Source organism: Lytechinus pictus, chromosome 3 (assembly GCF_037042905.1).
Source record: "Lytechinus pictus isolate F3 Inbred chromosome 3, Lp3.0, whole genome shotgun sequence".
Taxonomy (NCBI): domain Eukaryota; kingdom Metazoa; phylum Echinodermata; class Echinoidea; order Temnopleuroida; family Toxopneustidae; genus Lytechinus; species Lytechinus pictus.
Genome location: NC_087247.1, coordinates 49,693,683 through 49,837,861, shown reverse-complemented (window position 1 = coordinate 49,837,861; position 144,179 = coordinate 49,693,683). Strand labels below are relative to the sequence as shown.

General features: G+C 34.8%; 3 protein-coding genes across 6 annotated transcripts; 1 reads left to right on the top strand and 2 right to left on the bottom strand.

The window, feature by feature from the left end:
• Positions 1 to 43,698: 43,698 nt before the first annotated feature.
• Positions 43,699 to 55,402, bottom strand: LOC129257081 (protein starmaker-like). Its single transcript, XM_054895332.2, has 10 exons — positions 55,373 to 55,402; positions 54,751 to 54,799; positions 53,535 to 53,802; positions 52,572 to 52,891; positions 50,933 to 50,995; positions 49,813 to 49,985; positions 49,315 to 49,372; positions 48,463 to 48,534; positions 47,393 to 47,516; positions 43,699 to 46,844 (listed from the first exon to the last, which is right to left on the bottom strand). Exons 1-10 carry the CDS (start codon positions 55,373 to 55,375, stop codon positions 46,742 to 46,744), a joined length of 1,233 nt encoding a protein of 410 aa, XP_054751307.2. The 5' UTR covers positions 55,376 to 55,402; the 3' UTR covers positions 43,699 to 46,741.
• A 13,168-nt stretch (positions 55,403 to 68,570) lies between these two features.
• On the bottom strand, positions 68,571 to 92,566 carry LOC129257083 (signal peptide peptidase-like 2B). Of its 4 annotated transcripts, none has more exons than XM_064097267.1 (15): positions 92,461 to 92,554; positions 90,756 to 90,854; positions 89,438 to 89,554; positions 81,229 to 81,405; positions 80,474 to 80,554; positions 79,392 to 79,531; positions 78,654 to 78,853; positions 78,057 to 78,153; positions 77,452 to 77,641; positions 76,790 to 76,864; positions 75,750 to 75,806; positions 74,822 to 74,918; positions 73,972 to 74,049; positions 73,061 to 73,282; positions 68,571 to 71,192 (listed from the first exon to the last, which is right to left on the bottom strand). In XM_064097267.1, exons 2-14 carry the CDS (start codon positions 90,801 to 90,803, stop codon positions 73,104 to 73,106), a joined length of 1,536 nt encoding a protein of 511 aa, XP_063953337.1. In that variant the 5' UTR covers positions 90,804 to 90,854; positions 92,461 to 92,554; the 3' UTR covers positions 68,571 to 71,192; positions 73,061 to 73,103. The 4 variants fall into 4 exon arrangements, with proteins under 4 accessions (XP_063953337.1, XP_063953336.1, XP_054751310.1 ...); XM_064097266.1 differs by having other exon boundaries at positions 73,128 to 73,282; positions 92,461 to 92,544; XM_054895335.2 differs by lacking the exon at positions 90,756 to 90,854 and having other exon boundaries at positions 92,461 to 92,566.
• A 7,947-nt stretch (positions 92,567 to 100,513) lies between these two features.
• On the top strand, positions 100,514 to 143,245 carry LOC129257084 (ATP-dependent RNA helicase dhx29-like). The gene is made up of 31 exons (XM_064097265.1): positions 100,514 to 100,712; positions 104,778 to 104,854; positions 113,279 to 113,392; positions 113,908 to 114,037; positions 117,145 to 117,281; positions 117,759 to 117,887; positions 119,357 to 119,483; positions 120,340 to 120,555; positions 121,600 to 121,768; positions 122,977 to 123,100; positions 123,825 to 123,926; positions 124,620 to 124,793; positions 125,372 to 125,464; positions 126,269 to 126,430; positions 127,276 to 127,401; positions 128,119 to 128,262; positions 128,681 to 128,857; positions 129,643 to 129,789; positions 130,148 to 130,186; positions 130,697 to 130,786; positions 131,527 to 131,666; positions 132,486 to 132,659; positions 133,202 to 133,406; positions 134,135 to 134,359; positions 134,807 to 134,943; positions 137,255 to 137,345; positions 137,780 to 138,002; positions 138,483 to 138,649; positions 139,240 to 139,371; positions 139,919 to 140,015; positions 142,323 to 143,245. Exons 1-31 carry the CDS (start codon positions 100,634 to 100,636, stop codon positions 142,376 to 142,378), a joined length of 4,203 nt encoding a protein of 1,400 aa, XP_063953335.1. The 5' UTR covers positions 100,514 to 100,633; the 3' UTR covers positions 142,379 to 143,245.
• Positions 143,246 to 144,179: the final 934 nt, after the last annotated feature.

The following is a 144,179-nucleotide window of genomic DNA, read 5'->3' as shown; positions in this document are numbered from 1 at the left end:
AGGCACATGAATTTAGATTTAAAAAAAAATCTGTGCACGTTGGGAGAATAAAGCGGGAGGAAAGTGGATGCCAAGCTGAAAAAAAATCGCAAAAAACACCATGTCTCTACCTACCTTCCTTTAACGGCATTTCGTTGAGCATTAATTATAAAGGTATGGTACATAATTACCACTTCAACCTCGATAATATGTATATTTTAAAAAGTAGAGAAAATGGTACAACACTCACATTTCATCAAAATCGGTTTGGAATAATAAATCTACAGTGCGTCCCACAAAAAACGAAACCGAGATTTATCGATAATTTATCATAACTTAATCACAAATAAAATAGACAAATTACCTACCAATGTAAAGCTTAGAATCTCCTCTTTCATCTGAAATTACTTAGATTATTTTTCATTTACGCATGAGTGAGCAAAAACAATTTGAAGAGGGGATACCAAAAAGTCATTTGGCGGGCTGTATCTGGGATTCAAAAAGAAAACCACATTTTTTAAAAGTTCAATATCTGTTCTTTAATTTGATACCTCAATTACAGAAAATAGTCAAGAAATAGCAAAGTTCTGGTTATTTGAAATAAGGCTTGAATTTCAATAATTTCATAAAATTAAGAGGTTCTACAGGCTAGCGTTCAAACTCACTTGATACTCCGTTTTGTTGACGATCAGCCATGCATTATGTCTTTTGTTAACCATGCGATAGCTTCTGTGGGAAACCGGTAAAAACACATTTATTTAATGAAATTATGGAAATACAAGCATTGTTTCGAGGAACATAACTTTTTTACTTCTTGACCATTTTTTGTGATTAAGGTATCAAATAAAAGAGCAGATATTGAACTTTTTAAGCATGTGATTTTCTTTTTGAAATTTAGATACCCCCGCAAAATGAGTTTTTGGTATCCTTTCTTCAAATTGTTCTTGCTCACTCATGCGTGAATGGGGAATAATCTAAGTAATATCAGATGAAAGAGGAAATTCTAAGCTTTACATTGGTAGGTCATTTGTCTATTTCATTTGTGATTAAGTTATGATAAATCATCGCTTAATCTCGGTTTCGTTTTTTCTGGGACGCACTGTATAGCATTTCACAGTTTGACATGATTTCATACAGTGGTGACATCACAAGGGTGGTACAAATGAGCTGATGATATCATACACCCGCACTCTATTCCTCATTGTATGAAGTATTTCAAATATTTCGCTCTAATAATTTTGACTCCAAATGGAACCTGCAAAATCATCAATATCGCAAAGGAGCTTCTTCATCGCTTTCAAATATGTGAATCTTCTATGATATAGAATGAAACACATTGAAGTTTAAATTACTACTAAGTTGTCACGATAAATCAATAAATAAATGAATTATACAGGGTATCCATACACTCCATTTTGAGTCGGATTCGACAATGTAATTGAAAAAGAGTTAATTGCTAAAAGAATTTGAATTTAAGTGGGATTCGTATTCACAACCGTCTTCTTCTCGAGTACCATTTTCCCATTTTTACAAAAAAAAATGTCTATACATTTGTTTGTTTTATTTGCAATCATCATGATTATGTTGATTTTTTCTTCTCAGGGGTTTATCAATCAAACATGTTATATTTTCCTGACGTCCACAGAAATGCTGGCACCTTCCTTTTTAAGATTTCCTCTAAAATTAAGAACGCCATTTTAGCTGACCATCCCTCCTTCCTTCCTTCACACTACAGGACAAAGAAAAAAAAACTCTTTTCCGGGATCTGTCTCCGATGTCCTCCATTCCCATCAAATTGCGACGTATTATCTAGATCTTAAAGTAGGCTTATCCCGAAACATAGATTTTTTTCCCTAATAACTCTTCAAAAGGATGTTCTTGTTTACATTTGTTGTATCGCTTTACAGACGCGTGCACTTTATTTAAGATGCTAATGATTGAAAATGAAGATCTCGATATACCTGGCTGCCGCCATGAGTAGTGAACAGACCTTGTATTTCATCGATGGGTATGCTGTCTTGCAACTGAGTCTACTTATTATAAGTTCCAGCACAGTTTATTCCATTTGATTTTATTGGAATAATCTTAGTTGGAACTTAGTGTATTACCTTGATTTTCAGTATCGTCACACTCATAAATAAATATATATATATATATATATATATATATATATATATATATATATATATATATATATATATATACAGAGAGAGAGAGAGAGCTCAATTCTGTAGGAGCTAATGAAACAGTACACATTTCATCACCTTCGATGATTAAAAGTTTTATTTAAAATGATTTTTTTTTAAATCATTTGGGGATTGAAAATGAGATCTACAATTCCTCTGTGATATTTACTTCTTCATTCGAGAGCAAATGATGTTTTCGCGAACATGAATTATAACTTAAGCGGGGGAAGGGTGGGGGCATGGGTTGAATTTCTGGCATTGGACGTATTATAGATTGGAGAAGGGGCATTATTACATGGTTGTTTGATTAAAAAAAACTTATGCAAACTCAAGTGAATAACCCTAGTTAAAAACCGGTCATCATTTTACAAAGAAAAAAAATATAGATGCTACATATTAGGAACCAATATCCGTTCTCGCTATTGAATAATATTAAGATCTTGTGAGTTGAATAATGTAATGAAAGAATCCAAGATATTCTCCGCTCAGTTTAGCGCCATGAAATATTCGATTTAAGCTTTATATAATCATGGGGTGGTGGAGTTATCCAAAGTCCTCTGGAAAAAAAAAATTGGTGGCACCTGCAATTTGGCAAACGTCTCTTATTCAAATATGAAAAATGATATTGTTTTCCAGGTGAATTATTTGATTCTATACGAGTTCCGCTCATTCTACATGGAGGATAATGAATATTTTAGAAAATATATTGAAAAGATATATATAGAAAACGGTCAAAATTCAATGCCAAAACAGTATACCACAATATTTTTCCATCAAAGTATGTGATCTGAAAAGGGGTCTAATTTCTCGATGCCAGAATCCAATTTGTAATTTCTTACCCTCAAAGTATACTTTTGCTCCCACAAAATTAATGTAACGCGAATTCAAACGTGACATCATCTCATGCGACCCACAGACTGCTCTACATTTATTTTGGTCAAAGCGAACCTGACATGGTTTGAAATGAATCGAAATTCAATCTCGATTCGTCATGCTGATTATAACTTGTCATTGCGAATATAATACACGTAGGTACAATGTATGATAAACACACGATGGGATCGTGACGAAGCGAACAAACCAAAATCAGTTCTAATAAAGGGGCAGAAAAATATTTCCATTGAGTAAGCAGCTGGGTTCGTTTGTCGAACATTATTGACAGAGGATGAAGAGTGCTATGCAAGTGAGCTGGATCCAAGCAAAAATGGCTCTCTTAAGCTTGAGTAAAAAACATTCATACACCAAGAAATATAAATATTGATCGGTTTATACTTTTAAACCCATATAACATTTATGGGATACAGGAAGCACAACATGAATATGACGGTTAAAATATTGCGTCTTTAAGCATTATTTTACGCAATGCATTCGCTAAACACGTGGCAACCGTCGTGATGTTCTGGATAGGGAAAACAACATGGAATATGAATAGAAAATGAAGGTAATACAGAAAAGCAGCAGGTTTCTGACGTCTTTTGTTGCAGGTAAATGTCACATTTCTTAAGGGCAAGATTATCGATTCGCTTTTGAATTGATTTTAAGACATGCTACAAGGCTAAGACAAGCGATTTCTTAAAGAGGTATTTCACGTCAATCAGTTGAGGAAACCGACATGTGTTCTGATACCCCTTTCATTGTTTTACTTACATTCGCTATAAATCGAAAAGGCATTCACTGCTGAACTCTCACTGATATTCAATTGATCATGTTTGTCCACTTCTATGGTATTTGGATAAAATGTTGCTATAAAACTACAAAGCTATTGCTTTATTAAAAGCGATAGACCACCGGTAGGCTTGGAGTCGTTTTCGCTTGTGTGGCTATACATGTATAGAGCAATCATAGCAATATTAAATAGCCATCACATACATCCAACGTCTGATTGGTCACTAGCTGGTCACATTATATAAATTAGAGGCATTGTTATTGTTATATTTTCATACCCGGTCATCTTCGATGAAAATATTGACGAGCTGGTCAATACTTTTGGCAACGAAGAAGGCCTAAAATTCATTTTTTTTGGGGGGGATGGCTTTTTTCATTGAGCTGTTCTAAAATGGAGGTGAAGCCTTATTGATTAAAACAAAACAAAACAAAACAAGAAAAAAAACGTTCAAAGCGTATATCATTGTAAGATAAGGTGCAATGTTTATTTTTTATTTTTTAACTGAGATAAACTCAATTTGATGACCAATCTTAAATCGATCGTAATTCTTATTCTGGAGTTGTAATGTCGTCTTAAATGGCGAAGGAGTCCTTCAGTTGATTTAAACAAAAACGTAAAAAGTGTATAGCAATGGAAGTATGGTATTTTAATCGATTTTAGATGAGATAAATCAGTTTATGAACAATTTTAAAATCGACAACAAGTCCTATTTTGGAGTTACAATATGTTCTAACATGGTAAAGGAGTCGTTCAGTAATCTGATTTATTAAAACGAAAAGGTGTATAGCATTGTAAGTATTGAATTGCAATCAATTTAAATGTAATAAAAACAATGTTATGATAAATTTTAACAATTGCTTGTAAGTCTTATTTTGGAGCTACCATATTTTCGGACATGGAGATGAAGAGTTTCAATTGATATTAAATACGCACAAAGTGTATGGCATTTTAATATGGTATTGCAATCGATTTATACCTTATGAAATCAAACTAAGGATCAATTTTATAATAATGATAATAATAGTTACATTTATACAGCGCTCCAGACGCTGTGTTTCTAAGCGCTCTACACTATAATTATTATTACCCCGGTCACAGGATCCATCACTGTTCCACACATAAAGCGAACAATCTCCACTCCCTGGGGAGTATCCTGGCCAGTCAACCGTTAATTTAAAGGTGCACACATGCCAATCCAATCACATTCACGTCCACATCCTTCTGGGTACCCATTTAACACCTGGATGAAGAGTGGCTAACGTTGATAAGAGCCTTGCCAAAGGACATTAGCGCATGGTAGGATTCGAACCCTCGACCCTTGGTATAAAGGTCAAGTCCACCACAGGAAAATGTTGATTTAAATAAATAGAGAAAAATCAAACTAGCATAACGCTGGAAATTTCATCAAAATCGGATGTAAAATAAGAAAGTTATGGCATTTCAAAGTTTCGCTTATTTAAAAAAAAACAGTGATATGCACGACTAAGTGACATGCAAATGAGACAGTCGATGATGTCCATCACTCACTATTTCTTTTGTTTTTTATTGTTTGAATTATACAATATTTCATTTTTTACAAATTTGACAATATGGACCAACTTGACTGAACCATGTAGTATTAATAAATGTTAATTCCATATGTTTAGGGAGGAATTATTGTTGTTTCACTTGACAATGAGGAGAAAATTAGAATATTTCATATAATAAAATACAAAAGAAATAGTGAGTGGATGATATCATCAGTCTCCTAATTTGCATACCGACCAGGATGTGCATATAACTTTTTTTGTGAAATTAAGCGAAACTTTAAAATGTCATAACTTTCTTATTTCACATCCGATTTTGATAAAATTTTCAGTGCTATGTTTGTTGGATTTTTCTCTTTTTATTCAAATAAACTTTTTGTTGGGGTGGACTTGTCCTTTAAGAGTCAAGTGACTGAACCATTACACCGTGACACCTCCACAAATCGATTGTAAATTTTAGTTGGGAGTTACGATATGTTCTGATATTTTATATCTTGCTTTTATATGTTCATTTGTACATTTATGTTTTTTGTTGTGAATTTCGGAGAACAAATAGATATAAATACAAATACAAAGATGAAGGTTTTTCAATTTTCTTTTAAAAAAAACATAAAACGGTTATAACATTGTAAGGTGAGGTATTGCAATTGATTTTAAATGTGGTAAAATCAATTTCATGATCAATTATAAAATCGATTGTAATTCTTATTTCGTGGACGATAATCTGTTCGTAAAGCCTTGCAATTCAGGTGAACATTTTGTTGGTTTATTCTGAGGCAATGAGATAATTTTATAGGCTTTTCTCTTGATTCTCCATATCAGCCTCGCCCAAACTATCAACAAAAGTTATCTAATGTAACAAATATTAACTGCGATATTGTGAAACACAACATCTGCGGATCACCTAATGGCTTTATATTTTCCCTCGAGACCATACTTTAAAATATAAAAAAATATAATCCCGCGGGAAAATACAAAGAATATAAATTGTTACATACAATGTCTGTCAATAACTGTTCATTTTCTTTCTTGAAAGCTTTTTCCAGATCTACAGTATGTATATAAATTATTTTATAATGTTACTATGTACCACATATTTCATAATTCTTTCTTTTATTGAAACATGTGAACAAATTCAACTGTATTATTGAACAGAGGAAGCCGCGAAGGTGCCGAAGATATAACTCCTCTGTTGTGTTGACATTTTGGCTGCCTATTTCAAAATCTGTCTATACTAGCAGCCCAAAGTGCCCTCAAATCTCAATTGCAAATAAATTCCGATGTTTTTTTATTTTCCATCAATTCATGGAAAACGCGAATTTAGCATAGCCTTCATATAAATGCAAAATAACGTCAAAATAACGTCATGTATTGTATATAAAACTAGGTTAAATGACTCGATATACGAGTCAGATGGCTGTAACACATGAAAGAAATACAATGTATGTGTTATATAGTCATTGATCTTATTTATATTCCAGTCAGAAATAACGTTTTACTCAAATGCCCATCACTGTACAAAATATTGGGTAAAATTTTAACCAGCACGAGGGTAATTATGTGTCCAACCAATTTGGGGCAGTATTTTACCCAATGCGGAAGCATAGTCCAGTAAGGTTAAAAAATAAGCAGCAATTACTTTAGAATGGGTAAAATTTTAATCACACTGGATGAATAAAAATGCCCAATGTTGGTTGGACACATAATTACCCCCATGGAGCATTTTTACCCAATCTTTTTAGAGTGCAGGAAAGCAAGTGAATGATGACTTACATAAAAATTGCACTCTTGCAGATGACCACAAAATCGAATCCTAACTTTGTTCATTTTTGTCTCGCCTGCATTAGAGCAGAAGCCAGACATTGGCGCAGCTTAAGTTTACCGACGGCGACAGCGGCGTCGTCAAACTAAAATCTTAACGAAGGTTATACCTTTTTAATGTATTCATAACCTTCATGAAACTTGGACTTAAGGGAAATAAATATTACTTATGAACCACCACAAGTTTCAGGTCATGATTAAGGTCGGTGGTTATTTTATCTGTTTAGGGTCATTGAACATTAGCCATGTTGTGGTAGCAACATAAAAATCTTAGCCAAGCATGGTTGAGATTTTTTTGTCCATAATAATAGATGTAATGTAATTACAGGATACTAGATTAAGGTAAAATTACATTTTTCTTTCTTAACCAGCAATTCTTGACAAATGGTGGGTCGTGTGCTATCCATAAATACAAGGACATTAATATTATCCATTTTGGCGAATTCATCCAACTGTTGGGTGTTAACTTTTATTATCATTGCGTGAAATCTAGTTATCATGTTTTAATAAAAAACGATATAGCGATTGTTTTACAACTCTTTAATAATAAACCTGTAATTCAAGTCTCATCCTATTCCATACATATTCTCTCCTTTCCCATATTAAATGTATTCTTTGATGAAACATAACACAGAATTTGTGTGTGTCGAAATGATAGAATTCATGAAAGAACATTTGCTAACCAGAACCCTTTAATTTTCATTTTCATTTGGTCATTATTGAAGAATGAATTAGGAAACAACTACATGGATTCTTTCATTTTGTTACCGCCTGTGATATCTCAGTCACATTTGCTCTCCGGCGGCCGTACGGCGAGTCGAAAACAGCCATTTTAACATTTTATTTTATGTATCAGCTACATACATATGGTGGTTTGAATGAAAATGAATAAAACGGCCGTTTTCGACTCGACGTACGGCCACCGTAGAGCAAATGTGACTGCATGGGGTATAAGAAATCATTCTGTGTAAAGTCCATATAACAGTTGAGCAGAAATTTGTCAAATGGGCTTCAATGAGCAAGATTTATTACACAGCTCTGAAAAAAATCACATTCGAGGCATCTACTTTCCGTGTGCATGGGGCTGTGAATGAAACGTGTAATAAATCTAATATTCATGATGGTAATGAGATTTCGTTTCATGGTTTTTACTATTCTTCTTTCTTTTGAATTTATTAATCTTAATATAATTTGATGCTGGGTACATTAACGTTGCCGCCATTTCTTTCAAAAGTTGTTCAAAATGATGGTTTCTTTCAAACTTGCTGCGTACGATAAATCAATAAAATCACTTTGTGGTTCCTTGCTAACGGTTGCTTCTTCTGGTTCGATCATTGGCCGCCATGCCAGGAAGTCCAAACTAGGACTGGAAATGATGATGATGAAATTGGAGAGCTCATAACGTTCGTTTAATCTTTACCGTTTTTATTTCACATCTCTCTTATTTGATCGGAGAGATTGCAATAATCCACACAGGGCGCCTGCATCCAATATTGACCTTTTTGGTTTTTATTTTCCCCCGACTTGATTGAAAATAAATAAGTTTTCCAGATTGATCATGTTTCACCCAGTCCATGATTCTGTGTTTTTGAGGATTAACGGAACTGAAATCCGGGGGCTGAATTTTTGTTTATATTGAAGTCATAGTGATCAAGGCAATGTCATAATAAAACATTGGTATTCAAACGAATGGTATCATATCATTCTGCGAAGAGTGACCCATGACAGTGTTTGTTTGTTGTTGCTTTTTGTTTAAGCAACGCCTATTATTTAAGTCTCATAAATCGATATGTATTCATGCAAAGGTTGTTTTTCTCTCTCTCTCATATCAGTGCTAAAAATAATTATTACGTATTTTTTAATGTTTTTCATAATCAGGGGCCTTTGTCGTACCTTGCTAAATCGTATGGATTTCGTACGGATTCACAATAGGTTTGTTTTTGCGCGGATATAAATGTAAATATAAACATAGAAATAAATATAAATAAACATAAAAATATAAATATACATAGAAATACCTGATTTTTTATTCCAAAATCGTAGGATCGTAGCTCTTAACACACATTCTCAGTGGTACACACTGGGGGAGAGAGCGCTAGAGTGCAACTGAAATCAAAATCAATAAAGATTTAATCTATGCGTGGAGCATAAAATGGAACCAATATTGAAAACATCTTATCCAATCAAATAACAGTAATCTTTGTATCATCTTTGCATAATTTCTTTTTAATAGTGATGTCGTTTATGTATGTATTTATTATTATTTTTTATTTCAAAATTTTATATTTGTAAAGCACTACAGTCATTGTGAATAGCGCTATATAAATACTAATATTGTATTGTATAGCTTGTATTGCATTGTATTGTATTGTATTGTATTATATTGTATTGTATTGTATTGTATGAGCTTTATAAACATGGGTGTCGACCCTTGGGCGTTGTGGCGTGCGCCTGTAATCCAAGCTATGTGGGGGAAGTTACAAATTGATGCAGAGGTTCGAGGTTCGAACCCTGGTCACGTCTTTCGGATGGTGACGTTAAAGGTCGGTCCCAGACGTAAATAATCATATCTGATTGATACACGTCTGACAAAACTCAAATACACACACACACACTTGGGAGATAGGGGTCGTATCTCTTGATATTTCAGGTGGAGGAATCGAATCAGCTGCGATCCATCCGAATAAACGTATTCTGGAGGATTCGGGAGTGTTCTGTTCTCCCTCCCCGAATGCGAAAAAATTTGGGCAGGATTCGGAAACATTCTTGGAGGGATCGACTCGTTTTGAAACGTTCTAAACCAGCCGAATACCCTCCAAAATCTATCGAATGTGACCACTACAAATTTCATTCGGGCCACATTTAGGATGTACTCGGATGGAATTCGGTTTGATTCTGGGAGGGATTCGAGGTATTTGGGCAGTCAATTCTCGGCGATTCTGCTCTGTTTCAGGGCTTATTCCTGACCTATTCGTCTCTAATTTAGGAAGCTCCCCGAATCAGAGACGAATAGGTTCCGAATCCACCGAAGCCATCCGAATCTGGCCATATTCGGACAGAATCGGTCCGAATTAATTCGGGAGAATTCGGTTTTGGTGTAACCCAAGCTAAAGCCAGGGTTACACCCGAACCGAATCAGCTGCGAATCCATCTGAATCGACGTATTCGGGAGGATTCGGGAGTATTCTTCGAGGGTTTTGGCTCGTTTTGGAATGTTCACATTTACTACCGGGAAACTCTCTACAACGCACCAAGTTCTTTTAAAATGCAAGTCAAAACAATGAAGAGCTGAGAGGCTTTTGTCGAAGGTTGGTGGACCGGGACAGCATCGGACTTCTCTTGATTCTGGACAACGACATATTTGCAAATCTTCGGATGATCTGCTGTCCCTGTCCACCAACTTTTGACAAAAGCCTCTCAGCTCTCCATTGTGATTTTAATTGCATTTCCTAGGAATCGGTGCGTTGTAGAGAGTTTCCTAGTAGTAAATTAAAGAAACTCCTAATATCAAAAGCTTTCTATTGGAATACCACAGGGCAGTGTTCTGGCCCCCCATCCTGTTCTTAATATCTATTAATGATATATCTGAATGTATTACTGAAGGTGCTTGCAGCATGTCCGCTGATGATGTGGTAGTATTTGCCTCTGACAATAAATTGGAAGATGTAAAATGATTGTGATAAAAAGGATTAACCCAGTCCTTGATAGAGACTCTGGATATCTATTGCCACCCATCTTTGGTCCAGTGATTAAGAGACACATAGTCACAGACCCCGGACAGCACTGTGTGTGACAGATCACTTGGATTGAGAAAGTTCACAGGAGTGGAAGAAAGCTCGCCCCCAAAACGAAATTATGCTTGGAAGAAGCGAAACATTATTTTATTTCACCAAATGTAGTATTACCCAAACTTAGCATAATTATTTATATTCAAACAATCCTTTAAATATGCCAGAGCAGTAACCTGGAATAATTACCCTGATGATATCCACAATGCCATTTCAGTTGAAAGTTTCAAATATCAATATAAGAAATTTCCCTTAGATCAATACAAATTTTTAACTTTTCTATTTTCGTTCATATATACTTATAGTATTATTATCATTAGCATGATTACCCAAGACTGCACATCTAATTATTATCGATTATTATGATTTCCCTTTATGACACTGCTTGTTAGTATTAATATTTATACAATTCTTTGAATTGAGGCCTATTCCTGTTTTAACATGATTTCATATCGACGTATAAACCTATTTCTTTTTCCTTCACTTCTTTATCTTACAATCAGTTAAATCATACTGTCTGTATTTTTCTTCCTGATGTTTCACTTTTAGTATTAATTATTTGAACTTTAGTTTTGCTATATTATAATTCCTAATTATTTGTAATCTTTCCTTTTAACGTGTGGATTTTTCTCTTTGTGCAGGAACATTATGTGAAACAGTCTGCGAACTGATTAATGTTTTATCCTGTTGAAAGATGTTTTAATAAACAAATAAATAAATTGATTAATTAATTAATTACTTATGTCAATTTTCTGTGAATGGCGGCCATTTTGGACGCCATCTTGGATTACGGAAAACAGTCAAGGAGGATATGAGGACTTTTACTATGTAATTCTAGACATATTCCAGGACCTATCCTGAAAAAATCAGCTTGTTACCTGAACATGCTGAAATTTCCTTTCTTAGGCCTATTTTGGCCTAATGCTCTTGGCCTAAATGTTGAAGCCATACAACCCGTCTCGACGTTTAAGATCTTTTAATTCCAAATTGCCTAAATCGAAGAAATCATGGGGGATCGGTCATTTTCACATGCTGGAACTTCCTTGTGGAATCAGTTGCCATATTACATTTGTAATATTTCAAATATCGATTGTTTCAAAACACGTATCAAATCGCCTCCATGTCTCCTCACTCTGTCTATATTTTCTGACTGAACATAATTGGCTGTGTATAATATACACAAATATCATATCCTAGCTCTCCTCTCTCTCTCTTTCTTTTATTTTCTCTTTGTTTCTCTCTCTTAACCGTCTTTTGCTATATAATTCTTTTTAAATATCTATGTGTTTTTTGATGGACAAATCAAGAAAGACGTTATAGACCGAATGATGTATGGGTGTGTGTGTGTGTGTGTGGGTGTGCAAGGGTGTGGTGTGTAAGCAGGTGTCTGTTTATGCCAAGCATATTTTACTCTGTGATCAGCGACTTCCCATACTCGCAGAAAGATAAGACACAAATAAAAACTATTTAAACTTCACATAAAAAATCCTTTTATTGATGAGTTTCAAAGTCAGAATTGAAAGTTTATAATAATATTCAAACATAGACAAGTAAAAATCATATATACTGTAGTAAGCCTTTACTCTAAGGATCTGAAATCTTCAATCAATTGAGAATGGTTCTCCATTTTCGACGCTGTTCCACACAGCCATCCTATCTTTATCTATAATGTATATTTTCAACGTTAATACTCATTGTTGATTTAGTATCACACTACATATATCTCTCCCTCAAATCTTCATTTATCCTTATAGTGCATTTTCATTTAAATAGTGCAATATACATCATTGGAATTCTTTGTCCACCCTCTGTCTAATTGGTCATATTAGTTCCATATTTTGATATCAATGCAATATTGTATTATTAATCACAATTGGTTTGCATTAATTGAAAATGTTCAATTTATAAATTGCCTTCCTTTAAATCAATATTTAATATCTTCATTCAAATAGTTTATATCTACGAAATTGATTATATGTGTTAATAACTGACCGTTACCCTTGTTGAAGTTTATTTTTAGTATGTAAGCATGTTTAGAGCCAAAGGAATTGCGTATTTTGATATGTTTGACCACGTCACATTCCATGTCACTATATGGACAAGTAAAGAAAATTGAATTGAACTGAATTCAAAATGAAATTACTTCGCTGTTTTAGAAGATGGAATGTTACATCCTACTATATCAAAAGGAAAAAATTGTGAAAATGACCTTGGATTCTGGATTAAATAAGCAAAATATTACAAGAGATTCTTGTGCTTTCCTCTTTGTCTTAATGATATATAGACAGGGGCGGGTCCACATTTCGCCAGTAGGGGGAGAGGCCAATTTTTTTTACCCATATTTCCCCCGATCGGCCGCTCAGATTTGATTTTTGTTTGTTTCTTTGAAGGGGTAGTCCTAACAATCACTTTTGAGCTTTATTCTTGTTAAATAATATATATATGTAATAATCTCATAAGCCCTATTTGAATATTCGGAGCGCGAAGCGGGAGCAATTTTTTTTATTTCACGTATTTTGTCATGAAAATTGAACGTTCTGGGCAATGTTTGTGATCCTGAACAAGATGCGTATGTAGGCCTAACTAGATAATTACTGCGTGCGCGAAGACGATACATGTTTGAACAATTAAAAGATTGCGAGCGCGAAGCGCGAGATAAAACATTTTGACATTCCGACTTAAAAAGTGAACATTCTATGCACTTTTTGTAATCATGAACGGGATAGGTATATAACTAAACAATTGACACCAGGGCGAATCGTGAGCGGAAAATTAATGATATTTTAGACCTAAAAACGGGACACTATTCATTTTTTGTAAATCATGAAAAGGATGGGTAATAATTGGGTATCTTCCTACATTATATTCTGATCTGAAACTGGATAATTTAAGCACATTTTAAATTAAGAACAAGCTGCGTATCTCTATAAACATGCATGCGCGTTTTTTAGATTTAGACCTAGAATCTGGACATCCTGAGTAAATTTGTGTATCATTTCATTTCATTTACTGATTTCCGTTTTACAATGTACATAATATAATAAATATAACATAACAAAGTGAAGAATATTACAAGACATGATATCATATATAGATAATTGGACCTATAGATTTGATAAATACAATTTTTAAAATCAAGTTGCCTCAGATGATTTTTATATTTAGAGTAATACGGAGGGGCTTGCCGAAAAGAAAAAAGCTTGTATGAAAGGCACGCCCCTTAGCTTAGTTTTATTACGTAATTTAAACACACATAACAAATAAGTTCGTAATGTTAATAATAGTAATAATGATGTACGAATCAAACACATCATTAAAAAGCAATCATTAACTGAAAACTAAAATCATGAAAATGAATAATGCGATCTTCCGATTTTCAAAAAAGGGTTAATTTAAACACTATTTCAAGTACTGTGTATGAAAATTATAAAGTGGATGTGGATCGCACTTAATAAATGATGCGAACGAAGCGCGAACTGATATTTTTAATCATTATTTTGACCTAGGACCGGGACATTCTAAGGACATTTTGTCATCATATAAAGAGGATGACTATCTTCATATTCCTCTTCCTAAGCGCGAGATGAAACTTATCGATATTTTATTCTGAAAAGGGGGATAATTTCGTTATTAGAAATTTATGAAAATGCTATTATCTTATTTATTAATCTAATAAGCCAAATGGTCAGCGTGAGAGCCTGAAAACTGGACATCTTAAAAACTTTTATAATTATGAATAGGATGCATGGGTTAATATATTTTCAACAATGCGAGCGCGAATCTCGAGCGAAAGATTTATATAGTGACATGAAAGAATTCATTTATTTTCAAAGTCTTCCCCTTACCTTATTTTATTCACCCGTCTCCCTCATCTTATATTTTATCTTCTTTTTTTTAGTCCTCTCTTTCCCTTTCTTTTTCTCCCCCCCTTTTTTCTCTGATAATGGGGGGCGGGCCCCTCGCTCCCTTGATCCGCCTACGTATAGATATTAATAACGAATTCTTTTGATGTAGGGGACTAGATGGAGCCACGCAGGAATATAATACGGTATTGACAAATTAAATAAACAAAAAAAAACATGGCAAGAAAAACAGAAGACAGCCTTACTTCATTTAATTAAAATAGATGAATATTTTTATTTGGAATCCATGAGAATACAAGATTGAAAACATTACCATCTCACTACAACACCTTTTGGAGCTTCTAGTAGTAACAAATGCAAAACAATAATGGATACAAAGTATTGTGTATATAGGGCCTATCGTAGGCTGTCAAGTTTTAATAATTAACACTTTATACAGTTGACAATAAGGGCTTACTAAATTCTCAGTTCTAAAAAAAATACAAAAGATATGCCTTGACACATTTTACCTAAAATTATACATGTACGTAACAAAAAAAACATTTAGAGTATGCCTTTGTCGAACTCGATATAAATTATAATCATTGGCACTAAATCATAACGTCAAAAAGAAGCAATAATCATATAGAGTTAAGTTTTTAGAGAGTGAAGTTTTTTTCAATATACTCATAAACTTTTTCGATTGACACCAGCGAATAAAAAAAGACAATCGATTAACATCAGTTCGATTACAACTTTTTGATTAACACTAGTGATTTAAAAAACAATCATTAACCAAAGTAATTGCAATGGCTTTACCGCCTCCACACATCTTGGTTCGTCTTGATTTCGTCTTTAATTGCCTCAGCTAGCAACGATAAATCTGTGAAAGTAAAAAGAGTGTAAAAGTGAGGGGTTTGGGTGTGTGACTCTATACTACCCCTACAATCCCCCCCCCCCCCGTAAAACTATCCTGGCGCCGCCCATGTATGTGCGCCGGACTTTTTCATTAAAGGTCAAGTCCACCTTAGAGAAGTGTTGATTTGAATCAATAGAGAAAAATCAAACAAGCATAATGGTGAAAATTTGATCAAAATTGGATGTAAATTTAATAAGAAAGTTATGACATTTTAAAGCTTCGCTTATTTTTCACAAAATAGTTATATGCACAATTTAGTCACATGCAAAAATATGAGAATCGATGATCTTCTTTATTTGGAGAGTATAGGCATAAATGTAGGGTATAGGAATAAAAAGGGGAGGGTGCTCCTAACCTTGGGACGGGGGGGGGGGGGCTTGGAGGTAGAACACCACTTTTCATCTTTTTTTTCTCTCTTATCATTCATACATCTTGTTAATATTTCATTTTGTAATTGCTGAAACGCATTAGTATTAATTTCTAGTATCTTTGAAGTTTGATGTATAGTTTGTATAATTATATTTGTTATGGATTTATTGTATAATTTGTAATCAAGTTTCAAATAGTTTGTACAACTTGCGTATGGAATGTGAATGTTTATTTTGATTTGAGAGAATACAATAAAACATCCTTTAAAAAAAATTGGGGAAATCTTTTTTTATGTTAATATTTGACACTGGAAAAAAATCAATATGATGAATTTATTGTAGAAGTTATATTCTTAATGCATAATTATTATCATCATCAATGTTATTTATAATTATGTATTGGAAGATGTCTGACATCGTGTTTTATTGTAACACTTAAGGGGGAAAAATGGTGTCAAATTTATGCGTTGTCAAGGTATTTATCAATTTGTAAAGACATCAAACTTCTATTTGTTATATGTATTTTATTTTGTATATGAATCGAAGTTGTCAATAAAAACTACTTAATACAAAAATACCTCACTATTTCTTTTGTTTTTTATTGTATGAGTAATACAATATTTCAATTTTTACAGATTTGACAATAAGAACCAACTGACTGAACCATAAAATGTGAAACAATGGTAATTCCACATGTTCAGGGAGAAATAAAACTTTGTTTCACAGGGCAATGAGGAGAAAATTAGAATATTTCATATTTCATACAATAAAATGCAAAATAAATAGTGAGTGAGTGATGTCATCAGTTTTCTAATTTGCATACCGACCGGGATATGCATATATAACTGTTTTGTGAAATTAAGTGAAACTTAAAAATTTCATAATTTTCTTATTTTACATCCGATTTTGATGAAATTTTCAGTGTTATGCGTGTTGGATTTTTCTCTTTTTATTCAAATCAATTTATGTTGCGGTGGACTTGTCCTTTGACCAAGGAACCGTTTATTAGCGTGGTGTTACAAAAACGCTGAAAAGGGACTGAAGCCGGTGTCGGAGGCGGTTGACTTTGACCGGAGATACAGGGATCACGCGCTTAACACATTTCCCATAGACTCGTGTGTTAAAATGGCACTGTTAAAAATTTCATTATTTTATCTGACAGTCCATATCTGACCAGAAAAGTGTACCTCGACCGGCTTATGTTATAGATAAATCGGCATTTGTGAAGACATCTCCTGACGGGATCAAATTCATCACCTGAAACAGTAAAGTAGCTCTGATTCTTCCGCCAGACAAAATAGTTCCACAGTCATCAATATTTATTCCCAATTTGGGCAAAGGAATTTCAGTATATAGTTGCCCACCCTATAATCAGTGTTAGATGGCCAATCAAATTCATATACTTTTGTCAATCAGCAATATAAAATTAGAAAAAAATTGGAATGGGTTGGGTTGAATGAATACCTTTTGCCTTCCTGTTGTAATTAGGCTCGTGGCACCTACACATGCCTCGGATCCGAGGGCGCCCCTGACGCCGAATTCAAGCCTGCAATTTTGTGGTGATAACACTTGTATTGAAAATTCATTTTCAAGTATGGATCTAAAAAACAACAACCTGACATTCATTCGAATGAATAATTAATGAAACATTTTTACTGGTAATAAGTTGTAGATCATCGCCATAAATATGCAGAATTTTTATTCCTTTCCATCAATGTTTAAATGTTTATAGTTCTTCTAAATGTCTTTTTTTTTTATTGGATTGCATATCGAGAGAAAATTATGTAAGTCTTGATACAATTTTTTTTTTCATTTCAATATATATAATTATTGATATCGAGAATCGTATTTCTTTAATCCAGAAATAGGAATAAATGTTAAAGGGATTGTCATTCGCCCGCAGTATATCAAAGATTTTAGCTCGCGCTTCGCACTTGCATTATCGTATTTCTTTTTTATTTATGTACACACTTAAAATATTGGGCAACATACTTTCCACTGTCTTGGGTAATATATATGTTAGCCGAAAAATAAATATTCTGGGCACTTATTATCCAATGACATTGAACAAATTTATTACCCAATTGTTCGTTTTTATTGGGCATTTTGCCCAACTGTACGCAGCATGTGCTTTATTAAAAATCGTGCTTAAAATGATATGTTTTTTCGCTCGCTTTTCGTGCTCGCATCATAGAAGATACCCATACATTTCATGCTCACAAGAAAGTCTAAATCTCCCCCCCCCCCCAAAAAAAAAGCTCACGCTTTACACTCTGATAGGGCCTACTTTGTTCTTGTTTTGTAAAATTTAATTACAAACTTGCTTTAACTATCCAGTTTTCAGGTCGGAATAGGCAAAATTTCTGTTCGGTGTAAAATGGAAGAGGTAAAAATGGCAGATATAATAATGGCATAGGTAAAAGTGGCACGGGTAAAAATGGCAAAGGTAAGAATGGCAGAGGTAGGTATGGCACAGGTAAAAATAGCAGCGGTAAAAATGGCAGAGGTAGGTATGGCAGAGGTAAAAATGGCATGAGTTATAAAAATGGCTGGTCTTTCACCCCAGTGCAATAAAAATGTCAGAGTAAATCCCAGCATGTATATAGATGAAATAAGAAAGGTTCTGCATGAGAATATAATTATAATTATAACTTGGACTAATGGAAAGGGTCGGCCCTAATATTTTTTTTAAATCATTGATAGATCGTGTGTATCAAAATGATAATTCTTTGGTTGGCATATATATCATATCTTTTTCCTGGACTAACGGCCTTCTCATGTAAAAATCGCTCTACTAATATTCAAATTTGAAGCACACTTTTGATCCCAAGTAGTGTACTTGATTCATTCAAGGGGAAGTTCGCCCTAACATACAGTTTATTGTAAAAAAAAAAAAAGCAGAAGAAATAATTTACAAAATATTGGTGAAGGTTTTGGTAAATCCATCAAAGATTAAAAAAGAAAAGCTATTAGAATTTTATTTCAATGGTGACGCCATAATTATGGTAGCAGCTTCCCCATATCGTGTAGAAAAAACAACAGTGAAATGTCATTCAAAATGAAAATGGTTTTTATTGTATCTTCAGTATATCAACAGACAAATCAATTTCACATCCGCTCTTAAAATAACTATTATTTTATCCATCATGAAATTTAAAAAATGAAAAGTATACATTTCATAGTGCATAGAATATGCGACAGCTGCTTGTATTTAACGTCACAGATAAAAAAAACCTTAAAATCCTAATAACTTTCTTATTCTTTGATGGATTTTTCATGAACCTTCACTAATATATTTTAATGCTATTTTTACAACAAATTTTTCGTCAGGGTGTATTTTCCTTTTAAAACAGGTCGATAGAACACCCATAAATTTGAATCCATGATTTGCTACGCATTTCCAAAATTATGCGGTAGCCATTACCATGGAAACTTGTTTGGGAACCCGACATCCACTTGGACTAGATGCAATGAGGTATATATAACAAACGCAACAATAATTGTACTATTCATATTCGCATCCATTATAATATGAAAATAAAGAAAATTCATTTTTTTCAGAATGTTTTGTTATTTTCTGTTATCCATGACCACGCACACATTTTTAACAATGGCATTCTTCTGGCGCGTCGTGAAAGTGAATGAAACTCGTGCAAGTGGTTCGAGGTATTCCCGAATGATAGTATACAAATATTCAATGTTGATGAGTGCGATCGTTCCGAATATTGCATGAGTGTGCAAGTTGAAACAGTCTATTCAACGACGCGAAGCGGAGTTGAATAGGCTGTATCAACTTGCAACGAATGTAATATTCGGAACGTCGCACGAATACAACATTGAATATTTGTTTTATACAACACCGATAGCTTACACTTTAGACTAGATCTAGATAGGCTAGATCTATAGGTGTAGTAGATGACTAACGCGCATTAGGTCTTCTTTTGCTTACAATGTTGTCTTTTGAGCGTCGAGTAGATTTACTCCAGTAATCCCAGGAGAGTCAAGTACTTTCAACATAGATCCATAAAGTCATAGATCCATGAAGTCCAATTTGTGAACGAATTCCATAAAATCCAGAAGAAAATCCATAAGGTACGCAGCCGTACCCTGGGAATAATTTGCTTAGCAACGTACGTACGCGCATTGTGTTCAGCTTAGCAACGTGTATGCGCAGTGCTACGTACATCGGTCAGAGCATGGTCAGAGATACGAAAACGTGATTACGTATATGCGCGTATACCGCTAATTCACTTAACGTGTACGGGGCATGTCCATGGGTTCAGTGTGCCCAGGGATCTTGTGCAGTGCTGGCTCATTTACTTCAGCGTGCTATAGTCGACTATAGCACGGCTAGCATATCTTAGCGTGCTATAGCAGATTCCTCTGAATGTCATGTGACACGCTTTCATCCAATCAGCTGTCAAGGATCTATCCATGTGTTGTATAATGCACTTTATATGACACCTAGATAGATCCTTGTGATTTGATTGATTGTTTGATATCGTTCGTTCAGCCCATTTTACAATGACGTCATCAACCGTGGAATTTTGGATCCATTCATCGTGCAATTTTGGATCCATACGATTTTGTCCATTGCACTCGCGCATCGAGACTGCAGCTGCAGGCACCAGCAGTGCGCATTTTGTAATGACGTAAAAATCAACAGACCGAACTCGCACTGCATGACCATGTTTTGCATCGAAATTCATAAATTTCATATGAAAATAAAAATCAATTTTTAGGTGTCATATAAACCAAATAATGAATGTTTTTTCATTCGTGCAATGGACAGAATACTTCATTCGGTGAAAGATGAAATGATCCATTCAACGAGGCGTAGCCGAGTTTAATGGATCATTATTTCATCTTTCACCTTTCATCTTTCACCTTTCACCTTTCACCTTTCTTTCATCTTTCACCTCATCTTTCACCTCATTTCATTTTTCACCTCATTCGATGAAAGATTAAAAGTTCCATTCAACTCGGCTAACGCCTCGTTGAATGGAACTTTACATCTTTCATCTCATGAAAATATTCTTCCCATTGCACGCATACACATTCATTATTTGTATATTATATGACACCTAGATAGATCCTTGTGATTTGATTGGTTGTTTGATATCGTTCATTCAGCCCATTTTGCAATTACGTCATCAACCGTGCAATTTTGGATCCATACGATTTTGTCCATTGCACTCGCGCACCGAGACTGCAGCTCATGCACCATCAGTGCGCATGTTGTAATGACGTAACAATCAACAGACCGAACTCGCACTGCATGACCATGTTTTGCATCGAAATTTCATGAATTTCATATGAAAAAACAACAACATTTTTTAGGTGTCATATAAACCAAATAATGAATGTATTTTCATTCGTGCAATGGACAGAATACTTCATTCGGTGAAAGATGAAATAATGATCCATTCAACTCGGCTACGCCTCGTTGAATGAATCATTTTATCTTTCATCTGAGTTGTTGAGTTGTTCTGTCTGTATATAAACCTTATGTACATAATGTAGTACGTGTGTCTAAGTGAGGTTTTACTCGTTTTACAACCAGGACTGTTGTAAAAGATGCAATGCCATATGTTGCAATATTCCATTATTCTCCCACGTTTGGGACTACAAATTTCAACGACATTACTTTTCGTTATCTAATGAGGTAGTTCAAAATCAGATACAAAGGTGTACTTAATTTGTTGATGTTGGTGATGGTATGTTCAAGTTCAAGTTCACGTTCAAATTTATTCAAACCAATCAAGAACAAGAGACATATCACATAGTTTAACAAAAATGAGAATACATGATAGGTTTGGGACCCCATAGAAGCAGAGCTTGTGAGAGGGGCCCCTTATAAAGTACATTACAACAATAATGAGATGAAAAAATATTTACAATGATAATCTAAAGAGTAAAATAAGAAAATACATACAGACACAACACGCACACACACACACACACAACACACATGGTTTATCAAGAATCAATTTAAGATATTTTGTAATCTTTCAAATAAATATTTTCGACATGAATTTTTAAATATGGGCAGTGTTGGACTGGATCTAAAGTTTTGTGGTAACTTATTCCATTCTTTTGTACAAACTATCACAAAAGAAAAGCAGTATTTGTTCTTGCAAGTGGCTGGTGGATAAGATTTTTCTGCCGTGTATTGTACAAATGGACATTTGAGTTAACAACAAATGCATCTTTTAAAAATGAACAGTTTTGAGAGGATTGTGATTTGTACATAAATATCAAGCAATTGAGGGAGACTAAATCATCAACAGGCAAAATCTTCAATTGCAGAAATAAAGGAATACTTGGACATCTGTAATTCGAATATGTCATGAGCCTCATAACTTTCTTCTGAAGAACTAGCAGTTTGTTTAAATGGTTCCTATATGTATTTCCCCATGCAACATTACAATAATTTAAGTGTGGCATAATAATAGCATTGTAAAGAGTTACTAAGGTCTGCTGAGGGAGAGAGAAACGTAATTTATAAATGACACCAACGCTCCTTGATACCTTAGTACAAACATAACTGAGGTGATTTTTCCATGATAAGTGATCATCAACTACAACTCCCAAAAACCTTACATCTTGACTTCGATTGATCTGATGGCCGCCTATTGATAATGGATTAGTATCTTCAGGGACTCGTTTACCCCTTGTTCTAAAGACAATATATTGAGTTTTACTAGCATTTAATAAAAGCTTGTTACAGCAAAACCATTTAAATATATTTTTAATTTCATTGTTAGTTGAGAGTATGAGAGTTTCCATATCGTTGTGATGGGAAAGTAAGCAAGTGTCATCTGCGAATAGTGAATAAGTAAACAATTTTGATGAATTTATAATGTCATTAACATAAATCAAGAACAATAAGGGACCCAGAACCGAGCCTTGGGGTACACCACATTTAACCTCCTTAGATTGTGATTTAACTCCATTAATCGTTACATACTGACATCTATTCGTTAAGTAATTTTTTAACCAACTTAAGGCTACCCCACGAACACCATAATGCTCAAGCTTGTACAATAATATATCATGATCGATAGTATCAAATGCTTTCGATAAATCAAGAAACACACCAATACAAAATTTTCCACTATCAACTGCACTTATAATGGTATTTACTAAATTCAAGACGCCCATACTTGTGGAGTAATTCTTTCGAAATCTAAATTGTTGTGGTACCATTATGTTATGAAGTTGAAGGAAATCATCCATTCTTTTGTACACTATTTTCTCAAGAATTTTTGAGAATATGTGTAACAACGCAATAGGTCTGTAATTTTCAATGCATTTACGATCATTCTTTTTAAATACTGGGACTACTCTAGCTATTTTCAGTTTGTCAGGGACAATACCCTGAAACAAGGACTTATTAAAAATATCGCATAAGGGATCAACAATGCATTGAATACAATTTTTTATGACCTTGGGAGAAACATCATCTGACCCGCATGCCTTCGATGGTTTTAAAGTCGAAACCAAATTAGAAATTTCACAAACAGATGTTGGTCGAAAATACAAGGATGAGGAGTGATTTTGGACCGACATAAACTCTCTGTATGAGGATTGGACAGAAGGAATTTTCTTGCTTATTTTAGAAGGTAGATCAATAAAATATTTATTAAAATACTCAGCTTTATGTAGATCTGAATTTAACAACAATTCGTTATGATACATGTCATTTGGGAGTGGCGTTTTCTTCCCCCTCCCAAGCAATTCATTGATATGGGACCAAGTCTTCCTCATATCATTTTGATTTGTTCGAAAAACATTATCATAATAATTCTTCTTACTTTGACGAACAAGATTTGTCAATGTATTTTTGTAATCAATATACTTTTCCCGATTAATTTCGTTTTTATTTTTTGTATATGCATAGTAAAGCTTCTGCTTTTTATGAATGGATTTTAGAAGAACTGGAGTAATCCATGGTTTCCTGCATTTATTCTTACCACTGCATTCAATTAAAGGGAAATGTTCATTGTATAACTGAGAAAAAATGTCACTAAAATAGTTAAACGACACATTAGCGTCAAACAAATCATATAAAATAGACAAATCTGTGTTAAGTAAATCTTGTCTAAAGTAATTCATTCTTACTTCAGTAATTAGACGTCTGAACACTTTTCTTTTTGTTTCACTAGAAGTAATGGCATTGCCTTTGTTAATGCTACAAATCGGCATATGATCAGAAAAATCAGAACAAAATATTCCAGAGCAGAAATGATATTGAACACAATTGGTAAATATATTATCAATTAAGGTTGCTGAAGATGATGTTATGCGTGTAGGTTTAGTGATTAGGGAAAACAAGCCAAATGAACACATGAAATTATTAAAATCTCTAACCTTTTCATCTGTATCAGCATTTAACAAGTTAATGTTAAAATCACCCATAATATAAATGTCCTTATTTTCTTTACTCAATATTTGCATTTCTTGGTCAAAGTCATCAGTAAATGATCGAATATCATTTATCATATCACCTCATGAAGTATTCTGTCCATTGCACTCATAAACATTCATTATTTGGTGTTTACATTTAAAATCGTTGGGTATACATGCGCAGCGCTATATACATGATATAGTTAATTTTATATGACACCTAGATAGATCCTCGTGATTTGATTGGTTCTTTGATATCGTTCATTCAACCCATTTAGCAATGACGTCATCAACCGTGCAATTTTGGATCCATTCATCATGCAATTGTGAATCCATACGATTTTGTCCATTAATTGCACGCGCGCACCGAGGCTGCAGCTGCAGGCACCAGCAGTGTGCGTGTTATGACGTAACAATGAACAGACAAAACTCGCACTGCATGAGCATGTTTTGCATCGAAATTCATAAATTTCATATGAAAAAAAAAATCAATTTTTAGGTGTCATATAAACCAAATAATGAATATTTTTTCATTCGTGCAATGGACAGAATACTTCATGAGGTGAAAGATGAAAATTAATGATCCATTCAACGAGGCGTAGCCGAGTTGAATGGATCATTATTTCATCTTTCACCTCATGAAGTATTCTGTCCATTGTACTCATAAAAATTCATTATTTGTATGGCTTCTTTTTTAATCCACGTGATTCTTATTTCACGTGCAGGCGCGCCGGAACACTTTTAGTTTTAGGGGGGCAAAATCCCTAAGGGGGCACAATATTTTTGACAGCGTGAGATACCGAAGCGATCGAGCGGGAGAGGGTGTGGGACTCCCTACGGTAAGGACTTTGTGTAAAAACGGAGTATAAAAGTTGCGTTTCTAAGAGCATTCAAAAATAAATTTCTTAAGAATTCAACATAGAATTCACTACGAAAGACTATACTCATAAGAGAAACAATGAAATCTACGCGCAAAACGATCGCTTCGGAGTGTGGTTTTCATGTCTGATCAATTAAATTACGTATTACGCTTATATTGACTCAAAATACCAGAAATTAAATTTTTCATGCAATATCCTTTCAGAAACATTTATTTATGTACATTTACATACACGGACGACGCGAGAGAGCACAATCATCATAAGTTTCAAGTAATTCCTGTCAGAACAAGGAGTGTATTAAGCAGAAGAAGCGTAACAACAGAAACAAAAGAAATTCTTCTGACCCAGACTGGTGTTTTTTCATGACCAGGGTCGCAGTTCCAGCAAATGACGAGCCTGGCAAACGAAATTGTTTCAAACCAATGTAATATAGGCCTTTTAAAGACTTTAAGATGACAAACATGACCGTACGCAGCCGATCGAGAGGGCAAAAATTCACAAAATTCACCAAAAGTGTGCACGAAATTCTTCAATTTCAATTTTATTTATATGTATTTCTTAAAGAAAGATTGGAATATCATAAGCTGTGTCTGCCTCTCTGGCATTTTAATCTAGTTTTTGAGCCAAAGTTAAAATATGTTGACGTTTAAACAGTTAACACCCTTTTGGGAGTAAATTGTATTTTTATTTGCTCCATTCTAAATAGGAATTGTCACACTTTGTCGAAATTTCACGAAACCGATATGAGTTCCTGACTAAACGCAGTCGAAAGTCAGGCCTCTGTCATTACCAGATCTGAAATATTTTATTTGTTTATTCATTGATTTCTGCATCTTTACAAACAGCTGTTATAAAACCCCTGGAGTAGGGTCCTACTTGAGTAATATAAGCTTACCACATGGTGGTGGATCTCTGTACAGAGGCAGCGTGTAAAATTCTCTTTGAGATAAGAACCCATCACCATCAATATCATAAAGAGAGAAAAAGTTAGCATGGCTGTCTTCTGAATATAGAGGGAGTTCTTCTTGTCCAGCTCTTCTTCCGATGACGATCTTCTTGTGATGCCTCTGCGCATGTGCTGTGTTGGACGATGTTGCTGCAACGAAGGCCAAAACGAGTGAAGCCAGAAAGACGGCTAGGGAATAGAAGATTAAAAAGAATCCGACAACAACTCAATTAATACCACAACAAGATTACGAATCCAAAATGAAACGCAGTTCCACTAATTAGGATAATTGATATTTCATAATTATTCCATTAAGAATAAGGTCTCCTTCTGTTGGAAATATTTATTTCATTTTCAGGTATTAAAAGTAAATAGTAATAACAAAAAAAAACTTTGCAAGCTCTTCGCACTCGCACAAATCGCTAAATGTATTCGATATTATTTTCATCAAGTTTATGCCGATATATCAATATATCATTTCGCAATTCACCCTCCCGCATCAGTGGCTTACCGTGAGTCGGATGCCTCCCCCATAAACGATTCGCGCAATATTTTCGCCTGGATGGGGTTAAAAAAAGATCGAGTCATAAATTCGTTTGCGATGATGCAATCTACAGTGCGTATCAAAAAAAAGTTTACAATTAGAAAATATCCTCTAATACTATACATTTGTAGTATCCTGAAGATTTTTCCACATTTTAACATTGGTACAGATCCATTTAAGCAAATGATGATATAACAGTCGAAAAATATTTCTGCTTGAGTGAGCACCACTTGAAAAGTTAGTGAAAAGTGATTTGCACAGAACTTTGAAATATTTAAACGAATAAAAGTTGACCTTAATCATGAAGAACACATGGAAGTTAGCTAGTAAAATTGATCTGAAAATATCTTTTACCTTTTTTAATTTTTTTTCCCCAAAACACTTCGAAGTGTGCCATTGCGCCCCAACCCACTCCCCCACACCAGGGGCGGAAATCTCTCCCAAAAGGTAGGGGGACACAGGGGCGGATCCAGCCTTCGCCAATAGGGGGGGGGGGACGGAAATTTGTTTCAGCCATATTTTCCCCGATCGGCAGCTCGAAAATTATTTGTGTTTGTTTCTTTGAAGGGGTAGTCCTCATTAGTCACTTCTTAGCTTTATTTTATAAATTCATATATAATATCATAATCCTTATTAATATGATGCGAGCGCGAAACGCGAGCTAATTTTTTGGAAATGTTATGTATTTTTTCCTAAAATTTGAACATTCTGGGCAATGTTTGTTATCCTGAAAAGGTGTGTATGCAACTTAATAATTACTACAAACGCAAAGCGCGAGCAGAAATGAACTGATGGAAAAGATACCTGTTAAAGACTGCGTGCAGTTAGCATTTAACAATCAAATAATGCGAGCGCGAAGCGCGAGCTTATTTTTTTGGTGACATTTTCACCTAAAGAATGGAAATTCTAAGCACTTTTTGTAACTCAAGCAGAATAGGTATATAAGTAGACAATTGATACGAGCGCGAAGCGCGAGCGGAAAATTTCGAGATTTAGTCCTATAACATTTACTGAACGAGACACTCTATTCATGTTTTGTAAATCATGAAAAGGATGAGTATTAATAATGCGTGCGCAAAGCGCGAGCAGAAAATTTTTATATACGTTTTGAACTGGTACCTGTTGAAAAGGTACCTGTTAAGGACTGCTTGCACTTAGCCATGAAGGTGTTACATATTTCAACAATAAAAAAATGCGAGTGCGAAGCGCGAGCTGAACATTTTTGAAAATTTCTAAAGAAAGAATGGAAAATTTTAATCAATTTTTGTAATCGTGAACAGGATAGCTATATAATTCAACAATTGATGCGAGCGCGAAGCGCGAGCAGAAAAAAAAATCGAGATTTAGACCTAAAAATGGGCCACTCTGTTCATGTTTTGTAAACAGCCATAGGCTGATCGAGGGCTTTTTACCGTGTTTAAATAAAATAAATCAATCAAAATCAATGTTTTGTAAATCATGAAAAGGATGAGTAATAGGGGGTCTTCCTACCCCGGGCTTCCTACATTAATAATGCGAGCACAAAGCGCGAGCAGAAAATTTTTGATATTGTGATCTGAAACTGGATAATGATTTAAATAGAGAACAAGTTGAGTATTTGAATAAACATGCGCGCGCGTGTTTCATATTTAGACCTAGAATCTAGGCATTCTAAATACATCTTTAATCATGAAAATCATGAAACTTTGATATTCCGATCTGAAAAAAGAGTCAATTACAGCTTTATATTTCAAGCACTTTGTAGGAAAATTGTAAGGTGGATATGGATCGCACTTAAAAAAAAAGAGCTAAAATTTTCATTATTATTACTTTGAGTTTTGACATAGGACCGGGACATCCTTACGACATGTAAGGGTCGTGTGGTCCAGTGGTTAGAGCATTGGACTCATAATCGCAAGGTTGTGAGTTTGAATCCCAACTCTGCCATTGTCTCCACTTTGATAAAAAGGCCCAAGAGTGATATATGTCGTCTATTACGTCAGCCACTTTGACTGATTAACCTAGACGTAAAATGTTTCCAAGGTAATTGGGTATATACCAGCTTGGCGTTTACCAGCAAAAAATGCTGTCCTGCCGAGTTCCTACGGGAGTTTACCACAAACAGAAACAGAAACATGTCATGAAAATGATGACTATCTTCCTATTCCTCTTGCTAAGCGCGAGATAAAACAAAAGGGACAATTTAATTATTAAATTAATATCATATTTATCAATGCCTAATGAGGTCGTGAAATATGATGATATTATGGCATAAAAACAAGACATTTCACATTTGTAATTATGAATAGGATGCATCAGTTAATATATTTTTAACCATTAATGCGAGCGCAAATCGCGAGCTAAAATTTTTGATAAACTGTCAGGAAATGTTTGTTGTATAATCAATATTGAAACATACATAACTCGCCAATCAAAATGCCAGCGTGCAGCGCTAGCTGATACGTCTTGACAATCAGACCTGAAAAGGGATATTTTGAAAACTTTATAGAATACACGAAAATAATAGGTACCTGATAAATCAAAATTTGCGAGCAAGCAGCAAATGTTGATAAAATTATTCAGACCATAAAAGTGACATTTTTATAGAGCACTTTTAAAAATCAATTTGTAAATCACACAAAATAATGAAAGTTCGATTTCCGAGGTGAAATATGTTTTGTATATTGACTTCCAAACTTGATATTTGAGCTCCATATTGAACAAGATATGTAAATCACCTAACAGGCAATGCGAGCGAAAATTTTATATAGTGCCACGAAAGATTCTTTTTATTTTCCAAGTCTTCCCCCCATCTTATTTTATGCACGCGTCGTCCTTCTATTCTTTTCTCCTATTTTTTCCCTCCTTTTTCCCCTTTTCCTTCTTTCTTTCCCTTTTTTTCTTTTTTTTGCTCCGCCAATAGGGGGGGGGGGGGGCCTTGGCCCCCCTGGATCCGCCTATGGGGACAACGGGCGGGAAAATTTGACCAAAAAAAAGGTTATCATCCCAAAAGTACGGTCATCTCGTCCCAACTCGTCCCAAAATACATGTTTTATTTTGATTTAGAATGATGTATTTCTTACCATCATAAAAGACAAAAAATAGTAGGGGGGACAGTTGATATTGTGTCCCCCCTACTATTTGAGTAGGGGGGGGGGACACGTCCCCCTGTCCCCCTGGGATTTCCGCCCATGCCCCACACACCGAGGCCGTCGTGACGATATTTGCTTTACACTGATCCGAGCTGTGATTTACAAAAAATGGCTTCGGCTTGATTTTCATTTGTTAATCATTGTATAGCTTGGGAAAAGTGTAGAGAAACAAGTATTAAATGAAAAATGAAATGAAAACCCACTTTAAATGATAAGAACTTAGTGAAAGAATGCTGGAGATGTCTGATATAAACTTTTGTTTAGATTCAGTTATGTCCTAAAATCCAGCTGGCACAAAAAGGGTAAAGTTTGTGCTCACAAAGTGTTAAAATTTTAATTTGGGTGGTAAAATTGTTACAAAATGCTTGAATGTATCCGTCTTATTTCAACTGACTAAAATTGCAAAGGGAGATGTATGAGAAATGTTTCGCAGGGTAAGTTTGATTTCGCCTTTTCCCCTTAAGGAAAAGGCGAAAATTGACACAAAATTGACACAATCCGCTCAATTGACACAGCGAGAAAACCAGCATTTCTGTGCAAACAGATTTCTGCGAGCTTTACAAAAATGGACAGTACTCACTGAAGTGTAACATTATGTCAAAACGTTTACTTTCATTGGATAGATGAGACCCAAACCCAAGAATATATGTGAACAAATTATCCACATATGTATATTTTTTTAATTCTCAGAGCTTTTTCAAAGTGTAAAATTTTTTTTTATACGCACTGTGTATTAACTCAGACCTTCGCCATAGATGGCGTAGTTTCTGATACAGCAAGAAAAAGATTGAGAGATGCCCGTGAGCAAAACATTTAATGTACAATGCTCTTTTATCCTGCTTTCAAATAAATGCTATATGCATTATTGGTAACTTGGTGTGCACTTGTTTAAAAAAAAGATTGAGAGTACCGACGTAATATGGTTCAATCTCTTTCTGGACTGCTGCCAGGCCTAGCTACTGCACCCCCAATAATGATGATGATGATAATAATAATAAAATAAATAAATAATAATAATAATAGTAATAATAATAATAATGATAATGAAAATGAAAAGTGACATGAAAATTCATATTCTATTATTCAAAATAGATATGAAATGAAAATTTGCTTTGCCCAATTGATCGTGGGCCCGGCAGCCGCTGTGCAGCGCCAGATCGATGAGGCTCTATCCCTTTAATCGTTGAACGCCAAACAGGGTAGCAGCAACTCCCATCTTTTAACATCTTTTGGTCTGACGCGGCCGGGGTTTGAACCCCCGACTTCCCAGTTGAGAGACAGACGCTCTACCATCTGAGCCAACACAACGGTTTGTGAATATGAACTCTTAAAAACGATATTGAAAAATCCAGTTACATTTTTGTCTCGCCTGCATAAAGCAGTTCGAGAATATAGGCGTCATTTTTACCGACAGAGACGGCGACGCGCGACGTCGTCAACATTGAAATCTTAACCAAGATTACTTTTTTGAAATATGATATAACTGATAATGTGTATGAACCTAGTTCAAGGGCAATCAGGCATTAATTACTGAACATTTGCCTCAGTTTTCGTCACATGACTATTAAGGTCAAAGGTCATTTAGGGTCAATGAACTTTGACCATGTTGGGGATATGCCCTATACTCTTTTGTTTGATCGTTATTAATCACGATAGATAACTTTGACTTTTCACTGATATTAATTAAAGATTTTCTTAAAATCAGACTCACCTCGCTTGCACTTCCCTTACTCTCTATTACTATTGCACTTCCCTTACTCTCTATTGCAGTTGCACTAGCTTGATCCATTACTTCTTGCCGATAACTACAGTACTTGTATAACTAAACATTATTATTCCAGAATATGAATTTATTCCTAAACCCGACTTTAACCTTGACCGTTGTAATTCAAATACTTGTGTATTGTAAATTTTTTAGTGAACCATTTATACCTTAGTTTGATTTATTTCCTCATGTTGACATGTTTTCATCATCTTTTGTTTTATTATGTGTATATACATTGTATCTACAGGTGTGTAAACCAGTGAGAAAAAAAAAGAATTTCCTTTATGGGCAATAATTAAATAATTCAATTCAATTCAATATCAACATTGAAATGTCATAAGTTCAAAAGTATAATATCCTATTCATGAAACTTGGACATGATTGTGATCAATTATTCATTTTGTGTGAATTGCAGGTCAAATGATCAAGGTCAAATGTCATTTCGGATCAATGAACGTAGCGTTGTATTTTCATCTGAATTGTGTTTTTGTATATAATTATTCATCGTAATTGTTTTCCAGGTCGGCCTGCTGCTATATAAACGAGTCACGCAGGCGAGACTGCCAGAGTTAGGCGTTCCACTTGTTAGAAGTTGATACCATAACATAGTCAAATTCCATTATCCCTGTTGACCACTGACCTAGACCATGTGACCATGTTGACCTTTAACCTTGAATATCTGACCTGAATTCCATGCTAAATTACCAAGGAATTCCATTATGTGCAACCTTCATGATATTGCTATTAATTCCATCAAATATATGATGATATTTGAAATATCTTATCTTGTGTTTTAATTAAACATTGACGAATCCGCCGCCGCCGATTTCGTTTCTGCTGTTAGGCCAAGACAAAATCAATGTGAAGAAATAGTGCCAACTGACGATATCATAATTTCACAAAAGTAAATCATATTTATCAAAAGTTATGCTGCTTACTTTTAAAACCGAGTAATGAAAAATTATCCACAAATAACAAAGCACTCGTGTTTCCAGAAATTGTACGAGTCAATTAAACTTTGTCAATTGCATGATTGCTTGCCATAACAACAAGCAATATTCGTATAATTATAATTATCGGCTGCATTTTTTTTTTTTTTTTATTTGCTTTGTGACACGCAGTTCGCATCATACATTGTAAAATGGCAAACATTATTTTATATTATGTTATATACAAGTATACCTTGTACTTTGTTTTTGTTAGTTGTTTAGTTTATGAAATGTTTTACATTTTACATTTTATTTACCTTCATGCTATATCTTACAGGTCTTCTATGTGCACCAGTTGGTCGGGAAGAGGGACCATTACGGTTACAGTGATTAAGTTTGCTTTCCTCTTCCCCAGCAGCCAACTGATGCATTCAGAGGACCGCCAGTAAGATTTTGCATTTATAATTGTTTGTGTACTCATATTTACATTGTTATATTTTGTGTGAATTGCCGAATAAATGATAAATAAATAAAAATAAAATCATAATGAGATGTGCGCTATACAAGAACTGTTTTTGTCACCATCATCATTAAACAAATTTAACTTCAATTTCCTAAAAAGGGTATAGCGTACATTAAGGCATCATACTATTTGAATGCTTAACCCTAAGAAGACTGGGGGGCTGAATCAGCCCAGCCCCCCCTCGACATTTTTCGTGATAAATCCGCCGCACGATTTTTTTTTAACGGCGTCGCTCACTGACTTTTTACATTCAAGTCTCGCGCAACTTTTGAGACCAAAATTGCGATATCCTGGTACGCCGTTTCGCAATTACGCAACATTTCGTAAGTGCATGCTTTTAGCCAAAATTAATCAATGTATCATTATTTTTCCTTTTACTGATTAAAATCAATTAATTCCATCTCATTCATGGTCAAAATAGAGTCCCCGACAATTTCCATTGAAAAAAACATTAAAAGACAGAAAGTCGAAAAACAAAGAAATACATAAGAAATTTAGAAAAAAATAAAATACATAAGAAAATAAATGTGATTTTGAAATTTGTTAAAGTACATTTAATAATCAGATTCATATAAAGTGTCTGTGTACCAAAAATCAGCATTTTAGCGGCATTATTTAGTTAATAAGAGCAAACTTTTGATTTTACGCATAAATTAGCATAATTTACTAGCAATGAGATTTTTCGCAGAATCTATCTTTTAGTTTTGTAGATTATGCCATGAGTAACACGCGTGCCAATTCTCGTCGCGAATGCGCGATCGACGGCCAATATCATAAGGGGGAGCTGAATCAGCCCCCTGACTTCTTATAGGCATCGAAATAGCCCATAGGGTTAGAGCACATCCATCTCGAGTGCATGTCCTATTTAATACTCTTATCAGAAACGATGTCATGTAATATACTTTCAATGTGTGTCATCAAGTACCTAACACAAGACACTTCTATTCAATTATTTTTTTTTCTTCTTGTCTTGTATCCATCTCATGTGGCAGCTGCCCGATTATTGTGTATGCCGAGGAATAATTGTTCTAATTTGCATCTTCTTAGGAACTCCAGGGGCCCGTAGCACAAAACTTAGCAATGATCGTAGAACATTTTTCTACGATTGATTCCATTGACAATACTGTTTCATTGTCATCATCTTAATTATTGTTATTACTATTATCATCATTATTGTTGTAATTATTATCATCATCATCATCATTATTATTATTGTTATTCTTCTTCTTATTATTATTATTATTACTATTATTATTATTATTACTATTTATTATTATTATTATTGTTATTATTATTAATATTATCAGTTAATTATTTTGGGGATTGGTGCATTTATTGAATAAGAAAAGTAATTTTGGGCAGACTGCTTTTTGTCTCGCCTGCATAGCAGAGCGAGATTATATAGCCGCAACTATTCCGACGGATGGCGTCTTCATTCTTCAGCAGCGAAATCTTGACCAAGGTTAAGTTTGCAAATGTCATCTTTATAACTTTTTAAGTATATGGACCAATTACACAAGACTAAACATAGGGGTAATTAAACATCACTGATCATTTTGCATGAGTTTCAGTTCCCATGATCAAGGTTAAAAGCATGGGTGTCGATCAGTATTCTTGGTTGGGGGGGATGATGACACAAAAGTTCTTGTGGATGGGGATCTTTCAACATTACCCCCACTAAAATCACAAGTTAGGACATTTGGGAGTGATTGATATGCATGGTGTTCTTGGAAATTCCTTCATTAATTTGTTGTAGTGTACTGTACTTATATAATTTTTTTTTAAATTCAATTTGTGTTACAAGTAAGCCTATTCTAAACTCATACGAAAGAAAAAATGAAAAAAATTATCTGGAACATGTACATAGTGATCCGTTGATTGAGCATGATGTATACACAGGGGCATCGATCCATTTTTCAGATTAGGGGGGAGGGGGCAAAATCATGAATCAACGTTCCAAAGACGCTCGATCATATAAAACGAACAAACTCACCCACACACCCCTACACCCCCACACATAGGCCTATATATTATATATATATATATATATATATATATATATATATATATATATGAATCATGAGAAAGAGACACATATCTCAACCTCACCAACAATGCGAGCGCGAAGCGCGAGCTGAAATTTTTTAGTATGACATGAAAACAGGAAAAATGTACCTGTTTAGGTTTGCTTGTAGTAACTCATGAGGAGCATAGATACATGTATCTCACTAGAGAGCGAGCTAAAATTTCTTTATATTCTGACGTGAAAGCTTGATATTCTAAGCACTTTTGGTACCAATGATTAAGATGGGTATCTAGAAGAACAATAGATGCGAGCGCAAAGCGTCAGCTGAAAATTTTAATATTTCGACCTGGACAAAAAGACAATTTAATGGACGCTTTTAATAAAGAACAAGATATATATCCAACAAAAGATTATTACAAATCGAAGCGGGAGTTCTTTTGAGGTATAGAACTGAAAACGGGACATTCTATTCACCTATTTAATCATGAAAAGTATGGGGTTTTGGTACAGAAATGATGCGAGCGCGAAGCGCGAGCTGAAAAATTTTATATTCCGATCTGAAAAGCAGACATTTTGAGCACGATTTTAGATCAAAATCGAGTTGGTATCTTAATCTCGCTTGCTGGTTTCAGTGTAGCATTACAATCTTATTTTATTTTTAGTTGCACATGCGGAATTATTGGGAGGGGGCAAAACGATATGTTCCCCCCAAATATTTTCATTGGTGGGGCTATTACTCTAATAGCTATATGGTCATTCCTTAGACGATTTATCTTGCCACCCTTTTTCTCCCGTTTGTTTTTCCACCCTTTTGAATTAATTGATTTATTAAAATTAATTCATTCACCACTGGTGGGATGGAACACCCTATCAACAAAAGTTGTTTTTCGTTGGGGTCCTTTTATGTCATGTGTTAAAAAATATCATATACATAAACATTTCATTCTTTTTCATCTTGAACTTCCACCCATCTGTTTAATAGTCCTGAAAAAGAATGTTTTCATTTAATAACAATATACACAAATTGCGAGGGAACCAAACTGATTGATGGCATACTATAATCATCATGATCAAACTTATCATTTTATCATCATCACTATTATAATTTTTCTACCCTAAATTATTGGGGGGGGGGGGATGATAATACAGGCCATCCCCCCCCCCACTTGAAATATTGGGGGGATATATCCCCCCCATCCCCCCCGTGATCGACACCCATGGTTAAAAGTCATCTAGTGTCAATGAACCTAGTATTTATCATCATATGAATGGTGGTTTTTTTAATAATCATCCATTACTGTTGTTTACGAAGTCAGCGCTATTGCAGTTTGACTGATATAGGCCTAGTGTGTATACAAAAATTTAAACTTTAAATAAAATTCATGAAAATTAAATATTTGTAGTATCCTGAAGCTTTTTCTACATTTTATTATGAGTGAGCACCACACACTTTTCATGAAAATGGTGCTTCGCTATTAAGATTTGATAGAGTTCTGATGTAGCAGCTAACCAACTGGTGTAGAAATAGGGGAAGGGGATTGGGTTCATGATCCACCAAAATTTTCACGACCAAGAAAAAAGAGAAAAGGAAATAGTATGAAAGGCAAAGAGTGAAAAGCTAATTTTTTGTGAAAATTATGTCAAAATCTATATAAGAAAAAAAACATTATTTTAATAACGTTTGGTCCATCTTCCATATATTCAGGCCATTGCACTTTTTTCGCGAACCATGAAATAAGCCTGTTTATTTTTTGACATGCAAAAACGTCTTATCTATTGTAATCAAGAAACAATCAAGAAATGTCTGATGTGAACATATTTTTGTTTCATTTCATTTTATGTCCTCACATCCAGCTTACACAAACAACCAGGGGCGGATCCAGGTCCCGCCAATAGGGGGGGGGGGCCGAAAATTTGTTTCACCCATATTTTCCCCGATCGGCTGCTCAAAGTTTTTTTTTTTTTTCTTTGAAGGGGTTGTCCAAGTGGCGTAATGAGCCAAAAATTTTGAGTGGGCTCGATACGGCGTATCGCGTAAAATTAATGAGAAGTTGCGAGAGAGCGAAGCGAGCGAGCAAAATTTTTCGACATTTTCATTACAAAAATCAAAGTTTGTGATAGATATTGTCATAGCATTTAGAAAAATATTTTACCCTTATCCCTTTCCTTTTCTCCTTTTTTTTCTTGGTCGTGAAAAATGGGGGGGGGGGGCAAAACGCTGATGTCCTAACAGTCATTTCTCAGCTTTATTAAAACAACATAAAAAAGTGTTATAATCTCATAAGCCCTATTGAAATAGTGCCAGCGCGAAGCGCGAGCTGAAAATTTTTGGAATTTCATGTATTTTGTCCTGAAATCTGGGCAATGTTTGTAAACCTGAACAAGATGCGTAGATCTATGTAACTATATAGATAATTGCAGATATTTTTAATATGGGTTCTGGCTTGATCGAAAAGGGACCTCTTAAGGATGTTTTGCAGTTAGCAATTAAGACGATACATATTTTAACTATTAAAAAATGCAAGCGCGAAGCCCGAGCTTAATTTTTTTGATATTCCGACCTAAAAAAACTGACATTTTAAGCACTTTTTGTAATCATTAACGGTATGGGTATAAAACCAAGCAATTGATGCGACGCGCGAGCGGAAAAGGAGAATTCAGGCTTAAAAATGGTACACTCTATTCATGTTTTGTAAATCATGAAAAAGTATGGGTAATTTGGTATCTTCCTACATTAATCATGCGTGCGCAAAGCGCGAGCAGAAAATTTTTGATATTCTGATCTGGAAGTGGATAACTTTAGCACGTTTTGAATGAAGATCAAGCTGCATATCTCAATAAACATGTGTGCGTGTGTTTTAGAGTTAGACAGAATCTTGGCATTCTGAATACATTTCATTTCTTATCATGAAAATCAATAATGCGAGCGCGAGCGGAAAATATTTGAAATTCCGAAATGACAAGGATGAGTTTATTGACCATAAATGACCTATGACCTTGGTCATATGACTTGAAACTCAGGCAAGATGTTCAGTAATACTTGATTAATCTTATGTCTAAGTTTCATGAACTGAATTCATATACTTTTTAAGTTATGCCGTCATTTCAAAAACTTACCCTTCAGTTAAGATTTGATGTTGACGCCGCCGCCGTCGGAAAAGCAGCGCCTATAGTCTCACTTTGCTATGTAGGTGAGACAAAAACAATAACCATTATCATTGATAATCTTTCATTATTTTGAACACCTTCAATGATTAACAAACCCACAAGGCCACTTTAACCATTATGTCTCTTATCATGGCTAAGATGACGATGCGACCGCGTAGAACCGATGTCCTACCAATGGATTGGTTTCCATTGATATAGGCCCTATACAGTAATACAAAGCCATCATTTATAGAGTTCTGACATAGCACCAATATCCATCCAAGCAATAAAAAACAAGAAACAGAGAACACGTCTTTAAATCTAAATCACATTAAACAAAATAGGAATGCTTTAAACTTACGCAAGGCTTGCATGGTGGTAACGCTGTATACCAAGTTGTTCATATGTGAATCAAACCACTGAATATCCTACAATAATGAACAACAATCTGTCACAACAACTTTCAAGAAAGATACATCTGGTTAATCTGGCCAGCCACTCTAGAAATGAATGTGTATGTACCCCTTGATCGCATTAAATACACCCTCTCCATCTCAAGATGATGAAGAAGGCATGGTTACATGGACCCCTCTTAACCCCTCATCTAAATTTCTTCTTATAATCTGACAAGGGAAAGTGATGGGTGATTAATAGGCTAGGTTGTAGACGGCGTTTTGTTGACACATCTTGCCAGGTGTTCCTTATGTTAGGTCTAAAGCAGTGCTTTATTTGTCGTCTCTTTGCACGCGTTCCCGCGTTTCCATGCATTGTATCTGACCGTGTACGGTCTGTAAATGACCTCTAATTGAAATTGAATGCTGTGAAAAATGACAACTGATTAAAATATTATTGATATAAATGAAGAGGTTAATCGCGTTTGAAACATGCGGACGCAGTCATAAATCCTTTAACATGGTCTTAAAAAGATTCAACTTGTAGAATTGTACGGCTAATTGATTTTTTGTGATGATAATAAAACAACTCTTTAACATAGACTATTTATTCAGTACACAAATATTTAAAGACACCGATTTTAGGATATAATGTGAGATGTTCTCTGTTTCTTTTTTAATAGTGTAAAGAGCTAGAACAAATTACATAGGACATAAAATTGAGAATCTGCACATCAGCATGACGTAGTTTATGGATTTTCCTATTTACAAGAAAAAAGTTATTCTTTGCCTTGGCAGCGTACGGGGTTTTTCATTATCAGTGCCTTATATAGACTGATCATTATAATGATATCATTTTTAAATCAGTATAAGGTAGGCCTACACATAAATTTATTTATTTACTTATTTATTATTATTATTATCTATTATTATTATTATTTTTTTTTTTTTGGGGGGGGGGGGGCGGGGGTGGATATCAGAGTAAACAAGTAAATAAATCAACCAAAAGAATGAAATATCCAATCACCAATAAGCCTATAATCTAAACACACCATTATGTATATAACTGCCCTGGATACCTTGAAACCCAAGAATGTTGGATGAACGGTAAGACAGAGACTGAAAGTTTCTATAATATACATTTCTAATGTCATTAGTGATGCAGTTGTTGAATTGACTGTCTATTACCACATGTAATCACTACTACTATTACTACCTGTTCCTATCTTAGAGGGACACGTATCAATTTACAAATGGGAAACTTTCAACTAAGAATACACCTATATATTGTTTATTAGTTCAACAAGAATTTATAATGTGTACTTCATTTTCCATAGGTTTATAAATTTGCTTTGTGGCGTCTTCCTTAATTGCTTAATTTAGTCTCAGTGCATTATGACTTTGTGAATTTAAAATTTATTTAACTCGCACATAATACGAAAGTACCATTACTTTTTCCACGGCAGCCTATGCTCATCACCCTTTAATAAACTTTCCTCGCTTTGCATATTATTATGAAGAAGTGTCAAATCAAATAAAGATAATTATGTACAAAAACAAACTTGATGAAAAATACATTCTTTGAATCGGTGATAATTAGATATACAGACCCGATGCAGACAATCAATTTGAATAACTAGTGAATGAAAAATACAATATCAAGTTTAAAACCATGTAACAAATAAAGAATACGACATAGTCCATTGTTTGCATTGTTTTATTGTTTCAAAATTTTATTTATTTTGGCCTCAAATAATGGCCATCTATATAAGTTTGGTGTTTATTTAATGATCTCGTGATGTGAAAGTATATTTGACTTCTCTAAAGTTTTATAAAATGTAATATAAAGGCCTTCAATAATACTTTGAGTTAAATGTTGTATTCAGAGGGCTATCTTGAGAAATGGACATAGCTGGTAGCTGTTTCAGCAGTATACGCCTATTCAAGAGGGACTCTGAACGGGAACGTTTGTTTTTTCCTTCTTAATTCCTACGTCATGTTGGCTTGATGTGGCCACTAAACAGGTTCTAGACAAGCTGAATCTATAGCAACCAAACCATGTGTATTTTTCTAATGGATATGTGTGTAAAATGAGGTACACCACTGATGATTTTGCTGTCTTAGAGAGGGTTTTTTTTTCTTCTTTTTCTTCTTCTTATAAAAAGAGTGGAATATATAAATGATTTTTTATCTTTCTATATAATCAAAAACACTATTTTCGTCGTATTGTATGGTAAGACTGGATTATATTGTACCTACTCAAATGTTTCCGCCTGTTTACCTACCGATTGTAAAAATAGAAATATTTGTTTCAAAATATCTAGTGTACACATCGAACCCTTTTACATGATTAGTATGATTACATTGGTTAGTTTAAACACCCCCTTCTTACTCCGCCATCATAAAATGTATAACAAAAGGAAAGTGGGAAGTGTTTAACCAAAAAAAGGAACCCCAAAAGACAGGAACATTTTATTGATCGTGTTTCTTGCTCATATTGTTCATAAGTGAATAAAGAAATAAGATGTATCTGTCCTATAAGCTTCGCCCAACTAATCGACATCTTCTCTCTTTGTCCATATTACACCAATCCTATAACAAAGTATAGTGTGTTACTCTGTCAATATCATTTAAACAACACAAGTTAAAGAACTTTCAGATTCGATTGCCATCATATGGACACTAGCTGTCTTTAGTAGAATTGCAGCGACGCACTGCTGCGTTGCTTATTGGAAGTTCAAAAGGAAATCAAAAATATTTTGCACTTTTTGTACACTTCTAGCGAAGGTCAGTCCCTTAATAATTTGATATGTTGTTCCATAGTGATAGAGCACACATTAGTGGTATTCTTGTTGTTTAGTTATGTGGTTTGGCCATTTATCTTTTTTACTCCCTTGAGACTGAAGCCTACTTCTGTTACAATGCCTCCCATCCCTCTCCAAAAAATACAAGTGAGAACATAACATAGAATACAGCTTTGACAATTCTCATGGAAATACATAAATACATGTAAAGTGAACTGAACGACTCCAAGTTCTCTTACCGAAGAACTGAAAAATTATCAACCTATACTATTTAATTACATTTTGGTGGCGACGAGTTTTGAAAAAAAAGGGAGAATGTATACATGTATGCATGTCCCTACTTAGACTATCACAACAAATTGAAATGCCAACAACTTAATTTGTAGCGAATTTTTGATATATCATATAGGAATCACTCTCTTCCCCATTTCCTTCAGACCTTCTCTCTTCCAACCATAACCTTCCTCCTTTTTAACAAGTTTTATCAAAATCAGACAATAATGATCAGGAAGCTATATTTGTTTTCTTAAAGTTTTAAATAAGTTGTTTTCAAAATCATTTACAATAATTTCAGAACACAAACAAGAAAAGAATTAAACATTATCAGGCGATCAAGGTAATTCAACAAATGGTGAAAGCACAAAGCACATCTTTATATATATATATATATATATATAATATATATATACATACAGTTGAGGTTAGAAGTTTACATACACCAAGGAAATTCAAAGAAAAGTTGACACTTGCCCAACATCATAACACTTACTGTATCTTATGAAATATTTGTGCTATCATGACGAATTTGATATCAAACAAATGAGTATGTCATGCCCCTTCATCACATTGCTAATTTGTCATCGGGAGCTAAAAAGATATATTTAGGTGTCATTTTTCCCCCCAAAATCTTCATATTTTAGACAAATCAAAAATAAAAACTTGACAAAAACTTTTCACATTTGCGCTAGTTACTTCTCAACACAAACATTTCAGATTACACCTTTTTGTTCAGTGACATATCATGATAGAAAATATAACATAAATCATAGATTTGACATTTATATATTTCTATGAAATGATGTTTGAAAATATAATAACCAACAATAGAATACATTTGGCACAAACATTACTTTTTGTTTCTTCAAAGAAAATTCTACCTGAAATATTGCCAATGGCAATCATGTGAAAGAGCCTAATACACTCTTTCATATGATACCAAATTTGTCATGGTATTATTTATATCTCTGAAAATATAGTAAATTTTACGATGTTTGGCAAGCGAATAAATTTTACTGAATTTCATGGGTATATGTAAACTTTTGGCCTCAACTTTTTAATATGGCTCATTTTGTCAAACTGCAACAGAGCTCAACTAACACTATGTGTACAGAGGCAATGACGTATGATGAGGCATAAAAAATAGTTGAAAATGTAAACAAGGCGACGAGGTGACAAAAATCTATGGACCAATCACATTCTCCATAACAGTTCCTGTCTGGAATTCTACCAACAAGCTGATGACATTGTTTAATATAACTTGTGATGTAATTAATAAAATTATTATGAACCATATGACAAGAGTCATGACATGGCAGTGGAAATCTTATGATTTTACACTTAAAAACAACTTAAAGCATTATAATATGCACAAACCATAGCTTTTGATGTGTCACATTGTAATGTGCACTTCTTATTGGTGAAAGTTTGAAAACTCTCATAATTCAGAGATATACCAAACAAGGAATCATGGTAATGTATTTACAATGTTAATGACAGAGATATTTTTTGCTCTTCTGCTGGAAATATCACTCATTTCCATTCGACATTGTGAAGACTGAAGATCATGGTAAATGCCTCTCGACATTAATAAAAGAAAATCATTTACCAGTTCTTTGAATGTGATAAGTTGTACAAAGTTTAAACTGAGATCTGAATGTCTAAACTTGTTATTTCCATGGGAAGCAACTAAAAAAAGTGAATCTTTTAGCCAAAGTTTGAAAACGATAACAATCTATCCTTCCAATTCATCTTACTGTAAGAAAATATTCAAAATATCACTGTTTGTAACCTAGGCCAATATATTTTTCAGTAATATCCTTTTTTTTTGGTTAGTTTTGTGGGTTTTGAGTACACATTCAATGTTATTTATATACTTTGATATCTTTTTAATTGGTATGCACCAAACGCTCCCTTGCATCTTTAACGGGTACCAAACAATGCAAGATATGAAGCCAATCACTTCAAACTTTAAGTTATCAAGCTTTTACTAGCTTTGATATAACTACATACATCATAAATACATGTACATCAAGCACCACACAAAGATACGGGGAAAAAATATGTTTCTTTGAAAACAATGCCTCTGGCAGTCTCGCCTGCAGTACGCGATTCAATATAGCAACACTGCTAAATTTTAAAACAACTATTGAAAATTATTCACAAATGAAAACATTCATACAATGATAAAATACTTTTGCTCTTCATATGTCCAAGTGTCATGAACTAAATCCATAAACTTTCACAGTAATGATGACAAAAAAAGTTTCATTTTACAGGGATATACTAAGCAAACAAAATAATTATAAAATATTGACTGGTTTTGAGGGGTGCATACAATATATTGCCCGCAACAGAATCATATTGGTCAGGGTCTTTAGACAAAGGCAATATGGTTCTTTTAAGGGCAATATATTTGATGTTTCCCCGAAAGAAGAGTCATTCAATATTTTTATTATCATCCAAATCAGACATCTAGAGCAAAAATCATGAAAATGGACATGATTCTTTTATGCATAGGGTTCTATTGCATGTTTATATCAGGGGCTAGGCTTTGCATTGTACAATCGTGACATACTTGTAATTATAAGATCTCGTCCCTAGGGACGCATATCCAGCACCAGAATACAGCACTATGATTATGACGTATAGCGTTGCTGCGCAGATCATTATGAAGCGTATCTTTTTCTGCGCATCCCAAAATGCAAGGATACGAGCCCAGGGAAAATAAAAAGGTACATTTTGCATCGTCTCTGCATGCAAAGTCAATACGTGTAAAGAGACCGAGCAAAATACAAATAAGATACCTATCCCTTTATTTAAAAAATCTAGGGCAATACGGTTTTGTAAATTACAAGCTCAGATGTGTGATAACATAAACTATGTGCCACTCCATGACTACACTATGCCTGTTTGGCATGACTCATAGAGACCTGTTTGGTAACTGTATTCAGCACATTAACAAAAAGATTACTACGGCATAGCTGGATGCAGGAGTTTACAGTGGCTTTTTTTTACATCCCTTGTGTTGTGTATGCAAGAAATGAAGCATTAGAAGGGACAAAATACTTAGCAGCATTCCAAAAAGCCACAGCTAAATAAGCTAGAGTTTAGTTAAGGTAGCAATCTTATGGTAAGTGTACAAACTGTATTTAATTCATTGTAGTAACTGAAAATGTGTCCAACATTTCTGGTCTTGATATCCTCTAGTTATGTACTGCTGTCGTCATGCTGCCATTCTAGATGCTGAAGCAATTGCATTACAGCTGGCATATCTCTGACAACTTGATTTACGTGTATTCCTATATCCTCTGAGGAAGGGCGCTATATGAGATTGTGACATCATATGCACAAGGTCTATTGATGATTTCCTTGGTTATTCTTATTACCATATAATATTATCAATGTTTACTCTTAGTTTATGCATTTGAAAACCTGTTAACTTTCACTTTCCAGTGCTTGATGCCTACTAGATAGGGTTATGTGCCTAGTGCTAAAAAAAACCCTTTTTATATAGATTTCATTGTTTTTATTGCTTATATGGCATTCAACAATTTATCATAAAAATATGATTGTTATCAACAACATATTGATATAGTCTCATAATTGTATGACATTCTAAACCAAAATACTCCATGGAATTTCAACAACAAAAGAAATACAAGGAAATTCAACACACTCTACTTCTTGTAGAAGATTTTAAGACACTGGAAGATGGACGGATGGACTGACAATAATGTGCATCCATCTAACACTTTAACAAAATTCATTAAAAAATAATAACTGCATGAATATATTAAAAAATACTTAGATAATAATAAAAATCTTGAATGACACACCCCCCAAAACCCTTTAAACAAAAAAAAAATGAATAAAAGGAGATGAATTCTATAAAAAATAACATGTTTGAACGCTCTGATGACAAATTGGCTTTGTGAGATTCTGTAAAGGATCACTCTATCACTTGATGCCCTAAGTACACTTGAAGTTATGCATGCTAAACTTGTCGCAGACGATATAGTATAAACATGGTGTTCAGCTTGCCTGTACAAGTAATAAATATAGTATCTTCAAGATAAGCTGAATATTCAATCAAGTGACCATCTTGCTTCATGAACTACTCTAAAAAGGCAAATCTGCTGAGCAGTTTTTAAACATGCCTATGTAGTAGATGAATTTTTGGTGGTTCCTTTGAATAAAGGTCAATATAAATAGCCATCAAGATATGCAATAGCAGATAACAACCAATGTATCCATCATACACAAGTGAATCACTGCCTAGTCACTGTTATTCGTTTATGATTCCACACAATGGAGATAAGGTGCATGGTCCTTTGAAGATCAACAATAGAATAACATTCAAGTGCCTTAAACCTCTTTTAAATACCGAAAAAAAGGCAAAGCTGCTGATAAGTTGATGGACACACCTTGGTAGTTGATAAAATTCTGGCGAATCCTTTGAATAGAAGTCAGTATAAATAGGCATCAAGATATGCATTTACAGTTGACAGCTGATGTAACCATCACTGACTGAAGATCATTTATGATTCCACACAATGAAGATAAACTGCAGAGTCCTTTGAGAACCAATTATAGAATAATGTTATTGCTTCTCAAACTACTCCAAAAAGGAAAGGCACATTTAAGTTTATAAATGTGCCTTTTTAGATGATTAAATTTTGATGGCTCCTTTGCATAAAAGTCAGAGTCATAAGGAATCATGATAGACAATAGTGATCTGTAACAAGCGATATAGTCAACAAAACGGTAAGTGAATCACTGACTCATTGTTGTAGATCATTTATAATTCCGTACAGTGAAGACAAACCATCATATTAGCAACATTCTTGAAGCACACCATCATAGTCATTTATCAGTGGATGGCATCTGATTTTGAAGTATCTGCAGTATTTGGATAAACCACAGATTTAGAATCAGTCTTTTCTTTTGTCTCCTCCTCCTCACTCTCCTCAGAACTGTAAGGGGCATCAAAACAGTACCAATAAAACAATTGTAACATCCAATGTCTCCTACACATCAGTACATATATATCCCAAATACAGTTTCATACTTAATCATTATGAAACTGAGTCAAGGACAAGGAAATGAGAATATTGAGCATTTTTAAGCTGGTCATACATGTATTATTCAAAAGGATTTTCAAAAAGTCAAAATGTCAAGATGAGCAACCTGTTTATCTTGATTGATAGTGACATATAAAACAGGGCGCAACAGTAACTTGTCTGCATAATTAAATATGCAACATGACCATTTTGATTATTGAAATTATTGTCAACTACAATCAATAGTGATGGAATCAAGATGCAGTAATCTCCTGTACAACATATGCAATGTATTCAATTTTGATAAGTGCATGAGATTTTTATCTGAAAATAAATATATAAATTCAGTGAAATTGGTAAAATATGTGTAAAGAAGTACAACATTGGAAGAGGTAGGCCTACTCCATTAAATATCTTGGATATATTCTATAAATAAAAACATGAACTTATTTTGGGTATACCTGTCACTTTCAGAGTCATCATCACTGTCATCATCCTCATCATCTTCTTCATCTTCATCATCTTCTTCATCATCATCACTGCTCTCGTCTTCACTGCTGCTTCCATACAGCTGATAGTGCCATACTAGCAGAGAATAAAATAGAGATTCCAAAATAACTGAATATATCAAGGATATGGCTTTTATATTGCATCAGTTATTGTAGAATGTTTACTTTAACTCAAAGAAAAACAGCCAATAAAAAGAACTTATCTTGCTGTTGCAGGAATACAGTTTTGTTCAAGGGGTATTGCACACTGAAAATAATGATATCTGAATAAATCAAGTAAAATCAAACATTCAAAACAATAAAAATGTCATCAAAATCTATATTAAAAAAAACACAATTTTTTTTGTTAAATTTGTCATCGGGAATATGCAATAGTTGGGCTGATGAAGTCATGTCCCTACTTTCATTTTATTTTCTTATTTTATTACATGAAATCATAATTGTTCACATTTTCATGCATGTATTTATCACTTATCTCCCTCATAACAAAATAAGGTCCACCGGTGATCATCTTTTACATTCAATCTTCAATCGGTAGTCAATCCTATCTTCATATTCTTGGAGGGCAATAATTAAATAAATAAATAACCTTTCTTCTTTGCTTGACAGTTCTTCTTGGTCGAAAATGAGATTGATTCTTATCAATGCGAACCTTTTATTAGGGGAGGGGTTGTCAAACAAATGTTGCCTAAAGAACAAAAAACATTTCCTCCCCCTCCCCATGTGATGAAATCCTGGTCCCCCCCCCCCCCCCATCTCTGGATTAAGCAGCAATATGACCATCCAATTCAATTTCATAAACAAAATTATGTGTAAAGTAGCTCAATATTTTACCACCCTTTTACAGTTCTACATTTTTTTGCTTTCAAGTTCTGCTCATTTTTGTAAACTTGAAATATGAAGTATATTCTGAGATTAATTGGTAGAATTACTTCTAATAGTAGACTTACTTGTAAATGATATTATCATACAAGACTGCAATAACATATGAAGACAATAATAATAAAGCATTTGAAACTCACATCTTTTCAGCATCTCTTCAATCAGTGGCTTGAATTGCAGACATTCAGCATTTTCAGGCTCATATATAAGAACTATGATAAAGTAAAAATGAAAGAAATATTGCAGACTTTAAATTCAAGTTTTCTTTCAGCAAATATATTTGCATCACAAAAAAAAAAAAATTTCCCCCTTACAATCAAATTCTGAGTGGACAAATAATGATATTTATCTTTTTCCACTGTCAAAATATTGTGCTTTCCACAATTTCATACTGGTATAATCATACAATTCAATTTCATTTTAATCAATTTAGTTTTATTGTAACAATATACTATGGATACATGATACATGTAAAAGTCAAGAGAGTATTAAATGTATATGTCTTTTTTTTATAACATTGAAATAATTACTGAATGGAATACATCAAATAGACAATTCTTAACATGAAATTATGGACTAATTATTGAATAACTGAAATATGAATATATTGATATCATGAAATAGAGATAAAAAGTCTAACTAAGATTGCAAATGTTAGGGAGAATCATGGAGCAATCATTAACCAGTTTGAATATACAGTTTAAAGGAAAAAATTCATATTCAATACTACAGAAAAAATATAGAAATAGGACTACACAGACTAAAAAGACAATTTTCTTTCCCCAAAAAGGGAATATTCCTATGTTGTTTTTCCTATTTCATAGTAATACTTGGCATGTACGTATTACAGCATTGCAAAGAATCCAGTGCATATCAGCCTCTTTTCTGAATAAACAGAAGAATTGAAATTAATACAGCTGAGATTTATAACAAAACTTATTTTCAAACTCTTGGGGGAATGTTGGATCAACAATGGTTATAAGTTTACTTACTCATTTTACACAGCTTATCTGCAGTTTCATAGTCTTCTTCCATCACAGAATCTAAGAACTGATACAAGAAAGAAAAATTAATAATTATTTCTACATATATTTAATTTATAAAAGGTTGAGGGAGTTCTCACTTGGCATTTTGCATTTTTGTGGTTTGTCAAAACTGAATAAAACTGAAAAAGGAGGGAAGTATTTATCATTCAGAGATCTAATATGCCAATTTAAATTTCAAATGAGAAAATTAGAAAACGGAAAGAAAAGAAAATATTTCAAACTCTTTTTCTCTATTTTTTTTCAATTATTTTTAATTAAAGGGTCATTAAGTTTTGATTGAATTTGGGATTCTTGAAAAAAAAAGTTTACTTGGTTTTCTTACAAAATGACCCCATTAAGATGCAACAGGGCAGAAGGACAGAAATTTATCTTGATCACTAACAATATACCAATGGGTATTTTGATAGTCAATCATATTTACATAAAACAAAGGTATAATCTTACTTCTCCCATGAGTTCAATTGGAGCAGTTGGTCCTTCCTCTTCCTCGTCATCCTCCTCCTCATCATCCTCTTCATCACCAGCTACTTCAGTATTATCAGCCTTATCTTCTTTTCTATCTTCAAGGAATGGTGGAGGTCCAGCAGTAGCTCCTATACTCAGAGCAGGCTCTTCAACTACAATGTATACCATAATTTAGAATAGAGTATTATTGTAAACCTATTGACAAAGATATAATTTAGATTTTTTATGATATAAGCATGTTTCGCATTTTCTTTATTTATAATTCCATATTTTTATAACAAGTTATCTACTATGCATTGTTTGTAGCTACAGTAAAGGTATTTCAGTTGGGCCAGGTAATTTTACCTATAAATATGGTAGGTACATGTACTAATAAAACATTACTACTAGTTAGGTATAATCCTCTACATGGAATTAAAGGGCCACATCCCAATTGAAATTCTTTCCCTGAAGAAATATGATGCATCTACACTTACACCCCATGATTGATATGCAATGTTATTTTTCATCCGCAATCATTGTTTGTAAAGAAATTTGAGAATCGGAATGGAAGAAAGGCAAAGTGAAATTGGTGTTAAAAGCTACAACTAAATGTTGTTAAGACTGTTGTTAAGACTGTTGTTAAGATATCTTAACTGGAATCCAATATTTTAATAATATAATCTTATACATCCTCAATAGAGTGATAACAAATGCCAAAAAAATTATTTAACATCATTAATATAAATATGTATCAATTGCCAAGGAACAAAGGGATCACAGATTACCTCTCAACGTTGTCAATTTTCTCCAATACAGAGGTCTATGAGGGAATCTTTATACATAAAAAAAATATGAACCATCCAATTGACCGCAGATTCTAACCCTTTAATATCCACTAATCAAGCCATAGCTCTACAGGTAGAGCTATAACGATTCACATATCTAAGAAGCAATCTATCATAATTCACATTACCATACCCCTTTTCAATTCTATATATTCATCATTATAAACATGATAAACAAAGATGTTAATAACAGTTTCCCAAAATATACGGAATGCAAGTAATATAGTAATATACATAACCGAACTCACCCAGATTTAATTCTGGTTGATTACCTGTTGAAACATAGTATGAGTCAGTGACAGTGGAAGGGTCTTCTCTATTCTTTACTAAAGAATCTGCAACTGATATAAGAATACTTCTTATTATTTTAAGGGCAAAGTATCATTGAGATGGTAACATCTTTGCTGTTGATGTTGTAGACACAAAAATGATGCCTTCTTGTGAATTGTCAATGTTAATTTCAACTGAACACTGAGTATTTGAATACTGTGGGCTGAATCAGTCCCTATTTACAGTTTTTTTGTCAGAATTTTGTTTTATGAGAACTTTGCATTATCATTTTTTTTCTTTTGTTGCTTGCATCTTTTGAGACCATGATTTGTGATGACTGAGTGTTGCAAAATTATGTGTGATTTTGTTCCTGCATGAAAGATTGAAAATCGTGATTTCATGTTCCAATTCAAATTGATTTGAAGCTAAAATTCAAAATTTGATGTTTCGTTTGATTTACTGATCAAAGTAAATTCGTTTTAGGCCCTTTGTGGCTGTAATAATGCACCAGATAAATTTATAGAAAAAAAAAAATTCACGAAGAAATTTAAGAAATATACATAAAATAATAATAATAATAATAATAGTTGGATTTATAAAGCGCTTTTTGCCAGAGGATACAAAGCGCTGCTATTATTACCCCGGCTTTAGCTCGAGCTACCATCACCGGCGCTCAGTGCATGCAAGGAATTACTCCTGCCGGGTACCCATTCACCTCACCTGGGTCGAGTGCAGCACAGTGTGGATAAATTTCTTGCTGAAGGAAAATACGCCATGGCTACGATTCGAACACACGACCCTCTGTTTCAAAGGCGAGAGTCAGAACCACTAGACCACGACGCACCCACTGATAAATAGATAAGTATTTTGACTATGCCTTTTTAAGAAATTAATTAAGTAAAACAGAGTATTTAGAAAAATATAATCCCTTCAAATTATTTTTCATTGATTGTGAGCTGAAAATCAGATTTCATATATACATAAGCTTACATATAATTTAGAAAAAAAACTTCATTTTGTGAAGAAATGATTCAGTCTTGGAGAACTCTTAAGTGTCCTTTCTGTGATACAGTTATGTGGCAAAACTATTGCAACGCACTTGCACAGAAGAGTGTTGTGCATGCACATATATTTTTGACCAAATACATATAAACACATTGCTAATCCAAATTGCCTAACCTGTGCATCAAAGCAATTGAGGCAGCACTTTACACTGGTGCCGATCCGACGGTACCAGACAGGGAAACATTGCTGTCGGGCCAGTAACTTTTCAGAAATAGCCAGATTTACTGGTCCAACATACAGATTATGTTTTCTTCTCTTTTGTAAATTATAAAAATGGCTCTCTAAAAATTTAGAAATGAATCTCATGAATTATGCTGTGTGTGTATGTGTACTTTTTTTTTTTTGGGGGGGGGTAAAAAAAAAATGACAACAAAATAAACTCGGGTCTTTTATTTTGTTTTTCTTCATTTAGGGGAACCAGTAAATTAAAGGTACGGACCAGTAAAAAATTGAAATACTGGGTATCTACTGGTCCAATATGATCAGGTCGGACCAGGAGAAAAAAAAGGATTAGTGTGGAGCCCTGCTTGAGGATTTATTTGGACATTGATGAGATAAAATGTGCCTATCTCTTACCTTTCCTCTTAGCTGCACTACCTGACTTTCTCTTCTCTTCATGTTGTTTGATCTCTTTATCCTTCATTCTCAACTGCTCCATCAGATAATTCAATCTCTCCTCTGTACGTTCCTTCTCTGACAACACATTAACCCCATCACCATTCCCTCCATCTATGCCCACTCCCACCACCCCCTCATCTTTGTGGGAGTGTCCACCAGTGGCTCCTATAGTCTTGTTTCTGTCTACATGTGTATGGCTTGTTCCATTTGTTAAGGGTGTTTGTTTGGCGATGTCTTCTGGCACAAAGTCCCAATTTTCATTCTTTGGAATTCCATGCCTGAGGAAAAATAAAGAAAGAGACATGAGATAATTTATGTACCAATAAATAAGCATCGTCTGAAATCTCAGATGTATTCATAAAGATACATGTATCTTTCTTGAAGGAGAGTGTGTGAAGCATTGTGGTTGTACAACATACACCTTGGCAACTCCCTTAAATATTTTGACATACTCCAGTTCATTACTCTCTCCTGAGTAATATTTAGCCACTGGCAGATCCAGGGGGGGGGGTGGGGGCACAGCCGGCCCGTGCTTTTGAGAAGCAAATTAGAATTTGTAATGTAAAAATGCCATTGAAACAGAAGTGTGCCCCCCCCCCCCTTTTGAAAGTGAAGACCTTTTTTTTGGTTGTCACATTTTTTCGGGGATGAAATATTATTAATTTTTGGTTAAAAACCTTCTTTTTTTTTGCTTGTCCCAATTTTCCTCGGAAAAATGTGCCCACCCCCTTTCGGAAAATCTTGGATCTGCCCCTGTATTTAGCGACATGTTTAATGAAAAAATTGGCGTAACATGTCGACTGCTCAAGGATAAAAACTGAATGAAATTGAGTAGGTAAATTAAAATGTGTGGTGGCTCACTTGTAGCTCTCATCAATATATCATATCTCACAAAAATACATGCAGTAGTCACACACTTACGTTTCATAGTTTCTCTTGACAGTGGTCAAAGAAACCTGTTTGTGAATCGTACTGCCTGGTCTAGATTCCCCTGGTGGAGGCGAAGCAAGACCATTATAACTGTTAGCCCTATTGAATCCAGCATCATGTTCCTCTTGACCTTGGCGTGACCTCCGACCTGATGACCCAGCACTCTGTGTCTGACGAGGACTTTTCTCTGAGGAACTAGAAGGCCGATGACTGGTGCGACTGGAAGTCCTAGATCCAGGTCGATCTTTGGATGGCTCATCTGCAGGTGAATTTCATGGGGTAGAATCAGGTTTTTTTTTATGTACTGTTGTTTGATACATGTATGCATCAGTACAATATCTAATGGGGTGTTGCAAGAAACTTGCGATCAATTGCAAGTCTATTTTTGGTCCCTAAATCAATCATATGTCTTGCAGTTAATTGCAAATTAGTGATTGATTGCTAATCTGCTCCTTGAAACAAGAAGTTTAATCCGATTCGCTACAGTTAACATTGATCTATCAGTTGTAAAGTTGCAACAGAATATTTGCAATTGATCGCAAATATTTTCTTGCAACACCCCCTTAGGGGGTGTAGCAAGAAAATAACTAATAACAGATAATTTCCCGGCTATATTAGCTGAGATGCCATATACTGTCTTTAGAGGCAAAAATCATTCTAGGAATATATTCCTCCTAGATATTCATTTATCACCTGGGTGGAAAGTGAGCAAATTTACAATAATATCTTGCCAAAGAATATCAAGGCGACAGAAACAATGGATCAACAATATATTCATGAATATGTAATTACACTTTAGTTATTCTTTAAAACTCTTACTTTTATTGTCTCTATGTGCTTTTTTTCGCACTAATAAATGAATTTCCATTTTCGCCCCAAAAAATATCTACTAGAGGCCTATTACATAAAAGAAAAAATATGGTAAAATTTTGCCAGAATTTTTCAACATATAAGTGTCAATGGCATAATTACGTTTGTCATAGTTTTTGTTTATGGCCAGTCAGGCCAGAGTCTTTCTTTGGTGACAAAATTTTTGTAAGTTGTGAATTTACTAATGTGTCAAAGTTTCAAAGTATATAACTAAAAACATTATAAACGTAAGATTCAAGATCACAAAACTTTGATACCACTTAAATACATCATCTTAAGATAGGAACAATGCAACAATTAAAAAATTAATCATTAAAGGTGTGTGATTTGTTCTTACCATCTGGTGGTAACATCTCTAGCTGGCTTCCTAATCTCTGTATGGGAGTCTGAAATTAATTATATCAGTCAAAATTTGCAAAAGTCTTAGTCATGCTGATGATGATGCTCATATGCAAAATAATTATATCTGACCACAAAACTCAAAACCCACAATAATTCACCAAGAAAAGTTATTGTCAATAAGTTTAAGATTTAGTCAAGAGAGAATTAACAAGCAAAATTTAGAAAACTGGAATAAAAAAGCAAGATATTTCTTCTACCTCCTATCAAAATCCAACTTAACCCAAAATACAAGAATTTCCTTAAGACCAATTTCATGATTCATGTCATCAACATCAAACATTATGTTTAATGTTGATCCTTGAAAAAAACTACTAACACACCAACTTTGCTTGATATATTCAACTCTTCCGCCTCAACCCACCCCCCCCCCCTGAAAAAAAAAAAGAATCTCTAGATAATTTTGATTCCTTTCTTTTGGCAGTATCAGATGTGTACCCTTTTAACAGTCAATTTATCTTTATTTTAGTCAATATGTAAGGTATTACTAAGCACTGCAAATATTGATTAAAAAAATTATAATCTTAAAAAATGAAAAGAACAATTCTGTGTGATCTCACCATGTTCCTTGATCGTCTTCCTGATAAGGGCCTTGAATTGAAGGGGAAAAAATGTAATGATAATAATTAGGAATAACATCAAATTAGACCATCAAAAAATTATCCAAATACAGGCCTCTCTAAAAATGTGTCTAATGCACTGTCTGTTTACAGTATTTTGTTTTTCTTTTATTATATTGGCCTGAATTCACAAAGGTGGTTTTTTTAAACCATCAGTTGAACCGTAGGTTTATGCAGATTTCCTGTACAAATTACGCTTATTTACCAAGTATATTTAAAAAAAATGTCCAAAGCTGATGCGCTTTTTTTTCAGAGTGCGCCAAATTGACGCCTGTTGCCATGTTTATTAAAAGTATGCTATTTTAATCATGAGTCCACTGTTTGAAGAATGGACTCATTAATTAAAAACAGTGGACACATGAATAGAATAGCGTGGATAACCACGGCAACAGGCGCCATTTTGACAAAAGCGTGCATCAGCATTGGACATATTTTAATATACGCAGTAAATAAGCGTAATTTATACAGGAAATCTGCATATAATACGTGTATGGGTTTAACCAATGGATTTAAAAAACCACCTGTGAATTCGGGCCAATATGTCTAGTAAAGAGAGATAATTCAATAACTTAAGAAGGATTTAGTAATTGTACTAAAAAAAACAAAGATTTTGGGCCAAAAGTTGCACACCAATATTGTAGCCCATTTACATAATTTTGGGCTCAAAGACCTACAGAAAACAAGTATTTTGGAGCAACATTATTGTTGCCCAATTCATCGGTGCGTGTAGAGCAATGGCATCCCGTCCCTGGCTCTGTGGAGATTAAGCACGTCAGTGATATGACATTAATCTCCAGGAGCCTCCTGGCTTATACACACTCACACATGCATGCGAGGTTAGCTATACTCACCTAGCAGAACGCATGTGATTCCATAGTGAATTTTGACGTTTTCATTCATCACACGAATGTGAGGGAATAAGACAAGCCAAAAACTTCTACATTTATTCACTACGTATTTTCATCAATCAACTTGATTTAAAAAATATATTCGAAATTATTTATAAAAACGATTTTTTATAACTCCAAATTTCGGCCAAGATACTCCATCAGTCCGTCCGAATACTGCGGTGGAAATCACGCAAACAACAATCGAAATGCGAATTTTTCCTATCTAACAGTTTCGATTCAAGTCGTCGGTGCATAATACTTAATAGAAAATTGTACAAAAAAAATCAACAGGTTGCATCTCATGTATATACTTATAGGTGAAGTACGCCATCTTTTGACAAGATGATGAAGAAAGTGGACTGAACGAGCGAGAAAATAATGCTGAGCGCCTAGAATGCAGCTAGCAGTACAAGCTTCAGAACCGTAAACAAACTGGCTTATAAATAATATCGCGCGCCCTCTTTAGGCCAAAATTGATTTTGTCGCTGATCGAAGGGCATCCACGTGAAGATCAAGAAAAAATACTTTTTTTTTTTAACAAGAGAAGTCACCAAAGGATCCATATGGTTCGGTAAGTGTCATAGCACAATGTGAAATCCGAAATTTAGTGTTATAATGATTTATTTGGGCAAAAGCCCATTAAAGATTTGCATGTGTCGCGTGCATTTGTATTCCTTCGCACGCGAGATAAAATGAACCCATGGGTGGGCTTAACCCAGGGAGCTCCGGCCCGTGAAGCGTGCCGGAGCCCAGGGGCCTGTTGCATGACGAGATGAGCGATACGTAGGAACGTCCTAGGACCATTCTTCCGAGATAGGAAGATTGGCAACAAATCAGCACTTTCCGTTTCATGAAGGCAATTTTGTCTTCCAAGTCCGCGACATCGTTTGATATCGATAGTATCAGAAAAATATTTAGTCTTCATCGTCACCTGATCCTTTTATTTCGGAATGACGACTTTTCATAAAATCATATATTTCAATAAAAGGAGATCAAATAATGTTTTATTTATTACTGAATTGATGTATGGAGCTTACTTTATGAGGTAAAAGAGAAACAAGTGGAACGCCTCTGGCAGTCTCGCCTGCATTACGCGATTTAATATAGCAGCAGTGCTAACTTTGAAAACTACTATAAAATAATCATTCACAAAAACACCATTCATATAATATCACGTTCATTGACCATAGATGACATTTGAACAGTGACTTGTCAACTACACCCATGTCCACATTTCATTCACTCTATCCATAAACTTTCAAAGTTATGATGGCAATTCAACAATTACCCCAACATAGCCTAAGTTTATTGACCTTAACTGACCTTTGACCTTGGTTTTGTGACCTGAAACTCACAGGGGATGTTCAGTGATACTTGATTACTCTTATACATGTATCCCAAGTTTTATGAAATAGATCCATAAACTTTAAAGAGTTAGGATGGTAATTTAACAAATACCCCCAACACGGCCAAAGTTCATTGACCTTAAATGACCATTGACCATGGTCATGTGACCTGAAACTCGCACAGGATATTCAGTGGTACTTGATTAACCTAATGTCCAAGTTTCATGAACTAGATCCATAAATTTTCAAAGTTATGAAGGTAATTCAACAAATACCCCCAACTTGGCCAAAGTTCATTGACCCTAAATGACCTTGGTCATGTGACCTGAAACTCAGGAAGGATATTCACTAATACTTGATTAACCTTATGTCCAAGTTTCATGAACTAGATCTATATGCTTTCTAAGTTATGATGTCATTTCAAAAACTTAACCTTCAGTTAAGATTTTGAAAATAATTCTCCCAACATGGTCTAAGTTCATTGACCCTAAATATCCTTTGACCTTGGTCATGTGACCTGAAACTCAGGCAGGATGTTCAGTAATACTTGATTAACCTTATGTTGAAGTTTCATGAACTAGGTCCATATAATTTCTAAGTTATGATGTCATTTAAAAAAAAACTTAACCTTAGGTTAAGATTTGATGTTGACGCCGCCGCCGTCGGAAAAGCGGCGCCTGTAGTCTCGCTCTGCTATGCAGGCGAGACAAAAACTTTAAAGATTCACAAACATAATTGGATAAAATCAAAATTTTCATTATTTCCCTTATTGAGAACACGGTGTCCTTTTAAAGACACCTTTCATTGATATTTCAACGAAAAAGACCCTTGTCCGACATAAAAATTGATTTTATTAGTTCAATATTCTGTATTTTTATAGAATACATATATAATGATAATTTTGCAAATTATGCGTTAATTTATTTGTTGAGGTAAAAATAGGGTTTGAATGGAGTAAACAAAATAAACAGTGTCTGATTGTATGAGACTAAAAAGGAAAAAATGAGAGGCTGCGTGTGAAAAATCTAATTTATTTATTTCATTTGTCAGATATAACGCAAGAAATACAAATGTGAGTGTTTAGAGTATAAACATACCTCAGTTGCATGAGTAACCGAAGACAAGGAAAATATGAAAATTGCTGCAAACATGTCAAAGTGGATAAAGTAGTGCTTTGCAATAATAATTAAAACATAGAAAAGGGTGTGCAATCCGCAATGGAAAAATACTATTTACAGAAATAATACTAAAAATTACAACGATCATAAACGTTGGTCATATTTAAAGTTGATCACTTCATGGAAATTTATATAAGAATATAAGGTTTAAGAATATGAAAAATATATATGTTCAACATGGAGACTACATTATTGTTTTAACAATGACATGACATAGGGGCCGAAAGGGGCCTACCCTACGATTTAAAATGCGCCTCTTGGTATGGACTTTCCATAACCTTTTCTTTAATGAACTTATCTTAATTTGTAATGATTGTGATGGATTCGTAAGCTATAGGCCTAATCTGTATCTTAAATTCAATTAGCTATTTTGTTACTGCAGATTTTTTGTTTTATTTCACTGTTTCACATCTCAAGTTAGCCCAAATCCAACAATTAATTTTCATTGATTAAAACTAATCTCAACCAAAAATAAAAATAAACATCTTAGTTTGCTGGCTCAGAACACATAAATATGATGGCCCGAAGTTATGGAACTCACTTCATAATGATATAACAACTGCAAAATCTTTGAACTCTTTTAAGACTAAATTCAAATTATCTCTATTAAAATCTTATAATATACTCCCAAATTAAGTCTAATTCATCATCTCTGTCAAGTCATCATTATTACTATAAAGACTATAATTAAAACATAAAATAATTATTATCCTTTTTTAATTGAAAAAAAAACAAAACAAATCTGACACAAGTCCTTCTCAGATGTGCTCGTTATTGAACCTCATACATTATTGTGTCTATCCTCTCCTCTATTTTCTCTTTCTTTCCTGTCCGCTTATCCGCTTTCCTACTGGTTATTTGTTCACGGCATCAATCACATTTTTCGTGCATTATATTCTTTCCAGGTTATTTTATATATTTTTCTCCTTTTATACACATCATTGAATCCAGTTTGCTTGAGTCCACGATGGCATATATGTTCTACCTACGTTCAGCAGCACCCATCCATCTTCTCAGGGCATTCTCCCCTTTTTTCTTCTCTTTTTCTGGGGGGGGGGAGGGTGGGGTGGGATAGGGTGGATATATTTTAGGACGGGTTGTTTTGTCCTATATCAAATATATTTTTTGATAACTTCGTATTTATTTTGTGAGTATTATTTCTCTCTCATTTATTCATTTTTTTCTCGTTTGATTACATATATCTGTATTTGTACTTTGTTATTTGTTGTGTTATCTATTTTTTGAGGGGCCCACATTGTACAATCATTGCTTTTTAGTGGGTCCCTCCATTTCCATCTTAATTTAATTTCTATTGAAAAATAGTATACATATTTAAAACCTACAATGTGTTGCCCAAATTGTCTAAGTGTTTTTTTCACAACATATGCATTATTAATTTTTTTTGCAACGGATACAAATATTTATGTTTATATATGGTATACAATTTGTTTTTGTTTGATGGAAGTGAAATAAATAAATTTGAATTTGAATTTGAAGTTAAAATTGTATCACGTTTTTTTTTTTTTGCTGAACGTTATATATAAACACACGTTTTTTACCTTACATAATTTCCTTTAAAGAAATTGTTTTCATGTTGTTTAATTATCTATGAGAAAGCATGAGGGGTCAGAGAGATAGTGCCGCCCATTTCGATATTTCAAGTTTTTTTTTTAATGGAAAAGGGGTTGGGATAGGACGGAGGGAGAATAAAAGAAAATATATTTAAAAAAATATTTGGGCCTACATAGGCATTACCCCGGACACAATACCCGAAGAAGTTAAAATTACATCCGTTTTTGGTCATCTTGCCGTGCAAAAAGACGACCTGAAGTTGATGACAACTAGCCCCCGTATGAAAAATAACTTGGCGCCATCCCAGATAAAATGCATCAAAGTGCAACCCCCAAAAACTGTTTAAAGGTGATATGTCAGTGTGGCTTGCGGTAAACGCATTTTCTCTCAATGCCGACGGTGGCGGGCGGTTTGCAAAGAAGATCATGCCTACGTAGGACATGTCTGGAGGTGTCTTTCCAAGGACCATTCTTCGTATCACCCAAATCGGCTTTGTGAAACAGTTGAGCAATATCTCGTTCTTACGTAGAGCGGTTCTACGAAAGACCATTTCATGCAACAGGCCCCAGGAGTCGACCGTGCAAAACGAGGGAGACACTGAGGTAGATTGGGGTCTCAATAGTAATCTTAATAAAATGTGGGAACAGAAATTATGCTCTTACATGACTTACCACGATTATATGACACACAAATCCTGACATCGAGGCACAGACTGGAACCTAAAAAAAAAAGAAAGTTCTGTCGTGATACCTCTCCTTTCAAAATTCAAAACAAAATGGCCGATCGAGACCGAGGCTTTGTTTTTTTGAGGTTCCAGTCTGAGCCTCGATGTCAGGATTTGTGTCACGATAGACCTTCATCCATATAATCATGGTAAGTGCATAATTTCTGTTTCCACATTTTATTAAAGGGGAATCCAACCCAAATAAAAACTTGTTTTTATAAGAAAAAGAAAAATCAGACAAGTTGATAGGTGAAAGTTTGAACAATATTGGACAAACAACAGGAGAGTTATGAATTTTTCAAAGTTGTAAATATTGGTAATCACTATGCTCATGGAGACTTCAAATTGGCCGCATATGGGATGTCATAGTGATGTAAGGCAAGGACTACTCTTCCATGTACTCCACTAAATATTATGGCTAAAATGTCATTTTTCCTCTAAGTTTTATTTCAAATTATATTTTTTCTTTCATGAGGACATTAAACAATATACTACCTGGGTTATATTTAGATTACTGCCCCAGGGGAATGGGTACTTAGGAGAAAACCACAAATCCCTGATAATAAAGTACATGGCCTATGGGAAAGTTGTCCTTGCCCCTTGTCATAATTTACTTACCCAGTTGCCAATTTGAAATCTACATACTATTAGTGATCCCAATTTTAAAGCAGCTATAACTTTCTTATTTCTTGTCCGATTTCTTTCAAATTTTCACCTTTCTGTTCAATTTATTTTTCTCCTTCCCAACACAACATTTTATGGCCAAGGCTGGATTCCCCTTTAAGATTACTATTGAGACCCCAATGGGCCAATCTACCCCAGTCCCGTGTCTCCCTCATTTTGCACGGTCGACTCCTGGGCTTCGGCCCACAAATGGCAAAGCAAAGCGGGCCGGAGCTCCCTGGGTTAGGGCACTCACACTAATACGAGGTTAGTATATATATACTAACCTCGTACAAGGGACCGTGTTTGACCCTGGATTTCGAAGTAGTCGGCAAACATCGCTTCATTGCTGAAGTAATATTTGCCGAAACTCGTTCTCGCTATGCACCGGGGCTCTTTCCGGTAAGTAGCAATACATAAAAAAATTATACATATGATTATGAAGTAATTTCATTACAAAAAGAGCAAATTTCGCTTACCTCGGCCTAGCAAGTGACTTCATTTGTCTCTTCTACGGAAATACAAGGAAGCCTGTTGGTGGCGCTAATAAATTTCACAACCTTGATTCAGCTCCTCGGTAATTTTATAACTGTGTCTAAATTCTTTGAATGCGCAATTCTTATGATTAATTTACTAATTATGGGCACCAATAAATGAAATACCTTCAAAAACATAATTCAAGATTACTATTGGCGATGATAACGCTTTTTTGCAATTAATTTAAAACGATGACTAATAAAAAAAAATGAAAAAAATACACATGCCTGGAACGAAACCAGCAGTACAAGCTTTAACGAACGTCAATAATACGGCACTATACCAAAGTCTATACAATGAAAAGATTGGACACTTCACGGACTTTGCGTATTAAATGCCTTGCATCGATTTGCGTGTAAAATAGTGTAGGTGCCTAGTCTTTCCCTTCTTTCCCTTGTCGTGTCTTTGATATGAATATATATCGCGCGCCCTCTTCAGGCGAAAATTGATATCCACGCTGACCAATTCTTATCTCCGTGAAATGTTCACTAAAGATCAAGAAAATACAGTACCAGTCACCATTCTTTGATTACCTGTTTCCCCAGAAAACAATAGATTCGGTCCGCTGAATCTATTGTTCTCTGGGGAAACAGGTAAACAGGTAGTCAAAGAATGGTGACTGGTACTGTATACATATTTTTTAAAAGAAACTTCAAGGAAAAGTCACGGAAGGATCTAAATAAATGATTCGGTAAGTGTCATAGCAGAATGTGAAATACCAGATTATGCGTGATATTTTATGTGGGCAAAAGCCCAGTATATTTTGGATGTGTCGTGTGTGTCGCGTGCATATGACTGATATTCCTTCGCACGCGAGACGATATGAACCCATGGGTGGGGTTAGGGTGGCTATAATCCTATAATCTATAGGCCTATACAAATTACAATACGTCATTACTGCCTGAGGCCATAAAACAAGTTAAGTTAAGATTTTAATATTTCCAATTTTAAATTCACATGGCATGTAGGTATGTGCGAATACGGGCGCATCGCGAGCGCTGGTTTTGGCTGCACGGTTTTCGCGCGGGTTTTGCTGCAAGTGGCATCGCCTCTGTCTGGGCGGCTCATCAAAAATGGGGTTTCATGCGCATGCGCACATAGTTGATGCAATCTTGTGCCTTGATACAGACAGTTGAAAATGTGCTCTTTCTGTACATATAAGTTTCAATGTGGATACTCGCCTGTGAAGTGTGGATATCGGAGCTTGAAAGTTCATCAAATTTTTGGATGCGCAAATGATCGAAATTTTTTTATGGTAAGTAGAACTACGATCCAATTATGTATCTAAATTGTTTTAGAATATATTCAAATCTACAAAAAATGTCAAATCAAAAGATTCTATCGTGAAGCAGTCCAGATATAAGCGAAGCGAGCTACCCTTGTCACAGCCGGTCTCTCGGCAGTCGAGCTGCCCGATGCGGTGGGCTCCCGACAGTCTTTCAGCAGTCGAGCTACCAGTACCCGATGCGGAGGGCTTGGTGACGGGAGTGGTCGATAGTGAGTCGTTCATGCTGGATTGAACTGGATCTAAATTGTTCACTTGATAATATTGTGCCTTTTTCTGAAAATGTCTGTCATTATACCGTAGATTGTTATTCTGATATTGAATTAAATATATACATTTTGTCACAAAAACATTCTTTCCTCCTAAAGGTTATAGAGTCAACATGAACATGTTTTACTTTGATTGTTCAATCATGTTTTATCATTTGGAAACTGGATTCTTTTGGAAGTGGAATATTAATGTTGACTTATTAAATTAAAATGCAAAATCTATAGTGTTTTTTTTTTCTTTTGTAGAAAAAAAAAATGTTTTGAAACTTTTCAATCATGTTTCATTATTTTGGGACTGGATTTGCTTTTGAAAGGGGAATATCATAAATGTTGACTTTTTAATTAAAATGCAAAAATTATGTTTATTTTTTAGTTTCTTTTTTTATATATTTTTTTAAAGTTTCTTTTTTAAATTATTGTATTGTTTATTTTTTCATTTTTTGGGGGGGTCATATTTCAATATTTGGAGACTGGATTTGCTTTTGAAAGGAGAATATCTTAAATGTGATTTTTTATTAAAATGCACGAACTAGATGTTGTTTATTTTTGTTTGTTGTAATTTTTTCACTCTTATGAGAAAATACATGAAAACTCAGAGGAAAGGATATTTCATTTCCAGATGGGTCTAACTCCTGTATTTATGTTTTCTTTATTATTAATTGTACTATTTATTTTTTTATTCACTTTTCTTTTTTTAGGGGTGCAGGTGGGGGTTGTGTTTTGAATTGGAAAATGGGGATGGGATTGGTACAAGTTTTTGCGTCACTTTTGTTTCTCTTGTTTTTAGTGCTTGTTCGGAGCTTTGATGTCTGTTTTGTTGTTGTTTAAAGCTTTGTTATATATTTTTTACTGGTTGCTTTTTGTTTTGTTTTGAAAGAAATAGACCACTCTTTTCCTTTTCTTTTGGCTTCGACTAATAATTTGAATTTATTTTTCTTTAAAAAGAGAGCTCAAACAGGGCCTTTGTAATACAATGTATGTATACAAATCTAAGAAATTGACAACTAATAGAATATATTAAAACTTCATTTTCGTCCTTCTTGATACTTGAAATAAATTGCATACAATTCTACATACATATTTTACACTCAGCTGCTCATTCCTTCTAAAAAAATGTAATCACATGTCCATTGTCTCTCAAATCAAAAGCTACATATTATAACAAATTGTTGAAACAATAGAATACATAAGGAATTGGTGAAACAATCAAATACATCAGAAAAAAACACACATATTTTTATTTGGTCATACAAAGTAAAAAAGAAATTTTTTATATGTAAAAAAGGACCCCCGTACATACAAAATTACAATACTAAGTTGAAAAAGAGCTTGTAATTTATATCAGAAAAACAAAGAAATACATTAGAAATTACAAAAACAATACTTTAGACAAATTTATTAGGAAATTATCTACATGATGCTGTTTTGATGCCAACTAAATTATATGAATTATCTATCATAATCACCTTCATTTGGCAAAATAAAGAGGCGAGTAATTGTGATTTTCTGTTTGCATAATTAATTAGAATTAATTAGAAGAAATTATTTTAAACAGAATAAGAAAGATTACAAGATGAATTGATGCACATCAATTGAGCCTTCTCTCACCTTTCCATTGATACCTAAATTACTTCATAGAGCTCAACATTACGAAAATACACCGTTTGGGGTTTCACCGCTGTTGGGGTCGCAAACTGCGGTAATAGACCCCATTTTTCGTTTGAAACTCTCATTTCTCATTTGAACATTTCCAAGCCCCGATAAACCCATCTTGGCCAGGTAATCCCCGTTGTCTCAATTTCACCTCCACTGGCCAGTAAAGCCAAGGACGAAATGATAAACAACAGCTGTGCTATTACGTAAGACTTCTCTGCCTGAAGAAGGAACTTCGGAATTAAATTATTGTCTTCGATATTTAATCACGTTTTCAAAGGCATATTGTATTCAGACATCCAATATTAGTCCTTTTTCAATTTCGAACGAAGAAAATCGACCTCGAAATAAGGAAAATAAGCGAATAAAAATTAGGTTATGCTTTGCATGCAGGGACTGCACTTAAAGCGCTGCGCACACGATGCATTCACCGCGTGTATACACGGAACTCCATAGCAGGCTCTTAGACACGTTGCAATCCATCGTGTGTGACCCCCTGCTGTGCTGGGCTGTCGCGTTATATTCAGACCGAGGTCAAGAAACAGGTGTTTTGATACTTAAATTTCTTGCTTGGGGGCAGTTCGGGATTATAGTGGTTGGAGAAGAGAATTGGTGAAAACGATCTGGGGTATAGCCTTCTCAAACGGAGGTATTTCGTCATGAAAACAAAGAAGTTAGAGCCTGTTGAAGACTTGGGTTCAAAATGGTCACAAAATGGTCACAAAAATCGGTTCTGTACTCCATTGACTTTACATAAAGACAATGACCACAAATTTGGATGAATATGTGCGACTTAAACTGGAATAACTTTATAATTTCTTGATGAAAATTAAAGTTCTTGGTATCATTTTAAAGGTCTTTTTAAGAGCTTTCAAGTGATACCAAATTTATTCATATTTGATGATTTTCATTTTTTTTGTCACATACCTAGACATGGTACTGATGGAAATCTATGATTGTTGTGCTTCTTATATTATGAATCTGTTCAATCGAAGATCTACAAAATCAGTTTTTAGAGCAGAGTTCCCCTGTCATCATCAACAACTTACTTAGCCTGCGCAGTGTGACTGCATTTTGAACAGAGCGGAGCGGCTTACCTGCTGGACGTCGATGGGCTAACCACGGTGGAAATACCGCCAGCTCCCCGCTCGAGGACCACCATTGAATTGGGGGTGGTGCTGCCGTCTCTACTACTCTCCATTCTGGCTCACATTCGAATGTACAATTATTTCAATTCATCTCATTCCACTCCTTGAAATATATATGATCCATTGCATGATAGGATCTTGCTATTCATTGCTGGAGTTTTCTGTAATATTTGACTGCATTTGGTTATTCAAATACCGGAAAACCGTTGTTTACAGTCGCGTAGCTACTATTCATATGTACGGTGTCGTTAAAATTAAAGTAAAAGGGAATAAATATTGTGGGTATGCATGTCTGCATGCCATTTCACCTAATTCCAGGAACCAATGAATAATGTAGTACCTAGAAAACAGAAATGAAGTTCTTGTACTTATTTCTTTAGGATTGAAGGGAGTAAAATTGAAAGACATGTAAAAAGATGCAATCAATAGATTAGGGCCTCAGTATGGTAGCTGGATAGCCCCATCACCCACTGGCATTCAGAGCCGCCCCCCCCCCCCCGGATTTTTTAATAATAAAAAATGAATGAATAAATGAATAAATAAAAATAGATTGATATTCACATAAATAACAAAATACAAACATAAATGAATAAATATAACTAAATTCACAACAAAGCTTAATACAAAAAAAAAGAAAGCTAGGGAAAGGAAAAGGGGATGAAATAAACTGGGTTCCTTAAGAAACTAATCAAACTTTAAAAAGGCACTCCACAGATTCCACTCAGTCTAAATGAACAATATTTTTACACAGGCTAGCCTCAATTAATCTTTAATAAGCTCATGTCAATAAGAGATTGGTTCAATCTCAGAAACCAAGGTCACAAAAACAGCAAAAGAAAGACCGCTAATGAGATGGGATTAAACCAGGGGGGGGGCAATAAAATATATTGCTGTACACATGCGTGACCAAGGAATTTCCAAACACCCCCTAAAAGAGTTTTTCTCTGTGTGCAAATTAACCCCCTAAACAAGTTTTTCGCGGGCTTTATGTTTACACATTTTGGCCCCTAAACAAGTTGTTGCCAAGATATGACCTCGGGGAAAAAGCTTGGGGAAAAAAATACTGTAAACACGTTTGGCTAGTCTTTAAAAAAAAAGCTTCGGGGGAAAAAACATACCCTAAATACGTTTGACCCCACAATTTACCATTGACCACTCATTCAAAACCACCTTTTTCTTGAAAATCTGTGTTTTTGATACCCTTAACGAGTCCACGCACGGACCACGTCCAAAACTGAAAAAACACCCCTTTAAAAACGTTTTTTTGGTCACGCGTGTGTACAGCAATATATTTGACTGCCCCCCCCCCCCCCCCCCCCCCCCCGGGATTAAACAAACTTCCCAGTTTATCATACAATATCGTTCACAAGCATGTCTATGTAATTGGCTTAATCACAAAGAATCTACAGGAAGTTAAAATCAAGATTTTTTAATGACTGGAAATATCACAGCCACACACAGAACCTTGGGAATGTCCAGGTAAGCAGGGGATCAGTGTTCGTCTTTGTGTGGCTGATGTACACACAGGCACACACTGTGTTTAGATGCCATTCAGAAAATCCATGTAATGGCAGTGACTCATTCCCGTTCATTCACACATATGTATCTTTGGATGTTGTTATACAAGGCAAAGAGATATGGGCATCTCACATTCGTTGACACACACATACACAAACTGTCTTTGTCTACCATCTCACCTTATCAAGGGCCTTGTTAATATTCACTTCCTCACTGCCCCAATTTGTCAGGGCCCTTTCAATCTCAGGTTGTAGTATATCCACACAATTCCACTTGTATGCATTTATATTTTCAATCCCTCATTCTATGGCCATGAGGGTAACACTAGAAAATAAAGACCTCAACATTGGTATAATCACAAGCAACTAGAATTTAATGCCATATTATTTTGCAAGGAACAGAAACATGCAATTATAATAAAACAATGTGTTTCCCTCAAAATTACTTTATCAATGGATTTGTTATGAATTTCTTCTCCCCTTATTTCAGTCCCATTAAGTTATCTTATTTATTGTTCATTGTAATGGTGAGATTGCTAGAGACATTAGGAATGTGTCATGTACACAATCTTATGCAATCATGTTATCTTAGACAATAAAAAAATTCCATGATCTAAATCTGCAGTCAAAGTGACTGTAAAAATCCTATTATGCTATTAATCAACATAAATTATCACATCCTTTAGAATTTATTTAAAATTAACACGAGATAAAATGAACATAAAAAATTATATGAATGATAATGAATTTAAGAGTACATAATGTTCAAATTACATGATACTGAATATTTACATATTAATCTGTATCTGCAAATTTGTTTACACAAATAAATACTGTATCATAACATATATTATATACAATACACAAATAAAACATATAAACATAAAATTGTATGTTTTTCTTTACCAAACCAATGCAATAATGGTATGAATAAATGCAAAGAAACTGGGGTGGTTGTATACCATTATACAGCATGGTACAAAATGTAAAAAAGGTCATTGAACTTTGAAATGCTTTGACCTTGAATTTTATGGGTGAATGTGCATTCTAGGTACTTAATTTTATTATACTTGATCTTCTTGTAAGAATCTGTGCATTTTTACACCATGATCACCAACGTGCTCCTTTTCATCTCAGAGATACCATTGTACAGTATGTATGAAAAGGTAATTGACCTTTGACCTTGAAAAAAAAAACACTTTCCCTACCCCATATTCCTCCTAACTTTTTTCTGGTAAATTTTGACACCGATATCTACTCAAATCTGCTGGAAAAACCATTTCCAATAATTTCATTCCAGATTGGTTATTTTGGGGTCTAATTTAGGGATACTAATAGTCATCTGTGACTTTTGACATTCATACTCATGATCATGAATCTAAACATAGTCATCACTCACACACTTGAATCAAGTTTTGAAGTCAATCTTTCAAATAGTTCTTAGGTCATCATGAGAAGTTCTTTTCAGATAAATGACCTTTGATCTTTTACATCTTGACTCCCAAATCTAAACAGATCATAATCACTTTAACAAGTATACTTGCACCAAGTTTGAAGTTGAGCCATAAATCGATTCTTTATATCATGAAAAAAAGACAGACAACCCAAACATGCCTGCAGCAACCATCTATATTGGGCTCAGACATAAAACCATGCAAATCTGTATTTGTGTAATGCCCACTTACAGAAAACCAATCAAACTAGTAATAAACAAACTTTTAGCCAGGGCTTCCTTAATGTGTACATTTTAACAAGATTATTAGAAATTATTATCATTTAATAATTTTGAATTATAAGGAGAATAAAATTAAAAACTTTCTTTTTCATTCAAAACATGGGCATGAAAATTGTGTTCTTGACTAAAAATAAAAAATATATATACCACACTTTCCCAATAAAACCTAATTTTTATCTAGTGTGTACATTTTAACAAGATTATTAGAAATTATTATCATTTAATAATTTTGAATTATAAGGAGAATAAAATTAAAAACTTTCTTTTTTATTCAAAACATGGGCATGAAAATTGTGTTCTTGACTAAAAATAAAAAATATATATACCACACTTTCCCAATAAAACCTAATTTTTATCTAGTGTGTTAACCTAAAATCATAATGTTATAATCAATAAAAACATTATAGTTTAAGAGTTTTAAAAATGATCTTCTACATGCAGAGAACAATTATATAAACAGTTATGCCCTGCAAGATACAAACATGTACCAACTTCCAACATTAAGACAAAAGCAAAGTAATCTAAAAATGGTATTAGACATGTATTAATAAAATCTCCAACAGGAGAATCAAAGTCGGATATTATCATCAACTTTTGTTTCCTTTACATTACCCTTCTCGTGTTTTCAGATTGACAGTCTCCTATTAACATTTAGTCAATTGAATACTGAAACATCTAAATCCTAAATGCTTTGAATAGTGACCATTCAGTTCAAATAGCAAACTGGTTAATATATCAAGATCCAAATTTCCAAACTCTTCTAAACACAAATGACTAGGAAACAGATAATTTAGCATTCTTTTCCATATACGTGTATGGTATAAAATAATTGTATCATATTCAATGGCTAAAAATGCTATATCAGAAATATTCCACAAGTTACGGCCAATTTTGCATGAATCAAAGGTGAGTGCAATACTGGCACTATCAAATGAAATATTCAAATTATCCTATGGAGAAAACATTCAATATAATTATTTTATTCACTATATCGTGCAATAGGCATGATATTGCACAGAAAGATTTGTACAAAAGCCTACGGGCATACCATGCAGACCAAAATATGCATTTTTGATGCGCTGCTGTTATCGCCCTATATAATTCACTTTTCTACATGATCCTGGCTTTGAGGATTAGGTGGGGATGGAGTGTCCTCTGAAAATGCTTCATTCACCTGCTCTCCATCAGTTGACTGTAGCGTTGCCGATGATGGTGTGTGTGAATCTGTCTCTTGTCTCACTCTCTGCATATAAAAAAAGAAAATGGCAGTGGAATTAGTATACCAAGTAATAAAGGGAAACAAACTTGAGACTATCATAGTATATGGGACTGGGGTTAAAGTTGTATGTTCAACACTGATGGAAACAAGATTTACCCCTAAGCCAATCTTTGATGCATATACCTAAACTGTAAACATGCACAACTATAAACAAAATTACTTCATGCATCTCCCATTTTGCAATTACTAATATTGTCTACAGGCCTGTGGATTAAGTGCCCACAATGCATAATCTAATTACAGACAAATCTAAGTAGTCAGAGTGAACAATAATGCAACTGAATTTATAGCAGGTTAGTTATGGTAGATAAACAAGACTAAGAACAGTGAGTTTTTAAAAAGAAAGATGGATATAAGGAATCTAAGCATGAGGCTTGACTTTTCAATGACCCCCCCCCCCCCAAAAAAAAAAAAGAATGATAAAATGTTCCCTTTTAAAAGCATTGTATTTCTAAAAACTTCTGTGACAAGTGTGAAATTACATCAGTAGGGGATAGGGAACAATTTACCTCCTCAAATTTATCTAGCAGGTGAAGCTATTGGGAAATATATATATATCAGCAAAGTTTGGTAGAATTATATGTAATTTTAAATCTGCATGAAACAATGTTTGTGTAGCAAAATTAAATTTAAAAATAATAGCAAATTATGATACAGTACCGGAAAAATCATTCCCAAAACAATGTTATATGCTTCCCAGAATGTAATACACAACATTCAAAGATATAAATGACAACAAAATAAATGAACTTACTGACAGACTCATACACATATCTACACCAAAATAAAAAAGAAACAATCACACAACATACAATTATGAGACACTAGTCTGATGTATGGAATATTAATTAAGAGCAGCATATGAATGAAACCACTTTAAAAGTACAAATAATGACAAATTAATGAATTGTACAGTCCTGAATTATGTGCTAACACTACTATTGACTGGACACAAAGACAATTCACAGTAGACAGGTAAGATTAATTTGATAGTGAAAACGAGAAAAGTTTTTATCACTAACAAATCATATATTCTAAAGGAGAAGAATCTAGATGGATTCTCAAATGCATACATTTAATAATTATGCTTCCACCACAGACAAAAAATAAATAACACATATAACTTCCAAAATTTTCCAATAATGAACTTTGACCATAAGACCCCAAATATTTAAAAAAATCATCATCTCTCCAATATGCAAAGGATTGTGTTTTGGATTATTTTTTTTGCATAGCATGCAGACATTTTTGTCTGTATTTTATTTTTGATTCAATTATGTATCTTAAAACACCAATATCTACATTATTTTGTTACACTCAATACTGTGATATCTTTTTCAAAAATTATCAGAATTTAAAGGATCACTAATAGTATCTACATGCACATGCAACTTTAAGTCACATTAAGTCATTATCATATGAGGGTTGTGTTTAACACTAAATGAACAGGAACATGGGGTTGATTCATGAAGCTATTAATAGATTATAAAATGACATTACGGATGACCAGTGACACTTTCTAATGCTAAATGATGTATCCCTATATCATTAAAGTTAGCACAAGAAATATCACCATTCGTGCATAGCCATGCATAACTTCCAAACAGCTCTATGAAACAGCCCTCTAATTAAAACTAAGCCAAAGGAGGGGCTACATACACAAGGAGCTATATATCTAGCTTAGAAATGTAGCAGCTAAATGCACATGCACATTAAGGTCTAGGATTAGAACCACCACCACCAATACATTACTATGTCAATTAATGATACCAAAAGAAGGCTACAGATGGAACACAAAAAAATGTTAAAAGAACTAGACCCGATTTCCTTACTACTGTCCTAGTCATTTTTCTCCTTCCCGACCTTCCCTGTCATTCACAATATGTGATGGTTATTCACCGGACCACCGTTCCATAGCTCGGAGACCTCTTTACGACAGACTGCTACAGCCAGGGTAGACAGGACGGTGCAGGGTACCAAGTAGAGGAGAGCAGGCTGTCCTGTCTGCATGAGGGTGAGTGCGATGAAGGTGATTATCAGTCCAACACCATATGCTGTAAAAGATGAAAATAAACAAGAAGAGGAATGAATTCTCTGCTTTCCATACTCCTTGGATTACTGCATATTTCTCTATGAAGAAAATTTGTCAATAATTTATACCAGATTTTTAGAACTTGTACAATATTAGAATTTCACGACGAAAATATGGCAAAGATACAGAAACAAGATTTCATATCACTTTTAAATAATTCATACATTACATTTATAAGTTCTACTAAATCATCCTCAGGTTATGATAGCAATGATTTTGAACAAGACATTTGTATTTAATTTCCTGAGTATTCCTCACAATTGATTGATTTTGAGGGACAAAAAACTCCATGTCTCGGTAGAGTTTACTTACTTGATCATGTTTTCATGTCAGAGAAAAAAATAGCATATGAATGGCTCTGGATCTAGTTATCCAAAAAGTGTACATTTAAGGGAAATGTTTGAGGCAAGTCGACTTGCTTGCACTGTGTACTGTGCACACTATACAATGCTTGTATATGACATTTTACAATATCAATTAAAAAACAGGTTATTTACATGTTTATTTGCATGATGGTTCAATTTTCATTCGCCTTGATTTGTAGACTTGTAACAGATGACAATTTTTGTCATTCTTCATTCACCAATGTACATGTATCCCCACTGTGAGGTATGAACCTTATACTGTATGATATCAAAGTAATACACTCACCAATAACAGATGTGATGTAATATATCCTTGGAGATTTAACTTTCAAGTCATAGGTGTGGCAGAAACCAACAAGCAGACCTGTCCAATCAGAAAAATAGATGGCAGTAATAATTGTATTCATTGTCACAATATGTTGATGAGTTGATTGAGTTGATAAAGTTAACTTCACACTCATTCAGTCATATATCATGAGTACGGTAAATAAATTGATTGCATTATGCATGGGAATAACCAATATGTTTGACTACATGATTAATAGAAAACATTTCAAACATGCTAAATGCCTAAGATTTTATAGCTTCACAGAAATGCCTTCTATTGTTAAAGCTAAACTAATTTACTTACTGCAATCATTGATTTCAAGAGTTTAAAATACCACCATAAATCATCAACATTTCATCTTAGATCTAGATGTGGTGTGCTCACATTAATCAAACTTTGTGAAATCTAAGCTGAAAACCAACACTTTAGATAACCAACACAGATAAACGCAATCATGTTGGACAGTGCATTATTATTGCTTAGGAAAATACCCTTCACCTTTGCAGGAATGCAACAGTTATTTTGCGCATTTCTCATCAAATATATATTTTTTCTACCAGAATAATTTTGCAAATATTACTTTTCTTTACACATACAAATCAGATAGTCATTTTATTAGATTCTGTTGAAATCATTTTGAAATCATTACCGCAAATGTACGACTGCTGCTGCTGCTGCTGCTGCTGCTGCTACTACTACTACTACTACTACTACTAATACTGCCACCATAACAGATTTGACAAATTACTACCAAAGTGCTACAAACACTATTACTATTACCAATAAAAGGAATGATAAAGCTTCGCACCTGGTACTAGAATGTCTCCAAAGCCCAGCATGGAGTAAACATTGCACACAGAGAACACCGAATGGCAGAGCCGTGGCACAGTCAGCAGGACAGGAATCTGGATAAGATTAACACCAAAACTAGTAAGATCATCATCACTTAATGAGATTGTATACTGGGGTGGTGTTCTGGAACCCAATCATAACTTTTGTCGTCAATTTTTTAATTTCTATTCGAGGTGTTGCATCGCTATATTTGTCACAAACCAGTATTCTGAACATCGTCTTTTCTCTGGATATCTCTGTAAGTTCCCGCCCATCAGACAAACCTATCACAATCACTGTTAGTTTCAAATGGTATCGAGATGTTAATATGGTGCTGAAAGAAATGACAAAACTTATGACTGCTACAACCTGTCATAAATTTTATCATGTCTATTGACTGTTAAGGGATTATGCACGTTTGTGAATTCGCATATTTTTTTGTGGATGCTATTGATGAAGAGATGCACAAAATTTATGACAATGTTGATGACAAAAGTTATGACATCCACCAGAATATCGATTCTGTCACATCACTGAGAAAGAATAAAATATTGAGAAAAGACAATAGTCAGAACACTGCTCCTGGTTATTTATTAACAAATTAAGATAATTAAGCAGGTAAAATTGTTGTTCAACTCCCCTTAAAGACTCCATTTTGTTTTTAGGGGTATAACAAATATAATGCTGGAATTATATAATGATTACATGAATATTAAAACTTTCAGCCTTTCATAGCATAGATATGGAAAGAATGAGAAAAAAAAAAAAAAAACATTAAAACAAAGAAAGTTGAATGAAAAAAAGATACAAAATCATGTGAGAGATTCTACTGCAGAAAATTACTTTTAAGAAAGATGAAAACAGAAGGAAAAGATGGAGTAAAAGAAAGAGAGAAAAATAATAACCTGCTCTGAAGCTGACTCGCCACCTGTAGCTACTTTGACCATCACACTCTCACCAGTCTGTAAAGAAAAGGTACAAATTCTGAGTTTATCTAATAGGCAATAAATAAGGTTTAGAAATACTACATATATCAAAATGCCCATTTCAGGCTAGCTGCATATTAATCATGGCTGTTACCAAGACTTCTAGTACTATGACACTGCAGGACTGAAATATGTTTTAACATGATTTGTAACTGTTTATTATGATGTACGAATGGCTACATGCTATAAGATTCAGAAATAACATAAATGACACAAAATTGACCCAAGCCTGCTGAGAGTAACATGCATTCAATAAGATATCATAAAATTGTCAGCCCAAACAGTTCAGCTGTTTTAGATCGAAGCATGGCATGTGTGGGAATCTAAGATGCAATCCTTTGCTGTGAAACTCTTTCTATAATGCTCCAACTATTACAAGTAACATGAAAAGAACTTGAAAAAAAATCTCAACATAATTGTTTTCATCTTTCCAACAACAGATGTTTCCCTTCCAGTCAATTTCCGCATCTAGTGGATATAAGTATACATAGAGGAGGTGGTTGGAAAATATGGTTCCCAAAGTGGTGCAAATGTGAATAGTTTTCAACAAACCTCTGAAGGCCACATATATTTGCTTTATATCAATCATTAGTATTTAATGCAACAGAAAGTAAATATAAATATTATAACAGATAAGCAATCTCAGTCTTTGTCCGATATTGAAATATCACAAATTATGAACAAAGTCTGATATTGGGTGATCATGATAACATGTATGCACACCATCATAAAAAAAAAAACTCTATGCCACCATGCATGTGATTAAAGGTCTACCCATGCAGCAGTAAATATTTCTTGCACTATTTACCGCTCATCAGTTATTATTCTCAGCTTTTGACATCAGATGTTAGGATTACTGATATTTTGCCTAAGTTTGTGAGGTTGGTTTGAACTATCACATGAAGGGGTTTAGACCAATCACCAGTTCATATTATTTTCATGATGCATATTCTACCCACCTTTGTAAAATGAGGTGTGATGAAAACAAAGAAGACGTCATAAACAAACAGCAGTGACAGAAGAAGGACACATGTCTGTACAAAGAAGACAAAATATATGATAAAATAAATCAATAGTTTACGGGGCAATGTCTGCTCCATTAACTAATATACTGTATATGTATTTGTAAAAGTCTGTAATGCATGAATGCCTATAACATTTATGTGTCTCCAGGTAATATATCACTAATCAAACTAATAAAATTCATCCTAGCCAAAATTCTATTTAGGACATGTCTTGAAGGTGTACCACAACAGCCACTGGAATGGTTGTGGTGGTAATATTTTAGTTTGTAATCTGTCTTTTTTTATAGTAAAGCCATGTGTACGAAGATTGAAGAAATATAAATCTAATTAACTTTCAATTCATCAAGAGAGAGGGTTATGCCAAAAAAAAAAAGAATTCAATAGAATCACATGAGTTGCAGATTAAGATAAAGTTGAGGGAAATTATGATCATTGAGAATTTAACCATGAGGCAATTATCTGCATATGTTATACTCCAAGTTTATACATGAGGTTGTTGCATGAAGGGCCTTAGGAATAATATGATTCCACTGTGCAGCCATTTTGACAAACTACTGTAGAAATAAAAGTCAACCAAGTATCCACTGAAAACTCACTTTGAAGTTTGGTAGACGAACAACCTTCAGCACACTGATACAGAAACATATTCCCAAGATATCAAGCAAGATCCAGGCAAATGATTCCTTACGATAGAAGAACCAGGTAAGGACAAATGCTCCACAGCCTAGCCACAATATGGCACTTGTGACTGTGGGACGCTTCTGGAACACAGGAATCAGAGGCAGCCTAAAGATAAAGATCACAGCACTTCATTATTGAATACTGTAATAGTTTATTTGACTAGAAAAAATTATATGAATGGATATATGTATGAAACAAAATTATATGTATGACAGTCTTGTATATCACATTTATGGTTTATGTGATGGGTTTTTAAATCCCTATTAAAATCACACAATGTCTTTGTCTACAACAGTTGAACATGTGAACAAAGTATCAATCCTCGAGATAACCACTCAGTACAAGTAGGTTTATAATATATGCTGCTTATGTATACTAGAGTCAAAGTGGGATTGTCTTCCTAAATTGTCATTTACTAGATCGCAACCTGTCTGAGACATCTTGTGGAATATATAAACAGCTAATCAATTTATATCTCAGTGTGAGGATGCAAGTGAATATATCTGAAACACAAACTCACCTTTCCTTACAAGGAATAGCGAAATTGACCACAGGTAGCAATGTAGTATGCATGCCTGACCATGCACCTATGCAGTACAGCGCAATCACAACGTATACTGGAATACAGTTGGGAAGGAACAAAAGTGTGACCAGTAAATATAACAATAATAAAAAGACCTTCTCATGAAAATATATATTCAGAAGCAGATCATATACATTGAAGTATTGAAGTTTTGAAGTGTTACAACTATAAAGCAATACCCTAAATCTAGAACAGATTCCTGATTTATAAACTTATAATCATGCTTATTATCCAAGTGATAACTACCTTAGAAATCTTGATTGGTTGCTGACTGTTGAGGCCTGTAACAATGTTAGTTAGCAATATCAAAAGTTCTTCATAAAGCAGGTTCTTGTTTTTTTTTTAATCAAAGCTATTCTGCTAGGTAACAATAACAAAATTAGAAGAAAAGTAAATCATTATCAACACTGAACACACACTGGAGTTCATTAAACCCTCAAAGGACTTTTGATGCAACTCCTATGAAACTAATAATTTGGGAAATGACATAATTCGTAATTCAATTGGTTAAATAGACACATGCTATTGACTTACCAACTGGGCTGTAGAAGAAGAATAAAAGAAGCAGTAACACCATGATCATGAGGACCCAACAGATAACAATAGGAGGGGTGATTGTGACGGCTTCTGTCTCTTCACTTTCCTCCTCATCAGATTCACTGGATTCTCCATTGTTAACATTCTGGTAGCGACCCTGGCCATCCCTCCTCTCATGTCTCTTTTCTCGTTTGTGTCTATTAGGAGACAAAGGCACAAATAACAACACTAAGCGATCATGACTTCATCTATATAATGCACATGTTTTTATCTAGGAGATGATTTATACCTCTGGAAAATATGGCGATCCTTGCTACAGAAGCAGTCAAGACACGAATTCCGACACGCATTATATTGTATGTGAATTGGGTAGAAAATAAAGATTCATGTCTTTTTTCAGCAGCTCGGACTCTACTATTCTACAAAATGTTTGCCAATGTTATTTTACAATATAATTCCCATTTCTTAGCACGTAACCAACCTTGGCGATGGACATAACACTGTGCCAAATCCAAACATAGTTCTGACAGTGATACTTAATTGAAATCCAAACCCAAACCAAAAAATCTCTTATAGCACTTAGAAAACAATTTAATCAACTACAGATCTCAAGAAAATTCTGTTATGACAGACCACCCTTCAACTTCCTCCTCTCGAACCAACATACTAAAAATACTTAACAAATACTACTACATACTAAACAGGTCTTCATAAGATATTATCCAAGAAACTTACTGCTTGTAACCCATGAGTCCTGCCCAAAAGCCTCCGATTGCCAGAGTACCCGTAGCCATTAGCCAAATCACTATCATGTTATAATCCCACTGCGGTGGTTGGGGACTGTACAAGGCCACCTCGGGACTTGATCCTTGAATCTGCATGGAAAGTAAAGATAAAACAAGCACTTAAAAGTACATATCAAGACTGAATCAAACTAGCCAATCCATTGGTCCCGACCGATGCTGCAGGTCATCACCAGAGTAATTTCCTGCAGACTATTGGACTGCCAAAAGAAATATGTTACAAATCCATACAGTAAAAGACTAACAATTAACCATTTTAAGAAGTAAATTTCTTAAAAGTTTCACATGATATTATCACTAAGAGCCCCAAGTGGGAATTAGATTACCATGCAGTTTTGTTTGTGAGTCTAAATACTCTGCTGCAGTTACACCATACTGTATAACTGTAGCAGCAAAAGTTTTAAAGAGTCACCATGCCAACACAACTTTGAATTAGATACACAAACAATTGGTGCATTCTACACACATTCTGCTAACAGAAATATTCTGATGAACTAAGATAACCCTACAAAAGTAGGAGACTGAAGTATAATTGATGGAGACAAAACTTAATTTCATTTTACATTAGCTTTCTAAACATTACATGTATGTTAATGACTTACCTATGTATAAGTAGGGAAAATCAATAAGCTATTCTATTCATTCTTTTCAATTCTTAATAGTTTTGCACAGCTTTGAATCTAATGAAATACTGACACAAGGGCATCCAAGCATGAATAGACTATTCAGAAGCACTAGGGTACTATGAATAAGTATCCTAATTTATGAATGAATAGACAGGAAGTCTGTAAGTCTAATGGAAGTAACATCCTATTCTGTTTCACCAGATAAATATCCAATAAAAAGGACAAACATTGCAATATCAGCTACACAGCTTTACCTTATGATGCTTGGGATAATTGCATCCTTGTCATAAATTGGCTAGAATGAAGTATTAAAGCAATGTTGGTGGAAAGATCAAGTTACCTATTTTATTCTATAAAATCAAATTACATATATAAAATGTATACTCACCAATAGATCTTGGAAGTCTTTCTTATCCAGAAGAACGATGGGTATGTCAATTTGAATGGATTCATTTAAAGATGGGGTGGTCTAATTGAGCAAGAATGAATGGATAAAAGCAAGACACAACAAAGGGGAATTTTGGTGTGAAAATGGCAAGTTTAAAATTAAATGAAAAAGAGTCTTGGGTGTATACTCAGCTGGTCAATTGGTTAAGTACATTTACATAACAAAACAATTTTACTTCTCAAATCTTATCAGCATTTCTGGTTGTTAGAGAAATCTTTCAACTATGTTCTGTACATTCCTCTGTAAAAAAAAACTTGCTACACAAACCAAATTTTGTGTAGCAGTCATAGAACATGTGGAGCAAAATTGAGATGCAATATTATAAAACTTATTCCATGCAAAAGAAGCCATGTTGTGTCAAAGTAAATCCAAGTTTTATTATGCAGAAATCTTTTAATGTAGAGTGTCCCTAATAATAGATTATTAACTTCAATCATTTGAAATGGTAAGAGACTCGAGCAAGGATTAGATGCATTTGCTTGAATTCAACTCATGATTATCATATGCAACTTGTTTTTAGCGAACAAAAAAAACCCACACATTACAAACTTGTATTAAATGTTTAGGAATTGTGTACATCAATTTATATAACAGATTTAAGATTAGGCAATGTCTCTCCACATACTGTCCTATGTTTTTACGGCATAACACATTAAAAGCATCTCTTGCATAAAAATACAATAACAATGTCTTACCACTCCTGTTTCACTGACAACCAAAACCCCTTCAGCCTTTGCCTGCTGTGCATGCAAACCCTTCTCTGTGAAGGTACAATTGCCTCTCATGACGGCAGCTACATGACCTTCCAACGAAGACAACTTGGTGTCACTGCAAAGGACAGATGGTGTCAAATCCGCCAAGGGTTTGTATGGCTATATCAATGGATAAAAACATTCATGGTTAAATTGATCCAGCATTCATTTCTAATAATTTGATGCATATCATGAAATTGAGGGATGCCCTTCAACATAGTTTATTCCCTCAAGGTGTCCATTGATCTGAAGTCCCTACCCGCACTTCTCTCCCCAGTCCTTGGTCAAGATTGGCAACGCCGAGGCCCCAACTCACAGAGGAATCAGTTTTGGATCTGTGGTCTGAAACTATATTCGATTTGACCTTTTCCGAACCAAGAAATGTTCTTTATGATGAATTTTTTTCTTGAGTTGTGTTCCTATGGGGTCCTAGAATGAATTCAGCTTGGTTGCCCAAAGTTGCCGTTTGGGCAATTTTGCTAATTTGCATACATCCAAAATGGCCGCCACATGCCATCTTGAACACCTAACTTTTGAACCCCTTGCCCCAAAATGATGAGGAATAACTCCTTTTAGGGGTTTCGGGGCATGTAGAATCCATTTCTGTTATCATTTTGGCAATATAAGGTCATCTTCAGGTCAAATCCAAGAGGGCCACCAGATGCCATCTTGAAAAATTGAATTTGAACCCCTTGCCTCAGAATGATGAGTAATACCTTTGTTTAGGGGTTTTAGGGTGTGTAGAATCTCTTTCTGAGCATATCTATTTTGCAATATAAGGTCATCTTCAGGTCAAATCCAAGATGGCCGCCAGATGACACCATCTTGAAATATTAACTTTTGAACCCTTTGCCCAAGAATCATGAATAATAACTCTATTCGTGAGTCATTTGGTATGTTGATTCAATTTCTAATGTAATTTTGCAATAAAGGATAATCTTCAGATCAAATCCAAGATGGCTGCCAGATGACGCCATCTTGAAATATTAACTTTTGAACCTTTTGCCCCAGAATCATGAATGATAACTCTTTTCATGAGTCATTTGGTATGTGGATTCAATTTCATCTATAATTATGTACTGAAGAGGCTTTAAAATCTTATTTGAATTTGAAAGTGTTTTCTCCATATTTTTCCTAAATCAAAGTGTCCAATGATAGGTAGGCATCAGTTCGTCTCAAAAGACGATTGTGTAGCGGGCTAGGTATTACATTTTCGAGAGTTGCTGCAGAGCTCCGCTCTAGAGTCGCAGTCTCTAAAGCAAATTTGTACAGATGAAGGAGGATGGCGCTGAGACAGGTTAAAAAAGAGATGCTACCCTAGCCTTCCTCTTTGGTCTTGGTCTGCCAATTTAGCATTCCGATTATTTTCTGACGTCTTGACCCTGTACTTAGTGGCTCTCCATAGATGGCGACTATCATCTACATCTTCACAAGTGTTAGTGTTTAGTTTATGCTGGCAAGTTTTATGTCCCGTTTGCAGGTGTGTTTATAACGGGGGTGTGATCTATCGTGGGACCAATCACACAGCTCACCTTACATTGGCGAATCCTTACTAGGATTTGCCAAAGTTTCATGCGGCGAACATGCCACAACCACTTGATGTACTTTTGACTAAGGAGCGAGAATAAGCTGGGGATGCCAGCATGCACGTACGCTGAAGGCCTTATATTTTTCACTCTGTCCTGCCATTTAATATGCAGGATACGTCCAAGCAGCTGACATGGTAGGTGTTTAGCTGCTTTTTTTGATCGGCGTACTTTTCCAGGACTTATTTCCATTCAGGAGCTTGGCCATGGCTGTGACAGATTTTCCTATCCTGGTGCTTATCTCCTTGTCCAGTGAAAGGGAACTAGAGACAGGCAGTCAGTCCAAGATAGGTGAGGAGTCCACCACAACCAGACAAGTGCGTGCTATTGATAGAGATATATGGGGGACAGTCAGTGTCTTGAGTCGATCAGGATTTCTGTCTTACAGGCTGATGGGTGATCCAAACTCCTTACACGCACAGTACAGGCGGCTGTATGACTAGGTCTTGTAGGCCTACTCCCGCTTCTTTATGAAAGGCAGAGGCGACGTTGCGTCATTGCCGTACAACATAAGGAACCATCCATATTGAAAAGTACGGAGTAATGACTTTTAATTCAAAAATAATACTTTGAAGTCCTTTCACTAGAAAAGTATGGCTGGACATAAAAAAAATGATGAGAACTCCCGAAGTAGGTCATAGCCCAAACCTTGAATGGTTTCATTCTAAGATGAGCGGTTAATGACGAAATACAGTGGCGGATCCAGGGGGTGGCGCGCGCCCCCCCCTAATATTTGAGCGGCGCCAAAGGCGCCGCTCAAAAAAAAAATAAAAGAAAAGTAAAAGAAAGAAAAGGCGCTGCTTGAAAAAATAATACACTGATATAATATTAGCAACAGTATAAGGAAAGACTATCCCCAAACAAAGCACAATCATATCATCTTCCTTATCTTTTCTTTTATTTAACTACCCTTTTCCCAACAACTTCGCCGGTTAAAAATAATCAGCAGTGCGCTGCCTGCATATATCAGCGCCACCTTAATCTAAATCGGCGCCGGACAAGAATAATCAGCGCCATTTGGTTATAAATCGGCGCCAGTCGAGAAAAATCGGCACTGCCAGAGTCTAAACCGGCGCCGATCAAGGATAATCTGCGCCACCTAAATCTAAATCGGCACCAGATAAAAATAATCGGCGCCATCTGGTTATAAATCGACGCTGCCTGAGTTCTTAACCGGCGCCGATCAAGGATAATCAGCGCCACCTAAATCTAAATCGGGGCCGGACAAGAATAATCAGCGCCATCTGGTTATAAATCGCCGCTGCCAGAGTCTTAACCGGCGCCGATCAAGAATAATCAGCTCCACCTAAATCTAAATCGGCGCCGGGTAAGAATAAACGGCGTCATCTGGTTATAAATCGGCGCCGGTAAAGAAAAATCGGCGCTGCCTGAGTTCGTAACCGGCGCCGATCAAGGATAATCGGCGCTGCCTGAGTCTTAACCGGCGCCGATCAAGAATAATCAGCTCCACCTAAATCTAAATCGGCGCCGGACAAGAATAATCAGCACCACCTGGTTAAAAATCGGCGCCAGTCAATTATGAATTGCCGCTGCCTGAATCTTACGTGACGTCGGTAAAAATAATCAGCACTACTTGTTCTAAATCGGCGCCGGTCAAGAATAATCAGCGTCCCCTTGTTCCAATAAATAGGCGCCGGTAGAATAATGAAGAAGGGCCTATTGCCAACCAAATCTAGATCGGCGCCGGTCAAGAATGATCAGCGGCACCTGGTTATACATTTTATTGTTGATTGGTCATAACAAAGCTTATCGCATGCCCTTACAGAGTGGACTCGGGCGGGGCAGTTGCCCACAGAATGACAGATGTCATGAAATCTTTAATTATTAAAAAAATCCCAGAATCATACAAAAGCGTAGAGCAAATCCTTTAATTTTGATCTTATTTTCTAATGCTTTAATAAAAAGAAGGTCAGTCACTTTTCTTCTTTACACATTCCACATTGTGCCACCTCTATGGCCTTTAGTTTAAGACAGCTACTATAGTGTTTTATGAAGATGATTCGATATTTTAGCCCAAATCTTTGCTAAAACCTGTTGCTTGTACCGGGAGTGTATAATTACGCAACCAGTCGTATATTGAGATTGAGCTACACAACTCGTTCTTTATTTAAAATCGTGCTTAAATTATCCGCTTCTCAGATTGAAATATACAAATTTTCAGCTCGCGCTTCGCGTTCGCATCATTTCTGTAGCAAAACCCCATACTTTTCATGATTTATAAATAGGTTAATAGAATAATAATCTTTTGCTGGATATAATCTTGTTCTTTATTACAAACGTCCATTAAACTGTCATTTTTTCAGATCGAAATATCAAAATTTTAAGCTCGCGCTTCGCGCTCGCATCTATTGTTTTTTTTTAGATACCCATCTTAATCATTGGTACCAAAAATGCATAGAATATCAAGCTTTCTGGTCAGAATATAAAGAAATTTCAGCTCGCCCTCGGCACTCGCATTATCTGTGTAGTGAGATATGTATCCTCCTCATGAGTTACTACAAACAGTCCTAAACAGGCACCTGTTTTCAGGTCAGTATACTAAAAAATTTCAGCTCGCGCTTCGCATTCGCATTAATTTGTTGGTGAGATATGTGTTTCTATCTCATGAGTCATATAAATATATATATATATGCATATGTGTGTGTGTGTTTGTGTGAGTTTGTTTGTTTTGTGTGATATCGAGCGCCTTTGGAAAGTTGATTCATGATTTTGCCCCCCAAATCTTAAAAAAAGGATCGACGCCCCTGTGTGTATATATATATATATAGTAAAAAAAAACTTGTATCTCTATTAATTATACAAAAGTATTGGCCTCATCGCAATAAAAGGGTTAATACACGAGATTTTGTAATCGCACATAACATGCATAATTTGTGTTACTTTTTGCTTGTTTCTTTCTTTAATAAGTTTTTCAATCTCTCTCTATATATGTTTATAATGGTCTATATTATGGTTGTTCCACTTTATATGTTTGTCATTTTGCCTCCGACGAAGATTCTGCTAGGATCGAAAGCTTAGGCCCCTTTTTGACTTTCTATATATGTTTTAGAAAGATTATATGTTTAAATTGATGTATATTTCTGCTATAATGAGATATGTTTAAGTGGACTTCAGGGAATGGTCGTACGCAGCAAGGGGGAAGGGGGGGGGGGGCACATTTGCGATCTGCTGTTGTGAAAAACAATTTTTTTTTCCTTAACATTTCATGAAAACTATGAAAAATGTGCAAATGTGAGATGTGCACCAAATTTTCGAGTCTTGCCCCCCCCCCCGGAAATATTATCTGCGTGTGGTCATGCAAAATGGCATGACTGGAAATCCTACATTTTGAAAAGAGCGTTTGACAGGGTCAGACTTTACCCCTTTTTCAACATTTTCTTTTATGGCGCCGGTGAAGTGCAAAAATATGTGCGCCGCTCGGCAGTGCGCCCCCCCTTTCGCCAAAAGCTGGATCCGCCTATGAAATATATGAACTATCTGACCATCTGAGACCTGACTTGACCACTAAGAATGGAGAGATTAAAAGAAATCATTCTTACTGAAGTACCCTTACATAATCTCCTACACATAATAGTAATCTTCTTTAGGCCGCGTGTACTTTTTTGGGAGAGTACTTCTTCAAGGTTCAAGGTTCAATAGTCTTGGGAACTAGTTCTTTTTTAATATGGCGTTTAGCGGCCATCTTTCTTTTAATCTGAATGATCCTATATTGCAAACTTATTAACAGAAATGGAATTAATAACATACCAAATAACTCAAGAAAAGAGGTATTATTCATGATTCTAGACAAAGGATTCAGAAGTTAATTTTTCAAAATGCCATCATCTGGCGGCCATCTTGGATTTGACCTGAAGATGACATTATATTGCAAAATAGATAGAAGAAAGATTCTACACACCCCAAAACCCCTAAACAGAGGTAGGGGAGACCGGGGTTAGTTGGAACATTTTTGACAAAAATGGCTGTAAAATCCAAATAGATTTTATTCGAGAAACAATCAATATATCAGCTTCAAGCATATATCTAAGGGCTTCAAATGTACCCCATAAAATTTTTAACTCTATTATGGTTACTGAAAAAAATCCACCTTGAACAAGACCATCGCAAACGTTCCAACTTACCCCAATACGGGGTAAGTTGGAACATGGTATGGGGTAAGTTGGAACACTGCATGGTCAATTAAGAATTATACTAAAACTACTTAAAACTGTAATATTACATGGTTTTAGCATATTTGCTTTATTTTTTCAAGTTCAAAATAGTTCAAAAAATAAGTGTGGATTTGTTGAACTTTGTTTTCTATTATACAGCCACTCACGCAAGCATATTAGGGTGCGTTTGATTTTACATGCAATTAAGTGTACAATCAGCAATTACATGTACTTCTGCATCAAATTTACAAGACAAAAATTAATTGTTTATATTTTTTCATTAATTAATTATGCAAATAAGCATATGAAATTTGCCCTAAATTTGTTTTTTTTTAATGTTTTTGCCTTTAACTCTATTTATTAAGCAAGTAGAATGCTATATTTTGGTGAGAGTATCAATTTTCACATTTATAACAAATATCCACCAAAAATTGCAAAAAATATAATTTCTTATGTATTTTTTAATTTTTTATTTGTATTTCTTTGGTTTTTTTCTAATGAACTTTGTCGGGACTCTTTGCGATCATAAATAGCATAAAATAAATCTATTTGAACCAACAAAAGTACAAAATAATCATACATTGTAGACTTTTGGTTGAAAAACACAATTTGCATTGACCTTGTACATGGAATCACATTTTTGAGCAATTTTGGGTCCGACATGCACGTACAAAATGATGCGAAATTTCAAAACCGCGCACACAGGCATCGCAAATTTGGTCTCAAATAATGCGCAAGACTTGAAAGTAAAAAGTCAGCGAGCAGTGTAGTCAAATAATTTCGCGCGACGGCATAGTGACCAAATTTCTCGAGGGGGGGGGCTCAAATTGACCCCCCCCCCCCCCAGTTTGATAAGGGTTAAATTGCATTAGGGGCCTACAATAGGCCTTAAATGCACACTCAGACCTAACTGATTAACAAAACAAGCATGGTATACAATACATGTTCAGAAGAGTGTGAAATACTTTATATATTTTTATTCATAATTATGTTTGGGGTAAGTTGGAACATGTTCCAACTAGCCCCATCAATTTTGTTCCAACTAACCCCGGAGGCCCATTTGACGGTAATAAGCTTACAGCACAAAAAAGGGACTTCACCATGGCATATTAATAACCTCATTTTGTAGCTTGGTAAAAGTGTCTATCATACCCCCAAACTGGCCAATTTGATCTATAAACTTCTCTGAAATAATAAAACATTTCTGAAAGAGAAAAAAATTACTCAGGTCAAAAAACAAAAATTCCTTTCTAACTTCACCAGGACTGTTGCACATGTGTTGTCTGTAATACGGTGGATGGCTGTTGATAATGACAATAAATTGAGGGCAGTATTGCAGAAATTTATTTAAAGACGTTAAAGAAAATTACAATGTTTCAACTTACCCCGCGTTCCAACTAACCCCGGTCTCCCCTATTACTCGTCCTTCTGGGGCAAGGGGAACAAAAGTCAATTTTTCAAGATGGCATCTGGCGGCTATCTTGGATTTGACCTGAAGATGACCTTATATTGCCAAAATAATAATAGAAATGGATTCTACACACCCCTAAACCCCTAAAAAGAGGCATTACTCAATATTTTTGGGCAAGGGGTTCAAAAGTTAGGTTTTTAAGACGGCATATGGCGGCCATTTTGGATTTATGCAAATTAGCATAATTGCCCAAACGGCAACTTTGGGCAACCAAGCTGAATTTGTTCCAGGACCCCATAGGAACACGAATCAAGAAAAAAACTTCATCGGAAAGAACATTTCTAGGTTGGTGTATTGAGCCTATGGGACTGTCAAATCGACTACTATGACTTTTGCAGATTTCATGCACTAAATACAATGTAAAAATGCACTAAATTTGGGACATTTACCATGGTTATAAGCATTAATTAGCCTATATACTCTCTCAGCAAACTAATTTACAAAAGTTATGGACTCCTTAATCCAAACAATGAACTTATGTAAAGTTGTGAGGTACATGTAAATGCAACTGCACCATGTCAAAAGCATGTATTCATTTCTAAAATTTTCTCAATATACACACTTGAATAAATCATAATAAATGGAAGAACCCTGCAAAGTCCATGTTTAAGAAGATGGTTTAAAAACCATCAATTTCAAGGCAGAATGCTCAGTTTCAGATACATGTACTAAAGCAATATGACAAGGATCAATTTTTGTACCATGGGATAGCATGTGTCCCACGAAAAAGAATATTTCATTTCAGAATATTGGTGCCATGACAAGGTTTAAATAAGATACTGAGGTATTTAAAGTCCACTAGGATTTTGATTAAGATGAAATCCCAGTATCGAAGATTAACAAGGTTCAATTTCTATGCTGAGCCATTACCTAATAAAGCACATGTTATTAATAATCACCCAAATTACTTTTGCATTACTTACTGCTTGCTCAAGCTTCGTAGGTAGTTTGTATTGTGATGGGTCATACATGATGCAGTATTCTCTACTACCTTGGCCATTGTCATACTGCACAGAAACAATGCCATAATATGCTTCAATCTGTAAACAAAAAACACAGTATGTTAGTTTTAATTTACTCTGGATGACAGGTGTAAGCCAAGTTTGTCTAGGAATCTATAAAGTAAAACAGTTGGTTGCGTTTCTATTGCAAAGACCTTTCATTTGATATCTCATTCGCCAATATTCATAATAATTTTAATTTGGGGGTAATATACATGTAGCTATCTCGTGGGTCTACGCATAGGTAGGTAGGACAACAAAATTTAGAAAGCTCTTAATTTGTCATGAAAAACACATTAAAATATTCTTCAAGTCCTAAAACATAAGAACAAGCAGAGCGCCTCTGGCAGTCTCACCTGCATTACGCGATTCAATATAGCAGCAGTGCTGACTTTGAAAACTACTATGAAATAATTATTCACAAAAAAAACATTCATATAATGATACAATACTACATTCATTGACCCTAAAAGACATTTGACCTTGATCATGTGACCTAAGACTTGTCAGTGATACTTGATTGCCCCCTATGTCTACATTTCATAAAATATACTTTAACTTTGAAAGTTATGACAGTAATTTAATTTACCTCCAACATGGCCAAAGTTCATTGACCTTAAATGACCTTTGACCTTGGTCATGTGACGTAAAACTCACATATTATGTTCAGTGATACTTGATTACTCTTATGTCAAAGTTATATGAATCTGATTCATAAACTTTGAAAGTTATGATGGTAATTCAACAAATACCCCAACTTGGCCAAAGTTCATTGACCCTAAATGACCTTTGACCTTGGTCATGTGACTTGAAATTATTATATTATATGAGGCTAAGTTAAAATGAAGTTATCACGTTTACATGGACTGCAGAAGGGTAATATGAAAATATCTTACTGTAACCTAGACCTTTGACCTTTTGGCCCCCAAATCAATAGGCTTCCTGAGATCCATGCTAGTATAATACAAACCAAATTATATGAGCCAAGGTTAAGTCAAACCGAAGTTATCGCATTTACAAAGAAAAGTTAACGGACAGACAGACAGACAGACAGATGTACGGACGGACACCGAGCATGATACCATAATACGGTCCGTCCCGTCTAGGGCGGGCATATAATAAGTAGTAATATATATAGATCATGTTTATGTGCAAAAAAATACATAAAAGAAATGGTACCTCGCTTAGCTGTACATTGAACGGATGCGCGAACTCAAGTAAAGTGACGTAATATACGTACCGGTATTTCGTGTGTTAACATCGCACCGCGGATCAGCGAAAAATTCATAAAAATCCATGAACTTCACCATGCAAGCCTAATAGCCTATACCTAGGGTGTCTGGAGAAAAAAATTATTTTTCTTATTTCAAGAAAATATCACATTTTCTTTGTGAATTTGAAGAGAAATGACCTTCAGACTAACAGAAATGTAACATTTTTGAAAAAAATCCAATTATTGGCTGCAAAAAAGAAGAATGAAATCAGGTAAATTTTCAGCATTTCTCTGCCATAGACTGTGTAGTTAAGAAATGGACACGCACAAATCCAAATTTTTAGCTTCCGAGAGCTGTTAAAATTTTATTATTAATGCCAAAAACTTGTCCATAAAGAGTCCAATAGGATTTTTTATGCTCTATCTGATGGTATGATTTTTATAAAGATTTGGAAACCAGATCACAATGAAAAATTGCGACAAAGTGAAAAAAATTGTGCAAAACAGAAATTTCATTTTCCCATAGAAAACGCATGGAGAAATGGCAATCTCAACACACACAAAAATAAGGGTTTGCAATTTATCTCTAAATCCTTATTTAAAATGATCATATAAACTTATCCTTACTGTCAAAAGAAGCCCCTGAATTTTCTCTTTCCATACATGCCAAACACAAGTTAATAATCAATTCAGATCACATTTTTCTAGTAGCCTGAACTTCCCCGAAAAAATGTGCCATATTTCCCCCTAAATTAGCCTGTTTTATGCTGACACTTTTCAGTGTGGCTTCAGACACCCTACTATACCTTTGACTTTAGTATGCATAGGGCGATACTTGGCACAAGTCTGATATGGCCACACATCGAAACTTCGTGAATTCAAGTTTCGAAAACGATCCATAAATTTTGAGTGGTGCGTAGCTTTAGGACCCCCTACCGGTACCATACGCAAAGAAAGAAATTTGATGTTTCATCGAATGGCGATGATATGAGAGAGAAAACTCAATATTTTCAAGATGGCAACTTTTTTGGGGATGTACGAGTGACAAGATCGTCTCTGTAAAATGGATTATTAATAATGACCTCAAACTCAAAGTACACGATGTAAGTTTTAAATGTAATATTAATTTTGTGTAGTAGGATGGGGGGTCGGGTGTCCGGACAGTTTATATTTTTGAGGCCTTCTTTTTTGTCTTTGGATTGCACTAAAAATTTGAATTCGATAGTCGTAATCATCTTCTATTTTGTTCTCTATAATATTTCCTAACATTTTGTAATAAAAATTGATGAAAGTTCACTTGCAAATTTTTCCAAATGACTTTCTAAATTGATCGTCCGGACACACAACCTGTCCGGACACACAACAACAACTGGGTATACAATATATTATTATTTTCCTGTGCATGTCTTCTTTATTTTATAAAAGTTTGAGTGATTGTAGAAATTATGTGGTTGATCTCGCCAATTTAACACGGTGACAGATACGAGAATGTCTTAAACTAAGTCGAACCGGCTGTGCAGTGATAGCTATATAAATGCCCCCCCCCCCCCCCGTACTAAGTCTGACACAAACGTAAATATCAGCATATGGGCCTACGGCTCAACAAGTTAGTCATAACATTGCGCTTAGAATCCAACTTAAGATTGTAAGAGTTCATTTAATAATATGGTAACACAAATTTATCTTCTCGAGCATCCAATTTATTTAATTAAAAATGAAAACGCCAACATACCTTTTGTAAAAAAGCCAAAAGAATAATAAACTGTAAAGACGCCATCTCTTCCTGTTCTGAGTTTTTGCTGTTGTTGTTGTTGTTACGTTGCTGTTAAAGGTAGTACGTTGGCGCGAGCTGGCTGCCGCAAATATGCAAGCTGGTAATTAGTCCAGGAAAAATAGCTGATTTTGGGGGTCAACCTCAAACAAATTGTAACATTTTTTTTTTCACCACAATGCATTTCCATTCCCTGAAGTCCCCAAAATGACATACTAAAAGTCCAGAAAATCTCAGTGGTGGAAAAGACGCTTAATTTGCATAAACTTAAAATGGCAACAAAATTTTCAGAAAATTTGAATTTTTGTACATAGATTTTGACATGAACATTAAATTGCCACAAAATTAGAGCCAAATGATACAGAAATGAATTTCCTACAATTTGGTACTATTTATAGGGGATAATAGGTCATTTGGATGATATTTGAAGTGGAAATCAAACTTCATTTTTTGTCAATTATATAAGTTCCCAAAATTTTTGGAAAGGCATGATTTTACATAAATCTAAGAAAAATGAAGCAATTACCTATTCATAAGTATACTATAAGCATGTGGATGAAATTCTAACTTGGTCTCTTTCTTTTTAAAATGTCGCTTTTTTGTATGTATTTTCAAAGACTATATATAGTTAAAAATTGTAACATGTATTTATCTACGCTTTGAACCACTTGGAGCTGTTTCTCTGTCAGCTACATAAAAAGTGCTGGCACATCAAGGTCTATATATCCTCTCGGGGGAGGGGGGCTGGCGAAGTCACGCCCCCTGGCTATATCATGTTTTACGTACATTGTGTATCAAAATAAATGCAACCACAGTTTAAAATTTGAAAAATTGTGTTAGCTTTATATATAGGTCGATCACGGCCTCCCGGATTGGCCGTACTGGCAACGGAAGGGCGATCAGCTCTCTCCCGTGCTTTGCCATGTTCGCTCGGAAAGCCGCAGCCGACAGGGCCTCGACAAGAGGCTAGGTCGAGGAAGAAATCAATAAAATTATAGGATATAGGCCTATATAGATCCATTGGCGGCAGAAGCCAAACAAATTAGGGGGGGTCCACCTGAAATTTTGGGATGGACACAGGTAAAAAATTGTACAAGCAAAAAAAAAAAGGTCATCAACACAAATTTTAGGGGGGACCACAAAAGTTTTAGGGGGGTCCGTCCCCCCTCTCTTCCGCCGCCTACGCCTAGATCTTATTTCTCAATTCTCAGCGTAGTAAAAATGATCCTGAAATAAATGATCACTTTTTTAATGGTGTCATGACGATTAATACTGTAGTGATATATGAATAACAGGTGCAGGCATAACTCTTGGGCATACATGTAGAGCCTGAAGTGAATTGTATTGTATGCCTGTATTGTATGCCAGCACCAGGCAAGGTGCTTATGAATAGAAACATTCTTGGTTTGGTTTATATGAGGCGTGTCCTGAACAGGACCATTGATACATGTATGTATTGAGAGAGTAGACAACATGTACCATGCTAAGTAACCTGGGAGTTGACTCTTCATGCTCTTGTACATGTAGTTGTATGTGAACTCGGTTCTTGTAAAGTCTGAAGACTCTATTGGAGTTAAAAGCTGAATAAAGTGAATATCAAAATAACTTTCTGATCTGTATCGTTATTTTGTTCCCCGTCTATTTCAATACCTTAGAAAATAAGTCCTTTTAATTTATTTTTCATTGCTGTATAATATTTTATCTATTTTCATTTTCATTCTTTTTTGTATTTGAGATTTTTATTTTTTCATTCTTTTACATTACTATATCACTTTTTTCTGCAAAAGGCATAGCAACTCCCCTGGGGAGCGTATCTGATCATGAAAGGACCTGTCAGATGTTTTATCCGACAAGTCGAGTAGCTGCATGTGCTTCTCAGCCTATCGAATCAAGGAAATGTCCATGGCGTAATGCATGGCCGGGTACTATCTAAAAAGCTGTGATGAGCGAAAAGAAAGAGCAAAAATTACATTTCATAAAAAAAATCATTTGGGTTAGATTTTGACACATTAATCAGCCCTATATTTCACACTCACCTTTTCTTTTCTCTCTCCTTTTCCCCCTAAGTATTCCTAAAAAGTTTTGAAATCATTGGCTCTATAGCCCCTCTCTTCTCAGTTGGTCCAATGAATAATGTATGTAACAGAGGCGTCGTTCCTGGGGGGGGGGGGGAAGCAGGGGGGCGATCGCCCCACCAATGAAAATATTTGGGGGGCAAACATATCGTTTTGCCCCCCCCCCCAATAATTCCGCATGTGCAAAAATAAAATAAGATTGTAATGTTACACAGAAATCAGCGAGCGACGGAGATTGAGATACAACTCGTTCTTTATTTAAAATCGTGCTCAAAATGTCCGCTTTTCAGATTGGAATATAAAAATTTTCAGCTCGCGCTTCGCGCTCGCATCATTTTTGTAGCAAAACCCTATAGTTTTCATGATTATATAGGTGGATAGAATGTCCCGTTTTCAGTTCTAAACCTCAAAAGAACTCCCGCTTCGATTTGCAATAATCTGTTGTTGGATATGTATCTTGTTCTTTGTTAAAAACGTCATTAAACTGTCATTTTTTTCGGATCGAAAAATCTAAATTTTCAGCTCGCGCTTCGCGCTCGCATCTATTGTTCTTTTAGATACCCTTCTTAATCATTGGTACCAAAAATCAAGCTTTCAGGTCAGAGTATAAAGAAATTTCAGCTCGCTCTCGGCACTCGCATTATCTGTATAGTGAGATACATATGTATCTATCCTCCTCACGAGTTACTATACAGACAGTCCTAAACAGGTAACTTTTTCCTGTTTTCATGTCGGTATACTAAAAAAAATCAGCTCGCACTTCGCACTCGCATTAATTTTTTTGTTAGATATATATATATATATATATATATATATATAAATGTGTGAAGTTATACATGTACAACAGCTTTGGCAACCAAAAAGAGTTGCCAAAGCTGTTGTACATGTATAACTTCACACATTTGTATACTTTCTCCCATACGTGTACTGTATCAAAGCAATAGCTTTGATCCAGCTGAGGCATGGCGGCTTGTCATTGTTCAAAACCCACCTTCACCCGACAAAGGAAATTACAATTGGTATAGTGTCGAAAATCTGTCTATCTGACGGTCAATCGGATCGGGGTCGCCCTAGCCACTAACCCGTCTCTGTGGTCTAGTGGTTAAGGCACCAGCGTTCAAAGCTGGGGGCCCGGGTTCGACTCCCGGCAGAGACATTTTTTCGGCATCACCAATTTTTCCAAAGGGTAGATAGCTCTGGGGAACCTTAATTTAAGCTACGCCTGCCATTGTTCTCTTCATCCATTTCTTTCACAAAATATATATATATATATATATATAACGATATTACATTCCGCGTGTTGGATATAGATGATATTAATGAGGCAAGGTGGTAATGCATTGTACTTAGTTCCAACAGTTTATTTTGAATTCCAAATTTTCGACGTGAAACATATGTCTTCTTCAGGAATACAATAAAGCTCAAAATTTTATATGGATATATAGATGGATATATATAATATAGGACTATATGTGTGAGGGTGTAGGGGTGTGTGTGGGTGAGTTTGTTCGTTTTGTGTGATCGAGTGCCTAATTTGGAACGTTGATTCATGATTTTGCCCCCCCCCCCCCATCTGAAAAATGGATCGACGACCCTGGTGTGATAGTTAACCTCCCTGGCCGGGCTGCCGCCTTATTTTCAAATTGTACAAAAAGTCATGGCTAGAATGGCCTAAAGGAGACCACCAACCATTACACTGCAAAAACTCTGGTGTTGATTTAACGCCAGCCCGGAATCTATTATGCCCCGGGATTATGCCCACACCAGATCTGTTAAACAACACCAGTTTCGTTTTGATCTAACACCAGAAATGTGTTTATACAATACCAATTAGTATAAAACAGTATCGGTTTGATTCTTAACTGGTGTTGTTTCAATACTTCTCTAGTGTGGACATAATAGATTCCGGGCTGGTGTTAAATCAACACCGGAGTTTTTGCAGTGTAGTCAGGCGCGGTTCTATATAGGATGAGGCTTTGCCGGGGCTGAAGCCCCGCCCCTAGAAAAAGTATTTTTTAAAAATCAAAATGGACCACAAAGAAAAAGAAGGTAGAATGCAGAAATTATGCGTATTTAGGCCTATATTCCATTCGGCTCGGTGTAAAAATGGCAGAGGTAAAAATGACAGAGGTAAAAATGGCAGAGGTAAAAATGGCAAAGGTAAAAATGGCAGAGGTAAAAATGGCAGAGGTAAAAATGGCAGAGGTAAAAATGGCAAGGGTAAAAATGGCAGAGGTAAAAATGGCAGAGGTAAAAATGGCAAAGGTAAAAATGGCAGAGGTAAAAATGGCAAAGGTAAAAATGGCAGAGGTAAACATGGCAGAGGTAAAAATGGCAGAGGTAAAAATGGCAGAGGTAAAACTGGCAGAGGTAAAGATCATGATATGCGACATCAACAAGGAAAAAAACAGAACCTTTTCGGTTAATATCAGTCATAGTTATTAAACTTGAATGGACTCCTCTCGACGAAAGGAGTATTATGAACTGATTAGATATTATATGGATTTTTCTTTCATCATTTTAGGTCTATACTTTATCGTTGATATGATCAAACTCAAACTATTTCATGCCAAAATAATTTCAATTAGTGATTGATGAAAGTATTTATCTTGGCCAGTTCGTATAGTAGAACAGCACTTCATCCCATACATAACAAACAAATTTTAATGTAAAGACCAATGTGCGCTACCATTAACACACTGAAATAGAAAAGTTCGGGATTTCTTTGAACCACTGGCATAACTTGGATAACAGAAAAATAACAAAACGTTCTGCAATAAAAGCAATTTTTCATATTTCAACATCATAATGGATCCGAATAGATATTGATATGATACGTATATAGTTTAATGTAAATGAAATAATAATAGCAACTAGTGTTCAGTTTCTCAGAGCAATACCTCATTGCACCTAGCAAGTGGATGTCAGGTTCCTAACCTAGTTTCTATGGTAACGGTTACCGCATTAATTTTGAAATGTGTAGCGAATCAGGGATTTGAATTTTTAGGTGTTTCTTAGGTACCATTCAATTCAATTCAATTTCGATTCAATTCATTTATTTTTCTCTTTCAATCTTTTTACATTTACAATGATAGTTCAATACACATATTTACAAAATATAACATTTATATCAACTCTCCCCCCTTTTGGACACTGAAAATGTACCCCAAAACATCTCTTTTTGCTCATTCTAATCATATGACAAACGATTCATCATTGATATAATGTTGTGAAACCTCTGTACTTGTCCTCTCATAAAGAGAACACCTCACCTTGTGATAGACTCTATAAAAGTGAGAATATAAGTGAAATAAGTACTAAAGTAATGAGGGAGTTGTACGTGTGTGACATCACAGATCTTGGTTGCATTGCCAATGGGAGGATCTACATGGCATTAGTGATCTCAATTTTCAAATGCTCATAACTTTCTTATTATTCATTCAATCTTCCTCAAACTTCCAACAATATGTTTCTTTGATTTTTCTCTTTGATATGGATTCAGCTGGTTTCAAGGGTTTCATTCTCCTTTAAAGCTTTTATTATACCAGTGTTGTAGTCATGCAAGGCCCAAACCCCCAGGCCAAGGCATCGAAACCCAAGGCATGAAACTCTCAAGGCCAAGGCATTTCAAACTTACGATGTACAGAACAATAATGTAACAATTTTTAGGGGCAGACGGGGTCGTGGCCTAAGGAACAAAATTTATAAAATAAAAATTCTGCGAGCGAGGGAACTGAGCAGAAAATTTGAACTTAATATAAAATCTAATTTATGATGGATTTAGACATTAAAATACGAAACAATTATAATCAAATGATAGTTTCATTTATAAATTATATATTTTAAAGCGATTTACATTGCAATCATACCAGGTCATTGGATCCTGGCACCCGAGACTCAATATGTTAGGCATATTACATAGGCTTATGCATTCTACATGATACCCATTTAACACCTGGGCACTAGCGTACCTATACGGGGGGGGGGGGGGGGGGGGCAGAGGGGGCAGACTGCCCCCTGATGAGTCACAACCCATGCAAGGAACATAATTATCCCTGCCCCCCCTGACGAGTCTTGAAGACCTTTTTTTTTTTTGCTTGTCAAATTTTTTTATGGTACGAAATCCTTTTTTTTTGTGGTTGAAGACTTTTTTTTTTTTTTTTTGCTTGTCAAATTTTTGGGCGGACGAGATCCCTTTATTTGTGGTTGAAGACCTTTTTTTCTTCTTCTTTTTCTTGCTTGTCAAATTTTTTGGCCGACGAATTTGCCCCCCCCCCCCCTGTGGAAAATCCTAGGTACGCCACTGCACCTGGGTGAAGAGGGGCAAATTGTGGATTGATGCATTATTTTGCAGATGATGCTTGGCCGCCCTGGGAACACCGTCTGATAAGAATGAAGTTTGAACAGCTACATTATGATGCTTCCACCCTTTTCCCATTTATTTCCTTTTTTTTTCTTCCTCTTTCTTGGTTTGAAACTTTTGGGGTCTATGAGCCCAAACTAAAGTAAGGTGGGGGAGATGGGTAGTCTTTAATCTTTATTATCTAAGTCTTTTTTTTTGTTCGCATTATTTTTACAAGACTATAGGTCCTCCGGATAAAGGATAAAGGGGACTCGATCGATGAGAGCGCAAAGTGCAAGTTGAAATGTTTAAATACTGTCCTGTCGGTTTTCAAGGGTCTTTAATTCCCTCTTAAACCTTCTTTCAAATTCAAATTCCCATTTTTGTATTAATCTAATTTGCATTAATTACTTCACTATTCTGCGCAACAATGACACCCCAACTGTGACACTCCATTTTTTCCTTCTGCCTCCCCTGTGTTTTTTTTACCTATTCCTCCTCTCCCCCCACTCTCTCTCCCTCTTTCTTTCTTTCTTTCTTTCTTTCTCTCCTCCTTCTGTCGTCTCGCTAGTTTAAAAATATCAGACAGGATAGACAAAATAATTTCCATCAGGCAAGAAAAAAATGAGAAAAGAAAAAAAGCAAAGGAAAACGGGGTGAATTAATATAATACTAATTGTATATATCACAAGATTTAATTGCTTTTTTTTATTTTATAACGGTAAAAAAAATTGCTGGCTCACGTCACTTGCTTGCAATTTTATACTCAATTTTGCTCAATATGCCATGTTTTGCCCCTCAAAATGCTGTGCTCATATTGACATAGCCCTTTTTAATACGACAAAATTTAAGATTGTGTTCAAGTTTACCAAATCTTTTCAGAATAGCATTGAGACTTAAAACTGTTTTGCTGGCTTAATTAAAAAAATAAAAGAAGAATAGGAAAATCAAATTGTTATCATTCTTATAGGAGTTAGGTTTTTTTCAAAGTAAGAAAATTTACTTCTCTATCAGGAGCAGGGGTGAAATGCTGTTGACGACAATAAAAAGTAATATTTTCGTGTTTTTTTTTTAGAAAATGAAATTTTATTCGGATTATTTTTTTTCCACTACAGTCTAAAGCTGCACATCCGATACACGAAGCTGCTCGCATACCGGGCTCGCATATTTGACATCACAAATTAAAAAAATAGGATTCTAATAACTTTTCGAATTATTGATGCATTTTTCACAACCCTTCACTTATAATTCATTAAGGCCTATTTTTTCGTTAATGGTTTTTTTTTTGCTACTCTTACAACCCCCCTTTTTGCAGGGGGAGGGGGGAGGCGGGGGTGCGCCTAACTTATGTAATGCCAATTAACTGCGCCATATGAATTAAGGTGAAAAACTACAAGCCCATGCAGCTGTATGATACTCGGCGGAATTCTAATAATATTGTTATTATACAAAATGACAGAAACTTTCCTTTTATTTAAAGACAAATTTTTAAAGCTGTTTCGTGCAGTGTCCATGTCAGAATAGAATCATAGAGATATATACTAATAACTAATAACGTAATTAGTATACATCAGCTCTATGAATAGAATCTAGAGCTAGCTTACCATACAACAATTTGTGGTATATATATATAGGTACCTTGTAGCGGCCATACCTACGTCCACTTGCTCATTCATGTGTGTCCGTGTCAATGTGTGATTAAAACCTGGGATTAAAAATGGGAAAGAAAAAGAAGAATATAAGTCGGCCAATTTCAACAGAGAGTACAGCAAAGGGAAATACAGGTGATTATAAAGGTAAGTGATCTCCTTATTTATGTTCAGTGATCTTCAGACATAATTTCGTACTGTGCATGTGCCTGTGGCTGTGACGAGTTGACCCAGGGAGCTCCCGCCTGCGCGGGCGGGAGCTCCCTGGGTTAGTGACGAGTGAGACTGAGAGTGTGTGTGCCCGGATGCCGCCTTGGTCTGGTGCCGGGCGGTGGTACGTGGTCCAACTGCCCCACGACTAGCCTGGAGGCTTCTGGGAGTAAAAGTCATCTACTATATTATACTCTACTTACTCCCCATGAAGCCTGGGTCGGGAGATCATTCCTCTAAGAGGCTCTATGTAGAGGCTATGATTTCCCACGGTTAGAGTAGATCTAAATCACAGATTGTTTGCGTCCGTAACGTTGGGGAAGTACAATATTAAGAAACAAGATGGCGGTGTAAACATCGGGCAAGTCTCTTCCGTCTTTTCACAATATTTTTTCATTTTTTTGATGAATTCTTGTTTAAAAATAACAACGAGAGCGTAGAAATGTCGGAAATGAAGTTTTATCCCATGTACATGATTTAGAGCTAGATCTTTTAGAAGGAAAGTAGAAATCTCGGGGGCGAAAGTTTCAGGGTTTTTTGCGGAACACGCAGATGAATAGGCAGTAGAGGCGCACGGCCAATATGGGAGACTCTCTCCAATAGGGGAGACAATCTCCCACATTAGAGACTTGCTTTGCAAAAGGACAAAAGAAACAACACCAACAAAAGCATGATTTTTTCCACCCAAAATTTTGTCTCACTGAGGTCAGAAGCCCATTTGTTTTGTGTGTGATTGACAACAAAAATCCTTATCAAAACAAAAGTAGATGGTGAATTTTTAAAGTAGACGGTGAAAAGGGGTAATTTTTCATGAGGAATCTGCTTATCACATTTTTATTTGCCGCCAAGGCAATCCTTTTGCAGCAAATGATGTAAACAAAGGAAATTGGTCTCCAAAACTGGAGACTGTCTCTGAAATTTGATACCCAAATTCTTTACAAAAGTCTCTGATATTGGAGATAATCTCCTTCATTGGAGACAGTCTCCAATATTGGCCGTGCGCCTCTACTGATAGGGAGGACTCCCTGGCTTCATTTAGAGTAAGCCTACGTTAGTAAATGATTTTTACTCTCAAGAAGCCGCCTGGCTAACCTAGTCCTAGATACCACACGCCTGTATAGCTGCCAACTTAGATTTTAAGAATACTTGCATTGGCCGAAAAATATTATGAATCGTGAATGAATTTTACAAATAGACGTAAAACTGACCTCATACTCTTGAGGTACACACGGAAGCAGGTGAAATTTTGCGCTTTGTAAAGATGAAGAAAAGTACTAACAGACTAAGATAATCAGTGAGCAAACCTTAAAAGAAAAGTCCACTCCAAGAAAAAGTTAAATTTTGTAAAAAGAGAAAAATCTAATATGCATTTGATCAGAATTCTTCAATTAAAAAAAATAACAGTTCAAGGGCTTTTTTTTTTAACCCAAATTTGGATTTCATGCACTAAAATTGGCATGATTGATCCAAATGAATAAAGATATTGATTTAATGAAATTAAGCTTTGAAACCCCATAGTCCATAGATTATGTCATTTTCTTCCATTGTGCAAGTTCTTCTCTCGCCCCCCACCCCATCCCCCTAGATTGACAAGACTCAAAATACCCCAGGACTACATGGATATGTATGAGGAATAAACTTATAAAATATCAACTTTTAATAATTAGTGTTCTTTTTTTTTTTGCATTCAATTTCCATGATTTAGGAATTTCGGGGGATATATGAACTATTCTGTTGGAAATTCAGGACCAAAAATTGTAGCCATCTCTTTACTTACTCCAAAAATGTATAATTAAAACTTCAATAGCTTAAATCATACTGTATTAAGTCCCCTAAGTTTTCCGCTTTGCGGATTTTCCGCGGAAACTGGGTTAGGAAAACACAGTTTTGAAAAAAACAGTGAATTCGGTGAGAAATCTTAGTTTTAAAGTATAAAAAAATTGGTTCCAAAAGCATCCTAATTGATAATACAGTCTATAAAATCCAGTCTAGGAATTGCACAAATTAAGCTCTGTGAAACCAGCCTACCGATCGCGATTGCACACCTTACCAGATTTGACCCACAATAAATTTTTAAGTGCAACACTACTGTACGTACTACTTACGCAATGCAGCTATCCCAGCAGGCTTTGTGCGCGATTCGTTCTGGAAATTTCCATGTATAGCGAAAGCAATATTCACGTGCACATCACGTTACTACGGTGATGGAACGCTTGGTCGCCCGTACTAGTAGCATGTATGCATCAACAAACGTAGAGGGCAGCAACAACACTGAAGTGTGTTGCTGCCCTCTACGTTCGTTGGTATGCATGTTCATTCATGCATTATGCACATGTATGTACTGTGACGTGCACTGTTGTTGTTTTTATCGTTCTGCTTGCATGCGCATATGACCTTAGTTATTCGAATTCGCCCATGCTTTGGAGTACATAGGAAGGGAAATCAGGTAAGAATTTTTACAGTTTTTACTCATGAATTCAAAATTTTAAAAGTGTCTTTTCTGAGCTTTCGAAGAATTTCAAAGTGAAGAAATTTATAAAGCAGAAGAAAGCAGAATTTGAGGTTTGTAAAGCAGAAGAAAGCAGAATTTCAGGTCTAGAAAGCAGAAAACTTTGGGCTTTAGTTTAATTGATTTTAATACAGCAAAGTGCATTATTCGTTGGAAAAAATGTTATATAACGTTTTAAAACAATAAAAAAGCTCTATTTGGTTTTTGTCTCGCCTGCATAGCAGAGCAGAGCAGAGCGTCAACAACAAATCTTAACCTAAGGTTAAGTTTTTGAAATGACATCATAACTTAGAAAGTATATGGACCTAGTTCATGAAACTTGGACATAAGGTTAATCAAGTATTACTAAACATCCTGCCTGAGTTTCAGGTCACATGACTAAGGTCAAAGGTCATTTAGGGTCAATGAACTTAGACCATGTTGGGAGAATTATTTTCAAAATCTTAACCGAAGGTTAAGTTTTTGAAATAACATCATAACTTAGAAAGTATATGGACCTAGTTCATGAAACTTGGGCATAAGGTTAATCAAGTATTGGTGAAAATCCTGCACCAGTTTCAGGTCACATGACCAAGGTCAAAGGTCATTTAGGGTCAATGAACTTTGGTCAAGTTGGGGGTATTTTTTGAAATAACATCATAACTTTGAAAATTTATGGATCTAGTTCATGAAACTTGAACATTAGGTTAATCAAGTACCACTGAATATTCTGTGCGAGTTTCAGGTCACATGACCAAGGTCAAAGGTCATTTAGGGTCAATGAACTTTGGCCAAGTTGGGGGTATTTGTTGAATTACCTTCATAACTTTGAAAATTTATGGATCTAGTTCATGAAACTTGGACATTAGGTTAATCATGTACCACTGAATATTCTGTGCGAGTTTCAGGTCACATGACCATGATCAATGGTCATTTAAGGTCAATGAACTTTGGCCGTGTTGGGGGTCTTTGTTAAATTACCATCCTAACTCTGAAGTTTATGGATCTATTTCATAAAACTTGGGATATAAGAGTAATCAAGTATCACTGAACATCCCCTGTGAGTTTCAGGTCACAAATTCAAGGTCAAAGGTCAGTTAAGGTCAATAAACGTAGGCCATGTTGGGGTAATTGTTGAATTGCCATCATAACTTTGAAAGTTTATGGATAGAGTGAATGAAATGTGGACATTGGTGTAGTTGACAAGTCTTAAGTCACTGTTCAAATGTCATATATGGTCAATGAACGTGGATTATGTCATTATATGAATGGTGTTTTTGTGAATGATTATTTTATAGTAGTTTTCAAAGTTAGCACTGCTGCTATATTAAATCGCGTAATGCAGGCGAGACTGCCAGAGGCGTTCCACTTGTTTAAAATAAATTTTGTATTTTTATTACAACCCTGTTGTAAATCAAAATGTTATTATGTAAACCAATGATATTCAATAAAGTTCATTGTTAAATATCAATTTATATTTCATTGCTTCACTTGTTTTTAATGTCATTTTTTAGTTCCAAAGAAATATGCTTTTGACTCAACAAGAGGGGCCTCTGCTTCAGAAGATGTAAATGGTAGATCGGTAAAAAAGGTAAATTTTTCCTCCCTATCATTATAACATATAATTTTCCAATAGGTGGTTGCAGTAGTCATTTGTTTGTGGGTCATCCGTCCTTCCATTTTAGATTTCATTCCTCTAATGAATAAGAAACTGTTTGGTGGATCAATCTTAAACTTGATCTAAGTATTCATTTATTTTGTAGGAGTAATGATAATCTGAATATTTTGGGGGTATCAAGGTCAGTGACCAAATAAGTTATTATACAGTGCGTATCAAAAACAACAGGACAGATTTGAAAAGTCTGTTAAATTTGTGATTTAAATTATGATGTCTATATTTTGGTGTCAATAGGTGCTCTGAAGTCTTATCTTTCAAATGCCATTTGAAAAAATTTGTTTCATTCATGCTTGAGCGAACACGGAATGTTTTTGTCTGGGGCTAAAAGGGAGGCTTGCGCCAAAATGGCATAAAATGAAAGATGTGATGATCGGACTTCTTGCTAATCAGCAGACTTCCTCTTAGCCTTTTCATTATCTTTGCCATGATTTTCGAATTATGGTGTCAAATTTCATTAACATTTTTTGCTTGCATTATTAATTGGGAGAACTTGTAATTATTCAAATTGTATGTTATTATGTGAAAAAATTATGTTATGGTACCTTTAAAAAACACAAGTCCTATTTTCAAGGGGTTATTGATTCCTTGACCAAGTTTAATTATGTGCTTGACAGGACAAACAGGAAAGGATCCATGACTTTCAATGGCAATGGTGTTGAGTCAATTTAGAAGGAGCTAGATATATGGCAGATCGGATAAATTGTATTTAAAAAGTTGTGAGCGAGCGAAGAGAGCAAGCAAAAATTTCCACCTTTTTTATTAAAATATTCAATTCTGCTATAGATTTTGACATAATATTTTTATTCAGAAAATAAATCATATTTCACTTTATATCTTTCCTTTTACTTCCTTTCCACTTTTTTTTTATATTGGGGGGAGCACCCCGAGCCCCCGCCCATCTGTATGCCACTGTTCAAAGGCACCATAACCTTTGTAGCACACAATGAAAGGATAAAAAAATACACGTTCTCTCATACTTCGGTTGAAAAAAAATTGTTTTTGCTTAAAGAAGGAATATTCAAAGCTAAAAGAGAACATATTCAAAAGAAACAACAACAGAACAATTCAAGAAAAAAAAAATTTTTGAAAATGAATTTTGACCGCATAATTCGAAAATTATGGCAAAGATAATGAAAAGGTTAAGAGGAAGTCTGCTGATTAGCAAGAAGTCCGATCATCATATCTATCATTTTATGCCATTTTGGCTCAAGCCTCCTTTTTAACCCCAGACAAAAACATTCCGTGTTTGCTCAAGCATGAACAAAACAAATTCTGTCAAATGGCATTTGAAAGATAAGACTTCAGAGCACCTATTAACACCAAAATATAGACATCATAATTTGAAACAAAAATTTAATACATATTTCAAATCTGTCCCGTTTTTTTTTATATGCACTGTATACATCCATATATCGTGTTCTTACAATAATCCACAAAATGATTGAGGGGCTAGAAATGCCATAGTTTATTTAAAAAATCTGTTGTGCAGTTATGATAAAGCAGAGACTTCAACTGCACACATTTGAAAATCAATTTTTTTATATTATTGTTGTGATTTAGTGGGTAGTTCACTTCACTCTTGATCTAATAAGGGTTAGTGGTTCAAAACCATCTAGTGCTAATGCCCTTTGATAAGGCTCTGATCTACATTTTATTGTTGTGATTTAGTGCTTAGTTCACTTCACTCTTGATCTAATAAGGGTTAGTGGTTCAAAACCATCTAGTGCTAATGCCCTTTGACAAGGCACTGATCTATATTTTATTGTTGTGATTTAGTGGTTAGTTCACTTCACTCTTGATCTAATAAGGGTTAGTGGTTCAAAACCATCTAATGCTAATACCCTTTGATAAGGCACTGATCTACATTTTATTGTTGTGATTTAGTGGGTAGTTCACTTCACTCTTGATCTAATAAGGGTTAGTGGTTCAAAACCATCTAGTGCTAATGCCCTTTGATAAGGCTCTGATCTACATTTTATTGTTGTGATTTAGTGGTTAGTTCACTTCACTCTTGATCTAATAAGGGTTAGTGGTTCAAAACCATCTAGTGCTAATACCCTTTGATAAGGCACTGATCTACATTTTATTGTTGTGATTTAGTGGTTAGTTCACTTCACTCTTGATCTAATAAGGGTTAGTGGTTCAAAACCATCTAGTGCTAATGCCCTTTGATAAGGCTCTGATCTGCATTTTATTGTTGTGATTTAGTGGTTAGTTCACTTCACTCTTGATCTAATAAGGGTTAGTGGTTCAAAACCATCTAGTGCTAATGCCCTTTGATAAGGCTCTGATCTACATTTTATTGTTGTGATTTAGTGGTTAGTTCACTTCACTCTTGATCTAATAAGGGTTAGTGGTTCTAAACCATCTAGTGCTAATGCCCTTTGACAAGGCACTGATCTATATTTTATTGTTGTGATTTAGTGGGTAGTTCACTTCACTCTTGATCTAATAAGGGTTAGTGGTTCAAAACCATCTAGTGCTAATGCCCTTTGATAAGGCTCTGATCTGCATTTTATTGTTGTGATTTAGTGGTTAGTTCACTTCACTCTTGATCTAATAAGGGTTAGTGGTTCAAAATCATCTAGTGCTAATGCCCTTTGATAAGGCTCTGATCTACATTTTATTGTTGTGATTTAGTGGTTAGTTCACTTCACTAGGGCCGTCTGCACCATCCCGAAGTTTCAAATTAGCGCGCTATTTCTGATCCGGCAAATTATCCCGATCTGAAAAATCTCGAGATAGTTGGCGGTGCAGACGCAATTATCGCGCTAGTTCGTAGGATTAATCTCGAGATTGCAATCCCAAGTCAACTCGGGTTTATTTGCAAAATAGCGCGCTATTTTACGAATTATCCCGCTAATTCGTCGGTGCAGACGCACTCGAGATTGGACTCGGGGTAATTTATTCATGACGTCAGTCCATAATGCAATTCGCGTTCCACTTCCGCCTTGGTCAAAACATAAACACGTGCGAAAGTCAACTTTATACATGCGAATAGCGTTCATAAGCAACGATGGTGTCCCCACCAGTGAATGGATTTTGGGAGAGACCCCGGGAGAGACCAGACCGAAGGGGGAGGCGCTCATCGCATCGACGATGGTCATATTCAATAACAACACTGACAGCAGTGTTGTCTTATTCCTTCGCAAAATGTGAGCAAATAGCATTTCTTTCCTCCTTCTCCCTCTCTCTCTCTCTCTCTGTCGTTGCCTCCTACTCCGCCATCATATTTCACGAAGAATACATCACTTCTTCACTCGCTGAGCTGAAAGGATTGTTGCATAACACCGGTTGAATTCGGCGAAAGTACTAGTGAAAGGAGTTCATTGCTTGCGCTTGCATATCGCGGGAAGTTATTCAAAAGCGCGGGCCGTTGAAACTCCAAGATCCGAAAGTGCGCATGCCCGGAATATCGGGCTTGTTGCCTCGCTCGAGCAGATATAGCTCCTCGTGGGATGGTGCAGACGGGGTTTCTTGAATCTCGAGATTAATCGCGAAGAGGGCTGATCGGGCTAAAATCTCGAGATTGAGCAAACTCGGGATGGTGCAGCACCGCCTACTCTTGATCTAATAAGGGTTAGTGGTTCTAAACCATCTAGTGCTAATGCCCTTTGACAAGGCACTGATCTATATTTTATTGTTGTGATTTAGTGGTTAGTTCACTTCACTCTTGATCTAATAAGGGTTAGTGGTTCTAAACCATCTAATGCTAATGCCCTTTGACAAGGCACTGATCTATATTTTATTGTTGTGATTTAGTGGGTAGTTCACTTCACTCTTGATCTAATAAGGGTTAGTGGTTCAAAACCATCTAGTGCTAATACCCTTTGGCAAGGCACTGATCTATATTTGGCATTACGGTACCTTGTTAGATGCAATTGTCAATGTACAGTAATGAGATTAAATGCACACATGTGAAATATCACATGGAAGGAATGCTGCTTTTGCAGTGGAGATTGTGCACTTCTTCTGTAGAATGGTGATTGAATCCAATGACATGTTGAATGGTATATCGGTACAGGATGTATTAGGCTCAAATAAAAATATATGATTTTTGTCACACTTATTCAATTGTGTACATGTAGCTTAAGTTATGATTTCATGTAACTTTATTGATTCTCCAGACTTACACTTACTTTGATGCTTTCAATACACCACAATAAAAGTCATATTCATTGTTCATTATTGCTTTTGTTTAAAACCATTAATGTGACGCGTTATCAAAGAAGTCCATTTAGTTTTCTCCATTCTAAAAAAATAAAATAAAAGAAGTAGTAGTTGTAGCATTAGTGGTAGTGGTAGTGATAGTGGTGTTGGTGGTTTTATTTCAAATAGAAATTGTAAGCAGCTCAAGAGCTGAATATGTATGTTTACAGAAATTACAATGTGGCAATGAATAAATCAAATTTCATAACTCAAATTAAATATCAGACAACAAAGTTAATTGAAATGGGTCAATCCACGTCAAATCAACCAATTTTTAGACAATTTGTCACCCGACCCCCTTCGATTTTCTTTAAACTCGCACCAAATGTTCCCCCAAGTGTCTGACGGAAAAAAATGAAATATTTTGCCCCAAGGTCAAAGGGTTGCTAAGTTATGGCCTCCCTTAGCAACCAATGTCTGGTCAAACAATAAAGTTTAAATAAAATTAGCTATTTTTGATTGACTGCTGGAGCCAAGTTTGATGATGCAGTGTTCTAATTTTCTGTAAATTGGAAGAACTTTATAGTCTTAACACACACAATATAATTAGACGTGGATCTGACCAGCCGTTATTGCGCACAAGGTCGCCGAACATGGTGTTAAGCGTCCAAGTCAATGTTTTTGGGTGCATGTTTGGAGGCTCATAACTTCCAAATTCAATTAGCTTAGAACCCAATATTATGCATATTTGAAGACTATGACTTGCTCAACAGACCTACAAAAAATTGGCCCTACCATGCGTGTCAATTTCTTGTAGGGCGCCCTCAAAGTTGGATTTTTTCTAAAAGTTGCCAAGTTCAAGGTCACAAATCACTCCTCGTCCCATCCAAGTGCGACCCCAATTTCTGTATACTGATAGACATTTACCTATATTTTCATGGGATACTTAAAAATTTTTGTGACCGAAATGTTTAATAGCTGGTTTACGCATTCGAAAATGGTCGTAAACACCCCAAAATTGATGTAAAACGACACGTACAAGTTTTCAGCACATTTCAAATTAGGATAAATCCAAAATGAAAAGGGAGAAATCACTGGTATTGTCTGTAATGGTAGTCTGTAATGAGTACTAAAAGGATATGCATCACAAATAGTTTGTCTTATTTGCAATGACCTTGAAAAACACAGCTGAAAATCATCAAAAACAATAAATCGGGTCAATTTTCCGTAATGATAGGGCGTTAAAATGTGTTTACACCCACTTTCACTTGTTGGTCATTTCAATACTAATGGTGACTTTAAGCTGATAATTGCAAATCATGTTCTTTTCTGGTTCTATTTTAAGCTCCAAATAATATATAAAGTCATATCTTTATCTTTTGACCTTGACATTGATCTAAAAATAGCTATAAATGCCCTAACATTAGCATATTCACAACACATGAGCTTTACAACACATTTCAAAATTGATTTTCTCACAGACTGAATGCTTGATCATATGGATATTTGCAGTATTGGTAGTCCATAATGAGTACTTTGAAGATATAGTATTAATTAATTGTTCTTACATGACAATGACCTTGAAAATACAGCTGAAATCCACACAAAAATTCAATAATCCGCCGATATCCCATTATTATAGGTTGTTTACACCCACTTTCACTTGTGTGTCATTTCAATACTAATGGTGACTTTAAGCTGATAATTGCAAATCATGTTCCTTTCTGGTTCTATTTTAGGCTCCAAATAATACATAAAGTCATATCTTTATCTTTTGACCTTGACATTGATCTAAAAATAGCTATAAATGCCCTAACATTAGCATATTCACAACACGTGAGCTTTACAACACATTTCAAAATTGATTTTCTCACAGACTGAATGCCTGATCGAATGGATATTTGCAGTATTTGTAGTCCATAGTGAGAACTTTGAAGATATAGTATTAATTAATTGTTCTTACATGACAATGACCTTGAAAATACAGCTGAAATCCACACAAAAATTCAATAATCCGCCGATATCCCATTATTATAGGTTGTTTATACCCACTTTCACTTGTGTGTCATTTCAATACTAATGGTGACTTTAAGCTGATAATTGCAAATCGTGTTCCTTTCTGGTTCTATTTTAGGCTCCAAATAATACATAAAGTCATATCTTTATCTTTTGACCTTGACATTGATCTAAAAATAGCTGTAAATGCCTTAAAAATTGGCATATTCACAACACCCGTGAGTTTTACAACACATTTCAAAATTGATTTTCTCACAGACTGAATGCCTGATCATATGGATATGTGCAGTATTGGTAGTCCATAATGAGTACTTTCAAGATATAGTATTAATTGATTGTTCTTACATGACAATGACCTTGAAAATACAGCTGAAATTTATACAAAAAATCAATAATCTACCAATATCCCATTATAGGTTGTTTACACCCACTTTCACTTTTGTCTCATTTCAATACTAATTGTGACTTTTAGCTGATAATTGCAAATCATGCTCCTTTCTTGTTCAATTTTAAGCTACAAATAATACATAAAGTAATATATGTATATTTTGACATTGACATTGATCTAAAAATAGCTGTAAATGCCTTAAAATGTGAATATGCCCATTTTAAGGCATTTACAGCTATTTTTAGATCAATGTCAAGGTCAGAAGATAAAGATATGACTTTATGTATTATTTGGAGCCTAAAATAGAACCAGAAAGGAACACGATTTGCAATTATCAGCTTAAAGTCACCATTAGTATTGAAATGACACACAAGTGAAAGTGGGTGTAAACAACCTATAATAATGGGATATCGGCGGATTATTGAATTTTTGTGTGGATTTCACCTGTATTTTCAAGGTCATTGTCATGTAAGAACAATTAATTAATACTATATCTTCCAAGTACTCATTATGGACTACCAATACTGCAAATATCCATATGATCAGGCATTTAGTCTGTGAGAAAATCAATTTTGAAATGTGTTGTAAAGCTCACATGTTGTGAATATGCTAATGTTAGGGCATTTATAGCTATTTTTAGATCAATGTCAAGGTCAAAAGATAAAGATATGACTTTATATATTATTTGGAGCTTAAAATAGAACCAGAAAGGAACATGATTTGCAATTATCAGCTTAAAGTCACCATTAGTATTGAAATGACCAACAAGTGAAAGTGGGTGTAAACACATTTTAACGCCCTATCATTACGGAAAATTGACCCGATTTATTGTTTTTGATGATTTTCAGCTGTGTTTTTCAAGGGCATTGCAAATAAGACAAACTATTTGTGATGCATATCCTTTTAGTACTCATTACAGACTACCATTACAGACAATACCAGTGATTGCTCCCTTTTCATTTTGGATTTATCCTAATTTGAAATGTGCTGAAAACTTGTATGTGTCGTTTTACATCGATTTTGGGGTGTTTACGACCATTTTCGAATGCGTAAACCAGCTATTAAACATTTCGGTCACAAAAATTTTTAAGTATCCCATGAAAATATAGGTAAATGTCTATCAGTATACAGAAATTGGGGTCGCACTTGGATGGGACGAGGGGTGCTTTGTGACCTTGAACTTGGCAACTTTTAGAAAAAATCCAACTTTGAGGGCGCCCTACAAGAAATTGACACGCATGGTAGGGCCAATTTTTTGTAGGTCTGTTGAGCAAGTCATAGTCTTCAAATATGCATAACATTGGGTTCTAAGCTAATTGAATTTAGAAGTTATGTGCCTCCAAACATGCACCCCAAAACATTGACTTGGACGCTTAACACCATGTTCGGTGACCTTGTGCGCAATAATGGCTGGTCAGATCCATGTCAAATTATATTGTGTGTGTTAAGACTAAAAAGTTCTTCCAATTTACAGAAAATTAGAACACTGCGTCATCAAACTTGGCTCCAGCAGTCAATCAAAAATAGCTAATTTTATTTAAACTTTATTGTTTGGCCAGACATTGGTTGCTAAGGGAGGCCGTAACTTAGCAACCGTTTGACCTTGGGGCAAAATATTCCAGAATTTTTCGTCAGACACTTGGGGGCACATTTGGTGCGAGTTTAAAGAAAATCGGAGGGGGTCGGGTGACAAGCATCGGTTGATTTGATATGGATTGACCCAAATAGGTAAAGTTTTGTTTACATTATGCAATTATTATGCATCTGTCATTATTTACTTGTAGGTTATTCTTCCAGCAGATGAGGAGCATGTTATTATTAGTGAGATCTTGAAGTACAAAGAAGCCAATGACAGTGGTAGCACTGTGTCTGGCAGACTCACCAACAAGAAACTCACGGTAAGATACATGTATTGAGGCATCTACTCTGATATTTCACTGGCCAGGGCTTTCTTGGATCAATCAATTTTGCAATACACTTGCCAATGATTAGATCTGCATTTTATAGTACTTGTAAGGCAGATCATAACTGCTACTTGGAAACAGTTATGCTAATTTTTTTAAAAGATACAAATTTAAGATCTTGGTCATGAGATTTCATTGTGGAAAAAAATTACATTGTGAAAGTGATAGGGAACCGTTAATTACGATGTGGAATCATCAAAGTGATGAGAAATTAATTACATTTTTCTTGTAAGTCTTCACGCTGTGCATGGAAATATGTATGGACGTCATTGTTTAAGCTGTTATTTTCATGTTACATGTCTGAAGAGGAATTCCTTGAATTTGATAATGAGAAAGGGGTCTAGTTTATGTTTTATTACCATACATTCTAGTATATACTGGTATGTATTGTTTTGGTTCCTGTGTGGTGTCCTCAAGTTGATCTGTGTATCTTTTTATGGAATCTTTAGGATTTATACAATGCCCTTGAAGATGTTGGTTTCAAGCACAATCAGATATGTGATTCCATGCGAAGTACAGTCAGCTATGGTGGTGATCTTCACTCTGCTTTGGATTGGCTTTGTCTTAATCTCACAGATGGTAAGATACTTAAGAGTTACAAGGTTTTGATATATTTCCTATTAGACTAATGGCTTTTGGTACATAGCTAGCCTCCATTGAATTTTCATTCACATTGTAGATACAAGTTATGAAGAAAAAAAGTCATATACACCATTATAAAACATGATCACTTCAACTCTAATGAAGAATATTGAACATTTATTGAGTTGAAAAGGGGAATGATTTGTAATTGATATGTTGCTATTACCACATGAAATTTAGCCTTTCAAATATACTTTTGTTTCTTGATGTGGGTGTATAAAGTTCTAAACAGATATGTATTTAAATACATTTCTGCTTTTGAGGTTTCTGTGACAATGATCTAATATGCATTTAGTGATCACTCTGCCAAAGTCAAAGGCTATTTAGGTAATTATGTCGTGTCGGTGCAGGAACGCATTTTCGCTCATTACATGCGTGCGGAAACACCCCTAGGAGCACACATAAGGGCATTGCGTAAAGGCATTTCTGCACGGGTGAGGTGCGCAGAAGTGTGGTGCAATTTAATGTCTGAATATTAAGTGTTGTAGCATCAACTCATCCATTTAACAAATCAACTTCAGACTTGGCTTGTGTATGCAGATGTGCTGGTCTGATTATATTTTGATTTGAAGAGGTAAAATGTAACGGGTATCATGCATCTATAAACATTGATTTCTCCTGCACAGACTACAGAGGCTTTAGATTTATACTCAAGAATCATACAATATTGTTTTATCCTTTGATACTAAGAGATTTTTTTTGGTTGCTTTTTGTGTAACTCTGTGGCAGTTTGGAATTAATTACCAGTAACTACACTGTGTGAATAACAGTGATAAATATTCTTTATTATCTTATTCAGCGATGCATTAAAAACGGGTATTTTGGTCTGCATCAATTGCCCATGCAGTATCAGAGCGTATCCCTAAAAAGGACCAAAATCCGACGAATATCCCATGATAGGCTCCTGTACAAAATTTGCTATTGAATATGAGACCTTATTCAACAGTTTACTGCGCAACCGCAAATGTGTGAAATATACAATGCGTAGGGGAGACCCGGGTTAGTTGGAACGCAGGGTAAGTTGAAACATTGTAATTTTCTTTAACGTCTTTAAATAACGTCTTTAAATTTCTGCAATACTGCCCTCAATTTATTGCCATGATATCAACAGCCAACCACCATATTACAGACAACACATGTGCAACAAGCCTGGTGAAGTTAGAAAGGAATTTTTGTTTTTTGACCTGAGTAATTTTTTCTCTTTCAGAAATGTTTCATTATCTCAGAGAAGTTTATAGATCAAGTTGACCAGTTTGGGGGTATAATAGACCCTTGTACCAAGCTACAAAATGAGGTTATTAATATGCCATGGAGAAGTCCCTTTTTGGGGCTGTAAGCTTATAAATGTCAAATGGGCCTCCGTGGTTAGTTGGAACAAAATTGAAGGGGCTAGTTGGAACATGTTCCAACTTACCCCAAACATAATTATGAATAAAAACATTGGATATGAGAAAAAAATGTATATAGTATTTTACACTCTTCTGAACATGTATTGTATACCATTCTTGTTTTGTTTCTCAGTTAGGTCTGAGTGTGCATTTAAGGCCTATTGTAGGCCCCTAATGCAATATTAACCCTTATCAAACTGGGGGGGGGGGTCAATTTCAGCCCCCCCTCAAGAAATTTCGTCACTACGCCGTCGCGCAAATTTTTTTTACTACACTGCTCACTGACTTTTTACTTTCAAGTCTTGCACATCATTTGAGACCAAATTTGCGATGCCTAGGTGCGCGATTTCGAAATTACGCAACATTTTGTACGTGCACGTCGGACCCAAATTGCTCAAAAAATTGCTCAAAAACGTAATTCCATGTACAAGGTCAATGCAAATTGTGTTTTTCAACCGAAAATCATAAATGTATGATTATTGTTACTTTTGTTCGTTCAAATGGATTTATTTTATACTATTTATGATCGCAAAAGTGTCTCCGACAAAGAAATACAAAGAAATACAAATTTAAAAATACATAAGAAATAATTTTTTTTAAATTTTTTGTGGATATTTGTTATAAAGGTAAAAATTGATACTCTCACCAAAAATTAGCATTCTACTAGCTTAATAAATAGAGTTAAAGGAAAAAAAAAAGAAAAAAAATTAGGGCAAATTTCATATGCTTATTTGCATAATTAGTTAATGAAAATATATAAACAATTATTTTTGTCATGTAAATTTGATGCCGAAGTACATGAAATTGCTGATAGTACACTTAATTGCATGTAAAATCAAACGCGCACAAATAAGCAGAATTCTACTACACAGTTGGCTTGCGTGAGTGGCTGAGTGTATAATAGGAAACATAAAGTTCAATAAATCAAATTTTAATATTTTTAAATTGAAAAAAATAAAGCAAATATGCTAAAACCATGTAATATTACGGTTGTAAGTAGTTTAAGTATTATTCTTAATTGACCATGCAGTGTTCCAACTTACCCCATACCATATTCCAACTTACCCCATACCATGTTCCAACTTACCCCTATATGGGGTAAGTTGGAACGCTTGCGATGGTCTTGTTCAAGGTGGATTTTTTCAGTAACCATCATAGAGTTAAAAAATTTTATGGGGTACATTTGAAGCCCTTGGATATATACTTCAAGCTGATATATAGATAGTTTCTCAAATAAAATCTATTTGGATTTTACAGCCATTTTTGTAAAAAATGTTCCAACTAACCCCGGTCTCCCCTACAACAATGAAAGCAATGCGATGTGCAGCACAGAGCACATTGACACTCAATGATGTCTTAATGAACTACATGTAAGTCGCATGTTAAAGACAAAATTGGTCCTAATGAAGTGATGTTGCCATAATGTGATAAGTGATATGACTTGTTCAATAAAATTTCTCTCCTTTTTTTTTTTGGGGGGGGGGTGGGATAATTGATAATAATTGTATTGGATGGCTTTATTTCATGAAATACCAGTAATATTCCACTCGTTAGGGCCAATATTCCACTCATCTGCGATTCGTGGAATATTTGACAAAACTCTTGGAATATTTCTGGTATTCCATTCCGAGCCATCCAATATTTTTTTTAAATCAGATCAGCTACCAAGTGGATTCACAGAGAAATATGTCCAAGATGAAGCAAAGAAGAAGGACAGAGCTAAATTTATTCCGGAGGATGAAGAAAAGGAGAAGAAAGGGAGCAATACATCTGGACATAAAAATAAAGAGAAAGTATGCAAACAGTATGTAAATATGTTGAAAACTCTTTTGAAACAGTCGGCAGACTGTTACTTTTATTCCTAATAATAACATTAGCATTATTTCATAGTTTAATGAAACAGTGATTTTTTTATCACACCGCAGATACATCTTATACCAAATGAGATATAGGTTTTGTCTTGAGACAATGTACTTATACTCAGTCTCCATTTACCAGTGAGGATTCCAGTCTGTATTTCATTCAGTATTTACATAAGGGATGCTGTAAATTAAATTTCATCGATCAACATATCTGACATAATTCCTTATACTTTTAAGATACAACAGTGGATTATCAGTTTCCCCAGAAAAAAGTATAACTGTGAAAACAAAAATTTAATATTCAAGACCCTGTTATAATTCATTAAATTCAGCTTTGTTTAACCTACCAGTTTCCAGTGTTATATATTGATATATTTGGCTCTAAAAACATCCAATTGCTTAACTCAGAAAGTTGGTAACAACCAGCAGAGCACATCAAGTAAGGAATGGACTATACAACGATATGCAGAGATTAGCAGTGATGATGATGATGGTCTAAAAAATGATGGACAGCCGGATTCCTGGAAAAGGGAGCCAGTAAGTATCAGCATTGTCCATTTACTATTACACTTCATTGTGTACATGATGGGATTAGTTTATCCATAGGCTCAGAATCAGTGCTCAAAGTGATTGTCCATCACTCTATGTATTCCTACCAAATTAAGCACTATAATGTCTGTATTTCATATTAATATTGATTATTCTTTGCTATCATAAAGAATACTCAGTTTTTTAATTTAAATTAGTAAGAGCAAATGCATTAGTCATTGAGAAGGATTTACTAAATAATCAATTTCTATCAAAATTCTAGTTGAAATCACTTTTAAAAGAAATTATTGGTTAAAATTTTATTTGTGAAATTATGTGTTAGTTCAGAACCACGTTTCGAGGAATGGCAGATTTGGCTGCAAAAGATGTCTCGATATGACTTGATGTCAGGGCTTTATATAGAAGGTGTTAATGAAACATCACAGTTGAAGGACAATGCAGACTTATCATATTCATGAACCTCTAATAGTCCCCTCCAGCTTTGTTTGGGTTAAAGTACTTTCAATCCAAAGTATGTCTTTATTTTTGTCAGCACTCCGCTACACCCAAAAGGCCCAGTATTTCAGCCAGCTTTAGATCATTATGTTAATACTGATTACATTGTTTGGTTCATTGAAATTCCATGCATGCAATTATAACTGAATTTCACATTTTTATAAACCCCTCAAAAAAGTTTGGAAATCTGAGTTTGGCAATTAATTTCTCCCATCTCCCGATTTTACACGATGCGTAATTGATATCATTCAAAAGATCATTTAATTCTCTTTAAAAGGATACCATGCTTGTAATGATCATGCCACGAAAAGAGCAAGGTTCAAAAGTGTTGGATGAGGTCTGAATTGAAAAGCTGCAAAACGAGCAGAAATAGTCATGAAGGGTCATTAAAGAACATGATTCTTTGTCTGTGTCAATATAGATGAAAATCCATTCAAATCAAGCCCCTGCTTCTTCATTTTTGATGTTTTGTTGTGATTTATGTAGTGAAGGTTCTGTGAGATAACATGGTTTGAGTCATGGTTTGAAATACCCATGCATATTTGTTTGTTGTTATGTGTTTGCTTGTGCAGAAGTGTGTTTGATTCCATGTTAAGTTGATGTTAAGGTGCATGAAAACAAAAGAAACCACTGAGAAACTCACTCATCACCATGGAAAAAAAGAACATTGACTTTCAATATTGTGTCATTTTGCAACTTTTGAATTTGACTTTGCCCCACATTTCAAGGCACTTCACCTCCATGTGAACCATAATCATATCATGTATGGTATCATTTTAAAGAGAATTAAATGGTCTATTCATTGGTATCAATCACACATTAATATTCACTAAAACCGAAGAGGGATTATCAATCAAAGTCAGATTTCCAAACTTTTTTTGAGGAGTTTATTATCTTGCATTGTTTTACTATTAATCCAAGACAAATAATTGAGATTGATGAATCTTTTGTACTTTTGACAGAATGAGTACTATAAAGAACTCAAAGCTTTAATATCTGAAACTCAAACCCGGGCTACTGAAGCCAAGATGAATGGTGATAAAAAGAAGAAGAAAGAAGCAAGTGAAATGATTCAAAACTTTGTGCAAAGTAAGTAAATAGTATGAATTATACACACAAGTGGAATACCACGCAGTACAAATGATATTTCAGTATATGGCTCTTTCATGTTAAGTCATTTTCATTAATAATAATTTAGACTTTGTCATTTGTCTGATGTGATTTACAGTTCAATGCTCAGATATGATTGGTAGATCATCTTGAGTTCAATTCTTGAATGAAATATGTTGGCCTATATGCCAGTTAATTTTTGTTGAAGTGTTTGGAAGTGAGTTCAGTGATCATTTATAAAGACTGGCATCGGCTTTCATGATTTGACACCTCTTGGGTGTTAACCCATTCACAGGTGTTCTCCATTAACTTGTGGAGAATCAAGTTTTTTTAGCCGATATATGTTTTGTAATTCCTGTGTTTCATGATACATGCATTGCCAATGTTCATTATCTTGAGAAGTTTGTGGATCAACCACTTTTACTCAAGACATATACAATTGTATTATCATCTGTAGAATTTAAAGAAAATTAATGGAATGATGAATTTCAAGAGAAAGGAAGAATAATAATCATTACTTTGAAAGACAAACACTGATTTTAATGCATGGTTTAGAGTACACTGTATTTGTCCAATATCAGGATAAGAGTGACGTCCCAGTAAATGAAACAAAAAATACATGTGTATTCTTCTGGCTTTGTATTGCAAAATCTTCATCTCTTTTCCTGGTCTTTCCCCAAATCAGGCAAGGAACGTCTGTGATTCAATTGTATTAAAAGTCAAATTAGCTGAGCCCTAAAGATGTAACTATGTACAGAAATCTAATTTACCTTCCACTCAGCTGGTGTTATAGCAAAGTGTCAGATTTCCTAATCTTTTTCTTCATCATCCTTAGTCATGGCAGAGGTCGAGCAACATCCGCTCTTTGACCCCAAGGTCAAGGTTCAAGAGAGGCAACTTCCTGAACCTCAACACCATCATAACGCTCAAGCTACTTCTTGTAGTGGTGTAGATGATGATGATGCTGGAACCTTTGCTTTGTTTGATGCTATGGAAGCTGAAGCAGAATCTGCACCTTTGCCTACCTCCGAATCCTCAACTGAAAAGAAAGGTGTGAATGACCATTCTTGCCCTGTTTCATAAATTTTTGCATCATTTACAAAGATATGGAACTATATAACAAAATGTATGTAGGGTAATAATGACAATTAAACAAAATTCAATGTATTATGACAGTAGTATGTTATTTGCCATTGATGATAAATGTATGGAACCAGTTTCAAAATTGTCATGATTATATGAAGAGGCCTTTATACTGCCACTGATATGATCACTTAAGATTAACTTGTTGACTTTTGGCAGTGCTTACAATGGAGGTTTTGCCCTATGTGTAGCAAGTATTTGTCTTTAATTCAGATTGAGGGGAAGTCTGATGTGTAAATGATAAATGTTATTGATATATGTTATTATTGATAATTGTTATGATAAATGTTAATTCTTTTACAAAATATGCTAGAAAATGGGTCATTCATTTTTTCTTCTGGACTCCATTTATGATATATGGGTTATGGTTTTCTTGTCCCTATGCTAACAGTAGGTGGTGCCGGAGGCATTACATTTCTGTGTTATCTGTCCATCCACCCAACTCAGGAATTTTTTGACATATCATCTTCAAACTTGGGTCTTAAATGAATATTGGAACTATGATCTGATAAGTTCTGCAGGTGTCAAAGGCTCAAGGTCACATATTCTTATATAATGTTAAATGCTTTGTACTTGTGATAGGTCATTAACCATTTGAGGTATCAACTTAAAAGATGTGTGCTTACTGGAGTGACCAGGTTTAGGCACCTCCTCAAATGAGGTTTATTTGATGGTTTTAATATAATCAGAATAAAGTATGCAATATAGTTCAAATCTGGCAATGGCATAAGGCATAAGTTTTGGGTGTGTGCAGTCAAGAATCCATCTAGTTTCCTTTTTATTTTCATGTTAACCTTGGGTTGGGGCAAGAAAGGGATTGTAGTATTAAGTTCAGGCTTGCAGTTAGAATTTTCCTGACCGTATTATTGACTACAATAGCAATATGATGTGTTTTATAAGTATAAGTATACAATTCATGAGATATTGCCGTATATTTGCTCTACTTATTCAGCTGAAGCAGCAGCGCAATTTGATGTGAGAGATTTTTCCTACACAAACAAGGTGTGGACTGGAAAGTCTCCCAAGCAATTCTTGATTGACTGGTGTAGAAAGAACTTCCCAAAGTCTAACCCTCCCAAGTATCAGAAGATAAAAGCACATGAAAACCTTTGGAGATGCAAGTTAGTCTTACTCTGATTTTTGAAAATATCTCTTCTTAGATCGCATTCTAAAACTGTCCAGTGTATATAGGCTGACCAGTATGATTTTGATTTCTTTTCCAGTGGAAGGACAAATCCACCACAACAAAAGATTTATAAGAATAAAAAAAGAAAACCCAACAAGAATAACACTGAAAATTTCATCAAAATTGGATGTAAAATAAGAAAGTTATGACATTTTAAAGTTTCGCTTAATTTCACAAAACAGTTATATGCACATCCTGGTCAGTATGCAAATGAGGAGACTGATGACGTCATCCACTCACTATTTTTTTATTTTTATTATGTGAAACATGAAATATTTTCATTTGTTCCTTATTGTCAAGTGAAACGATTAATTCCTCCCTGAACATGAGGAATTAGCATTGCTTAATACTATATAGTTTAGTCAAGTTGGTCCTTATTGTCAAATCTGTAAATAATGAAATATTATATAATACAAACAATAAGAAACAAAAAAGTGAGTGAGGGACATCATCGACTGTTTTGTGAAAAATAAGCGAAACTTTAAAAATGTCACAACTTTCTTATTTTACATCTGATTTTGATGAAATTTTCACCGTTATGCAAGTTTGATATTTCTCTATTTATTCAAATCAAAAATTTTCTGGGGTGGACTTGACCTTTAAGGTAACATGAATGGGAAATAATGGCTTTTAAGTTTTTTTTGTGATCCGATTAATTACCTTGAAATAACAAGAATTAGTGGAATATGATTTGTTATGAAATGGATCAGTGAGATTATGAGAAGCCAGGTTTGATGGAATATAAAACACTTCTAAATTGGTTGATCTTCAGATAACTGTGTGTTTTATTACAATAGTAGGGCTCTGTATCATAGAGTTTAATTGTGGAGTTGATTCTTATTAATGATCATACACAATAATACATGCAAAAAGTTGAAGAAATCATATCTCCAACAATCAATTGCTAAGCTTTATGTTACACTTACAGGGCCTCAGATGTATTTTTCTGATCCAAGATCAGAGCATCTAGATGTTAAGTAGCAATGGTATTGTCCATTTTACAGTGATATTTTGTCCATTTAAGTAATCTATTATAGTTAGAGTTCAGATATATATCTTTTCAGTTACAAGGAGTAGATAGTTTAAAAAAAAATACATGCATACTAATGCCTTCATCTTTGTTCCTCAATTATTACGGAGCAGATTGACTGTAGATAGACCAAAGCAAGAACCTTTGGTGTTTAGGACAGAGATCTTGACCGAGAATGCAATGGAAGCACAACATCTAGCCAGTGTACATGCTTTCTGGTATCTTGCAAAGGGACAGGTGAGATCTCTTGACCCATTCTTGAAAGAATGTCTAGATTTTGTTGTTTAGCCCAGTAACTTTTAACGCAGAGACCCAAGCATTATGAACCAACAAAATCTATATACTGAGAGAATTTTGATATCACCACTATTATAGGTTTCATTCATAGTTTTAGAAGACCTAATAAATATGACTTGGGTATATTTCAAAATTATTATTAATGCAAATTTCTATATTTTGACCATCTTAATATACTTTTGGTGAATTCATTTCATTTCAGATACAGTGGTTTTCACAGGACTAATGCAAATATAGAATAAGATTTCTGATGTTGCAAATTTGAGAAATTTAAGCTGACAAAATTTGTAAGTCGTAAAGTAATTCTCAGTCAATGCACTATAAGAGCTGCTTATTCAATTGGAATTGGTAATTTTCCCTCTAATTGTGGAAGAGTTTTTTGTATTTATTAAACTTTTATGCTCGTGGCCAATCCGACCCACATCCAGCCACACAGCTTGACTTAGCCTTCCTTTTCTAACCTCCTTCACATTGCATTGATTTTGAGTACATTTATATTATTCTGTATTGATTGTTAATCTAATGGATTTGTTAGTAATTTTCTCTGCTGTTTATGCATTTAATTATCTCTTTACATTGTGGTACGATATTTTTCATTAATTTTATTGTGATTATTAAGAGCAAACAAGAGTAAAGGAAATGACAATTTGGTGTTTTTATACAGTCTATCCACCAGCTTCTCCCGCCACCTTACCGTGATGTATGGCTGGAATGGATGGATGCTGAGGTAAAAGAAAAAGAAGAGACAACTGAAAGAAAGAATAAGGTGAGGAATGTCGAATGATAGCACTTTCAATTCCCTTCATTTCATTTCAACTTACTGCATGTAAACAGCAGTATTTTTGGGTGATTAATTGTAATATTGGACATTTTCACTGCAGTGCTAAGCCTGTGCTACAACTTGTCCTATCGACTCGTATTGTGATGTGCTGCTTGTAGTTTTGCCGGTATTCCAATTTGTGCTTGGTGCACAGTTTCAAAAATAAATGCACTGTAAAAGTTCAATGTAACAGTATGTATGTCATCCTATGTTTGATATCATTCGATCACAGTGCTTATGCATTTACATGGATGACAGCTTGCACATTTATTAAATTTTGTTAATTACAAACCATAATGCAGTGGTTTAAATGTAGTCTTGGGTTCTGCACTCATCCAAAGGTGTTTATGTACATTTGCCACTCTCCACTCAGGTCTAGTAAAAGGTTACCCAGTAGGAAGGAATTCCTTGAATGCTCGAGGGTCTGATCAGGATAGCCGTGCTAAAGCCAGGGTAATAGTATGCAGCATGTAGAAACATTTGGTATTAAGTGCTATATAAATGTTGCATATTATTGTTGTTGAGAAATGCCCTTCATTTTCCAAGAGGAAGCAATTATACCAGAGTGAATGGTAGATTAAAGGAATTCACTTCTTAACACCTTTGAAAGTTTTTTTTTTCATATATTTTCCATTCTAGCCTAGAGATCAATTTGTTGGGCAGTTGCTGAAACAGATCAAGTCATCCCAGTCAAGAAAGAACGATGTTGCCAAGTTACCAAACAAGAGAGAAGAACGAGGAGATGAAGATGAGGAAGAAGTAGATAGCTGGGAAGATGCTTGGGATGATGACGATGATGATGGAGGGAATGAGGTAAATAAGATGGGTCATTTCATTTAGAAATGAAAATGTAAATTTTCCTGGTTTAAGAGTGAAAGATGTGTATTGTGATGTTTTAGAAATTTCTGACTGTATGCAATATAATAGATCTAATTATGTTGTTTACTGTAATAACCCAAGCTCTATACTTATTTGAAGTTCTACACAATTCATAAGATGTTGTGAAGGGAAAAAAATTACTTTTGCATACTGGTATTCAAAGAAACAAACAACAAAATGTGGATGTTATTCCCCCCAAAATGTAATCGTTAGTGAGTTGGTATAATTGTCTTTTTACTTTCTAAATACAAATATGCTCTTACCTTATCTTTAAGATGTATAGGCCTAATCTGGTAATATCTTAGCAGATTTTTTCACTGTTCATGACCTGAACAGTTATTGTAAATGGAAATGATTGAATAGAAATTGTATGTATGATTATTTCATTGCAATTGTTGTTTGTTTCTATTGTGTATACCTTGAGCTATTTAGAAATATATATATTGAATAATATTTTAAATGAAAATCGAGATGAAGGCTACTTTTGTATGAAATAATTGATATCATTTTAGGCAAATGAACGGGATGCGAGGATTGAACCAAACCAACGGAAGGGACCTGTAGTAACAGACCGAACTTTGAAAAAAATCTTGGAAAAGAATGCGGTAAGAATCTATGCTTTTATGATTTGAAGTTGTGATATTTATCAGTAGAAAATACATTCTTTTAAAAGAAAGAACATCTCAAGCCTGAGAGGAACAAGAATCAGTGATGTATAAATTATTAATTGTTTAGACAGATATATACTTTCCTTTTGCTGGAAAAAAATCTGTAAATTCATCAGTCAATTATCAGTCTTTTTACAACTTGTTTCCTACAAACAATATTATAGAAGAAGGAAGAATGCCTGCATAGAAAGATTTTATCTCCCTCGCATTAGTTTTGGAGGGATTGTGTGTGTGTGTTTTAATATGATAGGTGAAAAGAATGCCTTTTGGTGAATTTGAGAAGGCTATAAAGTCAAGGAAGAGTTCTAAACCTGTGACTTGATTATCAGAAGAATGCTTCTCCAGGGTAAGCCGGAAAATACCAAGAAGGAGGTCTTTTATCCATCGAGGTTTTCATTTGAATTTTGGTGCATAAGAACTCATTCTTAAGTATGGAGTTAAGTTTGGTAATGTGCACTGTAAGCTTGAAGAGTTTTACTTATGGATTTAATGTTCTGTAGATCAGGGCTAGAGAGTGAAAGGTGTAAATACATAGTTATGAGCTGAGTGCATGTAGCTTAACATGGAAGTTTGTTATGTTTACCCCATTTCTATTGTCATGTAATTAAACCGATTATTAAATATCTGAAGTGAATAGAATTGCATAAATTTCCCAGTTTCCAAGAGCATATGATGAGTAACAAAACAAAAACAAGGCTCAATTTGTGCAATTGAGCATTAAGCATTCTCTCCCATATATAGAATACAACTAAACATCAGCGTTTACTAGAGGATAGGAAAACTCTTCCTGTATTCCAGCATCGAGATGAAGTCTTAGAGAGGGTGCACAAAGATTCCATCGTCATAGTGGCAGGGGAGACGGGGAGTGGAAAGAGTACACAGATACCACAATTTTTGTTAGAGGTAAGGATATAACTGATGATTAACAGTTAAGGAAGTGTTTTCACTGTAGAGATTAAATGCAGCAGATTTTCCCTCAGAAATCTTTGTAGCAATAGCATAAGTAGCTTCAGTCAGTCTTTATAGCAAGATATTTCAATTATGCCCATCAATCTTAGTTGGCTTCTCTTCACCTAGGTGTGTATCAGGTATCATGCAAATGATAAAGTTATGTGTATGGTATATAACCAAAAGAGTGTCATTCATTTAAACTTTATTTTACATTTCAAAGCAAGGGACATGATAATGATACCAATGATAACAATAATAAGAAATGTATTACATTTGTAAAGCACATCACATCAATACTTACATGCCGTGTATAATGTTACTGTCCTGTTAGACGTATTGAGTAAAACTTTATTGTGTTTTCTCTAATGTAGCTCATGAGAAATATCCATAACTGCATCACAATAATGATAATATACATGTATAGAATTTATGAAGTGTTTGTATTTGATTGCTTGTCTAATGGTGCATAATACATTACCCCAGCTTTATATTTCACAGCAGCTTATTTTTGAATGTATTTAAGAAATCAATTTAAGGCCGCCATCAATTTCAAGCTTAACCGCTCATGGTGGTGTTCTCCTGCATTCATTCATTCATTTTTTAAATAAAAAAGTGAAGTACATGTTCACATTGTTTTTTGTATTAATTATGCATTATGAATTTACTGTATATATTATGGATTATTTTGTATATTTCAAACAATGTAAATACATTTGATATTGTATTATTTTGAACACAGTAATAAAATAGAATAAAACAAAACAAACAAAACAAATTTTGTTTTTTGTTTCATTAAGGACCGTGTGTTGTCTGGCCATGGAGGATCATGTAATATTGTATGTACTCAACCTAGAAGGATTTCAGCCACTAGTTTGGCTAAGAGGGTCTCACAAGAATTGGGAGAGGCTGGACCTGGACTTAGGGTAAGTTGGGAAGAAAAAATTCAATTCTTAAATTTACCCCAGGGGCAATTGAAGGCCATCGTAACAATTTGTACCAATTGATTCCATACATCCAAACCTAAAACTTAACTTCAAAGACAATATTAATCTAAAACCAGCTCCACATATTCTCAAGCAGGGCAGTTTTCATAAAGCTGTTTGTTAGTTTCGCTACTGGTGTCCTGTTCTTGGTTGCTAAATAAGATTTCAAAGATTATAATTTGTCAAAATTAGATTATTGTGATAGGAGTTAGTTACTCCCATATTAACTAATCATATGTTCAGGCATGCATAACTCAAGAACTTTATGAAACACCACCCTATTCCTTAACCTAAATGTCTTCAGAGAAGTGAATTGTGAGCTACCGCTGCTGATCTAGATGTTAGGTCACTGGCAAAGTTATTGCTGATTAGTTATAAGCAAATAGAATTGTTCTTGATCTAGTAGTAATCTAGTATAAAAATAGTCAGGAAAATGAAACACTTGGAAAGACATATGTATTGTTTGTGAATCATTGTTTCTGATAGACTTATTTTTTTTGCAAAAGTAACTCAAGGTAAATTCATATTCAGATTATAATGCAATTGAATGAATATGTGACACCCCAAGTTCACTTTATCTTGTTTTAACCTCATGGAAACAATGTTTTAGTCCATATGAATTATTGAAATATGAATCTTTATTATTTTCTTTTGTAGGACTCTCTGTGTGGGTATCAGATACGTCTAGAATCTAGGCAGACAAAGACAACTCGACTTCTCTACTGTACCACAGGGGTTCTTCTACGTAAGCTGCAACTTGATCCATCGCTCAAAGATGTCTCACATATTATCATTGATGAGGTTAGATTCTCAAGTCATACTCACACATTATACATGTGTATTTGCAAAAGAAATCAAATCACTAATTTGACATACTAAGAAAAGTTAAGTATTAATATGAATTTGTTTATGGATTTTTTACAGAAATGGCAAAGTCACAAGATCTCAAATGGCTACGATCTGAAGGGGGTAATATTAGCACCACCTTCTGGGATTACAATTTCAAAATAGCCTTGGACATGATAGCTTGTCTTCTTGTTTTTATGTTAGAGGTATTTTGTAACACCTGCTAAATCAGTGATCAAGGTACGATATCAATCAATTTTCAAGGTCGTTATATAGGCCCATTTGGATAAAAATGTCTGATATGTCAATGACAACAAGAGTATGAAGTATCTCAATTTGAAAGCCACACTATATTTCTTTTCTCATGTCATAGGTTCATGAGCGCAGCGTACAGTCTGATTTCTTGATGATCATTGTGAGGAAGCTGGTTCAACAGCGGTCAGATCTGAAGCTTATTTTAATGAGTGCTACATTAGACAGTCAAAAATTGTCTGCTTACTTCTACCATTGTCCCATCATTAGCATCCCTGGTAGAACCTATCAAGTAAAGGTTAGTCTGCCACTATGAACATGGCAACATATTCTTGAATGCCTGATAGTAGATATATCAGTATCTGCTTTACTTGTTCATTTAGGAATGTTAAAAATATTGTAATATCTATATTGATTCATGTTGCAATATCGGTCATCTCATTTCATTATAAAAGTGAAAGCAAACTCAATGCGATGGAAGGAGCGCTTGAGTCAAACTGTACCATTTAGCTGGCACATTGCCTGCCCTGAATGGTGCCTAATGTGTTGGAATAGATGGGCTACTGAGCCATGATATCAATATTCATTACTTGAGTTCATTGAATTCAATCATAAATCTGTAGTGTGGTATTCTGACTTCTTACAACTGTCTGCTTTCCTTTACCATTGTTACATAAGATTACCGGTAGTCATTCTCCATGACAATGATTTGGGGTGGCATTCCAGAAACTATCATTTCGTTTTTCATAAAATTTGTAATTTCTCACCGAGATGAGAGACAGCTAGGTGTGTCACAAATCATTATTCTGTTATTGAAATGCAATGATTTTCAATTCATATTTCATCAATATTAGCTTTGATATACTTGCATTAGAAAATCTCCAGGTCAGTGTTGGTTTTGGTGCTGAGGTGTATTAAACTCAAAATCACAGCATGATTGGCAACGTCAATGTAAAATCTTATGCAGTCAAAATGGCAGAATATCATCATAGCTGTAGCCGAATTCAGTTGAGTGATGAGATAATATGATCAAAATTTATTTTATGATTGTAATTATAATCATTTTATACTTGTTATTACCAGGTGCATCATTTGGAAGATGTAGTGGAGGATACAGGTTATCAGCTTGAGAGTGATTCTAGGTATGCATTGAGATATGAGTCACTTGCTCAGGAAGACAAAACCACTGTTTCTGTGACAACTAAGGGTGGCAATTCACAACAAGTTCAGGTATTCATACAAGCTCTTCATTTACTCAATCAAAGCCTTGTTGCATGATATTGTTTTGGTTTCTATTACTAGAATAAAACTATTTTATTTTCTAACATCACAGTGGTTAGGGAATCTGTCCATACTGGTACACTTATTTGGAGGGGGATTGCTCTTTTTTCACACCAAGTGCTCTTTTTTAAGTGTATCATGTTGCTCTTTTTTTTCACAAAATTTGACATACTAAATTTTGTTTATTAATGTCAGATTTTTAAGTAAATTGCTGTAGATTGGATAGGATTGCATTTTTTGGAAATAAACTTGTTTTACAAACTTTATGAATGTTAATATCTACCCATTTTCTATTATTTCTTCTCAGCTCTCATGGGAAACAAATGATGTTGCTAATCTTGATGAGGTAACTTCTCTTATTTTTCTTGCAGAATTTTACATTATTTTTAGGATTGTCTACCTCTTTGTTTTCATGATCCTTGAAACAAATTTACTTCGATTTTAATCAGCAAAAGAAAAAATATAGAAAAGAATGCAGAGGAGGGAAAAGAAGGAGAAGTTGAAAATACAATGCAAACAAATGAGTGTAAAAGAAAGTGAATAAAAATCAATAGGTAATTCTAGGTTGCAAAATATATTTTAATTGAATTTCTATGAGAGAGTCGCATTGCCACATATTCATTTCATGTATCATTAAAATTTGTTCTTGACTTTGTTATTCATCTATTAGGTTTGTCCTGTTTCTATTTATGTGATGTGTTTTATTTCAAATCTCAATCTTGGTTTCATGAAAGCTTCTTTTAGTAGCTACTGAAATCATTCAGTGTGATTGGTTGAGAGCAAACTTGTCATATATTACATTTGTTAAGCTTTGTGAAAGAAGGTCCTAATTTTGTATGCATTGATACACATGTAGAGTGGTCTAGATGTGGAGAAGTACAGTAAGCGAACAAGACAGGTCATAACCAGGCTCAATCCGGATACAATCAACATGGACCTTATTTTGGTAAGTTAAAGTGTTTTTTTTTTAATCTAAATTACATATCTACTACAAATTATACTTTTTTGGTTGACTTTCTCTCATTCCTTTACTATATTTGTCTTTGTCTATTATGCTTTTCCACATACATGGTTGATTTATGTTGCATGCACTATAAATCTAATTTTTATTGATATTTTGTTCTGACAAATGAAGTGAAACAGAAACTGATTTGTCTTGGTCTTGATATTATGTGTACTATGTATTAAATATCATTTGAACTAAATCTTATTGATAAGTCAACCAGAACGCTTTATTTTCCCTTTGCTGAGGATATTGCCCATCAAAATTTTTTTCTGTTGTAACTAGTGACAAGACAAGGAAACTATGAATAAATTGCATTCATTCTGGGGTTATCAGCATACATATATGTATATACTTTTTTATCTTTAATCTGATACAGAATCAAGAGAATATCAAAGTTAGGAAAAGAAGGAAATTGAAGAAAAGAAATGAAAATATGATTTCCTCCTGTCAGGGCTATGGAATAGTTCTAGATATTATGATTATTTATTATAAGTAGATGAGGTGTAATCAATTTAAAATATGATGAAATGTTTAATAAATGATGAAAGAACTGTCACCGAGTAAAATATGAGCTTTCTTGAAATCCACTTCATTTTCTCTGTAACTGTAATGTGAGACAAATAATCATCTAAATAAAATTCATGATGTAACATGATATATTCTGCTTTGATGTTTTATAGGAATTACTAAGCTACCTTGAGCAGGTGCCTCTATTTCAATCTGTAGAGGGCGCTGTACTGATCTTCATGCCTGGCTTAGCCCAAATCCAACAACTCTACGAGCTTCTACAAGCAGATCCTAACTTCTCCAATACAGATAGGTATTACAGGATTGGCCTTACAGTATTCTACTTAAGATATCATAAATAAATATTGAGTGCATTTTGATAACATTCAAAGCTCTTGATTGATAGAGATTGATTGATAACATTTATTCTTTCATTTCAAATTCAACTAAAATTTACAATGCAAAGCAAAAAAAAAAAAAAGAAGATCTATCAGGGATGTGGTTGATTTGATGGCTTTAGTTATATCCAAGATGTTGATGGGGGTGTGCCACGACTGATGAGTGCTAGTACTAAGCAGCCAAGTAAACACTAGTAAATGCACCTACAGGTGCACAGGAGCAAGGGAATGGCATGCAGTGACATATAAATTTGAAGGCAGATTGAGGAACATTGCATATATCTTAAGCTTAGAAAGGGAGTCATCAAAATGGCGAGTCCACTTAATTTCCATATATACATGTACATGAGTGTCCTCCCTAGGAACCAACCCACAGTTGTCAGGAATGTGGTATGCTTTCTATGAAGTTATATTGTCAATGACCGACAAAATCTATTACTGTAATTTTGGAGTGAATTTGAGTATCAAGCAATTTTATGTCACAAGCAGCATTTTGTATCCTCTGGAAAAATGAAATGTAAATCCAATCATTATTATTTTGTTATGAATATCTATAACATGTACTTTTCATCGTCCCAATTCTTTTGAATCAACATATGATATGAATTAATCATGAATTTTGGGCCTTGTTTTGAGTATTTTGTTGAAACATTGGTTTTCATTGGTAGAGAAACTGACATTGATAATAACTTTGATGAAATTTATCTCTGAATCTCTGGTGTCTCTCCTCCCAGATACATTCTACTTGCACTTCATTCAGTCTTGTCATCTGACGATCAGAGCACTGCTTTTACTGTTCCTCCACCTGGTGTGCGTAAGATCGTCATAGCAACCAATATTGCTGAAACGGGTATCACCATTCCAGACGTTGTCTTTGTCATTGATGCTGGCAGGGTCAAAGAGAATAGGTAATATATAGTGTAGATATGAAGTATTGAAAAAATATTGTTTGTTTGAGATTAACCCCTTTTCTCTTGAATTAATGAAACACATGGGGTTATAACAAGGATCACCTGGGTCATATGTAATTAATGGGTTAAGGGTGTGCTCATTTATATAGTATCGGGGTGTAACATCAATTTTCTTTTTATGCATTTCAGCAATATAATGACAACATTATGATAGAGCATGATAAAGAACTGAAGAGGATTAGATACCTAGAGGCCCCATTGAAGTCAATGTAATTTGGCCTAGTTCATAATTGATTGGAACCAGACCAACTTACTCTGATTTCAATGGATCTATTAAAGTGAATATTTATACAGCCTATCCTAGGCCCCGTTGGACTGATTCCTTGCAGATTTGGGTGTTTTTTGTGATGTTCTGCCAAGGTATGGTATCATAATGCAGATATTGTTGCCATATACCTCTCATGTAATTACAAGCAAATTTCTGTTATTAAAGAAGCTGTTCCATTCCTTAAAGATTTCCAACCTGTTTTGAATGGCAGGTACAATGAGCGTAGCCAGATGAGTTCTTTGGAAGAGATGTATGTGAGCAAAGCAAGTGCAAAGCAGAGACAGGGTCGAGCAGGTAGGGTAAGGGAAGGCTTCTGCTTCCGTCTATACACCAAGCAGCGCTACGATGGTATGAGGTCCTTCACTCAACCAGAGATTCAGAGAGTGGCACTGGAGGAGCTCTGTCTGCATATCATGGTCAGTAGAAAGATTATATGATGAAAAGATTGAAGATGATGGTCTGTTGTATGAGAGCTTGTCCATATTGCATGACAGTTCCCATCAGTGATAACTCGATTGATTTCAATGGTAACAGTGCTCAGTTGCCATTCAAAATCAAGGATTTGATAGACGAGTTGCCAATGATGGCAAAGTGAACATTATGCAGCAGAGGGTTTGATTGAATGAAAACTTCTATGCCAATATGGAGACTTGTCACCAAAACATGTTGGGCGTATGATATCATTCTGTCCTTACCAATAAACAAAATTATTATACAAAAAAAGTATTTCCTACTGGTACTTTTAGAAGATGCATGTAAATTTTTAAGATATTTTCTTAATGAAGTAAAGAAAGAATTTGAGTAAAGTAGACTAGACTATTTACTTGATATTTATATTTGCTAAAACTCACAGTCATAAAGCCATTCACTTGATAGTCATAAACGATGACAAACAATTTGACAATCACCATCCCTTTCCTTATCTATGAAATCTTCCCCCTCAAATTGTTGGTTTTGTCAGATCCAGATTTTTTGTCAGGTAATCAGTAAATCAATAATATATGATTTGTTGTTACAAGTGGTTAAATCACATTTAACAAGAGTCTGTAATTTGAGACTATAGCTATGTAGAATTCTTACATTAAGATTAGGAGAGGTGATAAGAAACCCTAATTTTAATTTGGTGTATACTTCTTAAATTCAGAAATGCTCGCTTGGAAACCCTGAAGACTTCCTGCAGGCAGCACTAGATCCACCTCTCCCACAGGCAGTGCGTGCCTCTATGTCTCTCCTAAGGGAGGTTGGAGCATGTCTGCTAGATACCCCAACCCTAACACCACTTGGTCAGCATTTGGCAGCTCTCCCAGTCAACGTCCGCATTGGCAAGATGCTCTTATTTGCTGCCATCTTTGGCTGTTTGGAGCCAGTGGTGAGTTGAAAATGGATGTTAAGAGCTTTCGACTATCTAAAAAAGTATTTAAAAAAAGAAACAATATGCAAGTTGAATAAGAAGTTGGCTTCAATAACATTGTCTTTCATGTGTTGTGGCTTAATGTTTTTAGGATAAATATCTAGAAATTAATATTTGAAAAAAATCATATTCACTAAAGTGTGTTGTCTATGTATTGAATACTGTTTAGAATTATTTATGAAGCCCACTTAATTGAAATTGTCATTTAATTTGACTAGTTCAAAATGACAAGAGATTTTGTCTCATAATCACACATTCTCATACACACGTAAATGGGAATATTCTTGAATAATCCATAAATGAATTTAATGTAATATCTGTCACCTAGACACTTATATGCACTCTTTTTGATTAGCAACCTGACCATGCAAATACAAATGGTTTTATTGTATGTTCTATCCCTAGGCAGTTATTGCTTCAGCGATGACAGATAAACCACCATTCCTTGTGCCACTAGGGAAACGAAGCTTGGCTGATGCTGCAAAACGATCAATGTCTGTAGCAAACTCCGACCACATCACAATCTATAAAGCTTACTCAGGGTATGGCTATTTCAGATTGAAATATAGACATAAGTTCTGTTCATCAGATTATTATTTTTTTTTATATAAGTGATCAGAACTTTTGTTGCATCTCATGCACTATTTCCAGATTTATACTTGAAACTACACACAAGTGTTTGATCTGAACTTTTCAGCTGTTTTGGGGATCATATTTTGAAGATTCGTGTATCTGAGGAGAAACCTTTTGCATTAGACCCTTTTATCTTGGTACCTTCTCAAAATTACATGAAAATGAAAATTAAAGTGATTGTTTTCACCTTCCCAACAATTTGAATTCTTTACTCAATCCTATCATTTAAGATAGTAATAATGTCCATTCAAAGTTCTTAGAGATTATATTGTAATTATATACCAAAGTTTCAGGCCTATAAATGGGTATTTTAATAAGCAGGAATACTGTCCTTCTGTATTCCTGAATGATAATCCGGATAATTATTTATTCTATTGATCTGTAGTGCAAAAGGCCCAAAGCTCATGTTTGATAATAAGGCAGTGTAGTTAATATATATCTTAAAACTTAATTTTCATATCTTGAGAGATGGTGGTCTATTTCTGAGACATCACACTTTGCAGTAGTGACCTTAAACCTTGCAGATGACGGTAATATGATTTTGAATTGGATCAGCAGCGAAATTTCATATTTTGTTATGAAATTGAAATTCTATTGCTGATCGAATTACTTTTAAAAATGTGTTAAAAACATGCTATGATTGCATAAGAATAAATTCTTATGTAATAATAGCATGTTCTTATGTAAGCATTGAAATTTTAACACATTAGGTAATTTTTTCTACTCTTGCTTCAAAGGACAAGTCTACCCCAACAAAAAATTGATTTGAATAAAAAGAGAAAAATCCAACAAGCATAACACTGAAAACTTCATCAAAATCGGATGTAAAATAAGAAAGTTATGACATTTTAAATTTTCGCTTAATTTCACAAAACAGTTATTTGCACATCCTGGTTGGTATGCAAATGAGGAGACTGATGGCATCATCCACTCACTATTTCTTTTGTAGTTTATTAAATGAAATATTGTAATTTTCTCCTCGTTGTCAAGTGAAACGGTGATTGATTCCTCCCTGAACATATGGAATTAGCATTGTTTAATGATTCAGGCAAGAGAGTTAGACAAGTCAGTCCCTATGGTCAAATCTGTAAAAAATGAAATATTGTATAATTCAAACAATTAAAAAAAAAAAGAAATAGTGAGTGATGGACTTCATCGATTGACCCATTTGCATGTCACTGAGTTGTGTGTATCACTGTTTTGTGAAAAATAAGCGAAACTTTAAAATGCCATAACTTTTTTATTTAACATCTGATTTTGATGAAATTTTCAGTGTTATGCTAGTTTGATTTTTTTATATTTATTCAAATCAACATTTTGCTTTGGTGAACTTGACCTTTAAATATCCCCAGTACTGTCCTAGATGTATTGTCACATTAAGAAGTCCTATAAAGCTGATGTTGGTGTTGATTTCAGAGTGGCCATCCTTGAGGCATGGATAGCTGTTTAAGTGACACCAGAAATAAAATCCTTTCTCACTCTTGTTGGAAGTGTGCACTTGATATCTTAGTGTTACACTCTATACAGATGAGAGACATGTACATGTTTTGTTTTAGAAAGAACTATACTGTTCATTATGCACTTAATAAATACTCTTTATTATTATGTTGTGAATTAATGAAGGATCTAATCAATCTGACAAAAATTACATTGTCAATATAAGTTTATTATTCTCATAAGTAGTTACATAAATATTTGGAGCAATGATGAAAGCTGCACCTTTCAGTATAATTCTTCCACAGATGCCTTCACAAAAATGGCAACAAGTGGTTTATTTCCAAAGTTTTAGAATCTCCTTTCGAAATTAAGCATTTCATACATGTATATATTTTTCACGAAAAATATTGTTAATGAAAGTTTTGAAGTAGCTAAACTGATACTTAGGGACCTGTTTGAATTTGGTCACCAGATGAGACCTTGAGCCTGTAGTTTATAGTGTGGTAAAACAAAATTCATGCAAAGTTATGCCCTAGGACATCCCTATCAATATGAATGGTATCACCATGGCCCCATCTTATTAAAAGTTTTTATAAGAAAATCTCAAATTGTGATTGATTAGAATCCAATTGTTTATAGGTTTATTACCAGGAAGTTTTATATTGGGATTTTGAAAACCTAATTATTGTATGAGAGAAAGAAGGTGCATAGTCACAAGACAGCTATAAGTGACACTGTTGTTTGTCAGGTAATTTCATTGTTATTATTTATTTTTATATTCAGGTGGAAAGAAGCTCAGAGTAAAGGTAGATCTGCTGAATCTAAATACTGCCATGTTAATTTTCTGAGTAGGACAGCTCTCTTAAATATGGAGGTAAGACAAGTGAAGAATGTTGCCAATTTATCTTTGTCAATTCAACCCGATGATTTCACAGGAATCTAAGATATGTTGTAAAGGAGATGGCTCATCAGTGATCTCATCAAATTTTGTGGGTTACATTTGTTGGTTCTATAATATTTGAAGGGACTGTTTGGTTTATGATTTATTGATTAAAGATAGATGCTTTGAATCTATTTCTATCTCTGTTCGTATAAGTATTGTTTAAAAACTGGAAAATAAAATGAATTTCACATTTATCAATGATATGATACTATTTGTCATGAGAAAAAAAAAATTAAAAGAAATAAAAAGCTTATAACAAAATAACAAAGACATTTTTCCTTATAATTCACTTTGAGATATTAATTCCTCCTAAAGTAATCATGGTTTCTATTTCCTCTCCAATCATAATATGTATTGCATTGCAGAATGTAAAGAGAGACCTCATGCAGTTGGTCAAGTCTATAGGCTTTATTCCATCAACAACCAATCAAAATACTCCTAACTCCTCATTATCAGCAAAACAGAAGTCACTTTCATCCAAGATGGAGGTTCTAGACATCAGTAAGACTGAATCATCATCTGGATACAAAGATGTGTTCCCATTGACAACATCCAATACTGCCTTACTCAAGGCTGTTCTCACAGCAGGTAGTTATTTGATTGTATTCAGACTACCTCTTTACATCCAAAATTGCCTTTCTGTAATGGCATTTGTGAACTTAATGCTCCTCACCCACATCCTCAATTCTTTGAGCTCCTGTGCATGTCCAATTGTCCAGATTTTTGTGTGATAATAATATGTATATTCTATTCAATCTAGCTTTTGTTTGTTTGTTGTTGTTTTTTGCGGTTAGGGAGTAGGGAATATTTTTTGATGGGACAACTATTAGTCTTTTTTCTACATGTTGATAGGGAATCTAAAACAATGTTTGCTTGCAACTTGCGTTTCACTTAATTGTTTCTTCCACACTGGTAGTAAATTCTCTTTTACAATTTTTTTCTGTATCTTTGAAATTATCTTCTTCAAGAGCTTTGAATATATGGTAAATTTAGACAGTCGTATCAATAAATTCAAAGTGCTTCTAATGATTGAAAAGTGTTAACCAGTTAATTTGTTTTGTTGACTAGGTCTATATCCTAATGTGGCCAAGACAACCTATGAGCCTCCTGCACATGGTATGAAGGATGATGAAATAATATGTCGAGCTGACACCACTAAAGGACCTGTAACTGTTCATCCATCTTCTGTTAATCGGCAGCTAGGCACCAATGGCTGGATGCTATTTTCAGAAAGGGTGATTTTTCAAATTATTTATTTGCTATCAAACAGTAAAGCCTCTGTTCAATATTTGTAAGTCCTCCCGTAAGTGCCTGTCACTGTTCCAGTACATTACTACATTTTATTAATGTGTGCATCCATGAGCTACTAAAAATTTGATAACTTCAAAACTCATCAGATCACTGTCACTTCTCTATGCATACTTGGACCAAGTTTGGAGGTTTTGATCTGTCAGGAAAGGTTCTTTAGTTATTTTGAAAACCAAAACAGGACAGATGGACAGACAGATGGACAATCTGTAAACATACAGCCTTTGATAGGCAGAGACATGAACATGGGTTTCTGTTTTTTTGTCAGAAAATTATTTCTCAAGTCTGGAATGGTCTGAAAATTGGCTTTTTTAATACAGGCTTAGACCATGACCTAATTTTTTGTGCAGTTCAGAATATGGGCATAAGTTTAAGTTTACACGGTGAAAGCGTCAGTGAGGGCTTTGCCTTTAGCTCAGGCCTGTGGAACACTTCTTAAGGGAGCAAAATATTGAAATATTAATGAAATCCAATACATTATCTGTGATGCAAGTATGCTGTCTTTTGTCGAAAACAGGTGAAATTATCCAAGGTTTACATCAGGGAGAGCTCTTTGATAACCCCATATCCTCTTCTGTTGTTTGGTGGAGAGATAGCTGTTCATCATAGAGAAGGTTTTATTAGCATAGATGATTGGATTAAATTCCAGGTGAGTATTAGGGTAGCTGAAAGTCATGAATAGCTTTATTAAGAAGAAATATTGACAAGGATGTTTCCTATACTTGTTCAGTATAGCAAATGTTTGTTGGTGATCAATCAGTTTATCAGTAGGCAAAACATGTTGTGAGGGTGTGGGGGGTGGATAGAAGGCGGGCAGATGTGGATTGTGAGACAGTTTAGAGAAATGAAGGAAACTTACTTTTTTATAATGAATAAATTTTAGCTATTGTGATTAAAAAACATGCTTTTAGATTTCACCATCAAAGCAGTAGGGAAAACTTACTTGGGGGTATACCATGAAATCTTTTTTTTTTTCATGTAATATATTCTGTAGTTAACTATATAAATTTTTATTGATTTGGGGCTTAAATTTTGATTAGGGATAGGCTTCATTGTGTGTAGATTAAACAAAAAATATAAGTTTACAGTAGAAATTGATTACACTATAACAAATTGCATTTACTGTATTGTTGGTTACAGTGTATAGTGTAACAGCGTATAGTCCTTTCATCTAAGATCTTGTTGTACTTCCGTAGGCTTCCGCAAAAACCGCAGTCATCTTTAAAGAGCTTAGACTTCTACTCAATGTCTTCTTAGAGAAGAAACTTGCCAGTCCAGCTCTACAGATACAAGGTTTGTATGGAAAGAATTACAATTACTGTAAATTCAGAAATATTCGCAGTACATTAATTTTCGCGGCAAGATTGGTGAGCGCAAATTTATGAGTATCTATTTTAATGCATGTTTTGAACTGGGGTTCAATTGCGTGTATCGTTTTAGCAAAGAGACTGTATAATTTGACCTATAGAGGGTGACATTTAAGGAAGCAAGCTTATGCTCCAAAATCATATGCATTGCAGATCGCTATTTGACTTATGATTTGCTGTCTGATTGGTGAGTGTTTAGATTTGTTTAGTTTTCAAGAAGACGTCTTGTCGATTGATCCAAAGCACTTTGAATCGCCTTAGTCCCCATAATCCCCCCCGGTCCTTACCTGGTGCTTGGTCGTCCATACCAGCCTAGCACTGCCTCCGTTTTGCCTGCAATGCCTTCCCCGTTGTCCGCCCCGCAAATAAAAACTTGCGCTAAATGTCACAAAAGCTCATGATTTGATCAAACAACGCTGAATTACTAGAATTATGAGCAGAAAATACAATTTTGTTGCCTGAAATGTTAATTAAAACCAGCCACAGATGGAGGAAAAAGGAAGTGACTTAGTGATTGTGGAGTGTGCAGTGCGAATTCAAGAACCCGCGAATATATTTAATATTTTGCTCAGTCCGTGTATTGCAAAAATTAATCCTGCAAAAATAACAGCCTTTTACAGTAGACCATTTCCATTCAAGTGGACATCAGAAAGAGATGGGTATTGGGGTTGATTAGATTGGATGAATTGGACATGCATATTGACACCAAATAGGATTAGATGCCAGTTTCATGTTTAATTCAACTTATTATTCAACAAAACCTGGATTTCAATGACAAATTTGGTTTCAGAAAATTGTATAGCAGGGTGTCTATGTCAGAACTCCTAACAGTGAAGATAGATTTTATGAATGCTCAGGGGAGATACATGTACGTATTTTAGATCAATTTTACCTCAGATAAGATAATATTTTCATTTCAGTTTAATTCAGTGAGATAAATTACCCTCGAAGTATCTTTAAATTAGTATTCTGAGAATGGTTATATCTTAATTTTATCTCTCCAAGGAACACCCATTTATAAAGCAATATTCAATGAAAGGTTGTTTGATAGCATTTTCATCTTATTTCACCAATGGGCATTGATTTTATTAAATTCAGTGCACTTGCACTGTACGCTAAACAGGTCTTTAGAGGAATTTATTTTCTTTAAAAAAATTTACCAATACCCTTATGTTAGATGTCCTACCAAATCATTGTTCATCAAAAAGTGCTATATGAATCCAACATTATAATTATTATAATACGACTCAACAAAATTCTTTTGAAATATTTCATAATTCCACTGGAATGCTGATAGACTCCTCAATTATTATCATATTTTCCTTTGTCACCTAGAAATATGACCAAAATTAACCTTCCAAAAATAATTGAAACCCTATTTTGATATTATTTTCACTTCTCTTCAAAGCAATATATGTGTAAGCAAATTGTCTGCATAGCTATAATTAAATACACACTGCATGTTTCCCACAGGCACTGCTCTGCTGTATATATCATCTATAGACATGTGACATATAATTTGCTCAGTTCTATTTACCAATTTCATTTAAAAGATTTTTTTTTCTTTCGAAGATGTCAGGATACTGCCCCTGTTATAGAAATTATACCATGATAGCCAATAAAGGGATGGGTGTATAGAGTACCGAAGTGATGACGTCACAAAAAAACGTTTTTTGCATTTGAGAATTTTTGATACCATATTTTGGTAGAGCATGATGAAATACCTGCACTACCAAATTTTAGTGCAAGTTGGTCCATTCGGGGGCCTGAGATATGACCTCATGAATACATTATTAGCCCCATTGAAGTCAATGTGTTATTGGCCTGGTTCTAAAAGTTAGGAACCAGGCCAATAATACTTCAGTGGGGCTAATTATGTATTCATGACGTCATATCTCAGGCCCCAATGGACTGATTTGCACCAAATTTTGGTAATGGGGGTATTTCATCATGCTCTACCAAAATATGGTATAAAAAATGCTGAAATGCAAAATTTGAAAATTGATGACATCACACTTCGGTACTCTATTGTATTCAACAATAAAGTTTAATCTCTACCTATACCATTCATATATTTTAATAATCTACTTTCATCCCTCCCTACCCAAATTAATTGACTAGATTAATCATTTGAATCCATTGGTTTATGTATTTATATTCAGACTGAAACTATATCATGGTGTTATCTTTTTAAAGAGTTATTCATTTTACCCCTTATTTTTATATTTTGCAGATGAGGAGGTGATCAAAGCTCTACTGAAGTTACTCAAGTCAGAGAAGGCCAGGTAGCAGGAAAAAGAAACATCTAGCTTGAAGGACTTACAATGAAAAGAAAAATACAATATGTCCATGATAATCTGTTTGATAATAGAAAGTTATAGCTACATTTGACATCCTTTTCCACAAATATTTATAATATACTTTCTTGGACAATAAAGAGTACTTGACCCCCCCCCCTCAAAAAAACTAAACAATACTTTGCTTAAACTTTTCCATCCCAGAAGTGTTTCATAATGTGTATCCATACAATCAAGTGGAACATGTCAAAATTGTTTTTTTCAATTATTTATAGTCTTGTAGCTTAATATGTAGATGTTAATTAGTATCATATCAATAATATTTGCACAATTTAGAGGTTTTTTTTGCCCAGTTTTGACATTTTTTGGGGGTCTCCCATGCAAAGCAGAGATACTGTAGGCGCCACTTTTCCGACAATGGCGGTGGCGTCAACACCAAATCTTAACCGAAGGTTAAGTTTTTTAAATGACAGCATACCTTAGAAAGTGTATGGACCTAGTTCATGAAACTTGGACATAAGGTTAATCAAGTATTACTGAACATCCTGCCTGAGTTTCAGGTCACATGATCAAGGTCAAGGGACAATGAACTTCGACCATGTTGGGGGAATCAACATCAAAATCTTAATCGAAGGATGTTTTTTAAATGACAGCATAACTTTGAAAGTTTATTGGTCTAGTTCATAAAACTTGGACATAAGAGTAATCAAGTATCACTGAACATCCTGTGTGCATTTCAGGTCACATGACCAAGGTCAAAGGTAAATGAACTTTGGCCATGTTGGGGGTATCTGTTGAATTACCATCATATCTTTGAAAGATTATGGATCTGATTTATGAAACTTGGACATAAGAGTAATCGTGTATCACGGAACATCCTGTGCGAATATCAGGTCACATGACCAAGGTCAAAGGTAAATGAACTTTGGCCATGTTGGGGGTATCTGTTGAATTATCATCATATCTTTGAAAGATTATGGATCTGATTTATGAAACTTGGACATAAGAGTAATCGTGTATCTCTGAACATCTCATGCGAGTTTCAGGTCACATGACCAAGGTCAAAGGTCATTTAACTTTGGCCATTTTGGAGGTAATTATTAGATTGCTGTCATAAATTTCAAAGTTTATAGATATAGTGTCTAAAATGTGGATATAGGGGTAATCAAGTATCACTGACAAGTCTTAGGTCGCATGATCAAGATCAAATGTCATTTGTCAATGAACGTAGTAATGGTGTTTTTTGTGAATAATTATTTCATAGTAGTTTTCAAAGTCAGCACTGCTGCTATATTGAATCGCGTGATGCAGGTGAGACTGCCAGAGGTGCCAGATTATTCTAAATCTTGCATTACGAAAATACACCGTTTGGGGTTTCACCGCTGTTGGGGTCGCAAACTGCGGTAATAGACCCCATTTTTCGTTTGAAACTCTCATTTCTCATTTGAACATTTCCAAGCCCCGATAAACCCATCTTGGCCAGGTAATCCCCGTTGTCTCAATTTCACCTCCACTGGCCAGTAAAGCCAAGGACGAAATGATAAACAACAGCTGTGCTATTACGTAAGACTTCTCTGCCTGAAGAAGGAACTTCGGAATTAAATTATTGTCTTCGATATTTAATCACGTTTTCAAAGGCATATTGTATTCAGACATCCAATATTAGTCCTTTTTCAATTTCGAACGAAGAAAATCGACCTCGAAATAAGGAAAATAAGCGAATAAAAATTAGGTTATGCTTTGCATGCAGGGACTGCCCTTAAAGCGCTGCGCACACGATGCATTCACCGCGT

Bases quoted from the DNA above. Each gene is read 5' to 3' on its own strand.
- LOC129257081 (XM_054895332.2), bottom strand. The intron at 49,373-49,812 runs GTAAGATTATAC...TTCTTGTATCAG, and splicing joins CAATTGAACTCATGGGAGAA to TTCTTAGATTCTGTGATGGA. The intron at 47,517-48,462 runs GTGAGTTTCAAA...ATTCTCTGCTAG, and splicing joins TGAAGAGATGCTGAAAAGAT to TATGGCACTATCAGCTGTAT.
- LOC129257083 (XM_064097266.1), bottom strand. From the start codon at position 90,803: ATGAATTTTTCGCTGATCCGCGGTGCGATGTTAACACACGAAATACCG. The intron at 80,555-81,228 runs GTAAGACATTGT...TTGCTCAATTAG, and splicing joins TTGTCAGTGAAACAGGAGTG to ACCACCCCATCTTTAAATGA. The intron at 78,854-79,391 runs GTAAGTTTCTTG...GTCTCCTAATAG, and splicing joins GGACTCATGGGTTACAAGCA to ACACAAACGAGAAAAGAGAC.
- LOC129257084 (XM_064097265.1), top strand. From the start codon at position 100,634: ATGGGAAAGAAAAAGAAGAATATAAGTCGGCCAATTTCAACAGAGAGT. The intron at 117,282-117,758 runs GTATGCAAACAG...TGCTTAACTCAG, and splicing joins GACATAAAAATAAAGAGAAA to AAAGTTGGTAACAACCAGCA. The intron at 120,556-121,599 runs GTGTGAATGACC...CTACTTATTCAG, and splicing joins ATCCTCAACTGAAAAGAAAG to CTGAAGCAGCAGCGCAATTT.